This window comes from Myotis daubentonii, chromosome 9 (genome assembly GCF_963259705.1).
Source record: "Myotis daubentonii chromosome 9, mMyoDau2.1, whole genome shotgun sequence".
NCBI lineage: Eukaryota > Metazoa > Chordata > Mammalia > Chiroptera > Vespertilionidae > Myotis > Myotis daubentonii.
The window spans coordinates 57,628,843-57,773,021 of NC_081848.1; the positions used below are offsets into that span (position 1 = coordinate 57,628,843).

General features: G+C 39.3%; 2 protein-coding genes and 2 pseudogenes across 5 annotated transcripts in view; all 4 read left to right on the forward strand.

Moving 5' to 3' along the window:
- Positions 1–5,013, forward strand: part of HTATIP2 (HIV-1 Tat interactive protein 2) — a 16,114-nt gene extending 11,101 nt beyond the window's left edge. For all 3 annotated transcript variants that reach the window (XM_059709139.1, XM_059709141.1, XM_059709140.1), the window contains exons 5-6: positions 2,953–3,014; positions 3,805–5,013. In XM_059709139.1, coding sequence (XP_059565122.1) covers positions 2,953–3,014; positions 3,805–4,030 — 288 coding nt within the window. In that variant the 3' untranslated portion in view covers positions 4,031–5,013. The remainder of the gene's footprint in view (positions 1–2,952; positions 3,015–3,804) is intronic.
- Positions 5,014–9,388: 4,375 nt separating this feature from the next.
- Positions 9,389–114,425, forward strand: PRMT3 (protein arginine methyltransferase 3). Of its 2 annotated transcripts, XM_059709144.1 has the most exons (16): positions 9,389–9,624; positions 9,878–10,013; positions 12,812–12,894; positions 15,109–15,158; positions 15,988–16,090; positions 17,246–17,405; positions 18,928–19,072; positions 22,668–22,733; positions 29,841–29,962; positions 38,799–38,898; positions 59,000–59,078; positions 68,996–69,183; positions 72,637–72,723; positions 100,760–100,810; positions 101,007–101,094; positions 109,346–114,425. In XM_059709144.1, the coding sequence occupies exons 1-16, from the start codon at positions 9,597–9,599 to the stop codon at positions 109,453–109,455; spliced, it is 1,596 nt and encodes a 531-aa protein (XP_059565127.1). In that variant the 5' UTR covers positions 9,389–9,596; the 3' UTR covers positions 109,456–114,425. The 2 variants fall into 2 exon arrangements, with proteins under 2 accessions (XP_059565127.1, XP_059565126.1); XM_059709143.1 differs by lacking the exon at positions 15,109–15,158 and having other exon boundaries at positions 9,390–9,624.
- Positions 82,215–84,351, forward strand: LOC132241063 (ATP-dependent RNA helicase DDX18-like; annotated as a pseudogene).
- On the forward strand, positions 84,462–85,204 carry LOC132241062 (small ribosomal subunit protein eS27-like; annotated as a pseudogene).
- Positions 114,426–144,179: the final 29,754 nt, after the last annotated feature.

Consider the following 144,179-nt stretch of genomic DNA (forward strand, 5'->3'; position numbering starts at 1 on the left):
ACCCTAGATAATTGGCAGTGCTAAATAATAGAGAATGCTAAATATTACAAAAATGCCCTAATTGCATTAGATTACACATTTTTATAGGTACAGGGACTGTTGTTTGCAGGGATATATTTAGTAAACAGAGTGATTGGAAGGACCCAGTAATCCTGAAATGAGATATAGCAGCTCTGATCTTGAATGATCAGCATGGAATCTTAACGTTAGAAGAGACTTCGAGGCAGTGATTCTTAAACTTTTCCAAAGTAGATGATATTTTATTGGTATGGTTTTTGTCCTCAAGGAATTTGTAATATGCTTGTTTTGGAGGATCCTTAAGTTTGGTAATTCGCTAGAAGGTCTCACAGGACTCAGAATATAGTCATACTCCCAGCTCTGACTTCTTACAATGAAAGGCTATAAAGCAAAGCCAGTAAAGGGAAGAAGTGCATGGAGTGAAGTCTGGAGCAAACTAGGCACAAGCTTCCAAGAGTGCTCTCCCAGTGGAGTTGCATGTGCTTAATTTCTCCAGCCGTGAGTATGGTCTTCCAGAGAAATTCACCTGGGCTCAGGAGTCCAGGGTTTTCATGGGGGTCAGTCCCGTAGGCACCCTCAGCTTAGACACAATTACAGACTTCCAGAAGGAAAGCAAGTGTTCTGCACAAACCACATTGTTTGTACAAATAGTGTAAGCACAGTAAACTACCCATATCAATTTCAGCGGTTCTCAACCTGTGGGTCGCGACCCCTTTGGTGGTCGAACGACCCTTTCACAGGGGTCGCCTAAGACCATCCTGCATATCAGATATTTACATCACGATTCATAACAGTAGCAACATTGCAGTTATGAAGTAGCAATGAAAATAATTTTATGGTTGGGTCACCACAGGAGGAACTGTATTTAAAGGGCCAGAAGGTTGAGAACCACTCAATTAGGTAATGATGGGACCATTCCTGAAATCCAAGTTCCCAAGCCAAAGGCCAACCTTGCAAGCAAGCTTTTCTGAGATAGCAGCCTCAGCCTGCTGGGTTAACGCTTAAGCACCCTGCTAGCAGAGACAAAGCACATCTTTGTAAAAAGCTAAGTGAGAAACGTGTCCACATAAAAACTTCTATCTGAATGTTCATAGAAGCGTTATTCCTAAGAGCCAGAAGCAACCCAAATACCCATTAACTGATGACTGGATGGATCAAATGTGGTATATACATACAAAATGTATTATTCAACTACGAAAGGGAATGATATATGCCACAACATGGGTGAAACCTGAAAACATTATGCTAAATGAGGGAGGGCAGTCACAAAAGGACACAATATGTATGATTCCATTTATAGGAAATGTCCAGAATAGGCAAATCTATAAAGACAAAGATTAGTGGTTGGCTAAGGCTCAGAGGGAAGGGTGGGACTGAGTGCTTTTGGTACTGGGTTTCTTTTTGGGGTAATAAAATGTTCTAAGATAGCAGGTGAAGGGGGCAAAACTTTGTGAATATACTAGAAAACAGTTAGTTAGTTAGTTAGTTAGTTAGTCCTCATCTGAGGATATTTTTCCATTGATTTTTCGAGAGAGTGGAAGTTGGGGGAGAGACAGACAGAGAGCATTGATGTGAGAGAGACCCATTGATTGGTTGCCTCCAGCATGCACCCTGACCAGGGCCGGGGATCAAGCCTGCAACTAAGGTACATGCCCTTGACCAGAATTGAACCCAGGACCCTTCAGTCCATGGGCCTACTGTATATGGACCTAGCCAAACCATCTATGGCATAGAAAACATATATATTTTTAAAAAGCTACCTAAGATTGCCCTGGTTGGTGTGGCTCAGGTAGTTGAGCATCATCCTACGCACTGAAAGGTTGCCAGTTCAATTCCCACTCAGGGCACATGCCTAGGTTTCGGGTTCAATCCCTGGTAGGGGTGCGTGTGGGAGGCAACCAATTGGTGTTTCTCACATCAATGTTTCTCTCGCTCTCCCTTCCTCTCTCTCTAAAATCAGTAAAAACGTATTTTTTTTTAAAAAAGAAAATATTTAAGCATAAGACCATCAAAGATGAAACATTTAAAAAAAGGCTACCTAAGATTATGGGATGTGACAGGCTAAGTGCCAAATGAATGGTATGAACAGGCCAAGAAGGGGAGGAGAGCATGCTGCTTAATTCATCAGTCCTTTAGATGTACCTGTTACTGAGCTCCTCAGACATTTTTGTTCATGGAGATGCCTGGCATGAAAATTCATGGTTTGTTTAACAAATTTTATTTAAAGCCTTACGTAGATGTAATTTCACTGTCTCTAACCCCACCTTTCTTGGTGGGGTTTGTTAGGAAATGAATAATATAGAGGGGGTCTGTGGATCTGCTGACCCGCTGGAATTACCTGGAAACCAAAAAAGGTTTATGTCTGCAAGCCTGTAACATTAATTCCGGACTAATGGGAGGTTATTCTTTACGGTTGAACTCCTAACATGTGACGTATTCTCTCTGGATCTGTTAGTGTCAGTCAAATGAGAAGCTAGGTGACTATGCAGACGTTCACTCATTCAGTGCATTTTCTTTTTTAAAAACTACTGCATGTCAAGATTAAATGATCTCTTCCTTAACTTCCCAGACTCTCTGGAAAGTTAAGGATAAATCTGGATAAGGGTATTTACAAGTATAGTGGACCCTTGAACAAGGTGGGACTTAGGAGTGCTGACCTCACATGTAGTAAAAAATCCATGTATAACTACAGTTGGCCCCTCACATATGTGGATTTCCTTGAAGCCTTGCAGTGAGTTTGAACTGTGGGAGTCTATTGAGAAAAACCGCCCACGCTGTTTAAATCCATGTTGTTTAAGGGTCAGTTCTACTGAGACCCACAGAAGCAGATTATCTTCAAAACCCAGTTACTCTCTCTCAAGCATTATCGTAAGTTGGTTTTGATTAAATACTAAAGCTATGTTTTGTTTTTTTGTGGTGTGTTTTTTTAAACAGGGAGAAGTGGAAGATAGGGTGGAAGAATTAAAATTTGATCGTTACTCCATATTTAGGCCTGGGTGAGTATTCACGCTACCTAAGAACACACCACTGCTGGCTATTCCCTGGAAGGGAGTTTTCATTTGAAGAGGCTGACAACTAAGACACCTAAGACATGAAAGAAGTTGTCTAGGGTGGATTATTCTCTGAAGAGCCCACCTTTTGTCTTTGAAGGAAAGGGTGGGACAGTTGGTGGTGCCAGGTTCAGAATAGTGTGGCATTTCCTGAGTGGCTTTTGCTGCCTTCTTTTTAAAAATCCTTTCCATGCACCAAGTTAAACCTTTTACCCACTGTGTTAGTCTGTTCAGGCTGCCATAACAGAATAACACCATAGACTGGGTGGCTTAAACAATAGAAATTCATTTTCTTGCAATTCCGAAGACTAGAAGTCCAAGATCGAGGTGTCATCAGGGTTAGTGTCTGGTGAGGTCTGTCTTCCTGGCTTGTAGATAGGCTCCTGTGTGTCCTCGCATGATCTTTCCTCTGTGTGGGCATGGAGAGAGAGAGAGAGAGAGAGAGAGAGAGACAGACAGAGAGAGAGAGAGAGACAGAGAGAGACAGAGAGAGACAGAGAGAGACAGAGAGAGAGACAGAGAGATCTAATATCTCTTCCACTTCTGTAAGGACACCAGTCCTATCAGATTAGGATCCCACCTTAATTACCTCCCTAAAGGCACTGTCTTCATGTGCAGTCACATTGGGGGTTGGGGCTTCAACATGAATTTGGGGGAGACACAGCTTAGTCCATCACACTCTCTGGTCTGAATGCAGTTTACCATCTTTCCCTCTGCTTTTTTGTTTTCTCTTTAGAGTTCTGTTATGTGACAGGCAAGAATCTCGCCCAGGTGAATGGTTGGTTAGGAAATTTTTTGGCTCCTTACCAGAATCTTGGGCCAGTGGGCATTCTGTACCAGTGGTGACTGTGGTTCGAGCGATGCTGAACAACGCAGTGACACCAAGTGACAAGAAGAAGGAACTGCTGGAGAACAAGGCCATCCACGACCTGGGGAATGCCAATGGCTCTCTTAAGCCATGATCACACCTGAGAAATGCTTTTTGGGTCAAACTCAGCACCCATCACCTAATCGCTAATTTAAAGGTCTAAAAAAAAAGCATGCTTTAACTGGGGTTTCACTACTTTCAGCCATCCGGGTCCAATTAAAAAATGATGGTGCTCTGCCACAGCAGTTGGGAACCTGGTTGTTGGCCCTTGAACAACATGAGTTTGAACTGAGCAGTTCCATTTATATGGGGATTTTTTTTCAATAAATACTGCAAGTGTATTTTCTATTCCTTATGCTTTATTAACATTTTCTTTTCTCTAGCTTTTTTTTTTTTTTTTTTTGGTGGGGAAATCAAGTTCTAGCTCATTTTATTGCAAGAATACAGTATATAATACGTATAACATATAAAACATGTATTATTGTGCTGTTTATGTTGTTGGGAAGTCTTCTGGTCAACGGTACGCTATTAGTACAGTTGGCCCTCTACATCTGCAGATTTCCAACCTCAGATCGAAAATATTGTTTCCAATCCACAGTTGCTTGAATCTGTGGGTGTCAAACCTGTGGCTACGAAGGGCAGAGTGTAAAGTTTGGGGGGGTCAAAAGTTATATGTGGATTTTCAACTGCACCAGGGTAGCACCCCTAACCCACATGTGGTTCAAGGGTCAACTCTACAGCACCCAGGGAGCTTTTCAAACATGGGGCTTCACAGGCCCTGTCTGACTCAGACCTTCTGAATCCAATATTTTGGGGGGATGGGCACAGGAATCTGTTGTTTTGTGTGAGTTTCCCCTGGTGAATCTGATGCCGCTGGTGCGGAGGCCAGCTCTGAAGTGCTTGTCTGCAGAGTGACGGCAGCAGTGCAGACCTTAATGTAGCATGCAGATGAGTTCTGCTCTAAAATTGTTGACATTGGGGTCTCCAAGATACTCAGTGCTGACTGCATATAATTGTGTCAGTGAACATTGTGCCTTACTACTTCTTTAGAATATATAATAAAATTTATTATACAACTGAGCTTTTATAATTCCTAATTAAATAGAGGAATAAAAATAAATGGACAAATCCTGGGTGCCTCTTAGATTGTTAGGAAATGCCCAAGTATCAGTGGTAATATGCAGTATTTTGGCCAATGGGATGATATAATAGCAGCTAATATTTATCAAGTGCTTGCTAAGTGTCAGCCTTTACACATGCTCTCTGTCTGTCCTTGAACCCTCCAAACAATCCTTGCAATGGTTATAGGTGGTACTTGCTGTTAGTGAACAAAAGTTCACTGCCCACAGCACACAGAAGCCAAAATATGGCACAGGCTTTTCTTTAAGAAAAGGAAGGAGCTTCATTCGCAAGTCAGCTGGAAGAAGACAGGAGGCAAGGCTCAAATCTGTCTCATCCCGGACTCTGGGTGGGTTTTAAGGAGGAGCAGTTAAGGGTTCACAGGTGTTGCTGGTGAGTGGTGTTTCCCAAGTATTACTCGTAAATGGTGTATTCCAGGTCTAAACTTTGGTTCCGGGTCTTGTTAGAAACAGGATAGGACCAGGCTCTGTGGTTACACTGTCATCCTCATATCCTAGATGGAGGAAACTGAGACTCACTGTCATTAAGTGCCTTGCCCAAGGGGCCACAGCCAAAGACCTGAAGCTAGAAAATGGCAGAGCCAGCATTCTAACCCAAGTCAGCCTGATCCCAGGATGTGTATTTTTAACCACTCTGTAAGAGCATCCACTATTTGTATAATTCCAGAAAGCTGCAGTGAACTTTTGCTGGATGAGTACGTGCTGTGTGTGAATTAAATAAAAATATTTGGGTTTCTCCCTATAATGATTAACCACAAAATGTTCACATAGCAGTGAAAGTACTTCTCAAAGTGCTGCAACTTAAAAACTACGGAAAAGGAAGGGGAAAGGCAGAAGGGTCAACGTGAAGAGGAGCACACAGTGATAATTTCCATCCTGGAACAAAGGATGGTGGTGAAACTTGTCTTAACATTTGTGCCGGGGGAAGCAAAGTTATTTGAGTGGTTCAGTCAATTTTTACAGGGTCTACAGGATGCCAAGTACATTTCAAGTTTCTGTGGGCACTGGAAGATAAAGGCCAGTGGGCGCCCCCCCCCCCCCCCCCGCCCCACCTGCGCCGGGGCCAGTGGGCTTCAGGAAGGAGATGGGCCATCTTCCTCCTGCCAGGTGGGGTTCCTTTGGGGCCAGACTCTGAAGAGCCTGTGTCTTTGGGTGACAACAAGTGTGTGCTCCAAGAAGCAAGGCCGAAAGTAATGGCAGTTAAATCCAGTGGCCAGTTTTAAGTTATTCTCTGTATATTATTTCCTTGCCCACAAACCTGTTGGGCCTTGTTCAACACTCTATTGTGGTCTTAATAGTGAGTTGGAAGATAGGGGAGAATCTGGGCTCATCTTTAGAGCAGAGAAAAGAGCTACTCCCTCCCAAGCCCAGCTTTATGGTGAGGCACAAACTTTAAGGGACAAGATTCTGGTCCAGTCACCCCTCTAAACTCGGTGTTACTTTTTTAACTGTTAACATTGAACGATCGGGTGTCACTAAGGGGTTTTGCAGGCTTCCCTTCAAATGTTATACTGACAGGGAGAAGATGGGTCTTGCTGGAGAGTTTATGTCAGAAAAATGAAGGAAAAAATTGGGTGGGCCTTGGTAATGAAAGGCCTTGAATTTATGCATTCATTCAGTTTATTAAATACCTCCTATGTGCCATGGGGCACATAGGCAGTGCAGATATATCAGTGAACAGTAAAGTCTATCCCAACTGAGCCAGCAACTATTCTGACAATGCCCTCCAATGTAAGGGGCTGCAAACTTAATAGCTGATGAATTCTGTCCTCTTGGAGTTTACAGTGAGGGGACAGAAATATATGCAGAAGAGTTTCATAGTAATACAAGGCATCTGTTTCATTCAACACATTTATTGATTACGTATTATGAAGTAGGCCATGTGTTATGTGTCAGAGAAATGAAACAGAGACATGGCCTTACCCTCATGGTGCAAACAGTGTTGTAAGTAACAAAGAAGAAAAAAAAGAGAGAAAAACAAGCAAATGGTAGGTGCTAAGAAACTTAACAGGAGGCTGCTGGAATGACAGTGGATCCTACTTTAGAAATAGTGGTGTGAGGAACTTTCTGCTGAGATAAAAAGTGCCTACCTATTTGTAAAGTATTCTTAGCAAAGGCCTTGAGGTGGGAAAATGATGAGTTCAAAGAAAAGGCTGGAGGATGGGGCCCAAGATGAATGGTTGAGTTGAGATGGAACATTAGGCAGGATTATGTAGAATCTGGTAAGCCATGGTAGTCAATTTCATTTTAGAAACATGTACCACAAGCATGCTAGCCTCTGGGATTAGAGTTTGGGACATTACCTACCGAAATTACTGTTGCCCACTCTCACCTAACGAAGCAGTCTATGGTTTGAATAGGTATGGGGGAGGGAAGAAAGACATGAGGCATAGAAAGGTTTGTGTTCCTCCCACACAGCAGCCAGAAAGTTACTTTCTAAACCAGCGATTTTCAACTGGTGTGCCACAAGATTTTTTAAAACATGCAATACCTGACTAGTCAGGGGCACTGACTTCTTTTCCCTCATAAAAAAAATGACAACTACCAACACAATAGCCGTCTGATGTGAATGAATAAAAATTATACCTATTTTGTCCTGGTCGGGTGGCTCAGTTGATGGAGCATTGTCCCATAGACCAAAAGATTGTGGGTTTGATTTCCAGTCAGGACACACACCGAGGTTTCAGGTTCAATTCCCAGTCGGAGTGTGTACAGGAGGCAACCCATCAATGTTTTTTTTCACATCAATGTTTCTCTCTAAAAAATCAATGAAAACATATCTTTGGGTGAGGATTAAAGAAAGGAAAAAAAATCATACCTATTTTTTTTTTGTCAGATAGGCAAAAAAATATTTTTTTGGTGGGCCGAAGAATATTAGTAATTAGTTGATGTGCCATGAGATGAAAAAGGTTGAAAATCGCTGTACTAATCACATCTGACAGCTCTGGCCGGGTAGCTCAAGTGATTAGAGTCTTGTCTGATACAACCAAGGTTGCCAGTTCAATCTCTGGTCAGGGCACATACAATAATCAACCAATGAGTGCATAAATAAGTAGAACAAGTTGATGTTTCTCCATCTAAAATCAATAAATAAAAACAAAATATAAAAATAAATAAGTAAATACATCTGACAGTATTACTCCCTTGCTTAACCAAACAGGTCAACTGCTTACCGTTGTTGAGGATAAAGTTAACAATTATGTCTAAACACTTTACATGTATTAACTCATTTTTATCCTTACAATAACCCTGTGGTTAGTGCATTATCTCCATTTTGTAGTTGAGGAAATGGAGGTAGGGAGATGTCAAGTAACTTGCTCAAAATCATAGAATAAGGCAGTGTCTACAAAAGAAACATCCAAACCTGTAGAGAATTTTAATAAGTTTATTTGAGCCAAACTGATGACATAGGCTGGGGAACAAGATCTCAAGTGTTCTGGAGAATAACAGTCTTGCAGTTTCTTTCATGTGTTTAAAATTAAGGAGGGAATGTAAGGAAGATTACATAAAGGTGGGAAAAAGCAAGGCCAGGATTGGATTACAGGATAGTCAGCGAGGTTCAGTGCTTTCTTGAGGGTGGTTATGGTTAATTTCAAAGGTGTATTAACCCAGATGCACAGAAACAACGGGCAGGGCTTGCTTAAGGCAAAGATGAACCTTTTACTGAAAGTTACTAGTACATGCCTGGGGTTGATTACCCAACCTGACTTGCCCAGTTAGGGATTTATGGTCAGATCACCCTGTGAAGTTACTTTCCATGGAAAAGTGACAGAAGAAGTCAAACCAAGTAGGTTGGCTCTGGAGTCCATGTTCTCACTTAACCACTTGACATTCAAGACTGAAATCCCTAAAGCAGCCTGCAAGGCTTTGGTCTGTAGTACACCCACGCTGGCTCCCGCAGTTCCCTCTCCCCCAGCTTCACCGCAGGGGATGGGGGGCGGGAGGAGCCCAGGAACCAGAGGGGTCTGGCTCCCGCCTGTGTTCTGCCTCCTCCGCCACCAGAGGGCGCCGCGGGCCGCTCTCCCCTCCACGAACCCAGAATGGGGGAAGCTCGGAGGGCGGGGTGCCCACTGCAAAACCACTGCGGCGTCTCCCCACCTCTGGGCACAGGGCTGCGGACGAGCACCTTTCGCTAAAGCCTGTGGCAGCCGGAGGAAGAAACCAAAGTCTGTCCAAGGCTGAGACTCTTAAACCTCTTTTCAACGCGCTGATTCCGGGCGCACTGCGACAACACTGCGGCGGGAGGAGGCGGAGCTCGGGCCGCAGCCCCGCCCACCAGGGCTTTTGCCACGCCCTCCGACCCACGTGACCAGCGCCGCCATCTCGGGGCCGGAAGCGCTCCCGAGCCCGCGCGCGCGCTCTCGCGTGTCCAGGCGCCCGAGAAGTACCCCCAACTCCTTCCCTGCTGCGCGCGTGCGCGCGCTCGTTCCTGGGCCCCGGTCCGAGAGTTCCTCGACGGCCGCGCGCGCCGCTCAGCCAGGTCCCCGCCCCCAGCACGCGGGCTCCCGGGGCACCTCAGCCATGTGCTCGCAAGCGTCGGGCGCTACCGGTGGGTACTCCCGGCCCCTCAGCACCCGCGCCGCCCAGGGGCTGGGGAAAGACCCTCTCCTCCTCCTGCAGCCTCCGGGGCGCGGAGCCCGGGCGGTGGGGCCTTGCTGGGGGTGAGGGGGATGCGGGAGGTGCCGGGGAGCGGGATGCGGGCGGCGCTCCCCTGCGGTGGAGCCTCTCCCCGCCCTCCTCCTCGTGCGCGGGGCCTGGCGGGCCCTGGCGTCCGAAGCGGGGCTGACTTTTGCGTGTGCTAGGCGGCCGGGGCGCCGTGGAGGACGAGGAGGACCTGCCGGACCTGTCAGACAGTGGGGACGAGGCCGCCTGGGAGGACGAGGACGATGCTGAGCTCCCCCACGACAAGCAGCAGACGCCCTGCCTGTTCTGTGACAGGTTCGTGCGCTCCGCGCCTGGTGGTGCCCGGGCCACGTGGGTCCGCGTGCCCTGCCCTCGCCTTCTCCCGCCAGTGGTTTGGAGCGTGGGCTTGTGGAGAAGGGAGACCCCAGGTGGTATGGAGGGAGGAGCCATGGCCTGGAAGCCGGTTTCCCCGTGTGTAACACGAGAGGGTTTTGCACTGGATCTGTGGTTCCCAATCCTGGTTGTGTACCTGTGTCACCTGAAACACTTAGGAAAGAACGCAGATGTGGAACTCCGCACCACGGTCCTTCTAGGTCAGGATTGCGGCCCAGGAATCTCTCTTTTTATAAAGGCCCGGATCTCAGGTGACTCTAACCAATAACAGGTTTCAGAGTCACTGAACAATCTCTTGGAAGGACCCTTCCAGCTTTACCATTCTGTGATCCCTGACCAGCAGAGAGCTTCTCAGGTGCAGTACTTCATCTGAACCATCTATATGTATAAAAGCCTAAGTGACCAACTGACCAGTCACTATGATGTGCACTGACCACCAGGGGGCAGACACTCAACACAGGAGCTGCCCCCTGGTGGTTGGTGTGCTCCCACAGGGGAGCGCCACTCAGCTGGCTGTCGGGCTCCAGACGCCTGGATCATGGCTGGCAAGCGCAGCTTTGGTGGCAGGAGCCTCGCCCACCCCTGGCAGTGCAACTGAGCAGAGGAGGCAGCAGGCGCAGCCAGGCGGGATGAGCGGGAATGGTGTGGTGCCCGCCTGGTAGGCTCTTAAAAAAGGTTGAAAAGAGGTTTAAGAGTAACCCTTTTTCGGTAGGGCTCCCCCCTGTTGAAGGGGAAGGAATTGATGCCGCTTTCAACTGGACTGCCAGTTTCAGGCCAGCCTGCAGGGATTGGGCCCAAACCGGCAGTCTGACATCCCCCGAGGGGTCCTGGATTGAGAGGGACACAGGCTAGGCCAGTGGTCGGCGAACCGCGGCTCGCGAGCCACATATGGCTCTTTGGCCCCTTGAGTGTGGCTCTTCCACAAAATACCACGTGCGGGTGCGCACGTACAGTGCGATTGAAACTTCGTGGCCCATGCGTAGAAGTCGGTTTCGGGAGAGGAGGTGCAGGCGGGCCCTGGGATACACAGCATGGGGGAGGTACATTGTTTTGAGGTATGTTCACTGAGGTCAACCCCTTCCAACTCTCCCATCCACACTCGTCTATCTGAAACAAGTATACAAGACGAGTGTGGATGGGACAGTTGGAAGAGGTCGACCTCAGCGAACGTACCTCAATCAGATTGAGGACGTTTTTAGCAAAGGCCAGCTTAGGAGTACCTTAATTAAGTTAATAACAATATATCTACCTATATAGTTTAAGTTTAAAAAATTTGGCTCTCACAAGAAATTTCAATTGTTGTACTGTTGATATTTGGCTCTGTTGACTAATGACTTTGCCGACCACTGGGCTAGGCTGAGGGACCCCATCAGTGCACGAATCCGTGCACCAGGCCTCTAGTTTAAAGAGTAACCCTTTTTCGGTAGGGCTCCCCCCCTGTTGAAGGGGATGGAATTGATGCCTTTTCACTTAGGTTAAAAAAAAAAAAAAGCTCCGGTATCAGTAACTTGCTCAAGGTCACACAGCTGTGGTTTGTCCTATCCAAACCCACGTTCTTTCCACGTACAATTCTGCCTCTTCGTTTCCACAAGCATTGACTCTGGCTGCTGTCCTGGCACGTGGGCATGAAAGAGGCCTGTGTGGCATCGGCCAGGGTCGCCTGAATAAACATTTTCCAGTTTTCCTTAAATCTGGGCATGGTGCTGGTTTGGTGGTAGGTTAGCGCCTCTGGATTCATCATCGTTTGCACCTGTGGCCTCATTGGGGCAGCTGTAGAATGTCTACTTATCCTCCAGGCACTGTGACATTTGTGGAGCATCAGGATGGACTTCTCTGTGACAGGCTGCAACAATGCTGCAAAAAGGACGGGTCTTGGTAAACATTTGTTGAGAGCTAATTGCTGCATGGCGCTGTGCGAGGCACAGACAAGAGGCGCACGGCTTCTGTGCTGTGTGTGCCTGCTTTGCGTCCTTCAGTTTTGCAGGTCACATCACCGAGAGACTTGGTCCTCACAGTGTCGGTAATGCAAGTACTTTGGGAACACTACAAGGTCACCTTTGAAGTACGGCACTTAGGGAATATGCCAGCTGTAAAATTACATTGTATGCTTTATTTCTGAAAGTACTCTGAGCTCTGCCAGTTCAAAGCCTCCAAAAACAGAATTGACACGTAAGAGGAGAGAAAAGTCTTATGTAGGGAATTTTCATATCTTGAGAGAAATGGAATCTAACAAAGGGAGTTCTCTTTCTTAAAAGCCTTTTGGTAAATTCGGTGCTTTTAATTGGCAAATAAATTACCTTTGACATTTAATGGGGAGTTGGTTTGTTTTAGGTGTAAAATGGAACTGAGAAGAACTGATTCCCTACAGTGGTTCTCAACCTTCCTAATGCTGCGACCCTTTAATACGGTTCCTCATGTTGTGGTGACCCCCAACCATAAAATTATTTGCGTTGCTACTTCATAACTGTAATTTTGCTACTGTTATGAATCATAATGTAAATATCTGATATGCTATATGTGTTTTCCGATGGTCGCGACCCATAGGTTGAGAACCACTGCAAAGTCCTGGTTCCTGACTCTACAGAGAATGTTTTTTAATTGGGAATAAAACTAGAAACCAGCAGGTTCGGGGCGTAAAGGGAGTGTATGTTTAACATAAAATCAATATTTAGACTTCTTGGGGACTTTTTCATGAAGCTATTTATTGCTTGATTTTTCAGGTTATTTACATCTGCTGAAGAAACATTTTCGCACTGTAAGTCTGAGCATCAATTTAATATCGATACCATGGTCCATAAACATGGTGAGTATTTTTTAGAATAAGGAAAATTTTAGTTGTGAAATTTAAGTTCAAACTTTGTTTTTCTAGACCTTTCTTTTTCTAAACAATAGTGAAATATATAGCAACAACCTATCTTTTTTTGGCAGTGCCCTTAAATATAAGTGATTCTTCTACATAGGATTTCACTGTAAGCTTATATTGACTTCACAACTCAAAAGGAAGTCAATATAATGATTGCATTTTTATCATATTAGAATTAAGGAAAGAGAATATATTAGAATTAATGAGAGCAAGCATAAAGGTGGACTTGGGAAAGGAGGTGGAACATTATGAAAAAAGACAACTTATGTGAAAAAGCATGTGAAATTCAAGGCATACAAGGTCGAGTTTTATAAGGAGTTTGGTAAGAGATTATAGAAAAAGGATTGATGAAATTAAGGTGGTAAGTAAAATATTTAGATGATTCTTTTGAGACTTGCATTTAATCATACCTATTTTACTAATAAAGCTTTCTACTTCTTTAAGTGGACATAGAAGACCTGCACTGTTCCACTAAAATTAAGTACAGAATTATTTTTTTGGCCCCTGTATTTACTAACAACTGCAAAGGACATTAGATAAATGTGACATAATATGTTTATAAATTTAAGTGCAACTACTTTTGAAAGGCATGGATAACTTAGTCTCATTGGATTTTTTTCATGTTTTTAACATGCATTTTTAAATTATGACTTGGAATCATACTGTAAATATAACTTTGTACTAGAGGCCCAGTGCATGAATTCGTGCACGGGTGGGGTCCCTCGGGGTGGCCTGCAGGGATCGGGCCCCAGCTTGTGCCCCCATCCTTGCAGCCCCATAACCCAGCCTGGCATCCTGCCGTGGCCTGGTGCCGCACCCTCACCTGCTCCACCATCCCACCTACGGGGTGATCGATCTGGGCCAGGCCCCTGCCTGGCTCCCTCAGCACCTGGGAGCCGGGTGGCGGCCCTGCCCCCGCCGCTGGATGCCATCTGTGGGGTGATCGGCGGGGCGATCAGGCCCCTGCTCGCACCCACCTTGGCCTGGTTCCACCTGCTCACCTGCTCCACCATCCCGCTGCAGTCCCATTCTCGTCAGGGCCCATTAGGGTCAGCAGCACCTCCACTGCTACCTGCTGCCAGCACCATGTCACTGACTCCTGCCATGTTCTGCGCCATCCCCTGGTGGTCAGTGTACATCATAGCAAGCAGTCGAACTTCCGGTCGAACAATTTGCGTATTAGGCTTTTATTATATAGGATTTTTTTCTTACCACATAGGGGTTTTTATATGCTACTGGAGGCCCAATGCATGAAATTCTTGTAAGGGTAGGCCCTCGCAGCCCTGGCTGCCTCGGCGCTTGCAGCCGCCCTGGCTGCTGCCTTGGCTCTCGCAGCCCCAGCTTCGTTCAGAAGGTCGTCTGGACGGTTGTTCCGCTGTTCAGCCATTTGGTCAATTTGTATATTATGCTTTTATTGTTATAGATTATGCACATAAAAACATTTTGTATGCCATTATGTTCCTTATACAACATTTTCCAGGAGAAATCTGTTAGATATGCTATTGACCTGAAATCAAACCCGAGACCCTTCAGTGCTCGGGCTGATGCTCTAACCACTGAGCACACCAGCCAAGGCTGTTTTCCCCTGTTTTAAATGCCGTTTCATTTCTGGAAATATATGAGAACCAGATAACAAGCCTCATTGTTTTTCAATATGCATCATTTAACTTAATGTTAAAGCTAATATACTTCATATACTCCAGATTCTGGCTAAATTATAATTTGGTAGGCACTGTAAAAACTGGGATGTAGGAACTTTCAGTTCTAATATCAACTGCCCTATGCTTGGCAAAGTCTGTGACCTAAGTTTCCTGATTTGTAATGCTCTTAGAAATGAGAAGAGTTCTAAAAATTAATTTTCCATATTTTAGAAATGCAAGAAAAATATTGTCATCTATGGTAGCTGTTTCTCAATTACAATATTCAGAAGTATCAAAATACTATTTCTAGGTCTTAATAAGAAATTAAAAATATTATAAGTTTTAGTTTAGAGCAGTAGTTGCCAACCAGTGGTCCATGAGGTCCAAAAGGTTGGCGACCGCTGATTTAGAGGACAGAAATGTTTTATTGTCTAACCAGAGAAGCCTCTATAAAACAGGTCAATTAAACAAAACTCATGTTAAAATAGGTAAATTATCTTTTTTCCCCCTTTAGGACTTGAATTCTATGGATACATTAAACTAATAAATTTTATTAGGCTTAAGGTAAGTTGATGCTTAATTTACAATTTTGTTTTGAAACTAAAGAAATACTGCTACCAATGGTGACTAAAAGAATACGAAGAACTACTTTACAAGAAACTGTTTTAAATTTGTCAGTCATCATATTGGAATCATGGACATTAGGAAATGCCACAGTATACAGGACCAAGTATACTTGGTCAGGGGTTGGGGAACCTTTTTTCTGCCAGGGGCTATTTGGATATTTATAACATTCGTGGGCCAAAATTATCAACCTAAAAATTAGCCTGCTATATTTGGTCAAACATTTAATTAACTCACCCCTAATACCTTGGCAGGGCCAGACCAAATGATTTCACGAGCCTTAGAGGCCGGAGCGTGAAATGTTCCCCACCCCTGAAGTAAATGGATGCACACCATACTTAATAAGTGTCATTTTTAACTGCATCTAAGAGATGAATCATCAGTGTGATATAAAAAAGTAATTCAGAGTCAGATAAAGGGAAATACTGAAGGTTTCTGAAAATCAGAAATAATTTCTAGTGTGATTTCAAGTGCTGTGGTTGCTTTCTTTGTTCTATCTTTCAAATACTTCGTTCTTCTTTCTGTTCTATTCAAATGAGTATATTGCCACTTCCTCCAGATCCCAACAATATAAAATTGTGCAGTGATACCATTGATTAAGCAGTCATCCAATCAAGTTAAGGAAATGACAATTGAACATAGACTCCTTAAATAGAGATTTTGTGTAATGTCAGCATGATTTCCTTTTTTGTCTAATTTTCCTAGTTTTTGCTAAGGGAATTTTATGATTATATGCATTGAAAAAACATGCAATTAATTTTACATCCAGAATCCTACAGTTGAGTATATGAATTCCATATGTAATCCAGTGCCTTGGGAAAAAGAAGAGTATTTGAAGCCAGTATTAGAAGATGACCTTTTACTTCAGTTTGGTAAGATGAATACATCCTTTGTGGAATATGTTTCAAATATTATACTGTACTTAAAGAAAAAGTAAACTCCATTTTATTCACTTAGATTTCATTAGTTTTTCCCTACTCTCCCTTTCTGTTCCAAGATCCCATGTAGGATACACAGTATATTTAGCTGCTATGTCTCCTCAAGCCCCTCTTGGCTATGACAGTTTCTCAGGCTTTCCTTGCTTTTGATGACCTTGACAGTTTTGAGGGTTACTAGTGTACAATTATTTAAAGTGGAACATGATTTGCATAGTTCAAAGTATTGTCCCAAGAAATTTATTTTATTTTTATTTTTGTTAATCCTTATCTGAGGATATTTTTTCCATGGATTTTTCTTTCTTTTTTTTCTTTTCTTTTCTTTTTTTTTTAGAGAGGGTGGAAGGGAGGGAATGGGGTGAGGAGAGAGAGGGAGAGTGAGAGAGAAACATCGATATGATAGAGAGAGATCATTTTGTTGCCTCCCACATGCCTGGGATCAAACCTGCAACCCAGATACATGCCCATCACTGGGAATCAAACCCAAAACCCTTTAGTGCACTGGCCAATGTTCTAAGGACTGAGCAATACCAGCAGGGCCCAAGCAATTTATTAAATACAAAGGAGATGTAAACTTTTCAGTGGAGGAATCCAGCAGGCCACAACCAAGTGATTGAGGCAGGCATGAGTTCGAATCTTAGTTCCTTCATTTAACAGCTGTATAACTTTGGGCTAGTCGCTTAATTTTTCTAAAATTTATTTTTCTCATGCATTAACCCAGGGATAATTACTTACAATTTAGCTTTCCTTTGAGGATTAACTGAGATGTAATGCATGTACATGGAAGGTAGCTGATAATCAATAAATATTAGGGTTTTTTTCCTTCCACTTTTTTGTTTCTTCTGGTACTTGGTTCCGTATAATTAATGCTTATTTATGTTTTTAATTTAGCCAACTAATGAAAAACATAGACTGACAGCATGCTCTTTAAATTCAAATGGAAGCAGTTTGGATTTATACATTGATTTAAAGTACTTTTACTAATTTTTTTCAAGTGGCTGCATAATAGGCATTTAGTATGTATGTACTTATTCCTAACATATTTATATATTTATTATAAGATGTCCTGATAATGTCCATTTATATCTTTAGATGTAGAAGATCTTTATGAACCAGTGTCAGTCCCATTCTCATTCCCCAATGGACTCAGTGAAAATACCTCTGTTGTTGAAAAATTGAAACATATGGAAGCCAGGGCACTGTCTGCTGAAGCTGCATTAGCTAAAGCGCGTGAGGATCTTCAAAGAATGAGGTAATTTATCAGTCTTATAAAAAATTGTTTAGACCCCCCCCCCCAAAAAAAAATAATACAACTAATAATAAGATAGGATATGGTAAGGCATTTTATATACTGGAAAGTACAATGTAGATATTTAATTTTAATATATTACAGCAATGCAACAATATTTTTATACATTGTGACATTGTTGATTAACATAAAGTTCTCATATATTTTATTATTTTATAATAATGATAATTGTTCTGGGGAGTGTTGTCTTAAGTGTTTTTGTTCTTTGATGCTGCCTTCCTTCGAATTACCCTATTTCTAATAGATTTCTCCATTTTACTTTTCCTCTCCTAGGCTTTTGTGTTGTTAATCCTCACCCAAGGATCTTTTTCTCCCTTGATTTTTAGAGAGAGTGAAAGAGAAGGAGAGAGGGGGAGAGAGAAAGAGAGAGAAACATCGATGTGAGGGAGACACATCAATTGGTTGCCTTCCGCTCATGCCCCAACCTGGGGGCTGGGGTTGAACCTGCAACCCTTTGGTGTGAGGGCCAATGCTCTAGCAACACTGGCCGGGGCTCTTCTCCCAGGCTTTTAAAGTGGTGGGATTAATATTTTTAGGTTTGTGAGGAATACGGGGTTAAAATGTTTGCTTTTAAAGAATCAAAATATAATTATGGTTTAGTATTTAATCCGAACACCAGACAATTATGATGGTTTTCTCCAGTGAGTAAATTAGCAGTCTACTGGCTTAGCACTTCTCAGAATTTAATGTGCATGTAAATCACCTGGGGATCTTGTTAAACTGCGGATTCTGATTCAGGAGGTCTCAAGTAGGGCCTGAGATTCGGCCTTTTTACTAAGTATGCCTCTAGCTTTACCTTCTGGATTTGTAATTTAGTTGTTGCCCGAGTACCCACTTCATCGTTTGCCAGAATGTTGAGTAGGAAGGACAGTATAGCTGATTGCAGTTTCCCTTGCCTGTTTCTGAGATTTTATGCTGGGTAACCTATTAACCACCAATAACTCTACTGTCTGCATCTTTACACTTCTTTCACATGCATACCTTACAGATTCTTAATATATGATCAGAGAGGGAACTAAATTTTAGAGCTGAAGTGGATGGTGTTGGTTTATGTAAATCTCAATTTGGGTCCACTTTCTGCACATATAACCCATTGATGAGATAATAGGTTTTAAAGAATATTAATAGTGTCGAAATATAGTATTACATTGATTTAGCTACTAAAATAAGCTTTTGGAATATTAAGAATAATAAAGTTGAATAAAGGTAATGTGCTTATTTTATTCAGTTGAAAGATATAAACAGCTATAATCTGCAGTTGGCAGGGCTTTGTGGTTTGCAGAAGGAATGCCATTGCTTGAGATCCAGCAGGGGGAGCTTTCAGTTGCTTATGATAGAATTATTTAGAAAGCTTATCACACTCTACTCACTCCTGCCCCCCCACTTCCTCTTCCTCAACCTCTAGCTTTCCCTTTTTCATGGTCCAATAAACCTGTCTCAAGGGTGTATTTCAAATTGATTACAGACAATTTGCTCAGGATTTTGTGATGAACGCAGATATCAGAACCTGGTCGGCATCTACTACTGCCATTGCAGACCTTCAGGAGGATGAGGATGGTGTTTATTTCAGCTCATACGGGCATTATGGGATACATGAAGAAATGCTAAAGGTTAGAAAAGAGTACAAATGCACCAAATCCATAATTAAGGAAAATTTTAATAAGACAAATCCTTAATACATATGCTATAGGAAACTGGTTTCTGTTTTGTTTTTTGTTTTTTTATAACTGTTTTTCAAATCTCTTTGATGCTTGATAGCTCATCTTGGATTAGAAAGATTGCAGAAGCATCAGAGTCATTTAACTTCTGTTTAAGATCATTATTAATCTTTGTTATGAAATTACTTTTGCTTTAAATAGAACATTGGTAAAAAACAACTGCTTTAGTCTTCTCAAGAACAACTATTAAATATGAATAAATTATATGTTTGCCTTAAAGTGTACAAAGGAAACGATTAATTTTAGTGTTTTAATTAGCTATACTGACTTCAGTTTGGGCAAATAATTCCTTGGTACAAAGTTTATAAGTAATTTTCAATTGTTATGGCATAACTCTTTTACATTTGAAATCATTGATATATAGAGAAATTTTCTAAATTGGTTAAATCAGATATTTAAGTTTGGCTGGTTTTAATTTTTGTAATATTAATGTATTCATAAAGTACAAGTAGATTTCTAGTTATACCTAGAAATAGATTTCTAGTTATATATTTCATCATGTATTATATTATACATTGTAAACTAGTAAGATGTAATTTTTCCATTTAGTAAAACTAAAAATATCTAACTAGAGTAAAACATGTTGAAATATAAAACTTATTGAAAATTTTAGATGTTTATCTCTCTGAATTTTAGAATCCACGACCTTTTCTTGAAACGAACAAACAATTCCTTTCTGAATGATTCCTCAAAAGATTGTTTTGTTATGGAAGCCTCAAGACTATGTTCCCCTAAAACATATACATTTGAAATAACCGGGGGATTTAATAATGTATATATTTTGTTCATTCAGTTTTGTAGATTCAAAGAGTGACGGCTTGCTGATTAATAGTAACTTAATTATTTAAGGTTTTTTTAAAGAAGTGCCATGTCATTTTTTTTTAGTAATCACATGTCATGTCATGGTTGTGCTTCTTGTTGTCACTTGGGTAATGGCATAGCATTACAAATGGTTATCTTATTAGAACAAATATATTATTTTAAGTCCATAGTGAAATTGTATAAAAGAAACTCACTTCATTTTTTTTGTGATGGTTGTTAAAATTAATTTTATTGTGTCTAGAATATTTTCCTTAAAGTAGTTAATCTAAGCCCATGTTTGTCCTTTTACATCACCCCAGCAATCTGAATGCCATAAACCTTTAATGCCTTTGGCATAGAAATTGTGTTGCATTTTTCAGACAGATAAGGTTAAGACTCCCAGTAGGTAGTACATGTGAGTGTCTTTAACACAGTATTCAGGGAATTCCACTTTGAGCACCTATTTCCACTACTCTGTCCTGGATACTTGTAACTATATATCAGTAACTAAAAGACCTTTTTTTAAAAAAAAAATTTTTATTGACTTTTAGAGAGAAACAGAGAAACATCTATTAATTGGTCCATTCCATTTATGCCTTCATTGGTTGATGTCTCCTTTTTCCCCCATTGACCTCTCCCTGGCCACTCCCACTCCCCAGCACATGCCCTCACCCCCTACTGTCTGTGTCCTTTGGTTATACTTTTATGCATGCATACAAGTCCTTTGGTTGATCTCTCACCCCTCCTCCCTCAACCCTCCCCTGCCTTCCCTATGAGGTTGATGATCTGTTCAATGCTTCTATGTCATTGGTTGATTCTTGTATATGCCCTGACTGGGATCAAACCTGCAACCTTTTTGGTGTATGTGACAATGCTCCAACCAACTGAGCTACCCAGAAGGGTCTAACTTTTTTTTTTAAATAGTCATAGGAATAATTCCATGACTCTTACTAGTCTTAAAACACAATCTTGCTTTGTAGTGTTGGAGCTCTAATTTTATTCTTTTTTTGTGTGTTTCTTGGTTTCAATATGTTGGTGCAAAAGATGATTTTTAAATTTCTGTTTAGTACCTTATTTTGAAATTAAGTGTTACTCTTTTGATGGAATGTATTTTTAGAAATGGTTATGAGGGCTAGTCTTATATGCTTGCATTTTCGTATTCAGTGGATTTTTCTTTAAAGCTTCAGTTATTAAATTGAAACTGCTCTGTCTGAGGTACTATGTTAGGTATACTTTGGATTTCATGGCACCAGGGTGAGCATATGAACAGTAACAGATGGATATATAGAAAGAGCCTGGATGAAGGATTATAGTTGAGCAGAGCAGCAGTGCATGAACTTAGGACAGAAGTTGGGATGGTAATGACTAAGTTGGAGCAGTGGTGAAGCAATGTGATTGGTGAGGGGTTTCCAAGTGACTGGCTTCTTGACTGATGTTCCCATTTGTAGGTTTTATTGTGTCAGCAAAAATTACTGCTTATGGTATAAGAAAGGTATAAAAATGCCACAAATGTATGAAATGCTATGTTTTTTAAGTTTTAAAATTAGTTAATATGTGTAAATGTATTTAAACAGATTTTTTTTTTTTTAGTAATTCTTAAAATCTTTCAGGGAAAGATTTAACAAACCTGATTTAAAATGTTTAAAAAGCTATTAATAATAACCATCAATAAGTGTGGAATTAATTATGGAATTCCCCCTTTTTAGATCCAGTATTTAAGTAAAACAACTTTTCTTTTAATTTAAAGCTTCCTTTAAATGTTTCGTGTGTTGTTTTTAAATCATAATATTGGCATAAAATTTTTGGGGGGATTGTGTGCCTTACATAAATTTTACATTGTAGTATTTTGTGTAACTATTTTTTGTTTTAATTTACCTAGTGTGAAACCCAAAATTAGAATTTCTAGTTTGAGATATTTTTTTCATTCTCATTTTACTCACTTGGCAACAGAGCCCTTTGCTGCTTACTTTGCTGTTTGTATGTATCTCAAGTGAGGTAATTTAAAAGGAAATCAGCTCTGTTCATGAACCAACATAAATGTTAGCATTCAGTACCTGCCTTGTCACAGGTCATGTAAGACTCCAGAGTGCAGAAGTCTCAGCATGTGAGCTGCAGGGCTCAAATGATTTACTTTTAAGCATCATTTCCTACTACAGACATTTGTAGAAGCAAGACAGGATTATAAATCAGATAGGTGCTGACAAATGACTTTCTTAGAAATACCATACTTAACTTTAAGCTTCATTTTTCATATGTAACTTTACAGTTACCTATTTTGTTGTTTTTTTCTTTGATATTTTACCATAACTCTAATACAGGGAGCCAGGTTCTAGATTCTGAACCTATTTAAAGGAGTAAAATATCATGTTTATCTTCTATTAACTTTAACTATCAGTTGAAGGTTGAAGTCTTATAATGATAATGCATATCAAGATGAAAATGTGTACATTTTTAAGAATTTAGATTTTATTTGACTTTCAGTGATATTCTTAAACTTCGTCTATGTTTTGTTGCTATTTCTGTTCTTATTGTTTTCTTTTAGGAAAATAAAATTAATCTTGGTTTTCCAGGCAGAAAGTAGCTATGGAAACTAATAATGTGTAATAAAATACCAAATAACTTTCTAAAAATGTTTTTATTTGTTTAGACTATTCTATAAACACAAGTTTTTTTTTCTCCACCGTAGGACAAAATACGAACAGAAAGTTACCGAGATTTTATATACCAAAATCCACATATCTTCAAAGACAAAGTGAGTGTTATAGGCTACAGAATTGTACATTTCATGCAGATGTTGGCCAGTAGAAATCCTCTCTTGAGTTATTGTGATAGCCATTGATTTAGTGTACTCCGGCTTTACTTCATGGGAGACTTTTATGATGTTGCTCTGTGGTGCAGAATACTGATAACAGAAATGCTGATTCGTACTGTTGTCATTCAGTATACAGACAATCCTCGGGTTACTTTGGACTCGATGTACATCGTTTCATGGTTAAGTCACCATCTCCCATTTATTTATTAAAAAAAAAAGTTTCGTCATTTCAACGTATGTACATATGTGCTTTAAGTTTTTTATTATTTATTTACCACAAGTAAAGGTCAGGAATTGTTATCTTCCTTTTAATTTTTTTTTTACTGTTTCACTTCATTACCGCTTTGTATGTGCTCCATGTGAGTGATGTAGGTGCTTATGTAGGTGGGTTCCGACATATGGCGAAAGTTAAGTTGCACCGTAGGAACGGATCTCTGTAACCCAAGGACCTACTGTATTCTTTTTTTTAACTGAAATCATTAATTACAGTGACATAGCTTAGTTAAACTTTGGTTATCCAGATAATATTGCTTAAACCATATTTTTTATTTACTGTGTTTCTTGTGAATTTCAAATATCTGATAAACCCCATACCAAAGCACACTTTTCATTAATATTCCAGTTTGTTATTTAGTTAAAAATTAATAATCTTACGAAGTTACTGGTATGTAGGGACAAATAATGTAAGGTAGAATTTATATTATGTGCTTTCTTTTAAGACTTCATTTATTTGCTCCTTTGTGTGAGGCACTTTAAATTTTACAATTAATCTTCATACTGCCTCAGGTTATTTCAAAGATGATCTTTCACACTGTGTGTTTATGTTTGAAATTTGTATAATTTGTTTTTCCTCGTGAATTTTTTAAAATATATTTTTACTGATTTCAGAGAGCAAGAGAAAGGGAGAGAGAGACAGAAACATCAGCGATGAGAGACAATCATTGATCATTGATCAGCTACCTCCCCCATGCCCCCTATTGGGGATCAAGCCTGCAACCTGGGCATGTGTCCTGACAGGGAATCGAACTGTGACCTCCTGATTCATAGGTTGATGCTTGACCACTGAGCCATGTCCGCTGAGGAAGACAGAATTTTTTAATAGTTTTTCTGTTTACATGCAAGTGCTGGAAAAATTTTATTTAATATATGTGTTTGAAAAAACCACTTCGGCCCAGCCATTGTGGCTCAGTGATTGAGTGTTGACCTATGAATGGTTCAATTCCCAGTCAGGGCAAATGCCTGGGTGGGGTGCCAGCTCCATCCCCAGTAGGGGGCATGCAGGAGGTAACCAATCAATGATTCTCATTGATGTATCTATCTCTCTATTCCTCTCCCTTCCTCTCTGAAATCAATTAAAACACTTTGTTTTTAGTGAAGCAGTTAGGTTACCATTAGAAATTTTGCTTTATATTTATAGTTAGATTATGCTCAGATTTTAATTTTATTTTTTTTCTTAATATGTGAACATAGAAATTAAGCATGTACTGGTCTGGGAATCACTAGTCTTGCCTGGCTTCTCAGGAACTAGCTATTTAATAATTTTAAAGAAGTGGTGAGTGTTTTTGAGCCTCATCTGTAAAATGATTTTTAAAGCCCTTTTGGTTCTAAAATTATATTATTTTTGTTATAATAAAAGCACCATCATTGTCTCTGACTTATCTTTTCTTAATACTTTTTTTTTTACATATATTTTATTGATTTTTTTACAGAGAGGAAGGGAGAGGGATAGAGAGTTAGAAAGATCAATGAGAGAGAAACATCGATCACACTCCTGCACACTCCCTATTGGGGATGTGCCCGCAACCAAGGTACATGCCCTTGACCGGAATCGAACCTGGGACCCTTGGGTCCGCAGGCCGACGCTCTATCCACTGAGCCAAACCGGTTAGAGCTCTTAATACTTTTTGATATGTATATATAACATAAGAACTTAAGTGAAGGTAAGTTAGGATCACAAGATTAAACACTGAAAAATTACGTAACTACGAATATTTCTATGTATATGGAGCACATCTTACTGGGTTCATAGACCTTATACACAGTCACTTCCTGCTGCTTGTTTTTTATTTGTAATAGTATTATAGAAATGTTGTATATATTATATATATTTTCAGACAAAATACATGACTGAGGAAAACATAGAATGTTTATTACTATCTTGTGTTCTGTTTGCTGCTCTTATTGAAGATAAATCTGCCAAAGTCAGAAAAGAGCTTATTAATAAGTTGGGAGTATATTTCTTTCATTCTTTGCTTAAGATGCTTTTATTTAACTTATTGATGTGCAATTAGTTTTGCTTGGCATTTATGGTTTCTCAAAAATATACTATAATGTAAAATATTACATGCATCAATTTCTAACTTCTTAAAGCACATTCAAGGGATGATTTTATGTAATTAAAAATATTACATCTAGGGCTTTCATATTTTTCAATGATTTGGGATACTTTTCTATTATACTGTGGGTACAGATTTAGAAAATATACTACCTATATTTAATTAGCATTTGCTAATTTATAGGTTACTTTCAAACATGTTGCCTCATTGTTTTATACAGTATTCCATTTACCTCCATTTCACACATGAGGAATCTTGACGCCAATGGGGTAATTGACTTTCCTAAAATAGGCCATTAAAAATAAACAAACATGAAGCATTTTAGTCCTAGTCTAGTGCCCCTTACCCTATGCCACTACACTTTAGTACCATTATGTTGAAATAGAATGAGTAATTAGGGTGGCATTCATTAGTTATATTTTAAGTCACACTATTTTTTATATAGGTCATATAGTTTCTGTTCAAGAAATTACTTAAATATAATTCTTTTAAAATGTATGATATAGGGCTCTCCTAAGTTTTATTACCATTGTTTTTGTTTGCTTTATCTCCATTAGGTAGACAAACTTTATTTTCACAACACTAGCTTCTATATCATATTACAATAGGGGCCCAGTGCATGAATTCGTGCACCTTGAAAGAAACTGTGGGCGCGAGGCTGCAGTGGGCTCAAGGGTGGGGTCTTGGCCCATGCTCCCACCCAGCCCCTCCCACCATGGCCCCCGATCCCCTGTCTGCCCCAGCCCCACTTCCGCCACCGCCGCTCCCACATGCTGACGGCGCCAGCCCCAGTCACACCCGCTGACAGCGTGGAGCCATTGGGGCCAGTGCCAGGCGTGGGTGCGAGCAGGGCCAGCGCCATCAGCTGGTGTGAGTGGTGGCTGCTGCTCTGATCGCCCCTCAGGAGCAGGGGGAGATGGAGAAGCCCTGAGGAGCGATCAGAGTCAGCAGCCGCAGCTTGCACCCGCTGACAGCAGCATGGGCAAGCACCCTGTGGGACTGTGGCATGCAAGAGCAAAGAATTTTCAGTAACCACCAGAGGCTCGCCCTGATGACAGCGACCAGCACCCCGCCTTGGTCTGGCATCCCCACTCACCTGCTCCACCATCCCACCACTGCCAATGCCCGCCATGTTCTCTGTGTGCCCCCTGGTGGTCAGCACATGTCATAGAAACCAGTTCGGTTGCTCTGCCATTCTGTCTATTTGCATATTAGGGTTTTATATATATATATATAGATAGTGCAAGAAGAGATTTATTTTTCAAAAAAATGTTATACTTAAAAATGTGTTCCTTCTTCCTTTCCTTCCCTTCTCTGTCCATCCCTCCCTTCCTGCCACTTTCCCTTCATTCCTTTCTTAATATTGTTTCAGTTCACAGCTCCTGTGGAGGCCATATGGTTTCTCAGATTTAATTTAACTTTGGGTGGCATTTAATTGTGTTATCACCCATTTGTAATTAATTCCATTTGTGGTCCATTGAAAAAATTCACAGTGAGGTGCCTCCTTTATGCTTTTAATTATTACCTACAGTTAAAATTCACTTTTTTCTTTCTTTTTTTTAGAAAAAGTGAATCAAATTCTTCCATGATTTTATGTGTTAGTTTATTCTGTTATCATTTGTACCTCTTTGATTCTATCAAGTTTTAGTTTATTTCCTCCCTTATCTAATTCCCAGCTAGATATAATAAGCTAGAGGCCTGGTGCATGGATTCGTGCACCGGTGGGGTCCCTCGGCCTGGCCTGTGCCCTCTCACAATCCAAGACCCCTCCAGGGAGGTCGGATAGCAGGTTTCAGCCTGATCCCCATAGGCCCGATCCTTGCAGGCCCAATCCCTGAAGGCCTGATCTAGACAGGAGGGAGCCCGATTCTGCGCGGTGAGCATCTGCCCCCTGGTGGTCAGTGCATGTCATAGCCACCGTTCGACTGGTCATTTGGTCTCTTAGGCTTTTATATAGATAGATAGATGATAGATAGATAGATAGATAGATAGATAGATAGATAGATAGATAATTAAGATACAATTAAAAATATAATTTAAAATACTGTAGGCTTTAGAAACAGGTTGACCTATGTTTGAATGCTAGCTTTACAAATTACCAGCTGCATGATCCTGGACCTGTTTCTTTCCCTCTCTGAAGTTCACTTTCCTCATTTACAAAATGAGGATTAAATAAGAATTATATGTATATATGCATATATATATTGTGTGTGTGTGTGTGTGTGTGTGTGTGTGTGTGTGTGAGATAGTCTTGCAAAAGAATACAAACTCTAATTGGAGTGTATAATACATATCCTTTTGTACTTAGCTTTCATCACTAAGCAGTTTTTCTTAGAGGTAATTCTTTTTTTTAAATCCTCACCAGAGGATATGTTTTTATTGATTTTTAGAGAGACAGGAAAGGAAAGAGAGAGAGAGCGAGCCTGTTTTATAAATTTACTAATCCCATTCATAAGGGCTCTGTCCTCATGACCTAATCACCTTCTAAAGGCCCTAGCTTCTCATACCACCACCTTGGGGTTTAGGATTTCAATATATAAATTTTGGTGGTGGGAGGAATGGCATACACAAACATTCAGACTATAGCAACCATATGTCAAATCAGTAGGGGAAACAGGCTCTTTAATAACATGTTGGGATAATTGGTTAGCCTTCTGAACAGAAATAATTTTGGAACCATACCTCAGCGTATACCATGATAAGAAAACAAACTATTAATGAAACCATAAATGTACTAGAAGGAAATGTATAAGGATGAAATAGGAGAGAACATGGGAAAGATCATTCTAATTACGATCAAAATCCAGAATTCATAAAAGAAGAGTAATGAGTTTGACCGTTAGTAAAGAATTTCTTCATAGCAAAAAATCACTGTAAGCAGAATCAAAAACAAATATATGCTGAGCAAAACCATTGCAAGTCATGTTGTAGAAGTATAATCTCCTTGATTTACAAAGAACTCTTATTTGATAAGACTTGGTAAGAAATATTTGATTAGAAAATTGATAAGAAAAGGACTAGTAACTCAGTGGAACAATGGAGAAAGGATATAAGTAGATAGTTCACATAATAAAGAACTACAGATGGCACTACAATATATAGAATGATGCTAAACTCCACAGTAATGGAAATTATGATCTCATTATTTTGCATTTGCCAGATTGGCAGAATACAAAAGTTTATCTGTTCCATGGGCTAGTCTCACCTATGAGGAAATGGGCACTTAGACATTGCTGGTTGGAGTCTTCATGAGTAGAATTGCCCTGTGATGGGGCAATTTGGTTATGGTAAGCAGGGTTATAAATATGTATATACTCTCTGACAATATTTTCACTTCTAGAAATATATTCTATAGATTTACTCATGTGTGAATGGGGTTAGATATGAGGTTACTTACAGCATTGTCATAGTAAAATTTCAAAAGCTATTCAAATGCCCCATTAATAGAGAACTGGATTAGTAGATTATGTTACCGCCATAATATGGAATCCAGTTACATAAGAGATGTTCTGTAAAGTGATATGCAAAGATCGTTATATTGTTAAATTAAAAAAAAGCAATATGTAGCACAATGGGCATAATATGCTTCCATTTGTAAAAAGGGGAAACAAAGACATTGCATTGTATATGCATAAAAATTCTCTATTACTTTTACAAATGATAATGAGTATCATTTTTAAAATTTAAATTCTCAAGTTACTGATTTCTAGATGTTAACTTGTTTTTATTGTAACTGTATTATTAAAATGAGTTCAATATTTAATTTTGGAAGTGGAGGGGATGTGTGATATTTTATATCCGTGACTAGAGGCCTGGTGCACGAATTCGTGTACCAGTGGTTTCCTCGGCCTGACCTGTGGGATCGGGCCAAAACCGGCTCTCCAACATCCCCCAAGGGGTCCCGGATTGCGAGAGTGCACGATCAGGGCCAGGGAGAGATGTGGGAGGTTGGTTAGCCAGGGAGGGACTGCGGAAGGGTTCCAGGGCATGTCCAGTCTGTCTCGCTCAGTCCTGATCAGCTGGACCCCAGCAGCAAGCTAACCTACTGGTCGGAGCATCTGCCCCCCTAGTGGTTAGTGCACGTTATAGTGACTGGTCGACTGCCCCCTGGTGGTCAGTTCACATCATAGCAACTGGTCGACCGGTCGACTGTCTGCCCCCTGGTTGTCAGTGCACGTCATAGCAAGCGGTTGAGTGGCTTTAGCATATCATTAGCATATTATGCTTTGATATGGTTGAATGGCCAACTGGTTGACCAGACACTTAGCATATTAGGCTTTTATGATTTTTGTGACCATTTTTAATTCTGTTGAATCAGGCTATCATGCTTAAGTTAATTCCTGCCATTCAAACTTGAGATAGTTTATTTCTGTTAAATTACTAAGCCCAAATTAGTGCATGCGTATAATAAGGAAATTAAAAGCAAGATACTTTTCTATTCAGACGTCTGTGGAAGTTACTTATTTCATATAAAACACCTCTTAAATTTACATTGTTGTGTCTGATTGCAACAGACTATGGCCAGATACACTGTTACGAATGTAAAACAACCTATTTTAATGATATCCTTAGAAATTACCATATTTGATAAAGTTTTAAAATTTAATGATCAATTCCTAGTCAGAAATAACATACTATATAAATAGAATTTAAAATATTAGATCTTTTCAATAACATCTGTTTGTTTGTTTTTTAATTTTTATCACACTAGGTAGTTTTGGATGTTGGTTGTGGAACTGGAATTCTCTCTATGTTTGCTGCTAAAGCCGGGGCAAAGAAGGTTCTTGGAGTTGATCAATCTGAAATCCTTTACCAGGCAATGGATATCATAAGGTAGATGCATTTTAAAGGTTGGCTTAAGATTATTTTTAAGTTCGATGATTAACAGGTTTTCTTGTCTTTAGTAGCTGTCTAATGCAGACTTAAGACATTTATCTTTTAGTAAAAATTTATTCCAGAATAATAAGATTTTAAGTTGAGCTAGACATGTGTGATCTATGAATAATCTTTTCACTGTTCTCATTGATGAAAATTATTATTTTTTTAATATATTTTATTGATTTTTTACAGAGAGGAAGGGAGAGGGATAGAGAGTTAGAAACATCGATGAGAGAGAAACATCGATCAGCTGCCTCCTCCACATCCCCTATTGGAGATGTGCCCGCAACCAACATACATGCCCTTGACCGGAATTGAACTTGGGACCCTTTAGTCCACAGGCCGACGCTCTATCCACTGAGCCAAACTAGTCAGGGCAATGAAAATTATTTTTATATAATTTTCTGTCTTGGCTATATGTATGCTAATCTATAATAAAAGCATAATATGCTAATTAGACCGGACGTCCTTCCAGATGTCCTTCTGGATGAAGCCAATGGCTGGAGTGAAGCCTGGATCCCGGGTGCCTGCTGGCAACCAGAGGGAAACCCGGGTTCTGGGTGCCAGGGGGAAATCAGTGCCGGCAGCCTGGGGAAGGAAGGCCTACTCTTTTTTTTTAATATATATATTTTTATATATTTTATTGATTTTTTACAGAGAGGAAGGGAGAGAGATAGAGAGCCAGAAACATCAATGAGAGAGAAACATCGATCAGCTGCCTCCTGCACATCTCCCACTGGGGATGTGCCCGCAACCAAGGTACATGCCCTTGACCGGAATCGAACCTGGGACCCTTCAGTCTGCAGGCTGACGCTCTATCCACTGAGCCAAACCGGTTTCGGCGGAAGGCCTACTCTTGCATGATTTTTGTACATCAGACCTCTAGTTATAACATAAAATTAGAAGTAATTTTCATACATGATAATATTGTTAGAGGACTCTACAGAACTAAATATTCATATCAGTAATATTTCCTTTAATAAACAGCAATTAGATTAAACCCTAAGAGTATCCTTTTCTTTTTGATGGTATTAGATTCCTTCACATTAAAATATGTAAATTCCAAAATGGCTACAAACACAGTCGAGTGGATTTAATTTTTCCTCTAAAACTTAATTTTGTTCTCTAAAAATATTTCCTCTCTTTGAGGAGGTTAGTTAGGTGATTGATTTTACGATTGGCTTATGTCCTAATAAAAAGACCCTTATTTGAACTACAGCATATAGAACTAGATTTCTTTAGCTATGTACTTAACAAAAGCACCTTACATTTGGAACTTACAAGTAATTTTCAGGAGAAATAAGTAATAGCAGGCCCCTTAGCTATTCTTTTTTTGCCCAACTTTATTGAGAATTGACACACAGCACTGTGTAGGTTTGAGGTATACAGTGTGTTGCTTTGATACATTTATGTATTGCAAAATGATTATACCATAGCATTATCTAATTACCCCCATTGTGTCACATACCTACCATTTCTTTTTTGTGGTGATAACATTTAAGATCTACTCTCTTAGGAAGCTTAAGTACTTAATGCTGTAATCACCATGCTGCACTGTACCTTAGACCCCCAACAGCAATTCTTAAATGATCTTCACTGATACTTATGTTCTTTTTTTAAAATTGAATAACATTTATCTTTTCTGGGTAGTATAACATTTAAATATGATTGTGTAAAATGTTTAAATTTTTGGATTTTATGTCATGATATAAAAGTATAGATTTGTGGTTAAGAACACATGGATTGAGTCAGGCTTGGATTCAAGTTCTTGCTCTATCATTTGAACTTTGATTACATTATATGTAACCTTTTTGAAATATTGTTTCACTGTCAAAATGAAAATAATAATGACTACCTCATCTGGTTAGGAATAAGGTAAATAAGTTATGAATGAAGTATACATACAAATTTTTGGCATATTCCCTGGCACGTAGTAGGTATTCAAAAGTTAGCTACTATTACTGTTAATTAACAAGTGCCAAATTAATGTTAATGAAAAAAACTATATTGATCTTGCTTAGATTATTCATTGATATAGGTTTGTGGTTATGATTTTCATTTTGGAGAATATGCATATACATATGTGGTTATTTATATATATACATGTGAGTATATATATCTCTGTGTGTGTATATATATATACATATATATATATGCAGTTCATAATTTAGTAAAAAAATTTTTCTAGTTCTTATACTACCATTTAGTATAACATCATCATTTTGGGGAGGGCCATAAAGAGCATCCTCACTTGCTTGTGCATTGCTATCCAAACAATATGAGTACCATGTCCCAAAGAAGAGATTGTTTTAGAGGATTATCAAAAATGTATGGTTGATAATAAGATTATGGTAAGAATTCCCATTATAAGTTCTCATTTTATGAAAGACCGTGTCTATGTGTTAATTTGTCATTTTTTATTTCTATAAGGCAAAACCAGATGTGCTCTCATTTTAATTTCTTTATGGAAGAAAAGAAAAAGAATAGTGATAACACTCGTTTTATTTTGTTTCACTCTCCTTATTTGTAATGGAGCCAGTGTTAGATCCCAGACAGCCTGCTCCCACAGTCCATCTTCATAGTCAATTTGTTGCTTTCAATAGTTTGATTTTACTTAGAACTTATAGACTTTGAAAATCACGCCTTTTTGTTTGGATAAGTCAACATTGTACCGTTTCTTCAGCAATGTTCTCCTTTGTTTCTTATGTTGTGGAAAGATAGCTATTTCCATTGTGTTCATAAGCATCTCTTTGTCTTCCATTCAAAAACTTGAAATTTACACTAATTAACGTTTGGTATTCTGTTTGCAAATGCATCTGTAAAAGAATATGCAGGAAACAGTTTATTATTAATATCACCAGGACATACTGGCCCATTATTCTACTATTTTAGGAGGCAGCATAGCATACTTCTCTCAGCATCTGGAATCACATGACTTAATTTTTAATTTTGGCTTTTTCACTTACTAGCTTTATAATAATGGGCAAATTACTTCTTCAAATCCTGGTTCCTTCATTTATAAAGTTCATGGTAGTATCTCTCATAAGATTCTTATAAAGATTAAATCCATTCCCTTATACTATAAAATTTTAAACTTTAGCCAGTTTTATTCTGTACTCACTCTCCTCCCTTGAAATCTGCTCTCAAAGTCTCTTACAGTTGTCTATTATTGCGTACTACAGCCCCGGTGCATGAAATTTGTGCGGGTGGAGGGGGGGTCCTTCAGCAAGGCCTACACCCTCTCGCAATCTGGGGCCCCTTGTAGGGATCGGGTCTAAACCGGCAGTCAGACAACCCTCTTGCAATCCAAGACCGCTGGCTCTTAACCTCTGGCCTGCCTGCCTGCCTGCCTACATGGTCACCCCTAACCACTCAGACTGCCTGCCTCATCGCTCCTAACCACTCGCCTGCCTGCCTCATCTCCCCTAACCCCTCCGCCTGCCTGCCTGATCGTCCCTAACTGCTCGCCTGCCTGCCTGATTGCCCCTAACCTCTCTGCCTGCCTGCCTGATCACCCCTAACTGCCTCTGCCTTGGCCCCCGCCCGCCACTGCAGCCGCCTCTGCCTTGGCCCCCGCTGCCGCGGCTTTGTCCGGAAGGTCGTCCAGAATGATGTCCGGAAGGTCATTTGGCTGTCCAGTCTAATTAGCATATTATGCTTTTATTATTATAGATTGTAGCTTCCTAGAAATACCATCATTCAGTGAAAACAGCTCTTCCAGTTAGCAGACTGTGAGTTGTCTTTAGCTCTTCTGAAGCTTCTTTCTCTGTCAGAAATCGGTACAGAGCAGAATTTCAATAAAACTCCATATGGTTACATCTTTAAAAACACTTGACATGCTAAAAGGTGGATACTTTTTAAATTCATTTTTCATTATTCTTTTAAAAGTATTCCATTTACAATCCTTGAATTGTGTTCAAAATCATTTTTATCACTTTTCTCTGTTTAGAAAAGAGATCTAACATCTCTAAAGAAATGAGTTTAGAATGGAGTAAGTTTTGTTTTTTTAATAAACTGACATATATATATACATATATATGTATGTATGTATCTTAGGGCTTATATGTATAGTATATATTAAATATAAATAAAAAGAAGAAGGTAAGACTTATAGTTCTGAGGTGGCAGACATGTATAAAGAAGAATATAGATGTTCAAAGGTGTTATATTAGCAGGACCAAATAGAACTCAATGTGATACACAGAAGGAATGAGAAATTGTTTTTTATTCTTGCTGTCATAGTTGGAACTCTGCAGTGAATGATCATTTCAGAAACATAAACTTACCTAAGGATAGCAAAGCCATTCAATCGCCAGATAATTGTACATTTTCACGCTCAGGAAGCAGAGGTAGCTTCTGGTAATATTTTTAGTATTATTTTGGTTGTTTTTCATCAGCTCTGTCATGGACTTGCTCATTCAGACTTTTGAATGTTATTGCAGAGGAGTTTTCGTAAGAAGGTTGATCTATCATGTAGCTGCAATGCAGTATTTTCAATCTCAGTATGACATTAAAGATGAAATATTTTATATTGCCTGTGTCTAGGATACTGATAGAAATGAAACATTAAGAAAAGCCAAGAGAATATTTTGATCTGTTGTTATGCTTATGTGTCCTTCTTTAGTTTCTAGGATAGGAGCTTTATCTTCTTAATCTTTTTATCCCTAACACCTAGCAAATTGATACATGCTAGATGGTGAGTAAAGGCTTTTTAGAAGAATAAAGTAACAACATAATGATTTAAAAAGTTGTGATATTATATATATATATGTATGTGTGTATGTATGTATATATATATATATATGATGGGGAACAAGAGACCAAAATATATAAGGATAAAATTCTTAAAGTAAGGAATGTTCCTTTATATTTTGTTTCTAAATTTATTAAAATATTTTAAATATATTTTTATTAATTTCAGGGAGGAAGGAAGAGGGAGAGAGAGATAGAAATATCAATGATGAGAGAGAATCATTGATTGGCTGCCTCTTGCACGCTCCCCAGTGGGGATTGAGCACGCAACCTGGGCATGTGCCCTTGACCTGTCGACTCTCTATCCACTGAGCCAAACCAGCTAGGGCTTTGTTTCTAAGTTTAATAGAAATTACAGAAAAGTGAGTTTAAACTGAACAGAATTTTGAACCACTGATGAGGCTAAAATGACAAAAATACTTTGCTGCTCAGAAGACACAGATTTCTAATGAAGGTTGCCAAGACACCTTATAGGGAAGCTAAAATCATTTCTTCTCCCACCCTACCAACTCCTTAATGTCCTGTCCACTCAGTGGTCCTGTCTTGGGGGGTCCCATGACTACCTAACTAGTTCAGTGGCTCCCTAGAAGAACTCAGTGACTCAATATAAAGCTGTATTTACAGCAAAGGATATAGTCCAGGGGCAGCAAGAAAAGGGGAGCCATCACGAAAGAGGTCATGTACAAGCTCCCAAGTAATCCCTCTTTCTCTGTAAGAGTACACATATACTTTTCTCTGTACCTGTGAATTTCAGAGGTACTTATAAAATGTCTCTTCCCAAGGAAGTTGGCTTGAGTTTTAGAGTTCATAGTTTTCAAAGGGCTGGTCACATAGGCAGCACATACTTGCTTTGTGACCAGTCGTAGTGTAAATCCATGTCAGATACCAGGTGCACATCAGGAATCTTCATGTTTACTTTAAATATGCTGTCATCCTAGTTTATCTTGGTTCATGGCTTCAGGTATATGGAATAGACAGCACCATTACCCAATAACTGTGTGAATGCCTTAATTCACATTTTTACATTTCCCACCTGAATTAATGCATCTGCATGTAACTGACTCAGTTATTTGTTCTTTGTCTTTGCCTTCCACGGCTCTCTGTCATTCATTCTCTCTAGTGCAGCCAATTTTACTTCCCTACCCAATTCTCCTCCCTTTTAAATTAAAGAAAGGGGAGATGTTTTTATGTTAAGAAGACATAAGAGAGGATAGGGAACTGACAGTTACCTATGATCTTGTTATGAGATAGGAAAGTATTCATTTTTCTAACAAATTTACACTCAAAAATTAGTAATTTCTTTGCCTGTTGGATTAGTTAAGAGATTTACTTAAGGTACCTTTTTTATTGCAATGTCATATTTCTATAGATTAAAGCTATGGTAGTATTTGAGCAGGTGTTTCCAGAGATAGAATTCATTTAGAATGTTTTTATGCTAAAGTAAGGTTTAGTGAGGAGCTGCTTGAGAACAGTAAGTAAAATCTATAGTTTTTTTCATGAATGAGATATTAGATGGTGATTAAGGTAAATAGTCTCATGAAAGAGGTTATCTATGTAAATAATATCTGTATTAAGCTATTTAATACAGAATTACTGGGAATTATGGCCTTTGTCATTTATTTTCTGTGTGTTCCCTGAAATCTTAATCTTTCCCGCTATATTTATATTTGAACAAGTAATTACTGATGCAAATAGGATTATGACTTGTAGGAGACAATAAACAGCCTGAGCAGATGGCCTCTTACAGAGCACATCTTGTTTCTGCATAAGCATTCTGAAGATATTTTTAGGCAATGAGAAAAGTTTTCTCTTTTAAGAAGCTTGCTTTTGTTTTCTTTGAAGTGTTTGTAACTGTTAAAGCCTTAATAAATGTTTCAGTCAATAGTAAGCAATTGTAGCAATTTTGTCAGAAAGAATTATATGAAATATTCCCTTGAAAAAACTTAAATATGATATAGGCATCCTTTTTTTAACTTTTATGTGAAATATAACACACATTAAGTGTATGAAACATAAAAATATGTTATAATATGCATAACTAACAAGAACTATAATGAATCTATTTTATTTTAGAATCCCACCCACCTCCATTTCACTATACATAAATCTGACAAGGTTTTTATCCAGAACATGTAAAGAACTCTTTAAAACTAAATAATAATGTTACAACTGAACCGAGTTTTAAAATGGGCAAAAAATTTGCACAAAAGACAGTACAGGAAAATGACCATTTAGCATATTAAAAATATGTTTGGTCATTAGGAAAATGCAATGGTGAAATCTCACCATGCAGTTACATTTAAAATATTAATAATGCTAAATGTTGACAAGGATTTGAATAACCATGAATGCACATATATTGTTGGTGGGAATGTAAAATTGTACATGCACTTTTTAAAACAAATTGGCAGTTTCTTTAAAATATTAGTTATACACTGCCATTCGATAGGGCAATTCTACTTGCACACAAATATTTATAGCAGCTTTATTCTTTATAGCTCAAAGCTGGAGACAGTCCAGAATTCCATTCACAGTGGTGTGGATAAATAAAATTGTATTTTATCATGCAGTGACATACTACTCACCAATAACAAAGAATGAGCTACTTATATACACAAAAATATGTATGAATCTAAAAGGTATGCCTGTTGAAAGAAACCAGACACAAAAGGATACATTCAGTATGATTCCATTGATATGAAACTCCTCAAAATAGAAAACTAAGATATAGTGGAAGGGACGAAAATCGGTAGTTGCCTGTAGATAGGAAGATTTTCTGGGAAGGAGCACCTATGAATCTTTTTGAGGAGATAGAAATGTTCTATATATTGATGATGATGGAGGCTACCCAAGTCTCTCAGTTTTAAAATTCAACAAAATTTACCCTTACAATGAATGTATTTTATTTTATGTTAAAAATACCTCGATGAAGTTGAGATGGGAAATTCCTTTTTGTTAGCAGGAAAAAAAATCCTTTATAATTGACATACACGTCCTTTGATGATTAAGAATTTATTTAACTAGTTATAAATTTAGTAGCTTGCTTTTAGCATTTTGATATGATCTCTTTAACTCCGTTACTTATTTCATATTACAAAAGAGAGGGTGAAAAGTCTGTGCTAATATTATGATCAAACATGTAAAAATACCAAATGAATGTCATTGGACAAAATTAATTTATGATTGGAGCACAATTTCAAGTTTTATACAGCATACATCACATTGTTATGATGATATCATTACCATTATGTAGTGCTTGAAGATATATATAGCTTTCACAAATATTTGATCCTCATAGTAAGTCGTGACATGGATAGGCAGGTATCATTATTCTCTTTTACACTTGAGCACATAGGCTCTGTGAGGTTATTATAATTTGCTGAAGATCACTTAGCTGACAAGTGCTAGAGAATCTGGGATTTAAAGTAAGGGCTTCTGGCTTCTAATTCTCTCTTCAGTATGACACACTTCCCTTTAAAACATACTTTTGTTGGCTAGTCTGTCTGTCTCCACCCCTCCCTTAAACAAAAGACCTAGTAACTTTATTGACATGTATTCTTGATAAAATTAGAATTTCTTTTCAGGATGAAATTTTTTTTAAGTCCTCACCCAAGGATATGTTTTTATTGATTTTTAGAAAGAGAAGAAGGGAGAGGAGAGAGAGAGAGCGATATCAAGGCATCAATCAGTTGCCTCCCATACAACCAGAAAGCTAGGTATGTGCCTTGACCATGTGCCCTGACCGTAAATCAAACCCACAACCTCTTGGTGTAGGGGACAACGCTCCAACCAACTGAGGCACCTGGCCAGGGCTCAGGATGAAGTTTTAAATATTGGTTCACTGTATTGCATTATTAACTCACAATAATCCTGGGCATTCATGAAGTGACCAAAAAGTAATTATATGCCCAGGAAATAAACTTTGAATATACTTTCAGTTCCACAAAATAATTTGAAAAGCTGTCAAGAAATTATGTAATTTAACTAGTTTTCAGAATCTGTTTAACATACTAATTTAATTCATTATGGTAATTTTCAGATTAAATAAACTTGAAGATACTATCATACTAATTAAAGGAAAGATTGAAGAAGTTCATCTTCCTGTAGAAAAAGTGGATGTTATTATATCTGAGTGGATGGTAAGTATCAGTAGAAAAAGTGCTTTTATTGGTTTAAAAAACCCCAGTAAGATAGCAGTTTTCTGCATTTAATTTTATTTGATAAATGGCAGAATGGTGGCATTATTTTAAAAGCAGCTGTAATTTTTCTGTGGTACTTGATTCTGAAATAGCCCTTATTTACTGGCCATTCATAATCTTTTTTGAAAAAGCATAAATCAACTTTTTTTTTCTTTTTAAAGTCATAATAAAGAATTACTGTATTATTTTTCTACTTTCTAAGTTTTAGAGACCTAAATATGTTTGTGTAAAAGACTCCAAAGACTAGTAAGGACTTATTATAATTTACTTTGGAAATAAGTCAAAGCAGAATATTTATTTTTATTTTTTTTATTTTTTTTTTTTCTTTTTCTTTTTTTTTTTTTTATTGCTTAAAGTATTACAAAGGGTATTACATATGTATCCATTTTATCCCCCCGCCCTAGACAGTCCCCTAGCCTCCCCTATCACCCAGTGTCTTATGTCCATTGGTTATGCTTATATGCATGCATACAAGTCCTTTAGTTGATCTCTTACCCCCCTACCTCCTGCCCCCCAACCCTCCCCGGCCTTCCCGCTGCAGCTCGACAATCTGTTTGAGGCAGCTCTGCCTCTGTATCTATTATTGTTCAAAAGTTTATAATGGTCTCTATTGTCCACGAATGAGTGAGATCATGTGGTATTTTTCCTTTATTGACTGGCTTATTTCACTTAGCATAATGCTCTCCAGTTCCATCCATGACGTTGCAAATGGTAAGAGTTCCTTCCTTTTTACAGCAGCATAGTATTCCATCGTGTAGATGTACCACAGTTTTCTAATCCATTCATCTACTGATGGGCACTTAGGCTGTTTCCAGATCTTAGCTATGGTGAATTGTGCTGCTATGAACATAGGGGTGCATATATCCTTTCTGATTGGTGTTTCTGGTTTCTTGGGATATATTCCTAGAAGTGGGATCACAGGGTCAAATGGGAGTTCCATTTTCAGTTTTTTAAGGAAACTCCATACTGTCTTCCATAGTGGCTGGACCAGTCTGCATTCCCACCAGCAGTGCACAAGTGTTCCTTTTTCTCCACATCCTCTCCAGCACTTGTCGTTTGTTGATTTGTTGATGATAGCCAGTCTGACAGGTGTGAGATGGTACCTCATTGCTGTTTTGATTTGCATCTCTCGGATGATTAGTGACTTTGAGCATGTTTTCATATGTCTCTTGGCTTTCTGAATGTCCTCTTTTGAAAGGTGTCTATTTAGGTCCTTTGCCCATTTTTTGATTGGATTGTTTATCTTTCTTTTGTTAAGTTGTATGAGTTCCCTATAAATTTTGGAGATTAGGCCCTTATCAGATATGTCATTGGCAAATATGTTTTCCCACACAGTGGGTTTTCTCGTTGTTTTGTTGATGGTTTCTTTTGCTGTGCAGAAGCTTTTTATTTTGATGTAGTCCCATTTGTTCATTTTTTCTTTAGTTTCAAGTGCCCTAGGAGCTGTATCAGTGAAGAAATTGCTTCGGCATATGTCTGAGATTTTCTTGCCTTTGGATTCTTCTAGAATTTTTATGGTATCCTGTCGTACATTTAAGTCCTTTATCCATTTTGAGTTTATTTTTGTGTATGGTGTAAGTTGGTGGTCTAGTTTCATTTTCTTGCATATATCTGTCCAATTTTCCCAACACCATTTATTGAAGAGACTATCTTGGCTCCATTGTATGTTCTTGCCTCCTTTGTCAAATATTAATTGAGCATATTGGTTCGGGCCGATTTCTGGGCTCTCTATTCTATTCCATTGATCTATATGCCTATTCTTGTGCCAGTACCAGGCAGTTTTGAGAACAGTGGCTTTGTAATACAACTTGATATCTGGTATTGAGATCCCACCTACTTTGTTCTTTTTCAGGATTGCTGCAGCTATTCGGGGTCTTTTTTTATTCCAGATGAATTTTTGGAAAGTTCGTTCTAGATCTCTGAAGTATGCTGTTGGTACTTTAATGGGAAGTGCGTTGAATTTATAGATTGTTTTGGGTAGTATGGACATTTTGATGATGTTGATTCTACCAATCCATGAACACGGTATGTTCTTCCATCTGTTTATGTCTTCCTCTATGTCTTTTTTCAACGTCCTGTAGTTTTCTGAGTAGAGGTCTTTTACCTCTTTAGTTAAGTTTATTCCTAGGTAGCTTAGTTTTTTCGGTGCAATGGTAAACGGGATTGTTTTTATAATCTCTCTTTCTGAAAGTTCACTATTGGTGTATAGAAATGCCTCAGATTTCTTGGGGTTAATTTTGTATCCTGCTACATTGCCAAATTCATGTATTAAGTCTAGTAGCTTTTTGATGGAATCTCTAGGGTTTTGTATGTATAATATCATGTCGTCTGCAAATAAGGACAGTTTTACTTCCTCTTTTCCAATTTGGATGCCTTTTATTTCTTCTTCTTGCCGAATTGCAATGGCTAACACTTCCAGTACTATGTTGAACAGGAGTGGTGAGAGGGGGCATCCCTGTCTTGTTCCTGTTCTTAGGGGAAATGGTGTTAGTTTTTGTCCGTTGAGTATGATGTTGGCTGTGGGCCTGTCATATATGGCTTTTATTATGTTGAGGTATGATCCTTCTACTCCCACCTTGCTGAGAGTTTTTATCAAAAATGGGTGTTGAATTTTGTCAAATGCTTTTTCTGCATCAATTGATATGACCATGTGGTTTTTTTCTTTCAATTTGTTTATGTGATGTATCACGTTTATTGATTTGCGGATATTGTACCATCCTTGCATCCCTGGGATAAATCCTACTTGGTCATGGTGTATGATCTTTCTGATGTACTGCTGGATCCGATTTGCTAAGATTTTGTTGAGGATTTTGGCATCTATGTTCATGAGGGATATTGGCCTGTAATTCTCTTTCATTGTGTTGTCTTTACCTGGTTTTGGTATTAGGGTGATGCTGGCTTCATAGAATGAGCTTGGAAGTGTTCCTTCCTCTTGAATTTTTTGTAGTAGTCTGAGGAGGATAGGTTTTAGTTCTTCCTTGAATGTTTGGTAAAACTCCCCTGTGAAGCCGTCTGGTCCTGGGCTTTTGTTTGATGGAAGCTTTTTGATGACTGCTTCAATTTCTTCCATAGTTATTGGCCTGTTGAGGTTTTTAGATTCTTCCTGATTGAGTTTTGGAATGCTGTATTTTTCTAGGAATTTGTCCATTTCCTCCAGGTTGTCTAGTTTGTTGGAGTAAAGCTGTCCATAGTATTTTTTAACAATCATTTGTATTTCTGTGGGGTCTGTTGTTATTTCGCCTCTATCGTTTCTGATTTTATTTATTTGGGTCCTCTCTCTCTGCTTCTTGGTGAGTCTGGCTAGAGGTTTATCAATCTTGTTTATCCTTTCAAAGAACCAGCTCTTGGTTTCATTGATTTTCTGTATTGTTTTTTTGGTCTCTATGTCATTTATTTCTGCTCTAATCTTTATTATCTCCTTCCTTCTGCTCACTCTGGGGTTTTCTTGTTGCTCTCTTTCTAATTCTTTGAGTTGTAGAGTTAGATGATTTACTACCATTTTTTCTTGTTTTTTGAGATAGGCCTGTAGAGCTATAAACTTCCCTCTCAGGACTGCTTTCAATGTGTCCCATAGGTTTTGGATTGTTGTGTTTTCATTGTCATTAGTTTCCAGGATGTTTTTAATTTCTTCTTTGATCTCATTGGTAACCCAATCAATATTAAATAGCATGCTATTCAGCTTCCAGGTGTTTGAGTATTTTGGGTTGTTTTTATTGTAGTTTATTTCTAATATTATGCCATCGTGGTCTGCGAAGACGCTTTTTATGATTTCAATCTTCTTGAATTTGGGGATACTTTGCTTGTGACCCAATATGTGGTCTATTTTTGAATATGTCCCATGAGCACCTGAGAAGAACGTATATTCTCTGGCTTTGGGGTGAAGTGTTCTGAAGATGTCTATTAAGTCCATCTGATCTAGTGAGTCATTTAGGATTGCTGTATCTTTGCTGATTGTTTGTCTATAGGACTTATCCAGTGCTGTCAATGGTGTATTAAAGTCCCCTACTATGATTGTATTGTTGTCGATCTCTCCTTTGATATTTTCCAGGAGTTTTTTTATGAATTTGGGTGCTCCTACATTGGGTGCATATATGTTTACCAGGGTTATATCTTCTTGTTGTATTGATCCCTTTAGTATTATGAAGTGGCCTTCCTTATCTCTTGTTAAGGCCTTCACTTTGAGGTCTATTTTGTCCGATATAAGTATTGCTACCCCAGCTTTCTTTTCCTTTCCATTTGCCTGAAAGATATTTTTCCATCCTTTCACTTTCAGTCTGTGTGAGTCCCTTCTAATGAGGTGGGTTTCTTGTAGACAGCAGATGTATGGGTCATGTTTTTTTATCCATTCAGCCACTCGATGTCTTTTGGTTGGAGCATTTAGTCCGTTTACGTTTAAAGTTATTATTGAAAGGTACTTGTTTGTAGCCATTTCTTTTTGTGTGTGTGTGTGGCTGTTTTCTTTCTGAGCTTTTTATTTCTTCTTTTTATACCAGTCCCTTTAGCATTCCTTGCATTGCTGGCTTGGTGGTGACAAACTCCCTTAGTCTTTTTTTGTCTGTGAAGCTTCTTATTTCCCCTTCAAGTTTGAATGATAGCCTTGCTGGATAGAGTATTCTTGGATTCAGTCCTTTGCTTTGCATCACTTTGTAAATTTCAGTCCATTCTTTTCTGGCCTGATGTGTTTCTGTTGAGAAGTCATTTGACAATCTAATGGGAGATCCCTTGTATGTAACTTTCCGTCTCTCTCTTGCAGCCTGTAAGATTCTCTCTTTGTCCTGAACATTTGCCATGGTGATTATGATGTGTCTTGGTGTGGGTCTTTTCGGGTTCACCTTGTTTGGGACTCTCTGGGCTTGTGTGACTTTTTTCTTCCCCACCTCAGGAAAGTTTTCTGATATTATTTCTTCGAGTAGGTTTTCTAATCCTTGTTCATCTTTCTGTTGTTCTGGTACTCCTATTATTCGTATGTTGTTTCGTTTCATGTTGTCCCAAAGCTCCCTTAGGCTCTCCTCCTGTCTTTTAATTTTTTTCTCCAATTGCAGTACATTTTGGGTGTGTTTTGCTTCCTTGTCTTCTAATTCACTTATTCGGTCCTCCGCTTCTCCTAGTCTACTGTTGATACTTTCAATGGAGTTTTTCATTGCAGCTATATCACTCTTCATTTCTTCTTGGGTCTTACTTAGGTTGTTGATTTTTTCATCTGTTTCTTCTAGCTTCTTCCATATGTTATCGATTTTTTCATCTGTTTCTTCTAGCTTCTTCCATATGTTATCGATTTTTTCATCTGTTTCTTCTTGCTTCTTGCAGAGGTTGTCGATTTTTTCCTCCATCCGGTTTATGCACTCTAGGATCCTTATTCTGAATTCTTTATCTGTCATGTTGCATGCCTCTGTATTACTTAGCTGCTTTTCTGGAGAGTCCTCCTTCTCTTTCCTTTGGGGGTTTCTTTGTCTACCCATGTTTGATCTCACTGACATATCTAGACGTTGAGTTGTTCAGTGGTTGCTCCCTTGGTGGCAGTGACTCCTTGGTCTGTGGTTGCTCTTCGGGCGGTTGTGGTAGCAGCTGCTCTTCAGTTGGCAGCAGCTCCTCTGGTGGGTGCTGTTCACAGCTGTGGTGGCTCTTCCGGCTGGTGGGGCGAGGTTTCACGTACAGCTGCTGTTCCTCAGCAGAGGATGAGGTGCTCAGGAGGTTGCTGTTGCTTGGATCTGCTGCGTTGATTTAAAGGCACAAAATACAACACAACAAGGCACCACGTACCAGGCACTATACACAAATATATTCACGATATTAATAACCCCAATTAAAGGTGACCACCTGAATTAAGAGAATTAGGGGATAAGGAAGAGAAAAAGATAAAAGAGAAAAAGGAAAAGAAAAGTAGGGACCAAAAAAAGGGAGTGCAAAAATGAAATTGGGAAAAAGGAAGGGGGAAAATAAAAGCGAGAAAAGAAAAGAAAAAAAAAAAAAAGAAAGAAAAAAAAAAAAGAGCGAAAAGAGAGAATGAAGTGGAAGAGGGAAGAGACTTTTTATATGAGGAGAATACTCCTATAGAACAGCCATTAATCCCAACAAATTCCAGCAACAGCTCCCTGGATATGAATGCAAACTAGAAACAACCAATAATATAACGATGAAAATAGAATGGTGAACACTAATCCCAAAATAAAATAAAGAAAAAATAAAATGGCACTTTAAAAAATGGTAAAATGGTAGCAGTAATAATACTGGTTTAAAATAAGAAGGTAGTAATTAAAAGGGTAAAATCAGGTGATGGAAAAAGAAGAAAAGAAAGAAAAAAAAAAGAACAGAAAAAAAAAGAATGAAAAAAAAAAATTGGTTTCTTAGTTAAAAAGTGAAAAAAGAAAAAAAATTGCAGTAGTGAAGGTCCTTCGTTTCTTCTATTCTTCAGTGTGGCTCGCCTTAGACCTTCCAGGTATTCAGGAGAGTGTTGAGTTTCCCTGCGATATACTGTTCCTCTGTGTTGTAAACCACAGTCCTTATTTTAAAGCATGCCGCATTTATTTCCCAGACTGCCTTATTTTGTGTTTAGCAAAGAGTCAGTTTGTGGGTCAGCCTCTGGGTGGCAGTGTTCTGGGGTTGGCCTCTGAGGCTATAGGGCCTCTCTGTCCAGTGGAAGTTCACTGCCCAGAGCTGACTGCGTAATAGTTAGTTACCGGCGCTATGTTGTTGCTGGGATTGAAAATCCCCCTATAGGCCAGACCCTGTTAACTCCCAGGGACTGATCAGGTTATCTTAATCCTTGATCTCGTACAGGGTGGAATCTGGGTGTGGCTGTGCTCCTTGCCTGGGGGCTGGGGGGAGGAGACTCCCTCTCAGGAGCGGGTGGCTGCCCCAGTCCCAGGCTCTGGGGTGTCTCAGCACTCAATTCACTACCACCTCTCCCGGCTCCCCCTCTTTCCTCAGTCTCTCCCCAGATTCCACTCCCCAGCACACTCTCCCTCTCTTCAGCACAGGTGAGTGTCTGTATCCGAAATGTCCCATGAACAGGATTCAGTGAAAACAAACAAACAAATGCCGGCCGCGGAAACGGGGAAGGCTTGGTTTCTGTAAGCTTCTTCTCTTACCGGGACTGCATGGTCAGGTCAGCTCTTCAGGCTGCCCCCTTTAGGCTCAGTCCTCCATGATCACAGAACCCAGCTCTCAATTTCCCTGGCGGCGCCAGGAATCCCGCGGTTCTCCTTTCCCCCCGTCAGGGGCTGTGCCTGTCCCAAGGGACACGGCTGTCTGCCACGCGGTCTCCCTCCGACTCTCTGGGCTCAGAGGTCTGGCAAACTTTCCTGCCCAAATCCCTGGTTTTTTTTTACCTTACCAGGGGAGTTCTGCTCTTCCCGGCTGTAAACCCTCTCACCAGCTGAGCAATTTCGCCAATTCGGTGTGAGTGTTACTAGCTTCAGCTGCTCGCTCCATTTGCTCCGGGACACGACCTGGGACACGTCTGCCTATATCGCCGCCATCTTGGTTCCTCCAGAATATTTATTTTTAAATGTGTAAAGTAAAACTAATGTTATTTGACAACTGATTTGACTTATTGATATGCCAGTTCGACAAAGATAAGGTATATAGTATTTCTACATAGATAAAATTTTAATCATTTAGACAGTTTTAAGCTTTTGTAAAAAACCATATTTGATCCCTCGCCAGTTTGGCTCAGTGGATAGAACATTGGCCTGCAGGTTCAATTTTGGCCAAGGGCACATGCCTGGGTTGTGGGCTCAATCCCCAGTGGGGGGATGTGCAGGAGGCAGCCGATCAATGATTCTCTCTCATCATTGATGTTTCTCTCTCTCCCTCTCCCCTCCTCTCTGAAATCAATAAAAGAAATATATTCAGAAAAAACAAAACAGCCCTAGCTGGTTTGGCTCAGTGGATAAGAGCGTTGGCCTGCGGAGTGAAGGGTCCCAGGTTCAATTCTGGACAAGGGCACATGCCTAGGTTGCAGGCTTGATCCCCAGTAGTGGGGTGCAGGAGGCAGCCAATCAATGATTCTCTCTCATCATTGATGTTTCTATCCCTCTCCCTTCCTCTCTAATATCAATAAAAATATATTTTTTAAAAAAAGACGCACACAAAAACCAACAACTGTATTTGATGCATATATTTTCATTAAATGAATTTATCAAAAAAATTAAAAATAATCTGTTTTATTTTATAATTATGGATAAGGGACCTGCGGACTCAGTTTCCTCTCTCCTGCCCATCCTCCCCCCACCCCCCACCAAAAAAAAAAATTACACCACCACCATCTCCTGCCAGCACTACCACCAAGAAGCCATTCCTCATTACCGCTGAAAATTTTGAATAAACATAATTTTAGCCAAATAGCTGGAGTTTCAGGGAGATTTTGAAATGTTCAGATTTAATGTAGTGTTAAGTTCCAATCTGGAGCCAGTGACAGTCATCATTGCTACTCTTTTGTACATGAAACAGTGTGTTGATTTTTTAATGCCTCTTAACCTCCTTTATAGTTTCTAATGTTTTGACTTTCTGGGCTGCACTCTGGATAATGTTTTTTTCATTTCAGTCCACCAATTTACTAATTTTTTCTGAAGTTATTTTTTTTTCTTTTAAAAAAATATTTTATTGATTTCAGAGAGGAAGAGAGAGTGAGAGAGAGAGAGAAACATCAATGATGAGAGAGAATCATTGATTGGCTGCCTCCTGCATGCCCCCCACTGGGGATTGAGCCCTCAACCTGGGCATGTGCCCTTGTCTAGAATCGAACCTGGGACCCTTCAGTCCGCAGACTGACACTCTATCTACTGACCCCAACCAGCTAGGGCTCTAAAGTTATTTCTAATAATTAGTTAAACTCATCCATTGAGTTTTTTATTTCAATTTTGTTTTAGGAATTTTTTTTGGTTCTTTTAAAATTTTGTTCGCTTATTATTATTATCTTCAAGCTTCTTTTCATTTAATGAATCATAACATACTTATTTTACATTTTGTGTTTTTGATTGCAGTATTGGACATAGGACTGCTTTTGCTATTGTTTCTGTTGCCCCTCACTCATGGTGCTTTGTTCTTGTGTATTTTGAGTGTTTAGTACTCTTTAATGTTATGCTATCTATTTTCCAAGGAAATTATCTGTGGAAAATTTTTTGATGCCTGGGTTTTACCTTAAATGATTTGCACTCCCCCCTCCCCCATATTGCCATTTACCTGGAATAATGATACAGTAAAGGCAAAGCCATTGCATTTAATTTTAATATTATAAAAACAGTTGACTAAGGAACATTTTTAATGTAAAAAAATATAGAATGAATGTTTCACTGAACTTCATGCACCCATCATCTAACTTATCAGCATTTGCCCTTTTTTTTTGTTTTATCTGTCTCCATGCTATTACCCTTTTCTTGCTATCTCTAACCAATAAGGACTTTTAAAATACATATATTCCTTATGCCATTGTGAAGCCTAACAAAATTATCAGTGTAGCCACAATTCCATGTTACATGAAAAATTCCTTAATATCTAGTATGTGTTCACATTTCCCTGATTGTTTCATGAATTTTATTTTGTTTTTACACTTCATTTTTTTGAATCAGGATCTGAGTTAGGTCCACATATTGCATTTGATTATCTGTTTTATAAATTTTTATTTCAATTAAGCTTTTATTTGAGATAATTATAGATTATCACACGCAATTATAAGAAATAATACAGAGATCGCTTATACTCTTTACTCGTTTCTGTCAATGAGAATATCTTGAAAAACTATTACACAGTAGAGCAACCAGGATCTTAATATTGATACCATTGAGATACAGAACAGTTCCATCCCTATAACGATCCCACCTGTTCTCCTTTTATGGCCACACCACCTACCTCTTCCAGTTCTCACCTTCATCTCTGGCAACCAGTAATCTGTTCTCAATTTCTATAATTTTGTCACTTAAAGAATGTGGTATAAAAGGAATCATGTATTATGTGACCTTTTGGGATTGGCTTTTTAAAATTAATATAATTCCTTGGAGATTCATCCAAATTATAGTACCTATCAATAGTATGTTCCTTATTTCTGAGTAGTATTCCATGATATGGATGCACCATGGCTTAACCATTTGACTTTTGAAGGATATCCAGTTTGGGGTTTTGTCTCCTGTTTTCCTATGTTCATTCACTAGGTTTAGCAAATGCTTTCAAGGTGAAAGCCAGCTTACTGATGCATCTAACAAGATGTTCTTTTTATTTCTTCTATCATATTTGTTGTACGTAGAGGATTATTAGCTCCTGAAATGCATTGTTGCTGGAAATGGAATGAGACCTTGTTCTTAAATCCTGAATCAGACTGTTAATGTTGTTCATCTTTTCTGTAGCCTTAAAAGTATATAATTTATAAGCATTATAGAATCACTCTGTTATATATGGGTACCTTAACATCATTTTCTTTAATAAAGTGCTATCTAATAATGTAATTGTATTTTTAAGAGAATATCCGGTTATAATTAATGATTTTTATCAACCACCGTGGAGGTTGGGAATCCTACCTAATAAAGAGGGAATATGCTAATTGACCCTTACACCATTGCAAAGGTGGCACCCACAGTCGATAAGGAGGGAATATGCTAATTGACTGCCCCGCCCTCAAAGATGGCAGTGCCCACAGCCACAAGATGGCCGGCAGGGGAGGGCAGTTGGGGGTGACCAGGCCTGCAGGGGAGGACAGTTGGGGGCGACCGGGCCGGCAGGGGAGGGCAGTTGTGGGCAACCGGGCTGGCAGGGGAGGGCAGTTCAGGGCGATCGAGCCGGCAGGGGAGCAGTTAGGCATTGATCAGCTGGCAGGCAGAAGCGGTTAGGGGCAATCAGGCAAGCAGGCAGGCGAGCGGTTGGGAGCCAGCAGTCCCAGATTAGAGAGGGTGAAGGCTGGGCTGAGGGGCCACCCCCCTCCCAGTGCACGAATTTCGTACACTGGGCCTCTAGTCCAATATAATGAAAGCCTAATATGCTAAGTGTTTGACCATTCATTTCACTGTTCGAACAGTCACTATGATGCGCACTGACCACCAGGGGGCAGACACTCTGACCAGCAGGTTAGTTTGCTGCTGGGGTCCAGCTGATTGGCCCTGGAGCCCTCCCGTGGCCCCTCTCCAGCTGGCCCCTGTCTCCCTGATTGGGACTGGGCTAGACGGGCCGGACATGCCCTGGATGAATCTGTGCGCCAGGCTAGTTGTTTTAGAAAAACAGATTCATCCTCTACCCTTGTCCTTGGAAACTGATTCTGTGATTCTGGAGTAAGGTTCACATGTACATTTGGAAAGATCTCCAGGTACTTTTTCTTTTTTTGTAAACTTGCTGATTGGACAGTTAGCTTTGGGGAAAGGGGCTAATTTGACTGGTCAGTCTTTTGTTGATTAAGTGAGAGTGCCATCTAGTGGAGGAACGACTTAAACTAATAAATGTGTTTCAAACTCTTTGAAGAATATGCAGAGGAAATTAGCTCTTGTTCTGAGTTATGTTCTCCACAAGTCCATGCCATTGAAAAATGAGAACTGTATGTTGTAAGGGATGAGAGGAGGAAAAGGAAGTAATCATGCAGGACAATAGCAAGTGCACAGAATAGGCTCTTAATAAGTGGTAGTTATTACCATTATTCTCATTCTTCTTGCATTGAAGCTAGTGATTAGTGAAATAATAATGAAGTAGGAGCTGCTCTGACAAATATTTGTGATATACATATAAAATTTGGTTTTTGGACTATGTAATAATACGTATAAGTTACAAATTTTGCCCCTTCCTACCACTCAGGACCTACCTTGAATCTGCCAATAAAGTTGGTTTCTAGTTTCTAGTGTATCCTACCTGAAATATTTTAATCTATTTTAAATATGTATGTGTCGTCCCACCCTTTGGGACACTCATTCATTTAACAAATATTGTGTGGCTGCTATTTGCTGGGCATTGCCCTAGGCAGGATAAAGCAGTGAACAAAACAGGTTACAAACCCCACCCTTATATTTAGTGCAGGTAAGCATACTCTACATATTTTTCTTCTATACCTTGTTTTTTCCACCACTCTTAAACCTTCAGATTTCTCTTTATGACGGCTATAGCAACATCCCACAATTGTTTTTATTAAATGCAAAATATTACCCTAGTGATTTCTGCTTTAATCCACAAATTATTTGGAAGCATGTTATTTAATTTTAGGTGTTTGGAAATTTTTTATATATCTTTCTGTTACTGATTTCTAGTTTGATTTGGTTGATATAGGTCATACTATATATGTTATCATTCCATTAAATGTGTTCAGATTTGTTTTTTGGCTCAGCATATGTCTCATTGAATGTTCCACATTCACTTAGAATATAAATGTGTATTCTGCAATCCTTCGGTGAAATGTTATATAATTGTCCATTGGATCATTTAGTCTTTTAAATATTTATTGTTTGCTTGTTCTACTAAGTACTAAAAGAAAAATAATGCAGTTTCTACCTATAGGAATTGTTTGCTTCCCTTTTCAATAGTCAGTTTTTGCATCAGATTTTTAAAAAAATTTTTTAAATTAATTTCAGAGAGGAAGGGAGAGGGAGAGAGAGACAGAAACATCAGTGATGATAGAGAATCATTGATTGGCTGCCTCCTGCATGCCCCCTACTGGAGATTGAGCCTGCAACCTAGGCATGTGCCTTGATCAGGAATCAAACCATGACTAGGTCCTGGTTCATAGGTCAAAGCTTAACCATTGAGCCACACTGGCCAGGCACATCAGATACTTTTATGTGTTTTAGGGTTGTTATCTAATCTTGATTAGGCTTGGCTTCTTTTTTATTCTGAGGTATTGTGTTTTTTCCGAGATAATATTTTTGGCCCTTTAGTCTACTTTATCATTTTTCTAATTAATTGTGTACTATTCTAAGCATTTATAAACAGATATGAATGTGTTCTGTTTACATTATTGCATACATATATAACTAGGCATATAACTCTTCCTTTTAACAACCTATTTTTGCATAATTACTTTTAAAACTCATGTAGCTTCATTATATTTGTGATGAAATGGTTAGCATCAGTACATTTTAAAATGAAAGCATCAAATTATAGACTGGGGAAATCACTAAAAATCTTTGCAATTCAGGTGTTCAATATCTAAGGCTATTATAAATATAATAGTGAAATAAAAAGAGGTAACTTTACAACCTTATAAAATCTTCTGAGATCAGACAAGATCAGACACATCCTGTAAAATTTTAAGTTTTGTACATTTTTAGCTAATAGCACTGTAGATGGGAGAAAATGCTTATCTAATTACTTCTTTGGATATCTCTGGAGCAGTGGTTCTCCATGGAGGGAGGCTGTCCAGTTTTCCGCTTCTGTGGTTATTTGAGCAGTAGAAATGTCTGGAAACATCTTAGGTTACAATGGGGGAAGGAAAGGGTAGCAACAGGAGGAGAGTACTGCTGGCCTCTAGCAGGTAAAGCCAGGGATGCTGCTAAACATCTTACAATGTACAGAACAGTCCCCACAATAACGTATTATGTGGCCCCAAATGTCAATAGTGCCAGGATTGAGAAACCCTGCTTTAAAGATCTAATTTCTATGCATTGTTAATAACAGCCTCCAATTTAGATGATATTATAAAGGCCACCTAACCTAATCTTGGGCGTCAAAGAACACTTTCCTTGAAAGGTGAAATCATGATAGTATTTTTTGTCACATGGATATGCAGTTGAATTGATGTTCTGCATTAATTTTGTAAAACACCTGTTAGATTCTTATGGCTACCTTAAACATTAAAATTTAATAAGTTACCTTCAGTATGCTGTTCCTGTTTTGTCCTATCAGTTGGGTTATGCATTTACCAAGAGCTTATTGCATTGTTTACCTGCTTATTTATGTAAAATCAGCTAATACTAACATAGATATTGAACAGGATTGTAAAAAATGTTGAATAAAATAATCAGTAAAACAAATTCTGAAAAAGTAGGTGTGGGAGGGTGAGAGTTATTAAATTCAGGGACTCTTCACTTGGCAAATGGCCTCAAATTCTTTTTCTATTATTTTTTTACTTTTTATCTAATTTATTGGGGTGACATTGGTTAATAAGTCTTTTTCTATTTTAAAATAACCCAAACTGGAAATTATTTACAATTCATTTTGAGTGAGGTTTATTATGCAAGGAAGATGGTGAGGATTCTAAACAGTCGATCCATGCTCAGAGGGTACTGTTAAACAAATTTGCATTTATATATTTTTACTTAAAGTATACTGTTTTCCACTAACAAATGACTAGTAGTCCTAATTAAATTGGATAAAATTCAATCTACAGTAAATCTTATAGAATTTATAATAGTATTGGAAAAAATGTTACCGAATATTGATTATACTTCAGAAACATACTAAGAATTAGGAATTAGATTTTGTAGGCTTGTTTATTTATTGGAAGTAATCTTTTATTTTTATCTTTAAGTTGAGATTATTGACTATTTGTTACTAAACTTTCTACAGATTCACTCTTCATTGTACCTGTGCTTCTCCCTTGCCTCGCTCTTTTAAATAGTTAATTCTACCTAAGGGTATAACAGTAATTCAGTTATTTGAATGGGAAAAAATTAAGACAACAAAAGAAACTTATTCTGAAGATATCACAAGTTTCGTTTATTACGAGAAGATATGAACTGGGAAATAAGGTTCTCATTTTAATGACTAATGTTAATGTTTTTAGCTCAGATTTAATCAATGTATTCCTTTTTTAGTAATTAATTTTTTTAAGTGTAAATGCAAATTTTAATTTTGAAAAGTAAATGTCAGTTTGGACAGAAGAATGCCCCATGAGCATTATGAGAGAAAATACCAGCTATAATTCTCTTCCAGATGGCACCCCTACAGGTGAAGCAGCAGCCTGTGAAATTACAGTCTTGAGCAGGGCATTTGGAACAAAGCCTTCTGGTATCAGTAATGAATGACTTGGTCAGAACCAAGGACAATTCCCAGGAAATTAAAGGCTATACTGTCACGGAGGGAGCCTATAGTAAAATGAAGTTTAGCAAAGTGGAAAGTTGAGAGAAAGGACAATAACCATTAACAATATTATATGAATCTTCTCATCTGTTAATATTTTTAACTAGGCATATTAATTTAGCTCACAAATATATATTGATTCTACATATATTCTGGTACTTCAATTGATTTTCCTAAATTGATAATTTTTACAATAAAATGGTGGTAATAGTTGCCAACTAAACTATCAATTTGAAATACTATGAATCATACATCTACTGTAAATTCAATTCTTGTTTAATATGCTCTATGGGAAATTTTTTATTTCAGAACATTTGAATACTTAATTATAACTAGTACAATGCAAATACTAAATCTCATTTTCAATCCAGCAAATCAATTTAAGAAGCAACATAAAATAATGATTCAGAACTTGGCCTGTGTTTTTACACCACAGTTCACATCTTGGCTCATTCAGCTGTTTCCATGATTATGAGCTGTTTTTTAAGTCCTCTTATTTTAAGTTGTAATTTAACATTTTTAAGCTTTGTTTTCTTATCAGTTAAATGGAAATAATAATGTGCTTTAGGGAAGAATTAAATAAGATGATTCATATAAAGACATTTAACACAATGAACTTTAACAGTCATCACCACTATTATTTGAAATTTTTAATTTTAGAAAGCAAAACACATACTTTCTAGAGGAAAGTATTATGTTTTTTGTTTGTTTTTAAAATATTTTTTTATTGATTTCAGAGAGGAAGGGAGAGGGAGAGGGAGAGAGAAATAGAAATATCAATGATGAGAGAGCATCATTAATCAGCTGCCTCCTGCACACCCCCTACTGGGGAACAAGCCCGCAACCTGGCATGTGCCCTGACCAGGAATTGAATTGTGACCTCCTGGTTCATAGGTCAATGCTCAACCACTGACCAACACCCACCAGACAAAAGTTTGTTGTTTTGTTTTTTTTTTAAAGATTTCTATTGATTTCAGGGAAGAAGAGTGGGGGGGAGAGAGAGAGAGAGAAACATCAACGATGAGAGAGAATCATTGATCGGCTGCCTCCTGTATGCCCCACACTGGGGGTTGTGCCCACAACCCGGGCATGTGCCCTGACCGGGAATTGAACAGCGACCTCCTGGTTCATAGGTTGACGCTCAACCACTAGCCATGCCGACCAGGCAGTATTTTTTAATAATACACCAGTGAAGAGCAAAAATGATAAAAAAATGGGAAAAGACTTGCTGTGTCCTTCTATATAGCTTAGTCTAGTTCTACCTTCTAGTAGTTGACTCCCATATAGTGACTTCCACCAAATTAAAGAGCTCTGTGATATGGTCTGTGTGTTAACTCTGTTCCAGGCACTGTGCTGAATGCTTTCTTTACATATATCAGGAAGAGCATTTGATCATTTACTTTCATAAATTCTCTGACCCTATTGTGTTGGCTGATTCTAAAAAATGAGAAGCAAAGACATGGCATTTATGAGAAGGTATTTTTAGTGCCAGGGATGATGATTCCTTTCTTTTGTTTATTTGCAGTCTATCTCACTATTGAGTTTAGCAGCATTGGGAATTGAATCTTAAGGCCACTGTTTTGTAAGAGATGCTAAAAATTGTCCAGTGTTATTTTTCCATCAACATGACTTAAAATAAGTTACTTAACCTCTCTAGTACTGATTTCTCTCATCTGAAAATTAGGTTGTTTTAAATAGTTAGAACTTTAGAAACCATCTCTAATATTATCTTATCAGGATTCTAATCTTAGCTAAGGTAATCATGAAGGGGTAAGTAGGAAAATGCCTATTGGTTTTTATTTTATTAAATGAAAGCAAATGGATGGGAAAGTCTTAAGCTATAAATACCAGTTCAGAGTATTAAGTAAAATTGATTTTTTAGCCCAGGGGAGGGGAAAAATCCCTGGATTATCTTTTTAAGAAGAATCTTGGAATTGTCTCTAATGTGTCCAATTGATCAAGTTGTTTTGATAGGGTTTTTAAATTTTTATTAATTTTAAATAATTTTTTAGCAGATGCATCTATAGATATATATATATATTACTACATATTTTGGTGTGTATATACATACACATAGTCTTGGCTGATGTGAAAAAAGAAGTGACACAGAAAATGTGTTCTGATTAACTCCTGGGGAAAAAGGAATTTTACTTCTTACTCTGGATTGTAATATAAGACTCTTCACTAAATAAATGTTAATACATCAATCTGGACAGTCTGGTAAACCTTTATTCTCTAATATTAAACATAATTTCAGAATTCTGATTAGCCTTTACAAATATGTTTTTTACATAGCTCTTAATTTTTTTCATCTGGGCTAGTAAAATTTATTGTTCTAAACCTTTTACATGTATGAACATTTTAATCTTCACAACAACTATATGAAATACAATGTCATTGTCACTGTCACTTTACAGATGAAGAAACTGAGGCATAATGATGTTAACTTAGCCAATAGAAAAGGGGGCTCATCTGGGATTAAATCCAGGAATCCATCCTCTCAACCACTATACCATTGGTATTGACCATAATATCAATTTAAAATACAGTGTAATTTAATCTCTGATGAATGGCTAATAGTATCTTTATCTTAAATGCGATAAAGGAACGTGTTGCTAGAAGGATGTACTTTAACCTGTTGATTAAAGACTTTTTTTTTGGTTTGTAGTACATGAAAGTAAGATGGTATTTGAGCATATGGAAGCAAAATACTTAGATTTAGCTAACTGCTTTGAAAGAGTAATACCTGAAACAGTTTTGACACAGTGCCAAATCAGTAAGAGTTTTTAATACCCCCTTCCAAAAATGATTGGCATATAATGAGTACTTAATTTGTGCCAAAATGTGAATTTATTTTATTTTTTCTTTAAACCTTCAGCACTCTTACAAATAGGAACCATTTTTTTTTCCAGCCTATTAACATGTTTTATCAGCTGATCTTTTCCTCATAGGGCCAATGGATGCCTCTTCTTTTGTTGTTTTGTTGTTGTTGTTATAAATCCTTACCTCAGGATGTGTTTTTTTCCCCCCCCCATTGATTTCTAGAAAGAATGGAAGGGAGGGAAGGAGGGAGGGAGGGAGGGAGGGAGGGAGGGGGAGAGAGAGAGAGAGAGAGAGAGAGAGAGAGAGAGAGAGAGAGAGAGAGAGAGAAACATTGACAGGAGAGATACATGGATTGGTTGCCTCCCCAGGTACCCCAGTAAGGGAACCTGCAACTAAGGTAATATGTTCTTGACTGGAATCGAACCCACAACCCTTTGATCTGAAGGCTGACTAACCACTGAGCAAAAATCGCCAGGGTGATGCCTCCTCTTTTAATAATTTCTTAGCATAAATTATTATTCACCTTAGTCAGTTGATGAAAGCTTATTTATTAGCATTTGTGTGCATAGATCTGCATGTCATGTCAGATTGATAAAGATTTATTTGAATTCCAAAAATCTCTTATGCTTTGAATACACAAATGATGTTAAAGGGGAACTAACTTGTAAGAGTTAGACATATTACTGAAGAAATCTATCTAGAGAAAGACTTTCCACCAAATCCTTAATTTTCCTAATGTAAATAGATTGGTAAAAGCTTTGTTGCAAAATCTTTCTTTTGTAGGCAATTATTTTCTTATCAATGAATTAGTGTGTTGGGGGTAAATGCCAAAGTAGAGTTGCCAGCGGCAATTTAATTAGCTTCCTTCGTAAGTGATTCAAGCATGAGAGCTGTGTTTTCTGTAATTTAAATGTGCTGTTAATCTCTTGGGAAGATTATCCATTCGGATTTGCATTTTATTGTTCTAGAGAAACCATTAAAAAAACTTTATTGTTGTTAAAGGCAGTTGTATTTATCCTGTCAAACAGTTATTTGTACACAAAGCAAATGAGTGAGAACAGTTTTTGAGTTAGAATGCTAACATCAGGGTAAAATTCATATTGGTACACCCTAACCAATAGATATAGTATGTGCTAAGCTCTGCACCGAGCACTTAATTTTCCTTGCTTATCAGGGCTGTTGGCGGATGGGCCCCTAGAAGGAGAAAGACTAACTGAAACTGGCATTAACCTCTCACTTATGATTACTTTGTCATTTACTTAATAAACCGTAGCATACTGTTAGAATGCACTGTGCTTGTGATACCAGTAGGGACAAGTTATCTTTTCTTTTGACCTATGATTTTTCTATCTTGGCAGAGGATTCATTACTGTTCTCTAAAATCTGGAGTGTATTGGGGCTGTGTTTCAAACAACACTAGCTGTGCAAGGTGTTGATAGTTGTTAAATAGAAAAAAAGAGGTGTCTAGTCAAAGAGTGGTTAAAATATGTTCCTCAGTGCTCTTTACCTTAACACTTCTTAGAACTCTTATTGTGCCAATGTGCACTATGAACCCCTAGCATCTGGTCTTTCTCAAATCTCTTGTATTAAAGCCAACTCTCCCCGCCCCACCCCCTTTTTTTTAACCAAAGAGAAAGTCACTGGGGCATGAAACTGTTTGGAAAATGATGTTCTAGACCAGGATAGATCAACCAGGATATATCATCTGGGGCCAAATAGTTCTTTGTTATGGGGGCTTTTCTGTGCATTATAGGATGCTCATCAGCATCCTTGGCTATCTCTACCAGATGCCAGTAGCATCTCTCTACCCCATCCCCATTTGTGACAATCAAAATGTGTCCAGACGTCCCCTGAGAGCAAAATCTTAAGAACCACTCTAGATTAATTTTGCAATATTCTGGAGAGTTACAGGTGTTGTCAACAATTTCCATCTGAAACATTTCTTTAATGAGAAAGAAACAACAGTCTAGAAAGTAGAAGCTCAGATAAAAAAAGGTTCAGTAGATTCTACCGTAATAAATTTTCTGGATTCACTCTATACCCTGGCCTGGTTTTCTAACAATTATTATGTAGAGAACTTACTACAAAAAATAATTTCAAACTTTGCAGAATATTTTGTGGCATAGACAAAGTATATATATTTTTATTGAAAGAGTAGGCAGATATTTAAACTAATCTTTCTGTAAGGATATTACACATTTCCAAACTCAATTTTTTTTTTTTCTGTTTTCTGCAGGGTTATTTTCTTCTTTTCGAATCTATGTTAGATTCTGTTCTTTATGCAAAGAACAAATACTTGACAAAAGGAGGATCAGGTAAGTATAAAATTCTAGTTTTAACAACCTATTTTAGTCTGACAGAACCAAAAGAACCTTTAGATTTCAAATAAACTATGCGTGACTGAGAAAGTTCCCAATAGAGATTAAAGATGTTTCCATTAGATGAAGGTATAAGACATTCGTTCAGTATACTGTTGATAGTAGAATCTACACTAATAAAAGAGAAAAATGGTAATTGGCGTACGACGATACCCTTTTCATTGGCTAATCAGGGCTATCTATATGCAAATTAACTGCCAACAAGATGGCGGTTAATTTGCATATGTAGGCACAATGCAGGGAGGCGAAAGGGAAAGCAGGAAGAAGCCCCCTGCCACTGACAGTGATCGGAAACCCAGCCATGATCGGAGAATCAGGCGCCTTTTCCTCCCTGGCCAGTGATAGCAGGAAGTAGGGGTGGAGCCAGCGATGGGAGCTGGGCACGGTCGAAGCTGGCAGTCCCGGGAGCTAGGGGTCCCTTGCCTGGGCCTAAAGCGGAGCCCACGATCACAGGGCCGCTGCAGCTGCGGGTCCCCGCTGCCCGAGCCGGATGCCTAGGCCAGAGGCGTTAGGCCTGGGCAGGGGCAGAGCCTGCAACCGCGGGGAGCTGGGGGTCCCCTGCCCAGGCCTGACACCTCTGCCGGAGGCCTCAGGCCTGGTCAAGGGGCCGATCCGGTGATTGGTGATCGGAGGGTGATGAGGGTCAACTCCTCTGGCTGAGGCATCTGGCCTGGGCAAGGGGCCGATCCTGCGATTGGAGGGTGATGGGGGTCAATGCCTGAGGGCTCCCAGTATGTGAGAGGGGGCAGGCTGGGCTGAGGGACACTCCCCCCCCCACACACACACACCCAGTGCACGAATTTCGTGCACCGGGCCCCTAGTATTATATAAGACTAAAGGTCCGGTGTACGAAATTCGTGCACGTGGGTGGGGTGTCCTCAGCCCGGCCTGTCTGGGACCCTTCCAATCTGGGACCCTTCGGAGGATGTCCGACTGCTGGTTTAGGCCCGATCCACAGTCAGACATCCCTCTTGCAATCTGGAACCTCTGGCTCCTAACCGCTCACCTGCCTGCCTGCCTGATCACCCCCCAACTGCCTCTGCCTGCTGGCCTGATCACCCCTAACTTGCTCCTCCACCAGCCGGATCGCCCCTAACCGCCTGTGCCTTGGCCCCCAGCCTAAGCCATAGTCTGGCCTCCCTCTGCGGGAGGTGACCTGGTGGATCAGAGAAAGGCGCTGCCCCCATGAGCCCACTGCTGCTGCCACTGCCTGCCTGAGCCTGGGCCCACGCAGCCTCCGTGGCTGCCTGAGCTTTGGCCCTTGCAGCTGCTGCGGCTTTGTCCGGAAGGATGTCCAGAAGGTTGTCTGGGAAGATGTTCGCCTAATTAGCATATTACCCTTTTATTAGTATAGATATGCAGGACTCAAAGTTAATGATATTCTCAAGAACACTTTTTTGTAAAAACATTAAGGACTAGATTTTGAAGTTCTTTGATTTTCAAGTCAAAATGTCACAAAGTTTTTTATTTTTAATCTTTATGACATTTAGTTTTCTTTTTTCCAAAAGAATATTGCATTCTAGATTGGAGATGGTTCACTTTAATGGCAGATTTTCCATGACTTCACTAAATATATAAACCTGGTTTCTGTGTGATTTAGTGAGAAAATTTAAATAGTGACTGGTTTCTACTAAGTTGTTAAAACATAACATACCCAATCAGTATTTTTAAATGAACCCCAATATATTTGGAAGGCTTTCTTTTTATTAACTTTTAATCATGTTAACTCTGCTTACTCAGAGTGAGATTAGGTTTTTACAGACCTTCTGCTGGGTAGAATTGTATACAAACAAAATGTTCTCTTTCAGGGCAGAGACTATGTTTTGCTCATCTTTGACTCTTCAGTGAGCTCCATAGCTACTGCAGCATAGGTAGTACATCATACATGTTTACTGAATTGAATCATTAAAACTGAATTGAATAGCATCGGTCTCCCTTCATTCATCTCTCCCTGCACCTTCTCTTCCTCAAAGCTTCAGGATCAACAAATGGTATCCATGATCAGAGTACAAGTGCTAGAAGTATATATACAAATAGATGAAAAGGAGATATTTGGAAGTAGTGACATAAAGCACTGGACCATATTATGCCTCTTGCTGATCTGTGGTCTATGAAATTACTTTGGTAGTAAGGGTATAATAGAAATCAATAAGGCCAAAACATAAACAGATAAAATTCTCCAGTATAGTAGAGTCCTTTTTTTTTTAATAACATTTAAATGGATTGCCTTTCTTTTTTCAAAATGCTCTCATCACTATATTTTTTGCAACCATTTTAAGATATGTCCCTGGTCTCTGACATGAACCTGGCTAGAATTTTTAGATATATTTTACTCTGCAACTTATTAGCTATATCATTCTATAAATGCAGTGGCTTTTAAAAAAAAATGAGAACCACACTTAATGACTAAAAATTAATAATATTACCATTTGTTGATTGTCTATACAAGCTACCAAATTATATACTCTACCTTTACTTATGTTATTACATGTAAACCTCACAACAGCTCTTTGAGGTTTTAGAAACAAATGTGACCTGGATGACACATATTAAGTGGTCAGGCCTTGATTTTTTTTTTCTAAATCTCAGATTTGCTGGATCTTTCTTTTCACTATTCATTATTTCCTTACTAAAAGTGTATTTTATTGAATCTGATTTTTGCCTTGAATTGTTCTAGGGAAGATTCAGAAAACTATTTCCATACCTCCCTCGGTGATACTCATTGATCTTACTGAAGGAGTGACAGCAACTTAATGTACTTAAATTGAATTGTTGATGAAATTCATTAAGAACTTAGAGCATGTGAATAATGAGGTTGTAGTTGAAGTAGTGGCAGAGCTTTTCCCCAGCATCAGAGGGTTACTAGTAAAATGGAGGCTCATAAGTCTAGCTCTTTCTATATTTTTTTATGACTAATATTAGCACTAAGATAATCTGGAGGTATACTGAAAAGAGGTCAGCGTTATCTGCCTAAGCAGTGCTGTTGAATGTTATTTGTTAACACAATCAAGAGAAAAGAAGAAGTCAGAAGTGAGTAACATGAAGTGGTTTTGCCTATTTTGTGCATTTGAATATGCCTTGATGAATATCACCAAATCAACTAGACGCACATTCTGCTATTGCAAAATAGAGTTTTCTGTTACGTTTTCCTAATGGAAAGATTTACTAAGCAATTAGCAGTGCAAAGAATTTGGAAAGATGATTGAATTATGAGAGAAGGAGAATATTGAAGACCCATATATGCATGAAGGGACCATGGCTTACTTTTATATTAGGGTTCACTTTATTCACATATATATAATGGCATAGAGTAAATAAAACCTTTATAAAAACATAGTCAGCCAATAACTTGAGTATTCATTGAGTAGAAATAATTCATTTTTTTAATTCATAAAGCTGGTAGTAGTTTTTTGAGATCACAATTGCTTCATAGAAAATTTAGGGGCCCATTAAAGGAGACATCTTCCACATTACTAGGAAAGAAAGTCATTTTCACTGCCTTTCATTACAAGCAAAATGAAAGAATTGGAGATTAATAAAATTTCAGGGCAAAATGAAGAAAATGGAAATGTTCAGCTTTACTCGGCCTGAGTTAAGAAAAAAATGAGATGGACAAAAAGAAATACTAAAAGGAAAGCAATTAAGCAGAAATTAGAGAGGAGTACATAAACTGTACTGCTCAGTTTTCCAGCAGCAAGAACAGCATATTTGCAAATCTGGAATTTATAAGAGGCCTAGGAATCTCCAATTCCATACACACACACATAGTCAGAACTAAGCTCAAAGTTTTAATGGAGTCCTTCAGAATATATACCTTCTTTGAATTATAACCATTGAGATTATAAAGTTGAGGACAATGTCCAATACAACATAAAATTACTAAAATAGCCATTTCCTAACTCACTGATATTCCTAACTCACTGTTTTCTAATATTGACAGACCAACACAATCTCTATGGACTTTTTGTTAAAAATGTATGTTCAAGCCCCACATCAGAGCCTTTTGAACCCAAAACTAGTGGAACAGCCCAGTTTGAGGAATTTATTTACAATGTTTGTTTCCCTTTGCATAAATAGGGTTCTTGTTGGAAGAAATAGAACTCTACCCTGGCTATTCAACAGAAAAGGAACTTATTAAGACAATAGGGTAGATTAAAAGTTTGCCTGAGAAGGAGAAAACCAGGCTGTAAGTTTATACAGTTAGGAACGATGCTTAAAGTTATCTCATACTACTGATTTAGAAGTGATACCACTTCTAATGCTGAGGACTAGCTGACACATTGCAATGCTGATCTCGCTAACAGTAGGCCTGCGGCCTCTGAAAGGTAGACAGAGCTTTAGGTGCATGTCATTAGTGGGGCCTAGCTTCTGTGTACATGCCTCACCCGCAAGGGAGTGAGGGAAAGCAAGTTTCTGTCATTTTTCAGCTTCTGTAGAGGGAAGCAGGCCCTGTCTCATAACAGGGAATTTCACAAGTAATTCAGAAGGGGGCAGCAAAATAGAGTAAAGATTTATACCATTCTCTGATAGATCTGTGCCTCTCAAAGGTTTTACACAAAGGTTTTACATTGTACTAGTAATTTGATTGGAAGCCTGATCTGCACTAATAAAAAATGGCCTCTTATAAATTCCAGATTTGCAAATATGCTGTTCTTGCTGCTGGAAAACTGAGCAGTACAGTTTATGTACTCCTCTCTAATTTCTGCTTAATTGCTTTCCTTTTAGTATTTCTTTTTGTCCATCTCATTTTTTTCTTAACTCAGGCCGAGTAAAGCTGAACATTTCCATTTTCTTCATTTTGCCCTGAAATTTTATTAATCTCCAATTCTTCTCAACCGTTTTCTCCTCTTCCTCTTTCAATAAGTGTCCTTAGGAAAATGGGGTTCCTGTTTCTCTGTTTTCCTTCGGAAAAACATAAATGTGGCATAATGGAAAGCACATAGATTTTGCAGATAGATCGTAAATTGAATCCCTGGTTTGTCAATTAACTAGTTATCTAGTTAGCTAATTAAACCAGTAATTTGAGCAGGTTAGTTTATTTTTGTGAACTTCAGTTTCCTTATCTTTAAAAAAATCTGTAATCCACCTTTATAGAATCAGTCAAAAGTCTAAATGGCTTGATATAACATAGTTACTCAATAAATGTCAATTTCCCTCCTGAGTTACAGCTGGTAAACGAGATTAGTGTTAGGTTTTTACCTTATAAGAGTGGGAAATGAATTTAAGCAATCATGGTATTAACACCTGCATTTTACATAGCACTTGACTTTTGCATAACTTATGTCTGTGTGCCATCAGCTAGTGGCAGTGGTTCATAGTGCTTTGAGGTTTCCTTTAGTGTTTCCAGAACTCGCTGTCTGCTTCCTCATCATCAGATCTGCTTTGCTCAGATTTATTATTTTGTTTTCTTCCAGTGATATTGCAGTAATATTAACTTCTACGTTTTTTTAGTACATAATTTTTCAGTACATTTTAGCCTAGCTAAGTTTTAGTGGCTTAGTCACTATTATAAATTAATGATGGGAAAATGTTTCTAATTTCCAAATAAGTCTTAAGTGTTTTAAGATACCCTTATTATGTAAATTGGAAATCAGTTTTTAGGCTTGTTCAACTCCCAAAATATTTACTGACTTAGTGACTTAGAACTACATTTTTTCTTCTGCCTATCAATAATTTTATAATTGACTGTTATTTCAATCAAATATTTCTCTACTAGAGGCCCGGTGCATGGATTCGTGTACCGGTGGGGTCCCTCAGCCTGGCCTGTGCTCTCTCACAATCTGGGACCCCTTGGGGGATGTTGGAGAGCCGGTTTTGGCGCAATCCCCCCAGGCCAGGCTGAGGAACCCCCACTGGTGCACAAATTCATACACTGGGCTGGTTTCAAGCCAATCTTTGCAGGCCAGGCCGAGGGACCCCACCAGTGCACAAATCCATGCACCGGGCCTCTAGTATGCATATATGATCTTTGGTTAATCTCTTCCGCCATCTCCCCTCCCCCTTTCCCTTTGAGATTCATCAGTCTGTTTCATGTTTCCATGCCTGTGCATTGAACATCTGCCCCTTCGTAGTCAGTGCACATCAGAGCTACCAGATGTTCGGCTGGTCGGATGATCGCTTAGGCTTTTATACATAGGTATTGTAAAAAGGACAGTTTATTTTTATTTTTATCTTCTTTAGTTCTAAACTTTTTACTCTCTTGTTCTATACAAGTAATGATGCTAGTGTTTACTAGAATTGTTTCTTTATGCAGCTCAGTCTTACCCTTTAGTGTCCAAAAGTTTGTGAGGCATTTCTAAGGGATAAAGGCTTTCCCACCTTTATCTATTCACAATGTGAGCTGTTCTAGTGACAAATGAATTCTGGGCAATGAATCGAGAAGGACACAGATGTCAAAGCTGTGAATTTATAAATGGTCTGTTAAGAGGGTGCTTTTGTCCAATCAGCGCTTTGTTAATTTCACCTACAAGGAGGAATAATTATTCAATTATGCTTCTATCTGACAAAAATCAAATGACAGATGTATCAGAATGTGAAGGTAAAGGGTTAGTCATGATTCGGGCAGGTGGCCCAACATTTTAGCCAGCTGTGAGGAGGTGGATATAGAAACAAACACACCTATAACACTGATTACAAGTCCTTTATGAATACTCATAGAACTTAGTAACTAAAAGATAATTTCATTTCTAAACTCTAACAGATATAAAAACTATATTTCTGTACTTTTGTGAAATGTGATTAGCTTGAAATATGATTAGCTCACCACTAGAAAAAGTAAAATCATATTCCTCTTTATTTCTTTATTATCAACATATTTTCAAAGCTTTTAAAATTACTTTTAGTGAGATACCATTTTTTCCTTATGAAAAACTTATCCTTAATTCTTAGTAGAAATAATTATTAGTAAACTAGAGACCCGGTGCACAAAATTCGTGCACAGGCAGGGTCCCTAGGCCTGGCTGGCAATCGGGACTGATCTGTGGGGCAACTGGCAGGATGATTGGGGGACCCCCACTGGCACCCACCTTGGCTGGCCGGGCACCACCCACTTGCTGGCCCTGCCCGCCACCGCCAGTCACCTCCCTCTGCGGGGCGACAGGCAGGGCGATCAGGGGGTCCCCCGCTGGCACCCGTCTTGGCTGGCCTGGGGCCTGCAGGCTGGGGGCAGCTCCTGCATTGAGTGTCTTCCCCCTGGTGGTCAGTGCACGCCATAGCAACCAATCATTCCACCTGTCGTTACACCATTCAGTCAATTTGCATGTTAGGCTTTTATTATATTAGTATAGGATCATACTGCTTAATAGATACAAAGCCAGAAGTTAGCATACTTCTTCTACCAAAGGGCAGATAGTAAATATTTTCAGCTTTATAGGCCACACAGTTTCTCTCCCAACTACTCAGCTTTACCACAGTAACAGCCATAGACCATGGCAGTGTTTCAGTTAAACTTATTTATAAAAACAGGCAGTGAGCTGAATTGACCCATGGCCTGTCATTTGCCAACTCCTGATAAAGAGATGATATTTTTTAAATTTCACTAAGATTTAAAATAATATTCTAAAATAGAAGAACTCTATGAACCATGTTAAGTGATGTGAATATTTGTGCACTCCAGAGGATATTCATTTCCCATAGACTGCAGTGTGAGTGGCACTCTCTGAAGTAGTACAATATGGTGGCCCTGATACCTCCCTCATCCATTTCTCTATATCAGAGATATCTATACCTGCCTGCTGCTTGTTTTTGTAGATAATGTTTTATTGGAACATTAGCCATGCTCATTTATTTATGTACTAGAGGCCCAATGCACAAAAATTCATGCACTGGGGGGTAGGTGTCCCTCAGCCTTGCCTGTACCCTCTCACAGTCCAGGAATCCTCAGGGGATGTCTCCCTCTGCAGGAGGCCGCTGGGTGGGCCCCCGATCGCCTCTTTGCCACCGCTGGTCACCCCTCCCCCCCACATTGCCATTCCCTACCTCTGCCTGCTGGCATGTGCCTTGGCTGGCCTGGCGCTGCCTGATTGCCGGCCCCACCCCCCGCCAACTGGTCATTCTGCTGTTCAGTCGATTTGCATATTACACTTTCATTATATAGGATTGTCTGTGACAGCATAATGTAGGAAAGCTTCTCCTATTGTCATGCTGAGTCCCAGAAAGAATGCATAAAGAAGTTTCCAAATATCTAAAGTTGCTTCAGAATTCTGTTTCTTCAGTGTTTCTTATCTTAAAGGTCTGGTGTAAGAAACTAAACATACTTTCATGTAGCTGATATTTTTGCTCGGTTAGCATTTTCAATAACAAATCAGTTACTTGGAAGAATTTGTATCCAAAATTTAAGCGCAGGCAAGAGGCTTACCAAGTCTGTAGAGGAGAGTAGAAGTATCTGAATTTACATGGAAGTAGACTAGCCCAGCTCTCATATCTGCCTGACAGGCCTCTGTAAGGAGGACTGGAGAAACTTCTTATCAGTGGCATAGCACCAAGTATTTATTCTTGGAGTCTCACATGTCAGGTGTGGAAGAAGCAATTGCTTTAATGCCAGCAGATCTTATCATGGGCTTTATTTGGAAGATAATTTAGTGCTGTTGTCACTGAATAGTAAAATTCCTAAGGCTATGGATAGAAACAAAGTTTGTGGGAAAGAAAAAGTTATTTCTCTACTGCTTAAGTCTGAAGGCTAAGTGATGGTCATAAAATTACTTCTTTTGTGCATTTCTTTGGTACATATGTACTTGCTTTCAATTTGTTGTTATAGGAAAATGTGATTTATATTTTAATTTATGATAATGTGATAATTCATGTTGATACATTTGAAGGACAAAGTTCATTTTTTATTAATAAAAATAAATCAGTATTATTTAAAAATTTTTGTTATAAAGATTTATGCTTGTTATCAGAGGAGAGTTTCTTCCTGAATCATTCTCTTCCCTTAATGCTCTTAACACTTGGTTTTCCTCTTACTCCTGTGACCCCAGGTTCTTAGCCATTTTTTTTCAATATCCTTTTCTTCTACACATCTCTTAAATTGTTACTCATCATGTATTCTCCTTAGGAACCTCATGAGCTCCCATAACTTAATTTTCATTTATATGCTCATGTTCCCAAATTTATATCTTGAGCCCAGATTCTCTTTTGAATTTCAGACCTATATTCAGCTGCTTGGTGGATATTTTTACCCGTTTGTGTCATAAGCATTAAACTCTCATATTTCTCTTGAATCTGCCTTATTTATTCCATATTATAATAGTTAGTACCACATTCTGCCCAGTTATAAAGCTAAAAACTGTCATCCTTGACTCTTTCCTATTCCTCACCTCCATAGCCAGCCAGTCTTAAAGTACTATGAATTCGACCTCCTAAATATTCCTTGAATATATCCCCTCAGTGATATGAAGTGGTCTTCTACACAACTATAATATTCCATCACATGAATTTTTAAGATATTATCTTTTTAAATGATTTGTCCCTCTCTGCATGTTTCAAAGCTATATATAAAGATCTAGTACCTTTTAAAAGTCATCATACTGTAAGTTTAATATTAATAAATATGTTCATTTCAGGATTACCTAATTATGCCATCCTCTTTTAATTATTTTAATAGCAACCCATTGGTGAAATCCTTATTTTAATCTTACCATCACAATAATGGAAATCTTTTTTTTTTTTTTTAAGGGAGCTACACGATGGGACTTGGTTATTTTCCATGAGCTATACCTTCATAAATCTCCCACTGTTAGTAATCAATTGCTAGTGAGCCATACTGATGGATTTGATACTTATATTTAGCCTTTTAAAATTCTGTTTTGTAATAAAGGGGGATAATGCTAAATTGTTGGGTATTTTATTTCTTGCAGTCTACCCTGATATTTGCACTATCAGCCTTGTGGCAGTAAGTGATGTGAATAAACATGCTGATAGAATTGCTTTTTGGGATGATGTCTATGGCTTCAACATGTCCTGCATGAAGAAAGCAGTTATTCCAGAAGCTGTTGTGGAAATTTTAGATCCAAAGACTCTTATTTCAGACGCTTATAGTATTAAGGTAGGTGTTTTACCAATTTTATTTTCTCTAATAGTATTGCCACATTTCTTAGTTTTCACTTCTGAGATTAGTATTTGAAATTAATGTTGATTTTATATGTGAGATTTCAAACAGTAATTATTCTTCCTATTTTAATCAGTCTAAAACAACTTAAAGTCATACTATGTACCAGTTGACTATATCATTTCTTTGAAATCACTTCTCTTGATATATTGAAGTTCCTTATACTCTAGGGGTTGAGTGATTTACTTTTGACTTAGTGAAGGTAAAAAGTCCTGTCCTGCTATATAGTCATTTCTGCTTCATCACCACCTCCTGGCTTTATTCTAGCTTCCCTTTAATAGCCAGATAATTCGTTCATATTATATATTCCACACAATTTAGCTTGTCCTACTCAGACTTCTTCTACCCCTTGCAGAGTAAGTACAGTGAATTTGTCCACTGAACTAAACTATGTTCAGAATGTTCAGTTAATTTCTTTAGTGTTTTAATATCTTATTTTTCACCTTGTAAATATCCAGTTTTATGAATTTTGCTATGTCAAACTTACATGGGTTGAATAATAACATATTGCCTTTCTTACAACTCCTTAATTTGTTTGTTTCAATTAGATAAATATAGATTGTTTAGTGTTTGGTTCAAACATTGTTTCCTTTTTTTACTCACACTATTACTTTCATAACATCAAAAATTGTTTTCTACACAAAGAAGATATTCAGTAAATGTTTATCAATTCTCTTAGATGGATAAAGTATTTAAAATTAGCATAGAATAATAAACATGTAAAGTTTTTCAGTAAGAGCAAGCTTATTAAAATTGCATTCAGCTTTTAAGAAAAAAATACAGTCTGGTTCATGATTATAGGACTGTTTAGTGCTCTAATACTGATAGTAAGGGTTTTATTTGGATACTTTGGCTCAGGGTAGGAGTGTACAGTTATAGCCAACTCAGCCCTAAGGCTGAGCAGAAGGAAGAGGATTACGTGGGGGGAGGGAAGGGCTAATTTCTCACCCTAGTGATCTCTTTGCTTAGTGCCAAAAAATGCTATGAATAAATAGCGGAAATACAGAATTTAGGACTGAAAGATGAAGGTGTTTAAAAAGTATACCCTTTCTCTTTTTTTAAACATTAATCAGTTTTTTATTTGTTTAAGTAAATACAGTTCATTCTGTGCTCCCACGCCCCCTACAAATAAAAGGCAACCACTTTGCAACTTTCAAATTTTCTAAAACTATCTAAAATAGAGTAATGGTTCAGGTATATAATCATATGAATTGTGTCTACAGTGTTATAATCTACTCATGTAAAGTCAATTGTTAATCTTAAAACATACTCTGGTCACACTACTATAACTGATTCCATCTACTCTCCATGATAAATGGAAAAGGACTTGAACCAGGGCAGATTGGGAAAATGAGAATATTTGACTTTTTTTTTAGTTGAATCTTCATAGTTGGTTTGTTAATATCTAACAAACTTATCTTCAGTTGCCATTACAAAATGAATTCTAAATCACTCTGTTCTTTTCATTAGTACTAGAGGCCCAGTGCATGAATTCGTGCACCAGTGGGGTCCCTTGGCCTGGCCTGCAGGATCTGTCCAAAACCAGCTGACATCTCCTGAGGGGTCCTGGATTGTGAGAGGGTGCAGGCCAGGCCGAGAGACCCCACCGGTACATGATCAAGGCCAGGGAGGTTATGCAGGAGGTTGGCCAGCCGGGAAGGGACCATGGGAGGGCTCCAGGGTGTGTCCGGCCCATCTCGCATAGTCCCAATCGGCCAGACCGCAGCAGCAAGCTAACCTACGGGTCACAGCATCTGCCCACCGGTGGTCAGTGCACATCATAGTGAGCGGTTGAGTGACCTTAGCATTATCATTAGCATATTATGCTTTGATTCGTTGACTGGACAACCGGACACTTAGCATATTAGGTTTTTATTATATACTAGAGGCCTGGTGCTTGAATTCATGCACCAGTGGGGTCCCTCGGCCTGGCCTTTGGGATCAGGATGAAACTGGCTCTTCGACATCCCCTGAGGGGTCCCGGATTGCAAGAGGGCGCAGGCCAGGCCGAGGGACCCCACCGGTGCACAATTGGGGCCGGGGAGGGATGCGGGAGGTTGGCCAGCCGGGGAGGGACTGAGGGAGGGCTCCAGGGCATGTCCGGCCCGTCTCACTCAGTCCCGATCGGCCGGACAGAAGCAGCAAGCTAACCTACCAGTTGGAGTGTCTGCCCCCTGGAGGTCAGTGCACGTCATAGTGAGCTGTTGAGCGGCCTTAGCATATCATTAGCATATTACACTTTGATTGGTAAAACAGACGACCGGACACTTAGCATATTAGGCTTTTATTATATAGGACTAGAGACCCAGTGCATGAATTCGTGCGTTGGTGGGGTCTAGCCGGCCCAGACCCGATCTGCCCCAATTGGGGCCGGGCCTGTTGGGAGGAGGAGATGGCAAGAGGTTGGCCGGCCAGCCCGCCCCAATTGGCCTGATCAGGGCTGGGTTGGCTTGGGGGAGGAGCCGTGGGTGATTGGCTGGTGGGCCCTGCCCCAGATTGGGGTACAGGGGGCCGATCAGGGGTCAGCAGCCAGGGGAGGGGCTGTGGGAGGTTGGCCGGCCAGCCCCACCCGGATTGGTGTGTGGGGGGGGGCGATTGGGGGTGGAGCTGGCTGGGGGGGGGGCTGTGGGCGGTGGGCCAACCAGGCCACCCACCCCTGAATGGGGTGGGGGGGTCGATCAGGGGCCAGCGGCCTGGGGGAGGGGCCATGGGTGATTGGCTGGCTGGCCCTGCCCCTGACCAGAGTGGGGGGGCCAATCAGGGGTGGGGCCGGCTGGCGGGAGGAGCTACGGGCCAATAGGGGTGGTGGGGGCCCATCGGAGGTGGGGCAGGCTGGGAGGAGGAGCTGCAGGAGATTGGCTGGTTGGCCCCACCCCCTGATCAGCAGGTTCACTGGCTGCAGTGGGCGTCATAGTAACCAGTCATTCTGGTTGTTATGGTGTTCTTGTTGTTGGCTTTTTATATAGAGAGAGGATATGTTTTTAAGTTGGCATTCCCTATAAGAAATGACTGTTGTCACACAATTTCTAGCAAATGTATTCCACTAGTGGTATACACAATTTTAATTGGAAACATTTTTTTATTTGAAAGTACTTTATTATGTTTTAGAAAAAACTTTACCACATCAGAGCCATGATTTGAGCCACTACACTATTCTTACAAGAAGTCCAAGTAAATAATACTAATTTGATTTTTTTTAAAAAAATGAACTAAGTCATAGTGCTAGTAACCCTTAAATTTGGAAACAATCCCAAAAGTGGGTTGTAAATGATTAAAGTTTTTGAAACATTAGTTTACTGTAATCTTTTTTGCACAAAAGGAAGTACTTATCTGTATTTTTGTTTTGTTTTTATTTTACTAAATTATTCTCTTCACTCTTTTAATGGGTAGCATATAGATTGCCATAAAACGTCTGTCTCAGATTTGGAGTTTTCTTCAGATTTTACCCTGAAAATCACAAAGACATCCTTGTGCACGGTAAGTTATGTCATTTGACTTTTGCGAATATAACTAGCAGTGTAGTTGATTGTCAAGCTAATAAATTAATTGCCACTCTTGTGATAAATGAAAAAGATTATTGCCTTTGACAGTCTATCTTTGCCTTGGTTAAGCTATTGAACAGATCTGTTTTAATAGGCCAGTAGACTTTTAAAAAGTTAGTTTAGTTCAGAAGAGAAAGTATTAGGAAATGATGTTTACATAATGATTTTTCTTAATAGATTATTCATTATTACCTACTAGAAGCCTGGTGCACGAAATTCATGCATGGGAGGGGGTGTCCTTCAGCCTGGCCTGCGCCCTCTTGCAATCTGGGCAGGACCCCTCGGGTAGGGTCCCTAGGCCTGGCTGGCGATCAGGGCCTATCGGGGCTTTTCTTCCCATGGCTGCTGGCATCGGGCCCCACCCCCACTGCTGCCACTGCTTGATTAATAACAACTGACCAATCCTGCATGGGATTCTTACATAGAAATTAGTTGTCATATCACCAGTATTATTAAATAATATTGTTTCAAATCTACTTTCAGTTACCTTCACAAATGTAAAACTGTAATGAATACTTTTAAGCACTGTGTTTGTTTTTAGTTATGTATGTTTTTGAAATTTATATAGACAGATGAGTTTATTGAGTTTCATTGGTATGTTCTTTATTTTCTGGATATTGGTCAGCGTTCTTAGTTTCAGACAACAGAGTCCAAATCAGCTTAGTTAAGCAGAAAGGGATTTATTTACTAAAAAGAATGAGATAATTTCCAGACATATTGGGAGAGCTAAAGGAAAAGAGTATATTTTAAATTTCTAAAAACAACTAGAACTACACCACAGCACTGGTCTGCTACCAAGCTACCAACTCTAATGCTCCTGACCCACTCAGTAAGTGGTAGCCACCACTGACAACCCCAGATGAATAAAACTCTACTACCTGTTCTTCTCCTACCAACTCGGGCTGTCTAGTTCCTCCTTACACACATCTTCATTTAGCACATCTGCTTGGTTGAACCTAGGTTGTGTTGTTCCCTGGCTATCAATATGTCTTGGAAAGTAGTTTTAGCTATAATAGTGTTGTGTTATAGATAGAGTACAAGAAGCTTTATGTTAAATGATTGCATTTATCTTTTGATGATCTTAGTTTTATTCTGAAAGAGTAAAATAGAAAGAAACAAAACAAAAAAATGAAGTGTGTTTAATCCAAAGATTATAAAAAATTTTATACTGAAGAATAATGTATCAAATAGGTACTTGCTGCATTTGTCCCTATACAATCAGAGTTCCATAAGTAAAAGAATCAGAAACAAAATTATCTTGTAGGTGTGAAGAACCTTTTATATTTACACTAGAGATTTGATGCACGAAATTTGTGCAAGGGCCTTGACCCCGGCCCCAGCCTGCCACCTCTGCAGCTGGGGGCCTCTGCTGCTGCGGCTTTGTCTGGAAGGAAGAACATCCGGTCTAATTAGCATATTATGCTTTTATTATTAGAGATTTTTATTTCTAACTTGCCTGAATGGTTTTAGTATAAAACTCTGGAAATGAATCAGGCCTAGAGTTTGGGAGGAGGTATCAGGAAGTGGGAGTAGATGTGTATTTGTCTGATTACTGCTGAGTAACTCACATTGAGAGGAATGTATAGTTTCAAACCATATTTATTGGGTGCATGCCAGGCACTGGCGATGTAAATTTTAGTAATTAACAGTCAGTGTTAACTCTTCTGAGATTATTCTGTGAAATAATTAGTCAATATAAATTGTTTTCCCATGGTGAAAATATCTCAGAGTCATTGACGCTTGAATATCAGGCAATGTGCTAATCACTTTAAAAGCATTATTTCATTTAGTCCTCATAATAACCATTTGAAGTGGGTACTATTATTACTCCCCATTTTATGGGTGAAGAAAAAATCACTGTAAAGTTTTACTTGAGAAATATCCTTACTCTTTCTGACCAAAAAAAAACCCCTTCTTAGTGGAATGTACAAACTTTTAAAGGAGCATAAAGAAATGTTATGAATGAGATTTTCTAGGTGTGGAAAAAACGAGGTTGGAAGTTCTATTTAAAACAGACTTGAAAAATTTTACTGTTGGCCAATAGTCTATCAGTTGTTGGAAGGGAAAGGGTACGGGAATATGTATGATCAAAATGTGTTCTTCCTCAGCGATAGGACTGACAGATTTATATGATAAAATAAGTCACATACCTTCTTTGTAGCAGAGAAAAGTAGACCTTGAATTTTTTTTTCTTTACACTTTCAGAGTAAGCTTATAGTTATTTGGTTAACCATCGACATTTTTTTTAGAAATTTCCTTTCCTTCCCAGCATAATTACTCTAATGTGAGCCTGACATGAATAAGAGTTTGTTGCCTAATGCTTTTAGTACATTTTCATTATTTGTGAGTCCCAACTATCCACCCATATCCACTCCAGCTATTTTTGGTGCCAACTCCTTACACTCTTCCTCTATGACTGTCTACAGCTAATTATTATGCAAACCTAATCTCTAAGCCTACTTTTGAATGATAGATTATTCCCTGGTTACTTGGGAATAATTCATAACAAAGGTATTAAAAAGGATGAGTGCCTAATTGGAACTTTCTCATAGTAGTTAGAAGAATTAGGGAAAATAAAAACAATGCCTGGTAAAAGTTGGAGGAAGTTACTTTGGGGAGGAAGAGGTGTGGTTTTTTTAGATGAAGTGAAGAAAGAAGTATCCAGATTTGTATTGCTAAGTACAAACCTTCAAATATACGAAATGTTTTTTTTCTTGTGCTTGAAACTTGAATGCGTAGCTTAAAAATAAGAAGGACAAAGTCTCAGAGTTGCTAAGGCCATTTTAGGTATATACATAACCATTTATTTCTTAATGAGATTCTAAAATTGTGGCTTAATTAAAATATTAGAGAAAATTGGATTTTTCAAATTAACAAGATCCTAAGAACACCCCCGTTGCATTTAATTTCAATAGCATGTGTGCTATAGACTGATAGTGTTTTTAGGCAACTTCCTTAAGCTTATTAGAATCTTTAATGATGTCCTTCCCCAACACAGACACAAAAACACACACACATACACCCACCAAAGAATAAATTTGATAGCATTCTTAATTTAATGCTGTACATTAACAAACTTTATGTTAACATGTGATATTTATATGTACACTAGGGGCCCGGTGCACGAAATTCGTGCACTGGGTGTGTGTGTGTGTGTGTTGGGGGGGTGTCCCTCAGTCCAGCCTGCCCCCTCTCACATACTGGGAGCCCTCAGGCGTTGACCCCCATCACCCTCCAATCGCAGGATCGGCCCCTTGCCCAGGCCTGACACCTCTGACAGAGGTGTCAAGCCTGGGCAGGGGACCCTCATTTCCCCCCATCACTGGTTCTGCCCCCAGCCCAGGCCTGATGCCTCTGGCCCAGGCATCAGGCCTGGGCAGGGGACCCCCAGACCCCTCCGATTGCTGGCTCTGCCCCTTGCCCAGGCCTGATGCCTCAGCCAGAGGCGTAGACCCCCATCACCCTTTGATCACCTGATCGGCCCCTTGCCCAGGCCTGACACCTCCGCCAGAGGTGTCAGGCTTGGACAGGGGACCCCCATCTCCCCCTGATCACTGGCTCTGGCCCCCACCCAGGCCTGAGGCCTCTGGCCCAGGAATCATGCCTGGGCAGGGGACCCCCAGCTCCCTCTGATCGCTTGCTCCACCCCCTGCCCAAGCCTGACGCCTCTGACCCAGGCTTCAGGCCTGGGCAAGGGGACCATCATATCCCCCCAATCCCCGGCTCCGCCCCCCGCCCAGGCCTGATGCCTTGGCCAGAGGAGTTGACCCTCATCACCCTCTGATCACCAATCACCGGATCGGCCCCTTGACCAGGCCTGAGGCCTCCGGCAGAGGTGTCAGGCCTGGGCAGGGGACCCCCAGCTCCCCGCGGTTGCAGGCTCCGCCCCTGCCTAGGCCTAACGCCTCTGGCTGAGGCGTCCGGCCCGGGCAGCGGGGACCCGCAGCTGCAGCGGCCCCGCGATCGTGGGCTCCGCTTTAGGCCCAGGCAAGGGACCCCTAGCTCCCGGGACTGCCAGCTTCGACCGTGCCCAGCTCCCATCGCTGGCTCCACCCCTACTTCCTGATATCACTGGCCAGGGCGGCAAAGGCGCCTGATTCTCTGATCATGGCTGGGGGGCAGGGCAAAGGCAGCCCCAGGGCCGCCTTTGCCCTGCCCACCAGCTCTTAGCTCCCCGCTGGGTTTCCAATCACTGTCAGTGGCAGGGGGCTTCTTCCTGCTTTCCCTTTCGCCTCCCTGCATTGTGCCTACATATGCAAATTAACCGCCATCTTGTTGGCAGTTAACTGCCAATCTTAGTTGGCAGTTAACTGCCAATCATAGTTGGCAGTTAATTTGCATATAGCCCTGATTAGCCAATGAAAAGGGTATCGTCGTACGCCAATTACCATTTTTCTCTTTTATTAGTGTAGATGTCTTGAGTTTGGTTGTCTATAATGATTAAAGGCTAATCTTCCAATGAATATTAGTAACACATGCATAGTAATTTCTGAGCATTTGCTACTGTATTATATTATATTATTGACAGTTTCACCTTTGCTTTTATGGTGATGTATGAACGCTTATCTAGCAACTGACTTGTCATATCAGCCTGCCCAACCTTACAGTAAATGAACAATAAAGTCCATTATTTTAATGGAAAGTTTATAGGTTTTCAAAAGCAAATGGCTAAGGCTATACAATTTGGAACTAACATGTTTTATCTTGTGAATTCCAGTTTATTTTTAATGTCATTTATGTAATTTTGTAATGTTCTCTTTATGTTCCATCAGCATTTATATTAGCATCTGTTTAAGCTTCTTAAAGATAGAGATAAGCGTCCTTTTTTATAATCTTGGGTATATATTAAATAGCTTTTTATACTGCCTTTTCTAGAATGCGTTGTTCACCTTAAAAATGAAAAGATTTAGGATAGTTTTATCAGGTTATATGCTCATGTACATAAATAATAACTTTGACATGTAAAGAGTTTTATTTGTTATATTATCTCTTAAAGCAATCATTTTTATATCTTAACTTCAGCATTATATTTTATTTTATTCTACTTTTAGCCTGCATTGGGATAATGACTGACACAGCAGTGTTCAGTTTGTATAAACTTTCATTAATGTTTTTAAACCTTAAAAAAGAATGTTATTGCCAAAACCAGTTTGGCTCAGTGGATAGAGCGCCGGCCTGTGGACTGAAAGGTCCCAGGTTCGATTCTGGTCAAGGGCATGTACCTGGGTTGCGGGCACATCCCCAGAAGGAGATGTGCAGGAGGCAGCTGATCGATGTTTCTCTCTCATCGATGTTTCTAACTCTCTATCTCTCTCCCTTCCTCTCTGTAAAAAATCAATAAAATATATTAAAAAAAAAAAAAAGAATGTTATTTTTCCTAGACATTTTTCTTTTACTACAGGTGTTAAAGATGAACCAATGAATTAAACCAAAAAAACAGGAGACTTAAAAACAATTTTTTCTAAAACTGTTTTAAATTTATTTTTAAATTATAGTTAGATAAAGTATATTTCAGGTGTACAACATAGTGATTAGTCATTTATATACCTTATGAATAGTAGGCGTTTTTATATTTGTACTTAAAAACCTCTTACAGTAAACTCTTTTATTTTAGATTCTATTCATAAATATTAGTACAGTGGCATTTGACTTATTTAATTTTTTATTGCAACTTTTAAATTTTGTATATTAATAAAACATTTATATTAATGGCTATTTCAGTTTGTTAAACAAATATTAAATGCTGAGTATGTGCCTGGTCAGAAATCTGTGGATGAACACACACACACACAAAAGAAACATAAAACCTATTCTTGTCTTGAAAGGGCACTTAATTGAGAGGAAGGAGGTAGGTGCTAAGAACATTTCAGTATGAATATAACGATGTGAAGAGAGATATTTACAGGTTGGTCTGGGACTGGGAGCACAGAAAATAGGTATTTTCTGGAGGAAAAATTAGTTTGTCATTAAATTTTATAGCCAATATTCCATGAGGAAGAAAAAAAGTTTACTCTACCCCTTCAAAAAAAAAAAAGGATTTTATTTCAAAGAAGCCTAATCTGTTTCCAAATAGTAAAAAAAAAAAAATTTAAGGAAAGGCCATTTAATCAGTTTACTTTTGTATAATTTCAATTCATCTGTTTTTTAATTCACTGTTGTTTTCCTTTTAAAAAAAATGTTTTTATTGATTTTAGAGAGAGGAAGGGCGAGGGAGAGAGATAGAAACATCAATGATGAGAGAGAATCATCTATTGGTTGCCTCCTACACAACCCCTAGTGGGGATCAAGCACAACTGGAACACATGCCCTGACTGGGAATTGAACCGTGACCTCCTGGTTCATAGGTTGATGGTCAACAACTGAGCCACACCAGCCAGGCTCACTGTTGTTTTCTTAATCTGTATTCTTTCTGCTGTTGCTGGCTAATAAATATTTTATTTTAAATACTATATTTTCTAGTTCCAGGATTTCTATTTTAATTTTTTTGAGTTATCATTTTTCATCTTTTTAGCTAGCTATATCAATTTTTAAAAACCTATATTCCTTAATATATTTATAATTTTTAAGGCCTATTTACCAATTCCCTCAGCTATCTGTAAGTCTATTTCTTTTACTTATGGGCAATATGTTTTGTTTTTGTAATTTTATATTTTATGCTAGACATTGTATAAAAGACTAGTATAAAAGACTAGTACAGACTATAGTAGCTAATATTTTTCCCTGGAAGAGCCTGAACTCACCTGCCAGGTAGCTAGAATAAAGGGCTGATTCTTTTATCTAAACTCGAGTTGAGTTTGGTCAGAGCTTTGTACCACTGTTAGTTTCCAGTGTCTTAAGCTCAGGTCTAGGCCTCTTTCTCTTGCCAATTTCCTGGGAAGACCATCAGAATAAAGCTGGTTTTAGGGAAGAAGACAAAGTCAGGATTTTATGAGGTTTGGGAGACCTGATTTTTGGTGGGTCTTTCAGTGTGGAGCAAGGGGTAAGAGGGAGAGGAGAGGTGCTGGTCTGGATTTGGCATGGTTCTTTATCTAGTTGAGAATTGGTGGACATTGTGAGGGTTGGCTTTCTGAGTGAATTTTGAAGAATAAGTAATCTAGCTGAGTCATCTGTTCTTAAGAAAATGCATTTACTCACAGGTTTAGTTGAAAAGTCTCTTGTTTATATAAATAGGTTTATTTGAGTGACTGAAACAAAGAATCTCTTCTTGGGAAAGAGTTTCTGGAATAGCAGAGAGTTGAATAATAATGTGATGGTGAACTGTGTAGTTGCAGATGATTTTGGCTTTGTTATCTAAGCACTGAAGGAAAACCTCTCTCTTCCTGCTTTTGGAGCATAGCCACCAGCTTCATCAACATTCTCAGTTTGCAGAGAGGACTAGCTCTACCTTTCAGGCTTCTCTAAATTCCTGTGCACCATATTAGCCCAGACCTGGCCATAAAAATGGGCTGGGTTCTCCTTATTCAAGTAACGTTCCTGTGCTTATGGTCATTCATTCATTTATGCCTTCTTTCTTCCTTTCCCTTGGACCCAACATTGGATAAATTCCCTCAGGTATGAAAGCCACTATTTCTGTCTGCTCAACTAGAAAGGGTTCATCCCTCTCTGAAAATTGTTTATTTAAATTTATTTTCTTCCAAGGCTATTTGATGGTTTTCATGGGAAATATGAGTGTTTTCTTTCTGTTACTTCTTCACTAGAAACAGGAGTCTTTTTTAAAGTTAGGAAAAGTAAGTAAAAAAATAAATAAAAATTATTAGTGAACCAGTAATAAATTGTATGTTACCTCCCAATTCTCATTTTGGTTTTTTTTCCTCTTTTTCTTCTTTTTTAAAAAATATATTTTATTAATTTTTTACAGAGAGGAAGGGAGAGGGATAGAGAGTTAGAAATATCGATGAGAGAGAAACATCCATCAGCTGCCTCCTGCTCACCCCCGACTGGGGATGTGCTTGCAACCAAGGTACATGCCCTTGACCGGAACCTAACCTGGGACCCTTCAGTCTGCAGGCCAACGCTCTATCCACTAAGCCAAGCCAGTTAGGGCCTCTTTTTTTTTTTTTTTTTTTAAATCATATACTTGATAAGTACTCAAAAGATAAATTTATCTTTGAATGGAGTAAAAATAAGTCTTTGAGTTACTGTTTTCTAAGGTTAATGCAGATGTTATGAAAAGAAACTTAAATGTTTACAATTCAGATTTTTAGTGATTCCTTACTCATAGCACTCTTTGTTTTCATTTTACTTTTTAATTAAGCTTTAAAATTTTCCAATGGCTTAAGAAAAAGTCAAAATGAGCCTATTTCTTTGTAATAGTTTTCTTTAAGTCTCTTTCAAGGCTTTTAGAAAATCTCTGTCAATAGAAACCTACTAATTCCAAACTCATTCTTGAGTATTAAATCAGTTGTTAGTACTTTGGGGTGTATATTGACCTAATTTTGACCTTGCAAAGCTAATCAGCTAAAGAAACTAATTATTAAATCACATCTGTGCTGCTTAGAAATAGTAAGACTTGTCTTGAACTTGCATCGTAGATTTTAGTGGGACATCTGGTATATATTTCAGTAGGCTCCATAAAGTAAATTTTATGTCTTGATGTGATTCTACCTCTATAACCAGTTTTAGGTTTCTCCTTGTATGAATGACCATAGGATCTAGAGCATGGTCCTGAATTTTTTTCTTTCAGACTATTTAGGCTTAGATGGTGGTGGAATACTTAAATCTCTTCTTTTATTCTGTTTTTTTGAGTGTTATTATGTGCTAAGAGCTGCAAGGCATTGTGAATATAATAACAAGCCAAGCAGACAGTTCTTTCACAAGGCATTAATGGGGAGACATATTAAAATTCACCTTATGAATATTAGATAAACCAAAGAGTTATTAAGAATTTGATTCCATGTGATAAAAGCATTGCGTTATATAAGAAAATGTCCATACTTTTTAGAGATATAAACTGAAGTATACAGGGAAGAAATGACATGATGTCAGTCATTGCTTCAAAATAGCTCAGCAAATATGGGCAGGGGGCAGAGGAAGAATAGATGAAGCAAGTGTGCCAAATACTGTTGAATATAGGTACTTAGAGCTTCTATACTTGTGTCTGTGTTTGAAATTTTTAATAGTTGGATTTTTTAAAAACAATCATACTAGTGAAAGTATTTTAAGAAATGCATAAGAGTGATGAGGCAAAGGTACTCCATTGAGATAAATTATTTCTATACAACTCAGCTACCTGCTGTAGCTACCAAAGCTGAACACATGTTTACCCTATGGCTTAACCATCTTAAGTCTTTAAACAGAAAAAATGTGTTCATATGTTCACCAAAGCACATGAGTAAGGATGTCCATTGCAGCATTCTTCATTGTAGCTACAGACTGGAAACAAGCAAAAAATTCATCATTAGTAAAATGGATAAGTAATAATATATTTATGGAGTAGTGTACATCAATGAAAATGATGAACTTCAGCTGTGCAGGAAGATCGAGAAGCGGAACCTCAAGTTGCAGCAGAGGAACCTAAAGCTGCAGGGGGCCTGGGATGTGAACCTGTCAAGATGAAGATGTGTCTCAAGAAACCGTAGCAAGTGGAAAAATTGAAAATCCCTGAAACAGTCTGTGAATGTAGGCTTGTCAGAAGCCCCAAATGGAGATACATATAAAGAAACAGTGGGAGGTGGAAAAGTTAAAAAATCCCTAAAGCCGTCTATGAATAAGGGCCTGTCAAAAGCTCAAAACGGAGATATATCCCAAGAAACAGTGGAAAATGTAAAAGTTAAAAAGTCCCCCAAGAAATCTACCATATTAACCAACGGGGAAGCAGCAGTGCACTTGCCCAATTAAAAATCTAAGAAAAAGAAGAAAAAGAAAAAGAGAAAAATGGTGGATGATACTGGGCCTGATACCAAAAAAGCAAAAACAGAAGACAAAGTGGAGCCAGAGGAAAGTTCCCAGGCCCCTGAAGAAACCAAAACCAGTGTGGGGAAGCCAGGCGATGGGGAAGAGGAGAGCGAGGTGCCCAGCTTGCCCCTGGGACTGACAGGAACAGAGTTCTTATTCTCTCCCCTACTACGGTACTGGCCATGCAGACTTTCAGTGTTCTTAAAGAGCTGATGACACACCACATTCACACATACAGGTGGATAATGGGCGGCAGCAACAGGTCTGCTGAGGCACAGAAGCTTGCTAATGGGATCAACATCATTGTGGCCACACCAGGCCGCCTCCTGGACCATCTGCAGAATACTCCAGGGTTTATGTTTAAAAACCTGCAGTGTCTGGTTATTGATGAGGCTGATCGTATCTTGGATGTTGGGTTTGAAGAGGAGTTAAAGCAAATTATTAAACTTCTGCCAACACACAGGCAGACCATGCCCTTTTCTGCCACACAAACTCAAAGAGTTGAGGACCTGGCGAGGATTTTTCTGAAAAAGCCATTGTATGTTAGTGTCGATGATGGTAAAACTAATGCAACAGTGGATGGTCTTGAGCAGGGATATGTTGTTTGTCCTTCCGAGAAAAGATTCCTCCTGCTCTTCACATTCCTTAAGAAGAACCGGAAGAAGAAACTCATGGTCTTCTTCTCATCTTGATGTCCGTGAAATACCACTATGAGTTGCTGAACTACATCGATTTGCCTGTCTTGGCCATTCATGGAAGGCAGAATCAAAATAAGCATACAACCACATTCTTCCAGTTCTGCAATGCGGATACGGGGATATTGTTGTGCACGGACGTGGCAGCTAGAGGGCTGGACATTCCTGAAGTCGACTGGATTGTTCAGTATGACCCTCCAGATGACCCCAGGGAATACATTCATCGAGTGGGAAGAACTGCCAGGGGCCTAAACGAAAGGGGGCATGCCTTGCTCATTTTGCGTCCTGAAGAATTGGGTTTCCTTCGTTACCTGAAGCAATCCAAGGTCCCATTAAGTGAATTTGAGTTTTCCTGGTCCAAAATTTCTGACATTCAGTCTCAGCTTGAAAAATCGATTGAAAAGATCTACTTCCTTCATAAGTCAGCCCAGGAAGCATATAAGTCGTACATTCGAGCCTATGACTCCCATTCTCTGAAACAAATCTTTAACGTTAATAACTTAAATTTGCCTCACATTGCTCTGTCATTTGGCTTCAAGGTGGCTCCTTTTGTTGATCTGAATGTGAACAGCAATGAAGGCAAGCTGAAGAAGAGAGGAGGCAGCAGTGGATTTGGCTACCAGAAGCCCAAGAAAGTGGAGAAGTCCAAAATCTTCAAGCACATTAGCAAGAAGTCTTCCGATAGCAGGCAGTTCTCTCACTGAAGACGTCCTTCCACCTTCGGGGCTTAGTCCTGAGAGGAGTGGTTTTTCTTGCTCTGACAAGGACTTTTGACTGTAGGATTGGGACTGATCTAACAAGAGTGTAAATTGGCATGGAGTGCAAGCAATGAGCACTATTTCCAGCAAGTCTTGTTTATGTTGAGTCATAAAACAAAAACGAGTTCATTTTTTCTTGATTTCCCAAGGACAGCGCAAAGGGGTGTATTTGGTCTTTGTTGTGATTAAAGGATATTTTGAGGTAAAAAAAAAAAAGATGAACTTCACTGTATGCTATAACATATAGTACATATCTATAAACAATTGAATATAAAAAAATAAACGAACAAGCAGAACAGAAACATACTCATAAATACAGAGAACATTTTGAAGGTTGCCAGATGGGAGGGTGGTTAAGGGATAGATGAAAAAGGTAAAGGAATTAAGAAGTACAAATTGGCCTTTCCAGCGGTGACAGCTTCCTCTTGACACCTTGCTAAGGATCTCCTTCATCCCTCTCCAGGAGAGAAAGGAAACACAAGAAAAAGCGCCTGGTGCAGAGTCTCAGTTTCTACTTCATGGGTGTGCAGTGCCCAGGATGCTATAAAATCACCACCTTTAGCCATGCACAAATGGTAGTTTTATGTGTTGGTTGCTCCACTGTCCTGTCTCAGCCTACAGGAGGAAAAGCAAGGCTGATAGAGGGTGCTCCTTCAGAAAGAAGCAGCACTAAAAGCACCCTGACAAATGGGGAACCATCCCAATAAACACACTTTAGATTTAAAATATAAAAGAATTGGTTGTTATAGAATAGTCATGGGGATATAAAGTACAACATGGGGAATATAGTCAATAATCCTATCTAATAAAGGTGATATGCAAATTGACCATCACTCCAACACACAAGATGGCCGCCCCCATGTGGCCACAAGATGGCCGGCAGGGAAGAGCAGTTGGGGGGGACCAGGCCTGCAGGGGAGGGCAGTTGCGGGGGACCAGGCCGGCAGGGAAGCAGTTAGGCGGTGATCAGGCTGGCAGGGGAGTGTTAAGGGGTGATCAGGCTGGCAGAGGAGTGGTTAGGGGGTGATCAAGCTGGCAGGCAGAAGCAGTTAGGGGCAGGCAGGCAGGCAGGCAGGCGAGTGGTTGGGAGCCAGCAGTCCCGGATGTGAGTGGGATGTCTCAGACTGGAAAGGGTGCAGGCTGGGCTGAGGGACCCCCCGCCCCCATGCACAAATTTCGTGAACCGGACCTCTAGTCTGTATATATAAAAGGCTAATATGCTAAATGTCTGACCATCTGACCAGTCGCTATGACGCGCACTGACCACCAGGAGGCTGATGCTCAACGCAGGAGAAGCCATGACACACACTGGTCATTTACAGAGAAACAGCAAGGCGGACCTGGCACCCACAAAGCAACACTCGACTTCCCCCAAGTGGGACATAAGCCCTGCCACCGCCCTGGAGCAACAGCCCACCAAATTGCAGCTGACACTGCTGAGACCCCCATGGCGCAAAATGTTGCCCATGGCCCAGCCCAGCCTGGAAACAGTGGCTGTGGGCACCGGGTAATGACGTGACATAGCAACTCCGGGCTTCCTCTTCCTAGCAACAACTAGCCTCCTTGCAGTTTCTTCAGTCCAGGAACATGACTTGCTTTATAGCCAGGTGCAAACATTTCACACTTTAACCAAATGTCTGTGAAGCGTTTTCCTGTGCCTCATCTCATTTGATACACACAGAAGTCCTGGAGTAGGTAGACAAGAGATTCGGTGGAATCCTATTTTCTTTTCATTAGCTGGAAAACAGAGATTTAGAAAGTTTAGAAACTTGACCTGACTGAAAAGAAGTAAAAAATGGTAAGACCTTGAAAATGACCAGGTTTTCTCACTGCACAGAATATAGTCAAACACTGCTGCAGCTAAATATTTTACTCTTTGTTCTCCCTGTGTTATCTACAATAATCTGCTTCGTGTTGATATTTACTGCTGTGTTGCTGACAGTTACCTGAAAGAGAAGTTAGGGTGCCTCACCAGGCTGGAAAAAGTTTAGCTACATCAGAAAGCAGGTCTAATTTAGCAAGTTTATCTATATATATAAAAGGCTAAGTTGACTTGCGCATGCACAATATATATAAAGCTCTCCCTGGCGCCAGTCACACGCGTGTGTTTCAATCTGTCATTGTCGATCCTGAATTTGGTTGACGCTTCTATTATAGAGAAAGGGTGAATAGTGACATTAAAATACTAGTATTGCTTCTAATTAATTTCTTTTCAGTGTGCACAAATTCGTGCACCGGGCTTTAGTATTCTAATAACTGTGTAAGGTGTCAGATGGGTACAAGATTTAACAGCAGATCACTTGGTAAGTTATGTAACGTCTAAGCACTGGCGTGCATACCTGAAACTAATATAATAATGTATGTCAACTCTAATTGAAAAGTACAAATGATTTTTTAAAATTAAAATAAAGAGCAAATCCAATGGAATAGCATCATGTAATAATTATAACTTAAACTAAATTAACTATTCATGTTTAAAAAAAGAGTCTGTGAAAGAAATAATGGTTTAAATAGTGCAGATGATTGTACCCTCCATTTTATTTAGCGAACATGGGCCCATTTAGGGGTACGTGAAGTGGATATCGGCTATCTTTATGTACTCTTCAATCTATAAATAATCACTTTTCTAAAATTTATCAAACCACCTACTAGCCTCATTCCAGGGATGTCTTTTTTTAATTCTTTTCTTTATTGATTAAGGTATTACATATGTGTCCTTATCCCCCCATTGCTCCCCCACTCCCCCCACTCATGCCCTCACCCCCCTGGTGTCTGTGTCCATTGGTTAGGCTTATATGCATCATACAAGTCCTTTGGTTGATCTTTCCCGCTTATCCCGACCCTCCCTTACATTCCCTCTGAGGTTTGACTGTCTGATTGATGCTGCTTTGTCTCTGGATCTGTTTTTGTTCATCAATTTATGTTGATCATTATATTCCACAAATGAGTGAGATCATGTGATATTTATCTTTCTCTGACTGGCTTATTTAGCTTAGCATAATGCTCTCCAGGTCCATCCATGCTGTTGCTTCTGTTTTACCTCAGCATAGTATTCCATTGTGTAGATGTGCCACAGTTTTTTAATCCACTCATCTGCTGATGGGCACTTAGGCTGTTTCCAAATCTTAGCTATGGTAAACTGTGCTGCTATGAACATAGGGGTGCATATATCCTTTCTGATTGGTGTTTCTACTTTCTTGGGATATATTTCTAGAAGTGGGATCACTTGGTCAAATGGGAGTTCCATTTTTAATTTTTTGAGGAAACTCCATACTGTTCTTTACAGTGCCTGCACCAGTCTGCATTCCCACCAGCAGTGCACGAGGATTCTTTTTTCTCTGTATCCTCACCAGCACTTGTCGTTTGTTGATTTGTTGATGATAGCCATTCTGACGGGTGTGAGATGGTACCTCATTGTCGTTTTGATATGCATCTCTCGGATGATTAGTGACTTTGAGCATGTTTTCATATGTCTCTTGGCCCTCCTTATGTCCTCTTTCGAAAAGTATCTATTTAGGTCGTTGCCCATTTTTTCATTGGGTTGTTTGCCTTCCTTTTGTTAAGTTGTACGCGTTCCCTGTAAATATTGGAGATTAAACCCTTATCAGTGATAACATTGGCAAATATGTTCTCCCGTGCAGTGGGCTTTCTTGTTTTGTTGATGGTTTCTTTTGCTGTGCAAAAGCTTTTTATTTTGATGTAGTCCCATTTCTTTATTTTCTCTTTAGTTTCCATTGCCCTAGGAGCTGTATCAGTAAATATATTGCTACAACATATGTCTGAGATTTTGCTGCCTGTGGATTCCTGTAATATTTTTATGGTTTCCTCTCTTACGTTTAAATCCTTTATCCATTTTGAGTTTATTTTTGTGTATGGTATAAGTTGGTCTAGTTTCGTTTTTTTGCATGTATCTGTCCAGTTTTCCCAACACCAATTATTGAAGAGACTGTCTTGACTCCATTGTATGTTCTTGCCTTCTTTGTCAAATATTAATTGAGCATAATGGCTTGGGTCAATTTCTGGGTTCTCTATTCTATTCCATTTGTCTATATGTCTGTTCTTGTGCCAGTACCAGGCAGTTTTGAGAACAGTGGCTTTGTAATACAGCTTGATATCTGGTATTGAGATCCCACCTACTTTGTTCTTCTTTCTCAGGATTGCTGCAGCCAGTGGTTCTCAACCCGTGGGTCACGACCCCTTTGGGGGTCAAACGACCCTTTCACAGGGGTCACCTAAATACATCCTGCATATCAGATATTTACATTACTATTCATAACAGTAGCAAAATTACAGTTATGAAGTAGCAACGAAATTAATTTTATGGTTGGGGGTCACCACAACATGAGGAACTATATTAAAGGGTCGTGGCATTAGGAAGGTTGAGAACCACTGACTGCAGCCATTCGGGGTCTTTTTTTATTCCAGATGAATTTTTGGAGAGTTTGTTCTAGGTCTGTGAAATATGCCATTGGTATTTTAATGGGGAGTGCATTGACTCTATAGATCCAAGGCTGTCTTTTAGGTCAGAATGCAGCATCTTTGTTCATATATCTCTGCCTCCAAAATGCTGTCACTGGCTAATTGCTTTTTCTTTATCCAAATTAACAACAGTTTTCCTATCTCTTCAGTGGTCTGTGATCATTATTTCACACCCTTACAATATTAACACTCTTGATGGCCTTTTTGTGTTTTAAAATTAAAACATAAGCTAATCATGCTTAATCTTCTTTTGAAAGCCAAGCTTATAGCCCCTTTGAATCTGCGTTTTAAAAAATTCATTAACATTGATTCATTAACACTGATTGAGTTATATTTAAAAAGGACTTGAATATCAAATTGTTCTAAAATATAATCTTAGTGGAATGTTGAAATTCTTAAGCTACATTATAACCATACTTTCATTATAGATATGTATAGGGTTAGGCTTGAAATCAGAATGTCAAGGGTCAAAATATTTAGGAGAGAAATAATCACACTCAAACAGGACTGAAATACTTATCTCAAGCATAGCAATAAGCATAAGAATGGTTTATTTATCAAATAATCAATCAGAGTGGACTCTTGATTAGAGATGACAGGGGAGTTCTCCCTAGACTTATCTCAGAGACTGTCAATTAGAATTATTAGGTTGTGATAATAAATGAGTTTGACCAGGTATTTTCCTCTTTGATTCAGGCACTTTCCCTAGTGTAATGACCTATAAGGAAGTAATCTTCCTAGTTCAGATTTCCTTTGATTTAATGCTCTGGTACAAACCATCGTAAATATTGCCATCCAGATTTTCTAAAAATCCTAAAGTACCTATGTTTCCAGATGTCTGATATATATATCTGTGTATTCACAGGAAGGACTAGTCCTCATGGGAAAGTGAGTCAATAATTGGAAAAATAAACTGTATTATATATACCAGTTGTCTCATAACTTAATATTTACCAAAACCAGTCAAGTTTTTGCTTTTCTAGAAGACTGAATGAGAAAAGGACTAATTTAGAAATATAAGGGAGTTTTCTGAAAGTGATTAAAATCAAAGAGGAGAGTTTAAACAGTGATAATATAGCACTGTGATTAAAAGCTTTAGCTCTAATGGGCCCAGTTTACCAATATGACTTTAGAAGAGGTGTTTGATTTCTCAGGACTTCAGATTTTTTATGTGAAAAGTGGAGATAATGATACCAGTACCTACTTCCTTGGTATTATTTTGAGTGCTAAATGAAATAATATGTAAAAGCATTTACCACTATACCTGGCACATACAAAATGCTCATAAAATGATCTAATTAATGTACCATTCGCTTTCCTGTCTTGCCTTAAAGAAAGAATTGTTTGTTCAAGTTTATTTTTAACATGCATTTGCTTTGGAGGATTTAGTATTGTGTGATTTCATAGATGAATTTACTTACTCCATCAGGATTGAACTGACTAGTTTTTTTTATAGGCAAAGGTATGCAGTGAAAACTCTTTGGCCTATTCGTATACTTGAATATCCTAATGTAGTGGAGAAATGAGATCTTCTTTCAGAATGCTGCATTTATGCAAATCAGCTGTTTCTCAAAGCAAAATCACTTTCTGCCTACAGTTTTGCAGAGTCACATTTTTAATTTGTAGGTCACTATGACAATGACATAGCTATTACAGAATGCTCTTTTCTTTAACAACTGATATGTCCTGCCTCTCCCCAAAGTCTGCACCATAGTGTGCAGTCTGATTTTTCTTTTCTCTTCTCACCCTCATTCTTTTATTCAGCATCCAACCCCATGGATATGGGATGGGCCAAACTGAGAATATGAGGGCCCCATTTTTGTATTCCTACCCATGTGATGCTGTCAAAAGGGTTGCACAGGTAGTCTTTTAGCTGCTTCCTCTGAACTGGCAAATGCCTGTAAGGCAAAAGCAGTCCCAAATGTGTCTCATTTTTTTCTTTTTTATTTCTTTCTTTGCTGAGTCTTACCTTGGTAATGTTTTAATTTATCTCTCTGATGCCTTCAAGCACATAGTATTTTATATTTTTTCAGTTCTTATAGTTGCTCTCAGCAAAAGGGTCACTATATTTTATGTAGTCCACCACTACAGGAGCCAAATTCTTCACTGTGCTGTTTTTTTCCTCCCTAAGGTCTTCTGTCTAAAACACTGCCCCATTCTCTAAACTATTTCCCTCTTAGTTGTTATATGTCAGTTTAAATATTACTTCCCCTAGGCAGCCTTCTCTAATCCCACAGAGTAGATTCTAATACATCTATTAAATGTTGCTGCACTCCCTGTAATACCACCCACCATACTCATAATGTTTTTCGTTCAGTGTCTTGTGTTCAGCTGTGGATTCCTATAGGCTCTTCAGGGCAGTCTCATCATGTCTGTGGTCACCTCCATATCCTCACTGCCTAAGCAGATGCCTGGGTATTCTACCTAAACAGTGAAAATAACTGTTCAGTTGAAGCATACAATAGCGAAAATTAATCTGTGCTCTTAGAAGTCAGGATAGTAGTGAGATAACATAAGTGTTGGTGAGAATGTAGAGAAAAGGGAACCCTTGTGCATTGTTTTGGGAATGTAAACTGGTGCAACCACTATGGAAAAGAGTATGGAGGTTCCTCAAAAATTAAAGATAGAATTACCATATGATCCTGCAGTCCCACTCTGGGTATATATCCAAAGGAAATTAAAATAAGATCTTGAAGAGATGTCTTCACTCCCATGTTCATTGTAGCCACGATGTGGAAACCTAAGTGTCAAACAGATGAGTGGATAAAGATGTGGCATATAGATGGAATGGAATATTCAGCCATAAAAAGAAGGAAATCCTGCTTTTGTGACAACAAGGATGGACCTTGAAGGTATTATGCTGAATGAAATAAGTCAGACAAAGAAAGACAAATACCATATGATATCATTTATTTGTGGAATCTTTTACAAAAGCCAAACTTACAGAAACCGAGAGTAGAAAGGTAGTTACCAGTGGCTGAGGGAAATGAGGAGACATTGATCAAAGGGTACAAACTTCAAGTTATAAGTTGAATTAAGTTCTGGGGATTTAGTGTATACTGTGATTATAGTTAATAATACTATATTATATACTTAAAAGTTGCTAAGAGAATGGATCTTAAATGTTCTCACTTCCAAAAAAATTGATCATTGTCTGATTCTGATGGTGGTGTCAGCTAACACTGTGATAATAATCACTTTGCAATATGTAAGTGTATCAGATCAACACATTACACACCTTAAATTTACACAATGTTGTCTATTATATCTCAGTAAAGCTGAAAGAAAAAATCAGGATAATAGATGCCTTGCGGGGGTTAAGGTGCCTAGGATTAGCTAAGTACATAAGGGGGATTACTAGGGTGCTGAAGATTCTATTTCTTGATCTGGGTGTTGGTTTCACAGCTATATTTAAAAGAGAAAATATTGGTAAATATCAATGAATATAAAATGTATAAAACAATATCTTGTGTTTATAGCTAGGAAGAAATGTAGAGTAGTTAGGGCATGTAAGGTATCAATTTATGAAATGTCAGGATTAAAGTACTGCTTTAGGCTCTAAAGAGGTGATTCCTTCTGCTTCCTAAAATCACTATAATAACCAATTTTGAAATTACAAGGGAGTGATCCAAATAAACGTTAAAATTTATTTATAATCTGGGAATATTTCAAGTAGATAAAAATTAATTACATTGAGTTTTTCAGTAAAAGTACCTTTAAGAAATTTTAGACATATTGTCTTTCGCTACTTCCCATATTGCTAGGTCTGTTTCTAAAGTACTCAATTTGGCAATATCCCTTGAGAAGTATATGGCACTTAATGTGTATTGTTCCCTGGAGGAATTATGAAAGAAAGAAAAGATGCAAATTTTCTCTTGGGATAAAATAGAAAATTAATTGAAGAAGAAAGAGTTCATAATTTAAGGTATAATTAATATTGGGAGAAAATTCTAATATATAATTTTCATATTTGTTGATTATGCTTTCTTAGTTTTAATGCCAGTCATCACTAGCAGAATTCATGTTTTTTTGCAGTAGCTTGTATGTCTTTTGTTTGTAGTTTCATTTGGTTGGTTTATATACAGAGATATAAGCCATAGTAAGCATTTTTATGCATTATCTTCTTACTATTTCTTTACTTGCTTTAGACCTAGCAGTTGGCTTTTGAATTCCATTTTAAGATTCTGAAAGAAATACTTCCACAAAAAATGAATTGTATTTTTGTTATAGTGATTCTGCTGCATGGATTACAAGCACTCTGTCTCCATGCTTGGATAAACTCCATCAAAAGCACATTATCCTCCTACTTCTGTGGACAGCTGCCTAATTGTATCTGCTGTAACCACACGCTGTTGGAACATGATACCAATGAAGAACAGAAATGATAAATTACTCCCTGCAGGTGATAGTGATAATGATAATTTTTAATTTCCTTCTTTCTCATAAGGTCTAGTCTGATCTTATTTCATTGGCTGCCATCCTGTTACACACACATACACAATACGTTCTCTTTAAAGAAATACTCATTGCACCAAAATACATGAGAAAGTAATTCATTTTTTTTTTCAAATAATTGTTCTTCAAATGAGCATTGTTCTTAAAACGAGCTGCATCTACCTTTATATGTGTTGGATAAACAAGCAAATTGTGACTTAAAACAGATTTTTAAATGATTCGATTTACAAATGCTGTGAATTTTTTTTTTCCCCTTTTTGTGCAATGCACAAAGAGACGAACCGATCATTCTGAAACTGTATTCTGATGGTTAGGAATATTTAAGATGCACAGTAAAGTTACATGTCTTATTTTCCTATGTACTTCAAAGTAATTATGGAGGATTTTCAACAAATTACAAGTATGATCAAGCTGTTCAAGAAATTTACTGTACGCATGTGTTTTCCTTTCATTCTGTTTTTTATTTTTTTACATTATCATCAGTATTGTTCTTATTTACCACTCATTTTCCCTTCTCTCAATCTAAGGGCTTTATAACTAAGTTTTTTCTGACTGTTGTATAATTCAGTGAAACTTTATTTAATTGTGACCTTGCCTTTGGAGATTAACCCAGCTCTTAGAGGTATTTGATTTTAATGCTTTTTTCCCCTCAGCTGTTCTTTTGCCCCTGACAAGATATATATGTGGAACAAAAGAGGAATTTATTCTGTGGTCAGGTCTTCTAACATATCTGATCTTTTTCAAGAACATGTCAAGCTGTGCTGCAGTTATTTATTACCATTGTCTATGAGTCTTCATTTTCAATTTCCTATGCTTGTTGTTTGTTTGTTTTTTTCTTATAGTTGAATGACACCCACAGAGAAAGGATAAATTTATTGAAATTAACATTTAAAAGATCTAGAGATACCCTGGCATGATGATAATAAGGTAGTGAAACTATAAGTACAAAAAGGTGGCATATTCATATTCTGAAGCAAAATAGTTTTGTTCCCAAATCAACTGACATATTTGGTTATAATGGCTTTGCAGAAATAAAAAACACTAGTCATAGTTCAGTTGGTTTATATAACTATGTTTCAAGGTTAAGGTTTTTTTTCTCTCCTAATTTCTATTTTAATTATTAAGGAAGACTTATACACCAAAAAATATATATATTTTAAAAACTGTTTTCTTTGAGTAGCATTCTAGGTCTTGCTTGTGTTTGAGGGTAATTACCAATTTTTTAAACCAGAAATTCCCTTTGATTTTTCAGAGTAAGAGTCTTTCACTGTCTCAGTTATATGAATGTTAGTCGACAAGTAGATTATCTGCACATACCTATTTATTTATTTATTTATTTATTTATTTATTTATTTATTATTTTTTAATTGATACCAGAGAGGGAGAAAGGGGAGAGAGAGATAGAGAGATAAACATAGATGTGAAAGAGGCACATTGATTGGTTACCTTCCTTACGTGCCTCACCGGGATGGAATGCACACCCTAAATGTGTGTCCTGACCTGGAATCAAACCTATAACCTTCTGGTGCATGGGGCAAGGCTCCAACTAACTGAGCCACACTGGCCAGGGTTGCACATAATTTTTAATCTCTGGTGAATTTCTTCCTAATGTTCCTCATGTTTCTGCTTAATGTGTGCTGGGGAACTGATCTTAACATTACCCTCAACCAAACATCATTAGGAGGGAACTGCATGAGGAGCTGAAGATATTATGATGCATTTCCAATGGAACTATAAAATAGTATATTGTGACTATTTATCCAAATTAATAAATATTTATCTATAGGATTACTTTTGATGGCCAAATGGCATTTCATTGTATAGAGGTATTATGATTTATTAACTGGTCACCTATTGTTGAAAATTTGAGCTAAAATTGGCATCTTATGGCTAAATCTTTGCAGGCATACTTAATAATTTCCATAGAATACTTTTTAGAATTCCTGGGTCATTGAATATATACATTATGTAAACATGGCACTTAGAAAGCATAAAACATGCAGAAATCATACGTGTAGTGTGATAAAATTGCCCAAAGAAGAATATTCACCACGTACTCAACTCAGCTTAAGAATATTAATAGCAAACCAAGAGCCCACCATGTAACCCCTTTCAGTTTCTATCCCTATATAAGGGTAACTAATATACTGACTTACAATACCATAAGTTTTGCTGTTTTTGAATATTCTGTATATAAATGGAATTATATCATTTGTACTATTTCATGTATGACTTCTTTCTAATACAAATGTTTTGTCTTTTTGTTTTTATTGATCAAATGTTATATCTTTTAATATGTATTGCTAAGTTCCCGTTAGAAAGGTTATTTCAGTTTATTTTCCCACAATGAGTGCCATGTTTCCCACTAAACTGTGGTTATTATCATTTTAAAAAGTTCTGATCAAGGAAATGGTTGTTTCAGTTTACTCACTTTTCTCTAAATAGGTCAAACATCTTTTTTCACATGCTTATTAATCAGTTGATTTTCCTTTCAGAAATGTCCTTTGTCTTAATTTCTTTTGACATATTGTTTTCTTACTAATTTAGAAGTTTAATGTACAAAGAACACATGACCCTTTGTTTTATATATATTACAAATATTCTCAGATTTGTTGCCTTTCAATTTTGATACTAAAGTTTTAAATTTCCCTTATATTAAGTCTGCCTATGTGTAGCATTTTAAAAGCCTTCTTCAGTTCCAGATTTTATACTGGTAAACACTTATATATGTTGGTGGGATTTCACTTTTCCTCCCTCCTACCCTTCCACCCACTGCACTGATCTTTATAATTACATGTGCAAATTGATAACCCCACCAGATGATGTTGTAATTTTGCCTTACACAATTATAAGTATTGTGAAGGGAAAAGTAAAACCCAATTATTTATTACTGTTGTTGTTCTTGTATTATATTTGATGTTTCAGGTTTTCCTTCTAGTATTGTAACCCATCAGCCTGAAGAACTTCCTTTAAAATTTCTTCTAAAAAGTCCACTGGCAGTGAATTATTTTTGTTTCCTTTACTTGAAAATGTCTTTATTTTACCTTTATTCCTGAAGGATATTTTTTCTGGATATAGAAATGTAAAGGGTTTTTTTTTTCCTGCTTCAGTATTTTTATCTTTTCCATCATGACCACCAATTACATGTATGTTAGCTTTATAGTTCCCTGCAACTCTGTGCATTCTATTTCAAACTTTTCCCCTTTGTTTTTAAAATTAAATAATTTCCATTGATCTATCTTAAAACTCACTGCTTTTTTCCTTATTATCTCCATTCTGCAATTCAGCCCAGGGAGTTCTTTTGTTTCCATTATTTTTTAGTTTTCAATATTCCTTATGTTTCTTTTTTTTTTAACTAGAGGCCTGGTGCACAAAATTCATACACAGCTAGGGTCCATAGTCCTGGCCGGCGATCAGAGCCAATTGGGGCCTTCCGGCTGCTGGCTGGGACCTTCCTTCCCCTGGCTGCCGGTTAGCTGCTGGCTGGGGCCTTCCTTTCTTCCGCACCACCCCCGATGGTCAGCGCATATCATAGCAAGCAGTCGAACTCTTGAGGGGATGATTTGCATATTAGCCTTTTATTATATAGGACTGGTGGCCCGGTGCACAGATTCGTGCATATTGAAAGGAAATTCATTAGAAGGTGGCCAGCAGGGCGGGAATTGGTGAGACGGGCCAGACACACCCTGGAGCCAACCTCCCATGGTCCCTCCCCGGTTGGCTGCACCTGGGGTGATGCTGTGGCTCGAAGGGCATCTGCAGTCACCGCAGCTCAGCAGTAAGTCAGATTTGGGGCCGACAGTGCCCCAGCAGCAACATAACCCATGGTTGAAGGTGGAATCACACAGCCCTGCAAGGAGTCAGGCTTCCTCCTGTGTTGAGCGTCTGCCCCTTGGTGGTCAGTGCACGTCATACCTATCAGCTGGTCAGATGGTCAGACTGTTGCTTAGCCTTTTATATATATAGACTAGAGGCCCGGTGCACAAAAATTTGTGCACTCGTGAAGGAGTGGGGGTCCCTCAGCCCGGCCTGTGCCCTCTCGCAGCCTGGGACCCCTCAGGAGATAACAACCTGCTGGCTTAGGCCTGCTCCTGGGTGGCAGAGGGCAGGCCCAATCCCTAGGTACAACCCCTGGTCGGGCTCAGAGCAGAGCCGATTGGGGAGTTGGAGCGCCGCCCCCTGTCATGCACAGAGCAGGGCGGATTGGGAGGTTGCGATGCCACCCTCAGTCACGCTCAGGGTAGGGCCGATTGGGGGGTTGGGGCACGGCCCCCTGTCACACTCAAGGCAGGGTTGATGGGGAGGTTGCGGCACCACCCCCTGTCACGCACAGAGCAGGGCCCATCAGGGGGTTGGGGAGCTCCCCCCTGTCATGCACAGAGCAGGGCCGATCAGGTGGTTGAGGAGCTCCCCACTGTCACTCACAGAGTAGGGCGGATCAGGGGGCTGGGGCGCCACCCTCTATCACCCACAGAGCAGGACCGATCAGGGGGTTGGTGTGCCGCCACTGTCACACTCAGGGCAGGGCCGGTGGGGAGGTTATGGCTCTACCCCGTCACACACAGAGCAGGGCCGATCAGAGGGTTGGGGCGCCGCACCCTGTCACACATGGAGCCGCAGGGCGATCAGGGGGTTGGGGAGCTCCCCCCTATCAGGCACAGAGTATGGCTGATCAGGGAGTTGGGGCGCCTTCCCCTGTCACGAACAGAGCAGGGCAGATAGGGATGTTGTGGCCCCGCCCCCTGTCACACACAGAGCCGCCGGGCGATCAGGGGGTTTGGGCGCTGCCCCCGTCACACTGATCCCAGTTCCGGGAGGCATATTACCCTTTTACTATATAGGATAGAGGCCTGGTGCATGGGTGGGTGCCGGCTGGTTTGCCCTGAAGGGTGTCCTGGATCAGGGTGGGGGTCCCCACTGGGGTGCCTGGCCAGCCTGGGTGAGGGGATGATGGCTGTTTGCAGCTGGTCACACACCCTTCAGGGTGGGGGTCCCCACTGGGGTGCCTGGCCAGTCTGGGTGAGGGGCTGAGGGCTGTTTTCAGGCTGGCGGGTGACTGAAGCTCCCAACCGCCCCTTTTTTTCTTTTTCTTTTTTTTTTTATTCTGGGCCAGCTTTAGCTCTGAGGCTTGGCTCCAGCTCTTAGGCCTCTGCTGCTGAAAGCAGGTTTCTGGCCTTCGTTTACCTTCTGTATTTGAAACAATGTTGGGATCCTGCTGCCTGAAGCCCGGCGACTAAAGCAGGTTTCTGGGGTTTTGTTTAGCTTCTATATTTGTAACATAGTTGCTTAGAGTTGCAGCTCAGAGGCCTGCAGTGGCAGGCGGGGAACGTTGGAGTCCTCCATCACTGAAGCAAGCAAGCCTCATGTTAGTTTCAAGCTGCCTGGCTGCCGGCCGCCATCTTGGCTGGCAGTTAATTTGCATTTTGCCCTGATTCGCCAATGGGAAGGGTAGCGGTCGTACGCTAATTACCATGTTTCTCTTTTATTAGATAGGATAGTTTCTATTTTTCTATGAGAATTCCTATCTTCTGATTCATTTCACTGTGTTTTCTATTAGATGTTGTACATCCTTTGTCAAGTGGATTCTCGTAATGTTATAACTGTCTGGATAATGCTCATGTTTAGTGTTTGCAGGCAATCAGACCAATTCAAGTCAAAACACAAGTTTTGTCAATAGTGTCTGTGCAGAGAGTGGATCAAATCTTAGTCATTCTCTAAGCATATGTTACATTGTTTTGGGTCTCTCTGTATATGCACGTAAGGAATTAGCCTTAGATTTGTACAGGTTTTTCAAATCTTAGTTCAGTTCTCTAAGCCTTTGCCACTTTATTTGGTTTTTTTTTTTTTTCCCCACACGTTTATTCAAGGTTTAATCCTAGGATTTGTGCCAGTGATTTAAGTTTTAGTTCAATTTTTTCAGCCTCTATTGTGTTGGTTTGGATCTCACCTGAGCTGTGTAGCTCAGGGGGTTAGCCTGAGACTTGTGCAGCTTTAGACATAGAATTAGGTATCCTCTGCTTTCTTTCTTCCTCATATTTGATCTACACTCTCCATTTTTTTCAAAGTTGAAAATTACTGGGTCCATCTAAGTGTAGTTATTCAATCATTTTATAAAGTGCACTATATAATGAGACTAGTTAATTTAAGAAACTGAAGACTTAAAAAAGTTAATTTAAAATTTATTAAGAACCTGCTGTATAACAGATTTGTGCTGGGTAAAGGGCATAAAAATATAAATTACTCATAGGCTTTGCTTATAAATAAGTTACAGTCTGATAGGGCAAACTAAACTAAAATATAGATGATAAGTACTATAATAAAGTTGTATATCATAGCACATTCACTCAGCAAATATGAATTGTGTTCTATGGGCCAGGCACTGCACTGGCCATGAAGAATATAGTGGTGAACATGATAGACATAAGAATAAATTTAAGTAAACAGTTAAATTAGTCATTGGAGAAGTATCAGGAAATCAGCTGGATAAAAGGTTATATATTTTAGAAATGTTCTCGTTAGCTACATGGTTTTCTGTAATAACTTGTAGCTGAACACTACGTTGCTTTATAATCCTATTTGACAGAATTATAAATAGTGTTTCGATTTTTCTTTTGGTATCTAAAGTATAATGAACCTGAAGGTTAAATATTGAATTTGGTTTGGATTCAATCCATATTAATCCTACAGATCAATAAAACTTCACGTTCCCAACAAAAGCAGCAGTGTCCTGTTTTTAACACTTTAAGAGCTTTATTTAATGCCAGTTGTAAAAGTAGGTTAAGTTAAGCTAGTCCCAGTAGTGAAAGAAAAAGGAATGGTAGTTAAAGTTTAAACAAAATAAATGAAAACTCTATATTCATCTGAATGTTAGTTTCTTTTAGAGACCTTTTTGTACTCTAATAGTAACCCTTAGAGTTACTTCGAGTTTCTCTTTTGGCGATTTGCTTAAACATAAGTTTTATTTGAGTACTATTACTGATCTTTATTTTATTTTCAGAAGAAAAAAAGCAACATTTAAATATTCCATAATCTCATTGCAAAAATATTCATAATGGTTTGCTTTAAAATTGGATGCATAATATCAGAAGAAATTTAATGAGCTGTCTTTGTATAAAAGCATGTTTTAGTTCTTTATTGTTGTGTAACACAATACCCAAAAACTTAATGCTTTGAGGTCACAATCATTTAGAGTTATGGTTTATGATTCTGCAGTCTGGACTGGACTTATCTACTAGTTTTTCTGCTGGTCCCTCCTGGGTCTCTTGAGCTGCTGCAGTTGTCTGGAGGCCTGACTAGTACCACAGGGTCCAGGATGCCTTACCTCGCATGGCAGCATCTCAGCAGGAGAGTCTGGACCCACAAAGGGCTGCTGAGCCTCTCTCTCCTTATAGTCTCTCACCTTTCAGTAGTCTACCATGATCATTTCTCTAATAAAACATATTGATTATTTGATTAGCCTTGTTACCTTTATTATTGTGTTGTTTCTGTGGGGAAAAGCCAAATTATATTACTTTATTTTTACTTATAACATCTTTTCCAGAAAAAAATGGTGACCTGCCATAAGTTTAAGAGGTATCTGGTCTTTGAAATGGTTTTTTATTTGCCATGTTTTAAAAGACTGAATAGTAAATTATGTCATGTAATTAGTTTGTTTGTTTGTTTATTTATTTCATTTATTTTTTAAAAACAGGCAATTGCTGGCTACTTTGATATATATTTTGAGAGGAATTGCCAAAACAGGGTAAGTATTATGAGTTGTCTCATAAGAATTAATTATGTGAAATACATTGCATTTTATTTTTGTGCCCCAAGGTGTTTGATCATAAGCATTTTGCTATTGTAAGCAATTGGAGCTTGTATTTGATGTAGTAGATTAATGTACCATGATATTAAATATCTTGTACTTCATCAGATACTTTTGAACTCCACCATTGCAGGTCGTGTTCTCTACGGGCCCCCAGAGTACCGAAACACACTGGAAACAAACAATATTTCTATTGGAAAAGCCATTTTCAGTTAAAACAGGTGAGAGAGAAATGTAAAGGGGGTAAAGTGTCTTATTTATTCTGAAGCATACAATATTCATTCATTCTATAACCACTTTTTATGTGCCCACTCTATTTGAAGGAGTATAATAGTATAATAGATGCTAAAATAAGATGTTCTTGGAGCTTACCATCTACATAAATTTTTGAATTTATTGGGGTGACATGGGTTAATAAAGTTATACAGGTTTCAAGTATACAATTCTATAATATATCATCTGTACGTTGCATTGTGTGTCCACCACTCAGAGTCAAGTCTCCTTCTGTCACCATTTATCCCCCCCATTACTCTCTTCTACCTACCCCACCCTCCTTTCCTTCTGGCAATCACCACACTACTGTCTATGTATTTTTTTCTTAATCCCTTCATCTTTTTTACCCAACCTGCCTCCCATCTGACAGCTGTCAGTCTGCTCTCTATATCTATGAGTCTCTTTCTGTTTTATTTGTTTATTTTGTTAATTAACTTCCACATATAAGTGAAATCTATGGTATTTATCTTTTCTCCTACTCACTTATTTCACCTAGCATAATATTCTGCATGTCCATCCATACTGTTGCTAAGGGTAAGATTTCTTTTAAAGAAGTAATTTAAAAGAAAACTTATATTTACATCTAATATCTGCCAGTTAAAATGTATGTCACATATTATGTACTTATTATTTTGAGTACCACAGAAGAATTCAGAAAACTTTTCTTAACGATAACTAGTATTTACTAAGTTGCAAATATAACCAAAAGAAAATATAATATTTTCATTTCCCAACTGACTAAAGAGTAATACTACCATAAAGGTAAAGTATAAATAGAAGAGAATGTTCTTCAGTAGGTAGCATATTCAAAATATATTTGTCTGGAATTAACTCAATTGTCTCTATCTCCTCAAATCCTACAGTATTCAAGGACTGGTCACTTCTACCTTCCTTTGTTTTATATCTCATTGGTCTTTCACTTATATGAGCACCCATAGTTCTTCCATATTACACATTTAGCTCCAAAAGTTTGAGTTTGGTTATAAAACCTTTTTTTTTTTTTAATTTAAGCAGCTTATTACATAAGTCTTCTTGTTTCAGTTTTCTGAAAGCTTCCCCAACTTAGAAAAGCTGAATGTACAACAAACTTCAGTGAAAAGTTGTCCAACATCTCTAGTAACTCAGGAAAAAGATAACTAAAACGACAAGACACTGTTTCTTATTCATCATTATGATGGGAAATTCATAAAATTTAACAGCACCACGTGCTGACAATAATGTAGACAAATATAACTTATACTCTGCTGCTGGTAGTCTTAATTGGTACAGCAACTTTAGAAAACAGTTTGATACCATCAAGTTAAGAGTACATGAACCATCCCTACAACCACAGTTTTTTTCTAGGCATGTGTTTTGACAGTCTTTCCCACAATCTGTGTACAAGAACTTTCACAACAGTGGTTTGTAGAGGTGAAAAATTAGAAGCAACCTTAATGTCCACCAGTAGAAGATAGATAAATTTGGTAGTTGCATACAATAAAATATAGTAGATAAATCATATATGTGTGTCTATCGAAAGCAACATTGCAGAAAAATAGTGGCAGAATGATTCCTGCGATATACCATTTATGTGAATTTTAAAAACATACATTCACACATAGTAGAGGTAAGAAGTAACACTTAAGAATGATAACCGCTGAATTCAGTGTAGTGGTTACCGTTGGGGAAAGACAGAAAGAAGGAACAGGGAAGGCTATGGAGGGGGTTCAGTGCCAGGTATCTGAACTGTTTATTTTTAATATTGAAGGAATTGTAGGAGAATGTTAGTATTTGACAAAGCTGAGTAGTGGGTCCCAGGTAGTCATTATATTCTCTATACATTTAAAATATTTCATAAAATTCTACAGTTTTTATTTCACTGTTGATGCATAAGTTGAATTTAGTAGATGCAGATAAACACTATTAGGTAAGTGAGTGGATGTGCCTATGTTCCAATTAAATTTTATTTACAAAAACAGGTAGCAAGCATCAAAACTTTTCCATAAAACAAATCTCCAGGCACAATTGCTTCATTGCAAATTTTCCCAATCACTTAAAAAAAGAAATAACACCAAAATCTATACAGTCTCTTTCAAATAAAGAGAGCTAAAATTATGAGTAGTAGTATGTTGATAACAAAAACTAGACAAAGATAGTACAAGAAAATTAAGCTACAGACCAATTCCCATTATGAATATAAATGCATAAATCCTCAACAAAATACTAGCAAGTTGAATCCAGCAATATTATAAGAAGAACAATGCCATTACCATATGAGGGGTTTATTCCAGGAATGCAAGGCTTATTCAGTATTTTTAAGTCATTTAATGTGATCCACAAGCTACCAGAATAAAAAAAAACAACACATGATCGCACCAATGACTAGAAAAATCACCTGATAAAATTCAGTTTCCATTCATGATAAATACTAAAGCAAACTAGAAATAAAAGAACTTCCTCAACCTGATAAAGGCATCCACACAAAGTCAACAGTAGCACATAATATACAGATGATGTATTGCAGAATTGTGTGCCTGAAGCCTGTATAATTTTTTTAACCAATGTCACCCCAATAAATACAATTTTTTTTAAAAAAAAGATAAACATTCTAAGCAATAAATATGTTTTATAATTTAAAAAAAATAAAAAAGTAAGAAAAGACAATGTGAATATTTTCCCAGACTAAGATTCTACCTTTGGCTAAAAGCAAAATGGAACTGTATAATAATGAGTCTAATTTGTTTTTGTTTTGTTTGTTTGTCATTTTATTTACAATGTAATTTAAAAAAAAAATTCCAAAAGAAGTGCTCTAAACATTTGAGCACTTCTAGCATTGTGGGAATAAGACTGAATACTCTTAAAAGAGTTAGAGAACATTTACTTTAAGGTTAAAGTCAAGTCGTATGTTTTTCTTTTTCCTTTAAAAATACTAATGTACAATTTTATTTTACAAACTTATGTGGCAGTGTTTACTTAAAAAACCCAGATCATTTTTCTGTTATTTGGCTTTGGAAATATGATTAAAATCAGGCTATTTCTCTTTCTCTATATATACCTAGTAAGTTTTTAAATGGAGAATCCATTTATTTTTTCTTTCATTTTTTTAACTTTGAGCTTTACTAGTGACAATAATGAATTTTTTTGTTCCTTCTGGGGAAATGAAATGTCATTGCTCTGAATGAAAATAACTTTTAAAAACCACTGAATTTAAACCACATGAAATGAAATTAATTTTGTTCTTGATTGAACTGCAGCACTGCTTTGTGGTATCCTAATAGCTGTCTGCCGATGATTAAACAAGGTGGTACAGCTCAGCTCCATAGAGAATGTCTTTTGCAGCTCTCACCACAGTATACACGCTCAACAACATCAGTCATTTTATATCTATTTGACACTGATTAATTACTCCGATCTATTCTGGTGCTACAGACACTGTCCTAAACAATTGAAGGGAGTTCAGCAGTGTGAATTATGTATTTATTACTGTGACCCTTCCTGCTATTTAATTAACTTAAATAGATGGTATTTGCACCCTCATTTTGAAATTAAGGTTATTGTAAAACTAGCTATTTTACTTGTATTTCACTTTAAGACATGAAAATTATACTGAGATTATAAGGCAGTGTTTTGCCTTTTAAGTTACTCAGATGTTTTGCTTGTTTAATAGTGATGCTTAAGATTTTTTGTGTGAAAATTTAACAAAAATATCCATTAATAGTTTATCCTGACTTGGGCTCTGTGTCTAAATTGAGGAATGCATAGAGCTCTTGTAGGCATATCCTCTAAACCTGAAATGAACTTGAAAACCTGCTTTATAAGCACTTGGAACATTCCTCTTTGATCCTTACACTAAGGATTGAAAGAACATTTACAAACAAGCCAACTTAGATATTTTTAACTTAAATCAAAGAGGAGCAATCATTAGCATATACATACCAAATGGAAATATTTGTAAAAATACCTCAGATACATCAACAAGAAAGTCCCTAAAATAAATGTACAAAGGATTTTTTTTTCAATATTTATTGATTTCAGAGAGGAAGGAAGAGGGAGAGAGAGAGAGAAACATCAATGATGAGAGAGAATCATTGATCAGCTGCCTCCTGCATATGCATTGTCGGGGTTCCGGCCCACAACCTGGGCATGTGCCCTGACTGGGAATCGAACCCTGACCTCTGGTTCATACGTCGACACTCAACCACTGAGCCATGACAGCCAGATCACAAAGTATTTTTTAAGATAGTGGTTAGACATTCTAAATGATACTCATCACCACAGATAATCATTGACATGCAAATCAAAGCAATCCAATTCTGATGATTGTTTATCTCAAGATCAGGTGTTTTTAATTGTTTTATGTTCTTTATTTATTCATTTATTTAGTAATAAACAAAAGTATCTTATTGAAGTGGGAGCCAAGACAACAGGTAGTATTTTCTTTTGGCATCTCCCTCTGAGGGAGGCTAGCAAAGCTGATGGTGCCACCACGTGGACTTACGGAGATGGTTTGGTTTCTAATAACACCCAATGTTGATGACAATGGCAGAGTAAAATGAATACATTTGTGCCTTTTATTAAGGTGTCCCACTTTTGGTAATACATCATAAAGAGTTTATTCAAAATTCAGACTTAGTTTTTATTCTTTGCTATTCTAAGAAGTGAAAGTAACATTGTTTTCATTTGTTTGCCTTTCTTTAAAGTATCTTTATGGAATTTTTGTTCATATTGTCAAATCTTCAACCTTTTCCTTTTGGTTTCTGACTTTGGTTTCATATTTTAAAATATAACATTACTGCCGAAACCGGTTTGGCTCAGTGGATAGAGCGTCGGCCTGCGGACTGAGGGGTCCCAGGTTCGATTCCGGTCAAGGGCATGTACCTGGGCTGCGGGCACATCCCCAGTGGGAGATGTGCAGGAGGCGGCTGATCGATGTTTCTCTCCCATCGATGTTTCTAACTCTCTATCTCTCTCCCTTCCTCTCTGTAAAAAATCAGTAAAATATATTAAAAAAAAAAGTAAAATATAACATTACTATGGTTACACGGTTTTATTGAATCCTTTTCCTCAGTGGTTCCAAATGCCCAACTTGCCATGTACTGAATCTCCTAACACATTTTTAAATTTTTCTACATTATATATGTATCTGTGTTTAGTTCTAAAGCACCATATTTTTAAAACATTTTTATTCTATAATTTACATGCAATAAAAATTCACATTTATGTTGTATAGTTCGATGAGTTTTGACAAATATATACACCACCCTTATCCTATATAATAAAAGGGTAATATGCAAATCACCGAACGGCAGAACGACCAGTCTTTACAACACACACTGACTACTAGTGGGCAGATACTTAATGCAGGAGCTGCCCCCTGGTGGTCAGTGTGCTCCCACAGGGGGAGCACTGCTCAGCCAGAAGCTGGGCTCACAGTTGGCGAGCGCAGTGGCGGTGGCGGGAGCTTCTCCTGCCTCCACTGCAGGTGGGCAGTAAGGAGCAAGGGGTCCTGGACTGTGAGAGCCCCAGACTGCGAGAAGGATGTCTGCCTGCCGGCTTAGGCCCGATACCCCCCCGGGAGCCTAAGCCAGCAGGTGGACATCCCCCAAGGGATCCCAGACTGCAAGAGGGTGCAGTCCGGGCTGAGGGACACCCCTCCTCCCCAGTGCATGAATGTCATGCACCAGGCCTCTAGTAAAAATACAAAATACTTCCGTCACTCTAAAAAGTTTCCTTATTGAACCCTTGTGTGGACATCCCCAATTCCAGTACCCAGAGCAAGGCAGACACTGATCTGCTTTACTGTATAGTAACATTACTAATTAGCATCACTAATATTAAAGTATTAGTATTCTTTCAGAATTTTATATCAGTGGAATTACACAGGATGTACTCCTGCTTCTTTTGCTCGGCATGCTTTGATCTGTGTATCAGTACTTGGTTCCTTTTTATTGACAAGTAGTATTCCTTTGTATGGATGTATTCCAATTTACTTACGCACTCAGTTGCTGCTAGACTTTTGGATTGTTTTCCGTTAGGGATCATTATTAATAAAGTTGCTATGAACATTCGTCTAAATGTCTTTGTGCAGACATGTTTTCATTTCTCTTGGGAAAATACCTGGGAGTAGAATTATCAGGTCTTATGGTAAGTGAATGTTTAACTGTATAAGAAACTGGCAGTTTTTTTTCAAAATGACTATGCTATTTAACATTATCTACCACCACTGTATGTGCAGTTGCTCAACATCCTCCTTGCCAACACTTACAAAAAAAGTCAGTTCATTTAATTTAAACCATGCTAATGTATATGCAGTGATGTTATGCTTTTAATTTTCATTTACCTGATGACTAATAATGTTGAGCCTCTTTTCATATGTTCATTGGCCATTCGTATATTTTTTGTGTGTGATGTTTCAGTTAAAATATTTAGCTCAGTTTTTAAGTGGGTTGTTTGTCATCTTATTATTGAGTTGTCAGAATATTTATATAGATACAAGTCCTTTGTCAAATATATGTGTTGCTAATATATTTATTCCAATTCCCAGCTTTTCTTTTTATGGTCTTAATGTTTTTTTGAAGTTTCGTATCTTAAGAAATCTTTGCTACCCTAACGTTACCCTAACAAGAAGATTTTCTTGTATGTTTTCGTCTAAAAGTTCTTATAATTTGGCCTGAAAGCAGGTCTCTGGGTTTGTTTGGATTCTATAATTGAAACACTGTTTCAGCTCCAGCTCTGAGGCCGGCTGGCTGAAAGCAGGTTTCTGGGGTTTGTTTAGCTTCTATGTTTGCAACATTGTTTCTTAGAGTGGAAGCTCAGAGGCCGACAGCAGCTGGCGGGGAACCTTGGCTTCCTCCTTCACTGGAGCAAGCAAGCCTCCTGTTCGCTTCAGCTGCCTGGCTGCCGGCCGCCATCTTGGCTGGCAGTTAATTTGCATATCTCGCTGATTAGCCAATGGGAAGGGTAGTGAAGTTATGGTTAATTACCATGTTTCTCTATTATTAGATAGGATAGATAGATATGTCTAGTGATGGAAAACTATGTCAGCTTTACCATTTTTGTAGGATATATAGAATGTATCAGTAATGATATCTTTATACTCTAAAATAAATATAACTATTAGATGGTTTTGATATGTTTTACTGTGCTGTTTCACTACCATATTGAAAAACATCCAGATTTATTATCTCTGAATGTTGGGGGACTTGCAGTTAAAAAAAAAAAAGTAAAATATTTATTCAGTCCTTGGATAGTTTTATATAGATCTCTTAGTCACTTTATATGGACTCTTTGTGTGTTCATCCAGATGGTGAAGCTATACCTGCTGCTATTGGGCGTGATCTTACTCTTATTAAAGCAGGGAATGGTGATCAGTTACAACTTAATAATCTCTTTTGTTATTTTTAATTAGCTCTTGGTAAATAAGTGAAAAAAAACTTAAATGAGAAGTATTTGTACTCAGAAAAGCACATAGATATAACATATAATTTCATTTTGGAATAAAATAAAATTTGGAGTGTACTCTATAAGATTTTAGGGAATCAGTTTTTACATTTAAAACAAATATGTAATGTTTTTTGTGTTTACTGTTTCACCTGTGTAGGTTCTGTTTTCCATTTACACTGTTAGCACCTTCAAGGCTAACAGCCTTGTCATGTGACTCTATAAATTTATGTTTTCTCAACTGTAGTTTTCTGTACCTGAGAATGTCATGTTCTGAAGGCTCTCTATAACATGTGTTTTCTCCCTTAAATGCCATTCCATGTGTACTCCTTAAGTTAACCATGATTTTAGCCCTCAGGTCACTCTTTTATTAAATTCTTGTGAAACATGCCTTTTACTGCCTTTCAGCCATCCCCAATTTTCACTCTCAGCATACTTTAGACATAAACCTGTTGTGTAATTGTTGGTGTAGCTATTTATCTTTACCTGGACATCATGTGAACTCTTTGAGGGCAGGAACCATATCTTGTATCTTTCTGTGTGCTCAGGATTCACCATAGGAACTCGTATTCAGGAGTTCAATAAAACTACTCCCCAATCCCACATGACCACTGAAGTTTTGCTCTTTCTCAAAAATTGACAATTTAAAAGTTTTTGAAAATTAGTGAAACATCTCAACAGCAACAACAAAAAAACAGAAGTACTGGTGTACATTATTACTTTTCTGTTAGGACTGTTTTCCTTGAATTCTTAAACATACTTTTTGCCTTTCTCCTGTAGGTGAATCCTTGAAAGGAAAGATCACGGTCCAGAAGAATAAGAAAGATCCACGTTCTCTCATTGTGACCCTGACATTGAATAATTCAACTCAAACTTATGGTCTCCAGTGAAAAAGCCATGAAAGCACAACTAACTTTCTGGGGTTTTTTTGTGGGGGTGGGAGCATTGTGGGTGTAGGGGGAGCAGTTTTATGTGAGCACATGGATGATTGATCCTTTCCTAATGAGTCTCCTCAGTAGAATTGTGGCAGGAATCCAATGTAATACAGCCAAGGAAGGGAATCCACTGGTCCTAGTGATCCACCTACATAACCACATTCTTGGAAGTCTAGTTGGTGAGATTTAACCAAACCAAATGTGACCCCTACATTAAGTTTAGCTTTATTGAAAATCATTTCAATTGGCCTACATATGGAACAGACATGGTCTTTGTTATTGTTTTAAAAGTTCCTATTATAAATTTTAAACAGTACATAGTTGTTATTTGGGTAATGTTTTATTAAACTAGTAACTACACACAAGGCATTGCACATTTTATTGCAGATTTCCTCTCTGAGGAGGAGTATTTGTTAGAATATCAGTATATAATAGATTCAAGACCAAGTGTAAGGGACTAAAATATGGAAAAGCGCATCACACAAATCATACGATTATTTTGTAGTGCTGTAGTTTTCATTTTGTAGCTTTGCAAATATACTTTAGCCATTTAATTTTCTAGCATTGCCCAGGAAATCTAATTTCAATATGTTTATTATAGGTTTCACAAAAGTTTTTAAAGTTTGGGATAAATGTGTACTTATTTACTAACATAATGCCTTCTTCAAACTAGATTTTTGTGCAAAGCTAAATGTGTAACTGTTGATCTATCACTCTTTACAATTGTGTCATTTATCGTTGACTCAGTTTGAAACGCAGAATAGAAAACATTTAATAAAATGTATACAACAGCCATTAGCATTATAAAATGACATTTCAAAATATTAAGGCCTTTTATAAAATCAGAAGCATAAAAATTTTATTAAAGTACTTGACATACAATATTACATTAGTTTCAGAAGGTGTGCAATATAGTGATGCACCATTTATTATAAACATAAAATGATCCTCACAATAAGTCTAGTAGCCATCTGTCACCATAAAATGTTATGGTGTAATTGACTATATTCCCTGTGTTGTACACTACATTCCTGTGGCTTATTTTATAACTGGAAGTTTATATCTCATCCCCCTTCACCATTTTCACCCATTCTTCCTGCCCCCCTCCCCTCTGGTAACCATCAGTTCTCTGTATCTATGAATCTGGTTTTGTTTTAGATTCCGTATATAAGTGAAATTATCTGGTGTTTATCTTTCTCTAGCTGACTTATTTCATTTACCATAATACCCTCTAGGTCCATCCATGTTGTCAAAAATGGTAGGATTTCATTCTTTTGTATTTCTAAGTAATATTTCATTGTGTGTATATACTTCATCTTCTTTATTCATTTATTGATGAATACCTAAGTTGCTTCCATATCTTGGCTATCTTATATAATAAAACCCTAATATGCAAATCTACCAAATGGTGGAACGACTGGCCACTATGATCCACACTGACCATCAGGGGGCAGACACTCAACACAGGAGCTACTCCCTCGTGGTCAATGTGCTCCCACAAGGGGAGCACCGCTAAGCCAGAAGCCGGGCTCACGGCTGGGGAGCGCAGTGTGGTGGTGGGAGCCTCTCACCCCTCCGCTGCAGGTGGGCGGTAAGGAGCGAGGGGTCCCAGACTGCAAGAGCCCCGGACATCCCTTGAGGGGGTCCCGGACTGCGAGAAGGCGCAGGCTGGGCTGAGGGACATCCCTCCACCCCCCAGTGCACGAGTGTTGTGCACTGGGCCTCTAGTTGTAAATAATACTGCCGTGAACATAGGGGCGCATACGTCTTTTCAGATTAGTTTTTTACTTTTCTTCGTGTAAATACCCAGAAGTGGAATCTCTGGGTCTTACAGTAGTTCAGTTTTTAATATTTTGAGGGATCTCCATACTGTTTTCTATACAACAGTGCAGGAGGATTCCTTTTTCTCCACATCCACACCAACACTTGTTATTTGTTGACTTTTTAATAATAGCCATTCTGACAGGTGTGAGGTGATCTCTCATTGTAGTTTTGATTTGCATTTCTCTGATGATTAGTGATGTTGAGCATCTGTTCATATGTCTGTTGGCCATTTCTAAATTGGGTTGTTTGGGATTTTTTGATGTTGATAAACAAGTCTTAAAGGAATTGTTTTTTTAAAAAAATAGGGATTTTTAAAGAGGTGGGTCACATGCTTCTTTTCAGTTCAATCACTGGCATTTTGTTTTTTTGTTTTGTTTGTTTCAAAACAAAACAGAGGCAAGGCCACAGTGGTAAGAAGTATGAGCTCTGGAGTCAGTGTGTAGGTTGAAGCCGTGGTTCTGGGTCTTACTTGCTATGTGATCTTAGTCACATTCCTAACGTCTCTCTCCCTCCATGAATGTGCCAATTCATGAGTTAATGCATTTCAACTACTTAGATCAGTAGTTACCATATTGGAAACAGTCCATGGAAGTGATAGGTCATCATCATCATAGTCAAGAATCCCTCCAAAGAATATATGACATTTACATTAGTTCAGTTGGAGAATTGTCAACCTCATTAAAAACTAGCCTACTACATGAATGGGTGGGAAGATTACAACCGAAATTAATATTTAATATAGCAAAAATTGTATTGAAAAGAAATTGTCTTTTGGTCTTTATTTGAGAACTAGACTTATAACCCGTCAAACGATGGTATTTCAGACCATAGTCTCTTAAGTTATTCTTCATGAGCATGATTTTTCTTTTCACTGGGTTAAATCAGCCAGCTTGTTTTCAATGTGAATTTGTATTCAGACCATTACTGGAAATGTATGGTGCAGATAGTACAGCTCAAAGTACTTGCAATTTTGAACAAAGTTGAGTGGGGTGGGGTGATAAAACAAAAATCAGGAAGCCTGTAAGAAGTTTAATAGATTGTTAAAGTAACAAAAACTATCTAATTTTTTATTTTGTTTTTTTTTCTTGTATGTACATAACCATTGTTTTCTGCTACTTAAAAAAGTTTTATCAAAAATGATTATTCTTCAAAATTCTTGTTTAATTTTCATGGGGTTTTTACCCAGTGGCTCTTGATTGTTTTCTCCTAGCTATAACTAGCCCAACCATAGTTTGTGTACCTAAACATTTTATGAAAATTTCAGAGTCCAAATATTAGCTCTTCATCTGGAATTTCTGCCATTGAACTGCTGTGAAAAATAAATACTTTGTCACCCTTGACAGAGGTAACATAATGTCCTTTCATGCTGTGACAGATGGGCGTTTATTCATAGCAAATTACTCTGTCCCAAGGATTCTCTTTTATTTCCATTAAGAAATTTTTTTTTCCCATTTTACTTTGTGAACATTAACATTATAATGTTGTGATATGTGGAGTTCATTCAAGTAGAACAGTCATCTCTTTTGAGTAGAGCAGTATTTTCTGAACGGAGCATTTTGGAAGGAATCTTCCAAGAAAACAACTCTGCAGGTGTGCAGCATTGCACAAGTGGTCCAAAGTAGCCCCGACTGCCAGGAACAAATAAGTCATGGAGTTCTCATTTATTGCTTAAAGAATTTATGTCTGATGCATAGGGCAAATAATTCTGATCCAATCGGTGATAGCCATTGTCCTGCAAAAGAAAAGAGTAAGCTTGTTCAAATAAAACAACGATAGAATTTTTCACTAAGATTCAGGTTTTCAAATTAGAATTTCGGAAAACATGTATCCACCACCGTGAGCTTGCTGGCTCTTAAAAAGACTGAGAATAGTCATACAAGGAAGGAAAAATATTTTTTTTCTACCCTTTTAAGTTCTCTCAACTGGAACCTCTGTAACAAAGATTAGCCAGAGAAATGCATTTAATAGAAGTTTTACATGACACAGGAGCCTTCAGAAGGAAATAAAGACCTGAAGAAACAGTTGCACCTGACTTTTTATGCCAGGTTTGCTGAAGAGTGTCAAGTTGTGGGAAGATGTGACAGGAAAAGGTGTGGTCAGTATAGTAAATAGGGGCAAACTTATCAAGGCCCGATCATTCAGATTCCTCTCTGTCCCTTCATTTTTGGAAATACTCCTTTCCTGCCGGTGTAGGGAGGCACCTCTCACAGAAGGGTTTTATGAGCGGCTTCAGGGGAAGGTCAGAAAGTCCTTCATGAAGGTGAGAGGAATCATACAGACAGATCAAATATATGTTCTCATGGTGGCTGTTGAACACTGGGTTCACCTGTTTACAGGGAAGCATCAAGTCATAAGAGTTAACAAAAGAGAAAAAGAAAAGGTCATCTTTCATTCCTCACATTCCATGAGCTTGAAATATTCAGTATGCTAAGTTGCTGTATTTTGTGGTAGTGTGCTCTATACCTGGTCAGCAATAACAACTGGTGATTTTTTTTATCCTGGATGACAAAATGAATCAACATTTTGAAGATCTGCATCACTCAAAGAACTAATATCCTGCTCCCCCCCCCCCAAAAAAATTGTGTAATGTCACAAATATCCATTCAAAGTACAAGATAAATTACTGGATTCTAATGAAACAATAAAAGTTTATTGATAAAGTTTTAGGTTTCACATTGCCACTGGCCTTTAAGAAACTACCTGTCAAGCTTGGACTTAGTATTCAAGAAGATTATATGAGGCTATATTTTCCTTATGAATCTCAACCAAAACAAACAGACTGAATGCAGAAGCAGGTATAAGAATACAGCTGTGTCCTTTCTACTAAACCAGGTAATAGAGATTTGTAAAAATGCTAAATAACACTACTCTTACTAAATATTATTTTTGGGAAAAAAATTTCATTAAAAGTTACTTCTCAATGAGATTTCTCTGTCCAATTTAAAGTTGTAAAACCCATACTCCTCCTCCCCCTCCACCCCCCTCCCTCCTCCTATTCTCCTAGCACTTACTGCTATTTAGTGTACTATCTGTATTTTACCAGTTTGTCTTTTTTATTTCTTTTTCCTTCCACTAGAATATGAGCTCCAGGAGGATAGGGATTTTTGTTCATTTTATTAATTGCTGTATTGTGCACTGGCATATAGTAGGAGTTTAGTCAATATCTGTTGAAGGATATTGGCCAATAATCTAGACTGGTGGTTCGCTATAATTAACCAATGATACTATGGCAGTTTCTCCTCTTTAATTACTTATTTCGTTATCTATAAATTACTTTATTTTGCCTTTCTGAATTAAGACACCTCTAATAGATTAGTACATGTTTAAATGTTTATTTTTTTTCAACCACTGATGTTTTAAAATTCACAGCCTGAGACCATCAAATGGTTTTGACCCCATATAAAAACCCTAGGTTTACATATGGGTGGATCATTTAGTGAACATATGCACATTTAAATAGTTTTTAATTTACTTGCACTTGATCCTTTTCACAAAGTAAATAATTTGGTATATTTTAGAATTGGCAAAGGGTAATGATAGGTGTGAAAATTGCTTGCACAGATACATTATTTTAAAATCAAATTGTTTATAAAACAATATTTTCTTTATGAATTAAACAGTAAGGAAACAAGGACAAAATTAGGAGTGACTCCAAAAATCTTCAACATATAACTTCATAAACTAATGTCAATAATTAGGAATATTTTAGCTAATGAGAAATCTTGATCAAATAATTTTTTAAAACCTTACTTATACATATGGATAATAGTTTTATAACATTAGTAACAGCAAGGATTTTTTTTAAGTGGTATTTTTATTCTCATCTCCATCCTTAACGTTTTTGAAAGAACAAAATCTTTGTGTGGTTTGAGTGCCCTTGGAGTGATTTCTGAAAGCAGACAGCACATTTTTCCCTCTTTGAAACTGGAGCTGAAATCACAGGAACATGAATGGAGCCCCAGGTCTGTTTCATTAGTGTGTGTGTCTCCAATGACCCTCCTGCTGGGAACCCTAATAGGATTTCTTCCCCTTACACCTTCCTCTGCCCCTATCCTCATGCTGTTCTATGGTATTTGGTTTAATGAGAGAACTCCTGTGATCCAGAAAAGAAAAAACGCCTGTCTTTTCCTTAAATAGACAAAAGGATAGCTAAGGGAATTCAAAATTGTGTTCTGTTTCCTGCCATTTGATTGTGACCAGCATTTGATGACAATCCTGAATATGCTGAACCAGAAAGATCACAGTAGCCACTTAGTCTCAAAATCTCAGGCATGGTTGGGCAGATTGCCTCTCACAGAAATCCATTTAGCATTAATAATGTAGAGACAGAAGACATTAGCTGGGAGGGGAAATGGGTTGGTGGAGAAAAGCAGAGAAGAAAATAGAAACCCTAAAATTTTTCCTATGAAGTGAGAACTTGAAACAACCTAGTGTTGATGAAATAATTGATAAAAGTGCATGTAAAATGTTTACAATAACATATATATATACATATATATATATACACACACACACAATAAAGAGGTAATATGCAAATTGACCATCACGCCCTTGCACAAAATGGCCGCCCCATGTGTCCATGATGGCTACCACAAGATGGTCGGCAGGGTAGGGCAATTGTGGATGATCAGGCCAGCAGGGGAGGGAAGTTAGGGGCAATGAGGGCAGTTGGGGGCGACCATGCCAGTGGGGGGGGGGGGCAGTAAGGGGTGACCATGCCAGTGAGGGAGGCAGTTGGGGGCGACCAGGCCAGTGGGGGGGCAGTAAGGGGTGACCATGCCAGCGAGGGAGGCAGTTGGGGGCAACCAGGCCAGTGGGGGGGGCAGTAAGGGGTGACCATGCCAGCGAGGGGGGCATTTGGGGGTTAGCAGGCCAGCGGGGGGGGGGGGCAGTTAGGGGCAATCAGGCAGGCAGGCAGGTGAGCAGTTAGGAGCCAGTGGTCCCAGATTGTGAGAGGGATGTCCAATTTCCGGTTTAGGCCTGACATCCCCCAAGGGGTCCCAGATTGGAGAGGGTGCAGGCTGGGCTGAGGGCTCCCCCACCTCTGTGCATGAATTTTGTGCACCAGGCCTCTAGTTATGGAAATAAGAGTAATAGATACTGGGAAGTTTAGGGTGGTAAAAGTAAGCAAAATTCTATCAGAGAAAGATAGCAGTGTCTAAAATGGATGCACCAAAAAGTAGATATATAGACATTATTTAGGGATGTAAAAGTGACCGTGAGAAAATTTTAAAAAATTGTTTAACAAATTAAAAGAGGTTCGTTCTGGGTAGGAGTTAGGTTACAGAGGACTGGATAGAGGGACTCTTATTTATGATCCCTTGTATCCATTGATTTGATCTATATGGTAATAAAACATTTTAAATTGAACTAAAACTAGTGCCATCTGACCCCTTGGATAGTTGCCTTGGGGCTGGATAGAGGTGGGGCATGGTCTGGGATGTGAAATTGGGCTGGGGCGGGTCCCAGGGGATCAACAGGGCAGACCGAGCAATCAGTTATGGCTGCTCTCAGTTCCGTCCCTAGGGGCTCTGCCTCTCAGAGTCCCAGCAACTGCTGCAAACCTCGGAGAGAAAGCTGCCTTCGAGTTCCGACCGAAGCCAGACAGTCCCCCTTCTCCCGTTTGAGTCTGGGTCCCCAGAGACTCGCCCGGATCTGGAGCTCAGAGTCTGAAACTCCCTCCCGATTGAAAACAACAACCGAGCCCTCCGCCGCCAGCCCGCTCTGCGCGCGCGCGCACTCCGCACCTGAGTATTTCACTTCAGCACTGTGCCTCCTCTGAGTCTGGGTATGATATTCTCTTTCCTCCTAGTTGTAGAATTTCCACTCAGTCAGCCTTCCTGTGGTTCTGGATGATGTCTGTTCTGTCCTTTAGTTATATCTCTGAAGTGGTTGTTCGAGGCAGCAATCTCCGGCGATAACCTATGCCGCCATCTTGGTTTCTATGACTGAGTTTAACAACTGGGTTTCATAATCCCTGAAAATTTAGCAATTGGCTCAATGAGCTGATGCAAGCCCTGATTCAAAAGCTCTCTATAGTAGTATTTAATAGCATGTGGTCTGTGGAATATACGTTGTTTAAAATTTTTTTCTGAAACAAAATTGTAAAGGTTCAGATATGTCTGGGAAATGCTGCATGGTTAATTTCTTCTGTAAAACCCACCATGTAGATTGGCATATTATTGGTCCTGAGAAGGGCTGAGGTAGAGACCTTATTAATCTCAAGGCTGAGGTAGAGACCTTATTAACCTCAAACCTAACTTTCCTTTCTCATGTAATAGCAGCCAGCATCCTGCAGGAGCAAAGAGATAAAAGCACTGACTCTAGTCAGATCTGAGTTGGAATTCTGGCTCCACCATTTACTAGTTGTGGGTCTTTGGGCAAATATAAACTTCCTGTCTCAACTTCCTCAGCTATAAGATAGGAATAATAACAATAATAATAATAAGATAAACCAGTATTATATGAAATGCTGAAAGGTATCCTTTAAGAAGAGGAAGAAGAAAAAGGTAAAGATACAAATTATGAACAACAAATACGCATCTATCAACAAGTGAATCTGAAAATCAAGTGAATAATCTGATGAACAGAATGAACTGGTGATTATAATAGAATCAGGGGCATAGAAAGGGAGTGGACTGGCTATTCTTGGGGGGGAAAGGGGTGAGGGGGATGCGGGAAGAAACTGGACAAAAATTGTGCACCATTGGATGAGGACAGTGGGTGAGGAGTGAGGGAGGAGGGTGGGGTGGGAACTGGGTGGAGGGGGGTTATGGAGGGGGGAGGAACAAATGTAATAATCTGAACAATAAAGATTTAATTAAAAAGATTATAAAAAATAAATAATAATAATAATGCCTATTTCATATGGTTGTTGCAAGACTCAAATGAGTTAACATATAAGCGAAGTGTTTAGAGCAATGCCAGGCACCTGAAATTCCTATATGCCTGTAAGCTGTTGTTATCATTGTTGTTATCCTCATAACCACTTGCCTGCAGCCCAATCATGCCAGTGTCCTTGACTCTCAGGTTCCCTGTCAAGTGATATGGAAGAAGGCAAAGGAATGGGAAAGAAGGGTCTCTTGACATTCTTTCCTGAGTTCAAAGCATTTCCAGCCACACTAGAATGATTTAGGTTTTGCCATCCTGACCAGAACCTGCCAACTGGGACTGTGATTTTAGATGTGAATACATTTAAATATGAATACCCTTAACTAGAAACCATTTAGATGCCCATGCCCATAGTTAGATATTTTCTCTTGTCATCAAAAAATATAGCGGTGGTTTTGCAATAGGCTTTTTCCTTCTGAGTCAGCATCCTCAGGAGCAGGAATTGTCACCATTCACAAAGACTGGCTCCAGGTTCTGACCTTCTAACTGTCATATCCATAGCTTTTCCCAGTCGAGTGAAGGGCATGAAGCCCTTCAATGCTTTGCCTTCTTTCCAACTTGGCTAATTGCATTCTGCCTTAGGAAAGGGGATGGTGGTGAGTTAACAGCACACAGAATTCCACAAAGGTTGAGTTAAGAGAAGCTATCTGTGACTTCATCCTAGTTTTGTGAAAATCTGATTTGATTTTTAAAAGAGTAAAGGGCATGAAGAAATCATTCAAAAATAAAAAAAAAGGCCAACAGACAAAAATATTTCTAACCTCACTAATAATAATAAAACTATAGTTATGTTTCTTCTATCAGAGCAAAAAGATTTTATTTTTAATTAACAAAATTTAGTAGTGGTAAAAGTATGAGGAAACCAGCACTCTCTTACACTGTTATTTTCGCTAATGATTATATGATCCTTTTTAGCATACTATTAAACAATATATATCAATATTTGAAATGCATTGCCCTTTGGCACAGCAATTTGACTTTAGAAATTTAGCACAAGAATATAAATTTGGGCAAGTAAACAACAGTGTATGTTTAAAGAGGTTCAAAATGTCTCACTTTAAAAAATAGAAACAAACTATCTGTGTGATAGATTGAATTGTTGGTCTCTTCACCCCAATCTGAACTCACATGTCTTGATCATAAGCAAAGTCTGTTTCTGCATTGCCTGACTTTGTACTTGGCCATGTGGTAAGCTCTGGGCAGTGGTCTGTGGGCAGAAGTAACATTAAGCCTAATCTTTAAGAGGCCTCAAGTGTTTCTGCTTTCCCTCTTGTGTTTCTGTAAACTCCACAGCATGTCCCAGTTGGTTCCTTAGCCCTAGAAAGTGGATGAGACATACACTGAGGAGAGCCACCCTTGCCAACCTATAGACAGAGCAGGTATGAAGTAAAGCAGTACTGCTCAGCTGAGGCCAGCCCACGTCAGCCAACCTCTGGCCAATCTGCAGACATGTGATGTATATACCCATCTGTAGTTCTAGAACAGTGGTTCTCAACCTTGGCTACACATTAGAATCACCTGGGAATCTTTTTTAAATCCTGATTTCTGGGCCTCATCCTCCGGAAATTCTGTTTCTTTGTTATGGGGTGGGGTCACAACCTGATTCTAATGTGCAGCCAAAGGTGAGAACCACTGCTCTAGAAGGAATTTATATAGGATCTGTAACATTTACATAGAGTATATATTATATATAATATTTATAAAAACTATTTTAAGCCACTGAGCTTGGGGCTGATTTGTTATGGAGCAGTATTAACTAATACACTCCATCAAGAAAACACGTGATGCCATACTATGCAACTGTTATAAATAATGATATGATCTGTATTCACTGACATGGAAATATGTCTATTCAATATTGTTAAGTGAAAGAAATTAGATTTCAGAATAATACACAAAGATATAAGGAAGTGGTTATTTCTGGGGGGTGGGGTCAGGAAATTTCCTTTGCTCTGTAGTTTTGTGTATTGTTTGATTTCATTTTTCAAAGAGCATCCATCTTTTTTATAATTAGAAGTATGAAAATGATTATGATATGTACTGAGAGGATTCCAGGAAGACACATCTTGGTAGAATAAAGAGAAAGGCAGGCCCTAACTGGTTTGGCTCAGTGGCTAGAGCATCAGCCTGCGGACTGAAGGGTCCCAGGTTTGATTCCAGTCAAGGGCACACCTTGGGTGTGGGCACATCCCCAGTAGGGGGTGCAAAGGAGGCAGCTGATCAATGTTTCTAACTCTATCCTTCTCCCTTCCTCTCTGTAAAAAAATCAATAAAATGTATTTTTTTAAATTTTTTTTAAAAAATGTAGTTCTGTGGCTTTCAAACATTAAAAAAAGAAAGAGAGAAAGGCAGTTAGAGAGGAAAAGAGGAGCCCAGTTTACATGCAGCCTTGACAGTAGGATAGAGTTCAGATTTGATATATAAAGAACTAGAACTAGCCAAAACCGGTTTGGCTCAGTGGATGGAGCATCGGCCTGCGGACTGAAGGGTCCCAGGTTCGATTCCGGTCAAGGGCGTGTGCCTTGGTTGCGGGCACATCCTCAGTAGGGAAGTGTGCAGGAGGCAGCTGATCGATGTTTCTCTCTCATTGATGTTTCTAACTCTCTATCTTTCTTCCTTCCTGTCTGTAAAAAATCAATAAAATATATTAAAAAAAAAAAGAACTAGAACTAGAAATAATAATAGTTAACAATGATTATAGCTTACTCTGAGTATGCTAGTAAGTGAACTATCTGTTTTAGTTCTCTTAGCACCTCTATGAGGTCATAATTTTACCTTTCCTTATTTTACAGAGAAAGAAACTGAGGTTCAAAGAGAGTAAATAATTGGCTGTGGATCACACAGCTTGGATTTGAACCCAGGTCTGTCGTCAGAGCCCAACTTATTTTCAGTTCAGAGCCTCATTCTCACTGCATGGTTTTCAGCAAAAGGAGGGACGTGGATGAGGGACAAGGAGGCACCAGGTATGGAACCCCAATATGGGAGCTCTTACAGATAAAGGATAGATGGAGGATGTTATCACAGAGGAGAGGTCACAGAATCTGAGGTCATATTCTACATCTGCACCTAGGAGCTGAGTAATCATGTACCAGTTAATTAGACTCCTCTAGCCCTGGATTTATAATATAAAATAAGTAATAAATATTTTCCTCATAGTCATGGGAATCATTTCAGTGCCTGGCACACAAGCTGCCATTAAATTGTTTGCTACTATTTTAATATGGTTTTGTAAAAGCACCTTGAAAACAGTAAAATTCCAATCAAACACTATAGTTGTAACCTATAATTTTAGTGAGCACCATATTTAAATAAAATTGATGGGGTGGGCTGAGGTTGGAGTTGACTGAGAGATAAGAGGCCCCAATGAGAGCTTGGCTAAGGGCTGGCAGGGGAATGCCCATGGGCAGGGAAGACATTCCAGTGGGAGGATCCACAGGACTAGGCAAATGGCTGGTACCTGGAGGTGAATGAATGTGACAGATTTAAAAAGTCACCAAGGTTTCAAATCTGGAAAAATAGTGATAATTTTGATGATGAAAGCTTCATTATTATTAAATTGTGGGTCGTGTGGAAAAGTCAGGGAGAAACTCTCTAGGAAGGATTTGTTTTTCATTCATTCATTTACCACTATTTATTGAGTGCCTGCTATGTGCCTGGCACTGTAGTATATATACTCAAGCAGATGATGGTGGGTGGTGGTGGTGGGGGGGGAACAATTCATAATCAAATAATCACAAAATAAGTGTAAAATACACCTGTAATGCAAAAGGAAGAGGCACGTGGGGTTATGTAAGCATAGAATCAGAAAATGTTTTCTGAGAAAATGATGATTCAGCTGACATCTGAAGGATGAATAGAAACTTAGAGTTTAATTCAGGTTGATATTTTGTAGATTCCTAGACCAGCTCTCCCAGAGGCAGCTTGTACTTAGCCATGTCAATCAGAGGTTCTCCAACTTGAGTGTGCACCTGAGTCATCAGGAGGGCTTGTTAATGCATTGGCTGCTGGGACTTATCTGCAGTTTCTGATGGCAGGTCTGGGGTGGGGCCCAACAATGTGCATTCTAACAAGTCCTCGGTGCTGCTGCTGCTGCTTACCTGGGAGTCACACTTTGAGAACCACTGCTCTAAATTAACCGCGTGCTACTTCTTGCCAACTAGTTGAACTGAACACAAGCAACTTTTAACAAATGTTTTCCAGGTTGCTCACCACAAAAAAAATCAATTTCCAAAGTTTTTGAAATGTCTTTACACAAGGTTGAATGTTAACATTACATGTTCAACCTTTCTCTTTATTGAAAAAAATATAAAAATAAATACCACTGTAATCATAGAATCGCCCTGCAGTTAGCTCTGGCTGAATAAATGTCAAAGCACGGTGAACAACTCTAATGGGATCTTTGAAAGCAGAAGATGAGTGCCTGGCTTCTAAGACTGCGGGGGAACACAGGATCATTTCAGGGCAGAACCAGGCAAGGCACGTGCTGGGGGATGGGTGAGAGCAGGGACTGGTTCAGGATGAACCTATAATTTATGGCATAGGAATTCTATTCCTTAGAAGTTGGGAAAAGGGGAACCTGCCAGCAATCAAACACTAATATTTTTTAATACTGTAAAAACTAATTTTTAAGATTACATAGTAATGGCATGAATAAATTGTCCTTTTTAAAAATATATGTTTATTGACTTCAAAGAGGAAGGGAGAGGAGAGAGAGATAGAAACATCAATGATGAGAATCATTGATCTGCTGCCTCCTACATGACACCTACTGAGGATTGAGCCCAAAACCTGGGCATGTGCCCTGACCAGGAATCAAACCATGACCTCCTGGTTCATGGGTCGATGCTCAACCACTGAGCAACACCAGCCGAGCTAGATTGTCCTTCTAAAGATACCTAACCAGTATAGATAAGGCCTCCCCAACACTAATTCTTCTCTTCCTTTCCCTAGAACTAATTCATGTTGTCAATTTGGCATTTGTTTCCAGACACTCTTTTATGCAGTTTCTATGGGAACAATTGATTATTGTTTCCTCTGATAGTATCATATTCTGTATTGTTCCACAACTTACTTTTTTTTTTCACTCAATGGTATATCCTATGGACTTTCCCATGTTAGTATATAACTCCACCACACTCTTCTTATTTTTTTTTTTTTTTGCATATTATTACGTAACAGAACTAATGAGGTTCATGTAGACAGGCATTTAAGCCGCTTCCTCTCCTCCCATTTTGTTGTTTTGTTTCCCAGTGATGACAAGCAGTGCTGAGGGAAACATTCTCATATGTGCCTTCCCCAAGGCAGGTATGGGTGCTTCTCTAAGGGACACACTGAGGAAGAGAACTGCTGACTCCCAGTATTTGAATGTTTTACATTTTACCAGATGTTGTCAAATTGCCCTCCTACTCCCACCAACAAAGTCACTGCTTCCTTACATGTGTACCAATCATTGGTAATACTGGATATTTATGTATTACAATCCAGTGGATGAAAAACAGCATTTCATTCGTGTTATAGTTTTCATTTCCCTTGTTACTAGTACATTTGAGTGTGTTCTCATATTTCTGTGCTACATTGAATTTTCTTAGCTGTAAATTGCCTACTCTTGACCTGCTCATCTTTCTTCTGGGTTAACTTTTTCATATTGATTTGAGGAATTCCTTATGTAGTCTAAGCCAGTGGTTGGCAAACTGATTAGTCAACAGAGCCAAATATCAACAGTACAACGATTGAAATTTCTTTTGAGAGCCAAATTTTTTTAACTTAAACTATATAGGTAGGTACATTGTTATTAACTTAATTAGGGTACTCTTAAGGCTTGGGTAGAGCCACACTCAAGGGGCCAAAGAGATGCATGTGGCTCACGAGCTGCAGTTTGCTGACCCCGGGTCTAAGCAGGTGTCTTTTGTCTCTGTGTGTTTTACAAATACTTTTCCCCAGGTGTTTTTATTTTAATGTTATTTATGGTATCTTTTAGGATAGAGAAATTTTTAATTGGAAATAGTCCAATATATCAATCTTTTTTTTCCCCTAAGGATTTTGCTTCCTGTATCTTGTCTACGGGGGCCTTTATCTCTGTCTTCAATTATTTTGGATCCACTAATGTGAATTATCTTTCATATCAATAAGTCGCAGACATAGAAGTTATCTTACAGCTGCTGTAATCTGATCATTTCACTTTACAGAGGAGGAAACTGAGGCACAGCAGAGAATCTGATGTGTAACACTAACACAACTTCCCCACCCTCAGCTGAGTGGCTGAGTCAGACTGTGAGCCCAGGTTTTCAGATTCCAAGGAAGATGAGTCAAAATCTTTCCCTGATGTAGCCACCATGACTTTAAAAAACGAATACAGGGAGACGTCTGATTAAGAGAAAGGTCAATTTCCATTGGCACTGTGGGCCAGAAAGTCAAAAGGCTTGGGGGACATGCCTGCCTCTCCCCACAGCCAGGCTGCCTGTCACTCCCTTGTGGGGAGGCGGTGTGGCTCCACTGTGTACACCTTGAGGAAGTGCTGTGTTGCCTCAGTTTCCTGACTGGAACAATGGAGATAAATAACACATACTGCAAAGGGGTACTGTGAGGTTAAGTGAAATGATTTATCTGCAAGGACTTAGTACATAATTTAGATCCCAAAAAGATTAGCTATTATTTACTAACTAGAGGCCCGGTGCATGAAATTTGTGCAGTGTGTGTGTGTGTGTGTGTGTGTGTGTGTGTGTGTTTGGGGGGGGTTCCCCTCAGCCCAGCCTGCACCCTCTTGCAGTCTGGGACCCCTCGCTCCTTACTGCCCACCGGCTCACTGCTCCTTAGTGCTGCCACAGAGGCAGGAGAGGCTACCGCCACTGAGCTTACCAGCTATGAGCCCAGCTTCTGGCTGAGTGGCACTCCCCCTGTGGAAGCGCACTGACTACCAGGGGGCAGGTCCTGCATTAAGCGTCTGCCCCCTGGTGGCCAGTGCACATCATAGCGACCGGTCGTTCTGCCTGTGGTTCCACCGTTTTGTCCATTTGCATATTAGGGTTTTATTATATAGGGTAGCAATTGCCGGGAGCCGGTCCATCCTTGCTGTTTCAAGGGACCTGGCATATATGGCATACGGTTCTTAATATGTTTGCTCACCTTCTTGGCGCTGTGTTTTAACCAAGGTCACCTCTCTGAGAAAGGTTGAATCCCCAGGTAGGGATTTTCCCCTGAAGTTAGGGAGGGAATAAAACCCCTCAACTAAGTGCCAGGCGGGTAATTAATCCCTTTAACTACGAACAATCATGCTTAAACTACATAATCTTTTCTCCCTGGAATGGAGATAAGAAATGCCCTAACCTTTGTAATAGAGATTGATAGGATTGAATCAACTGGTATAAATACAGTTGTAACAAGACAGAAACACTCAGAACTCAGAACACAGAACTCATGAGACAGAATTCAGAACTCAGAACTTAGAACAGAATCAAGAAGACAGAACCTACACGGAGCCTAGAGACAGAAGATGGACCCCAGCATCTGAACCTGACTACAGAAATTGGCAAGAGAACCTGACTAGAACCTGGTGACTGAACCTGACTGGAGTACCTGGACAGAACCTCTCTGGAGAGCCTAAGCAGAACCTCTCTGGAGATCGAAACCAGAACTTGGCTAGAGATCCTGGCTAGGCTGCTGATCAACTGAACACTGTCTCCATGTCCTTCCTTCTTCGCCGACTCCGTCCACACCTTTGGGGACCCCTGGACCCGCTGGGGTTGGACCCCGGCAAGCAATAACAACATAATTCCGTTGTTCTTTATGCTGACATTCCCATTAGTCTGGCTAAATCTTGAAAACAGATTGTCTTGCTTTGAAATTCCCAGTTTATAGTCTGGCACTTCTAGGCACTCAGAGTGTTTGTCAGGTGAATGAATGAGGTAACAGGTAGCTCAGGTGCAGACCAGCTCAGCAAGGCTGGGTAACATGGAGGCCCCTAAATGCATACTTGTTGGTTATTTGTCCCTTCTCAAGCTGTACGCTCAGGGGAATAAAGACTCCTTGTTACAGCTGTATCCTCACACCTAGAAGAGTGCTCAGCAGCCAGCATCAAAGACCCCTGTTCATTTACCCCAAGGGCTTCTTCAGCAGGTATTACTGAACACCTCCTAGGGAGATGGCGTAACGAAGCACTCCCAGACCCAGGCTTCAAAAACTCCCTGGTGGTGGGAGGTCTTTTAAATTAAAATCCCACACAAACAGAAGCCCATTTGGCTACAAACCAACCTGTGCTGTGCAGAGAAGCACAGGGTGGTCCATCAGAGCCTATCAGGGGCATGTCCAGCAAGGACATGACAGAGAAAATGACAAAGAAGCCAAGAGCCAGGTGATTTGGAGGCTTCAGCCAAGTGAAGGGGGCTAGGGAAGAGGGCAGACAAGGCAGAGGCAGTAGCCTATGGAAAGACCCTGAGGAGGGGATGTCCAGCACATAAGTGGAAATGAAGTCTGTGAGAGTGATAGGACAAGTGATTGAGAGGAGGGGCACAGGGTGAAGTACAGAGGAGGCAGGGCTAGGTCACACAGGATCTCTAGCTTTCAAACCAAGACTTGGGGTCTCAAGGTGAGCATGGAGACTGAGTCCCATCAAGAACACTTCATAGCCCCCCCCCCCAAGCTCTTCCTTCTTGCCAACTAAAATGTACCTCCCATCCAGTCACTACTTCCTCAAAACTTTCCATCCACTTGGTTCCCAAATAATCTTGAGGCCCAGAAGAAAAGTCCTCCACGCCAGCACTTTTTAAAGAAAGAAACTGCATTTATTATTATTATTATTTAATATATTTTTATTGATTTCAGAGAGGAAAGGAGAGGGAGAGAGAGAGATAGAAACATCAATGATGAGAGTGAATCATTTATTGGCTGCCTCCTGCACACCCCTACTGGGGATTGACCCCGCAACCCGGGGAATCAAACCCAGGATCCTTTGAATCCATAGGCTGACACTCTATCCATTGAGCCAAACCAGCTAGGGTGAAACTACATTTATTGAACTCCTATTATACGCCAAGGCGTGCCCTGGGCCTTTTACCCATCTTATCTTACTTACTGCCCAACAACCTGTGAGATAAATAGTATTACCTTCTTTTGAATAAGAAAATAGAGACTCAGAGAGCACAAGTAACTTACCCAAAGTCACACAGCTATCAAATAGTAGAGCCAGGTCTCTGAGTGCAAAGTCCTGATCATTTACTCCATATTGTTCAGACCCTGGGGCCCGTGTGGTCTGTTTCACTTGGCCTTGTTAGTGTCTCAGGAAGCCACTTTCCTGTGCAGTGAGATACAGTTTCAGGCAGCAGGGAGTTGAAAATTACAGAAAGCTCTCTTCAACCCAGTGTAGAGTTCATTAAGCTCCAGGGGGCACTTAATATCTTCAGCATTTTAAAGCAGCTCTAGGCTCCATGAGTAAAGGAAAGAACTTATACCCACCCCCTAAAAGGTGAATGAAAGTCTTTGCTAACTAAATACTGCAGAGAAGCAGCTTCCCCATTTGGCTGCAATTACCTTGGTCCCCAGTTACATCATTGCTAGTGAAATGATTAACAAAATAATGGTAATGATGCTGATGGTAAATTAAATGGAAATAAAAGGAGCTCAGTGTACTGTTCAATTTCCCACTTGGGGACCACTCCTAAGTTGTGTTCTTCAGCTTCCCACTGGGAATTTCCACATGTAAATAAATACGCCTGATTGGAAAGGCAAACTTAGACCTCTGTCAGTGGCTAACACTGAAATCCAAGGCTGCGATTGCTTCTCTCCCATCCAGGGAGAGTTCCCAAGGCTGATGTCAGTGAAGATGGATTTCCCCCCCTCGAAATGTTCCAATGCATTATGTAAATAGAGACAAACACCTTATAGGACTGACCTCTGCCACAGAATTTGACATCCTCCTGCCCTAGCCAAACCAAGTGGAAAATTGGATGTAAGAAAAAGAATCAGGACTTCATGGCAGCCCAGATGCTTTGTGGTGGCTGGGTCCTCCCCACTGCAAATCAACCCAGTCCCACCAAGAGAAATTACCAACAGATGTGACAAGCAATGGGCATGACAGTTGGAATCTAGTTCATGTCATCAGCAGGTTCCTCTCTTGTCAGAGGCCCTTTATTAGGGTTTTAGTCGTAATTAGTTTTTTCTAGTAGGGAAACCTTACAAGAAGAGTGACAGCCCGGGTTTAAAATTCGGCTCTGCCTCTTATTGTTAACAGTGTTATTTTGAACACATTACTTTAAAAGCTTTCTGAGCACCATTTTCCTCATCTTTAAAATAAGTGTAATAATAATGCCTGCTTATTATATTACTAGGGGCCCGGTGCACGAAATTCGTGCACTGGGTGTGTGTGGGGGGGAGTGTCCCTCAGCCCAGCCTGCCCCCTCTCACATACTGGGAGCCCTCAGGCGTTGACCCCCATCACCCTCCAATCACAGGATCGGCCCCTTGCCCAGGCCTGACGCCTCTGGCCTAGGCGTCCGGCCCAGGCAGCGGGGACCTGCAGTGGCAGCGGGGGGCGCCGCGATTGCGTGGGCTCCGCCCCTGCCCCTGCAGGATGCCTCTGGCTGAGGTGTCCGGCCCGGGCAGCGGGGACCCACAGCTGCAGCAGCCCTGCGATCGTGGGCTTCGCTTTAGGCCCAGGCAAGGGACCCCTAGCTCCCGGGACTGCCAGCTTCGACCGTGTCCAGCTCCCATCGCTGGCTCCACCCCTACTTCCTGCTATCACTGGCCAGGGCGGAAAAGGCACCTGATTCTCCGATCATGGCTGGGGGGCAGGGCAAAGGCGGCCCCAGGGCCGCCTTTGCCCTGCCCCCCAGCTCTTAGCTCCCCCCTGGGTTTCCGATCACTGTCAGTGGCAGGGGCCTTCTTCCTGCTTTCCCTTTCGCCTCCCTGCATTGTGCCTACATATGCAAATTAACCGCCATCTTGTTGACAGTTAACTGCCAATCTTAGTTGGCAGTTAATTTGCATATAGCCCTGATTAGCCAATGAAAAGGGTATCGTCGTACGCCAATTACCATTTTTCTCTTTTATTAGTGTTGATTCTGTTTTTATAAAATTTTCAGAGAGAATATATATTAATAGTTGTCTAAAGCTGGAGAGGAAGTGTTGGAGGGGAAATGGGAAATGATTGCTCATGGGTACAGGTTTCTTTTGTGGGAGGTGATGAAAATGATTTAAAATTATAGTGATGATTGGTCAACTCTGTAAATATATGAAAAACGTTTGAATTATACACTTAAAAAGTTAAATCATCTGGACAAGATGATATATTTGGATCTTGCCCAATTTAAAGTTTTATGGAATAGAAGCACATCCTGAAATGGAGCGTGTCCCTACAGAAAAATGCCCAAGTTCATGTTAGTGCACAACAGAGGGAGAGGAGCTGGGTAACCTAGCCTGTAGGCAGTGACAAAATCCCACCACCCTACTATAAAAATTAGCTAATTCACAAGTCAGCTACCATATATGAAAATTGGTGGTCAAGCACCTAACTACCAATGTTGGATGAGATACTATCATATGCCTGGTCCTGTTCTAAGCACTTTTCATGGATTTCATCTAATAACAGCATTATGAGTCTTCAGATGGAAAACTCAGATGAGAAACTGAGGATCGGAGGATTACAAAGGCAGGAAGTTGAGGGATCAGATGAAAATGCAGACACAACTGGACTCCAAGTGAAGCATACATCTTATATAAAAACTGCTGTTTGACATTTTAACCCTGCATTTTGGCTTCTGTAATGCTTGCTGGCTTAAATAATAAGGAAAATAAGACTACTCCCATTTCAGAGAGGCCATTAAACCTTCTCCAGATGAAGTTATCAGTGCTGGTGTCAGGCCAAGCCTTTGGTCAAAGTCTCAAAGCCCCAGCACGTAGGGGCTCTTTAAGACTTGCAAAGGGAACCGGAAAAAAACCATATTTGGGAGACAAAGGAGGTAAAATGGTATAAATACAGGAAACTTCCTGTGTGATTTTGCCTAGAATTTGAGAGACATTTTCCTCTGGCCCCGCGCGTAATAATAATAAATGTAACTCCATCTCTCTAAGCGTTGCTTGGTTCTTCTCCGGTTTTTCTGTAACACAAGGCCTGTGGTCCTTACCTCTTTCTGTCCTGCCTAACTTTCTCCATACTTTATTGCTTTCTCTGTAATCTGTCTGTGTGCAAGGAAAGTGCTTAATCAGCCATGAGCATGTAACTGAGTATTTTTCTTGCTCTAGTTCAATAACCCATGTATCATTTCTTGCTCTAGTTCTTGAAAGCAGGGAGTATGATCATGTCTTTTTTTAAGCCCCGAGTTCAGTTTCCTTGATGCCCAGACAGGTACTGCGATTTGCTTGCAAGATACACACTCCTGGCTCCCAAGGGCTAGATGTGCACCTCTTATCTAAACCAGGATAATTATTCTTTTTTCTTTTTCTTTTGTAAATATCTGTAATCCAGCCACTATCCAAATTTGCTACAGAAGCCTTAAAGAAGCCAGATTTCAAAGTGCCTGCTGTTTGTTTTTCTCTCACCTCCAGTCATAAGGCGTTGTTTGCTACACAGTAATTTTTCCACAGCCAGTGATTCCTCTGTCATAAACACGAGAAAATTACTCCGGCAATGTAGTGAGCAGCTGGGAGACAACAAATTGTGCAGGCCCGGCCTTTACAGCAGACTGCCCTGGCCACAGAGCCTGCGCTGCACGGGTGCTCACCTCTCCACAGCCCTCCCCTTCCTGCGACACTGGAGGCCCAGCCCAATGCTACTATCAGGCCAGCCCTATGCTACCATCAGGCGGCAGCTCAGGCCGAAGCCCAAGCCCCACGGAGGCTGCACGGAAAGGCCCCAGTGTCTGCTTCTGGCGTGCTTACACCTGGGAAACCTCAGGACAGCTTTGGAGCTACCATGGACGTAAGGTGTAAGGAAGGGTGGTGCCTAGCACTGGACAAGTACTGCCAAACTCCATTTGGGCACCTGGGCCTCCACCATGTGGGCAGCCCAACAGGCAAGGCCAGGCTTCGGTCCTGCCCAGGTCCCAGCCTGCTTCCTGCGCCCTGGTGAGGCCACAGTGCTGCTGTGTTCTAGGAGCGCTTCCCAGTCTCTGTGACTCAAGGGACCCCATGGGACACCACAGGCTCCTTTGGAATGACGCTTCCTTTACAGATAACAAGCACTTGTATGAATATATTGCCAAGGTCTGGGTTTGTGTTTTTAAAAAATCCAAAATCCTAAAACCAGAGTTATATGATGGCCTCACCTGAGGTGACAAAACAACACTGACTCCTGCCCCTTCCACATGCCCTTCCAGTGAGGGGTGACCCCCCTGGGGTGCTGAGCCCAACCTTGGGATTCTCTGCCCACACCAAACTTACAGGTGATCCAGAGGAGGTCCCAGGACCATGTATGGGTCTCCTCCTGCATGGCCTAACCTCCCAGAGTTAAACTTGCTGCTCTAGTGGTATGGGAGCCCAGGAGAGCTAAGCGTGTGACCAGGTGCAGAGCCAGAACAAGGGGTGAATCAACTACCTCCAGTCCCTGCAAGGAGGGGGCAAAAAGCACAGAATGGGATGGAAGTCACTGTTTCCCAGGACTCCATGGAAGTCAAGTACCACAGACATGCTTTGATAAACCACTTGAAGTGGATGGAGGTGGTGAGACCTCCCCAACACTTCTGCATGAGTAACAACAGGTAAGTGCTGCCTTCTCACCTGGGAAAGTTGACCACATTAATTAGGGGGTGGGGGTGGGACAGGGAAGCATGGACCAGAGCTGCTTGAGCAGGAAGGAAGGAAACTGAGTTCTATCTTCTGTGCTCTCAGTCTCAGCCTTCCACCCCCACACACAGACACTTCCCCCCACCCCCCACCACCACCACCTGCAGGGCTCAGTCTTTTCTCTAAATTAGTAAAGAACATCTTATTGGAGAGACATTTAATGTCAGGCTCCTAGGTTGATCCCCCAGAGCAGACTGGCTGTGTTGTAGCTTGTCAACCCCACCCACGCCCTCAACCCAGGCCTCTCTCTGCATTTGTACATGTGGAGCTGGGCTGATTGGGTCTCTCAGGACCCAGCCTGCTGGGTCAGCTTGTGAGTCTGTGATTCATTCTGAACCCAGGGCGAGTATTAGACCCTGAAGGTCTTTCTGTACCTTTTCATAATGGTTCTCTTGGGTTTGCTTATCCTGCTCCATCTCTGATTCTGGCCCGAAAGAACTGGGCCACAGTCTGATGATCAAAGCAACTGGTGCAAGACAATTGCTTTCATTTGCTGTTTGCTTCGAATCAGGATGACTACTTGCCTTTGTAATTAAGCTTCTTTAAGCACAGGATTAAAAACTCACAGGTATCAGAGCCCTTAAAATCACCAGTCCTTCTCAATCTGTCTCAAGACTCCCTTTCTATAAAAAATATAATACCCTCTTTACTATCCTGAAATGAAACTCATAAATAATATAAGCTACCTTTGATTTTTAAAAAATTGTTATAATATCCATATTATATCTATTATGTTAAAAAATAATTTATTAGAAATAATATATACTGCAATATATAAATGTCTGGGTACAACCCCACTAGAGATATCATGAAGTCAGAAGCCTACACCTATGATTCGATGTATGCAACTGCGACAGCTCCAAATGCATGTGGGTGCAAGAGTATTGTACTGCTAACTCATATACCATGAGCAGTGTTGATTTACTAAAATGAGTTCCAAAAGAATATAAACAACTCTTGATTAGATAATAATAATGTAAACCCAGCAAATGTCACTCCTAAGTACGTGCCCAGAGAAATGGAAAGATATGTCCACACAGAGACTTGAACAGGAATGCTCATAGTAGCCTTAGTCATAGCAGCCAAACATGGAAACAATCAAAATGTTTACCAACTGGTGATGGATTTAAAAAAAAAAAAAGTGGAATACTGCAATGGAATACCATTCAGCAATAAAAGGAAACTAATGAACCAGGGCATGATGTTGATGATTCTCAAAGAAGATTATGCTAAGTAAAAGAAGGGAAACACAGAAGACTATATATTGTATGATTCTACTTATGTGAAATTTCTAGAAAAGCCAAATCTGTAGAGACAGCAGATCAGTGATTGCCTGGGGCTGGAGGTGGGAATGGGAATTGATGGTAAACAGGCACAGGGGAACTGTGAGGAGTGATGGGAATGCTGTGAAACTGCACAGTGGTGATGGTTGCTCAACTTAGCAAATTTACTAAATTCAATAAAGTGATTAAACACTTATTGATAATGCTTTAAAAATGAGTGCATTTTAGAGTATGTCAATCACAACTCAATAAAACTATTTTAAAAAGATGTATTTTACCCTTGATTTGCCCTTTTATTATGTACCTAGGTGGCTTATAGATTCACTGACTAGTTACTCCAAACTCATGGTTTAAATCTCAGAAGGAGTATATGAAGTGGGGACCCTTGGGAAATCCAGAATGTATGGTTTGGGTTTTATTTGGAATACAGTGACATTGTTCATCAAAGCTTCTGGTATTCACATGCTGGCTAGCAGGTACCAAAACAGACCATTGTCGTGCAAGGGCCACTTCTTCATTCTTCTAAGCATAATGTTCTCAAAACCAGACACCCTTTCTTTCCTCCCAAGTTCTGTTCTATATCCTGAGTAGCCAGCACCCTGGATGATGAGCTTTGCTCTGAGCTTAAAATACTACCAATTATAATTAGAACCATCTTTCTTTTTGTTCTTCAAATGCTGGGCCAGAAACATCCCCACTTCCTACCAGGTTAAAGTGATCACAAAGTCTCTTTGAATAGTTCTCTTTCCTGGAGAATAGGAAGGGAAAGAAGCAACCCAGACCAGATGGATCTAAATTGAACACACTTTTCTTGGCACTTAATTTTCCTTACACAGAGTGCAAAAGACATTGGCAGTCTCCTGGGAATATTTTCTTAGCAATGCCTGGAGTTGTAACCATTCGACAGCCATTAACCATATTGAGCCTCACAGGGCTTAGATCCCCACCCACCACCGAGGAACACAATCAGAAACTACCATTTACCCTGGGAAAATGTCCTGTAAGTAGCACCAACCAATCTTCCCCAATAAAAGAAGAATGTTAACATTGCTGACAACCATGCTCTGCAGAGCTTCAATCTGAAGATGCAGAGGTGAAGGAAGAGAAATATCCAAGATAGACCCTGGAAGCAAACTTTTCCATCAGCATTCATGGATCAAAGGCGCATCAACAGGAGGTGGCATTATCAGACATTGTTTCTTCTTCATGTCTCATATCCAGTCAGTTGTCAGGTCAAGTCTACTCAGTGATGGGTCTTACATCCCTCCCAATTTTTGCATCTCTACTGCCTATTTCCTGGTTCAACAAAGTGTATTGGAACCTTTGGGGCTTTGTGCACAAATTCTAACTACAAATGCTGCTTACTAATTGTATGACCTCCAGAAAATTGCTTAACCTTATTAAATCCTGGTTGCTTATCTGTTAAAGGGGGAAACCAGTGCCTAATGCAGAGTGTTATTGTAAAGATTAAATGAGAGTGCATTACAAATGCTTGGGGCTGTTACCTACAAGATACTCAATAAATATCTCTTGGGCTGATGAAAGAGAAGTGGATAGAGACTTCCAGTTAAATGTGATGGAAGTGACATGTATGTTTACTTTTCCTACTTCCCAAAACCATGCTAAAATGGCAATGAAGAATAAAAATAAGTGTAAACTTACAAAGCCACATAGAACAAAAAAAGCATAGTTTTGCTCTGTGTGATCTATAAATGCAAAGGAAACAGAGAAAACTTCCATGTACCATCCATGTGTCAGTTATTGCTTGCATAACAAAACTCCCCAAAACTTAGTTGCTTTAAAAAAAAAAAAGTCATTTTATTTGCTCACAGTTGTGTGTGTCAGTGATTTGGGCTGGGCTCAGGTGGGTGGATATTCCACTGGGATTAACCAACCTCACCCATTTGTAGTCAGTGGGTAGCTGGAGTGACTGAGGGCTAGGCTCTGCTGGGATGGTACAGCTTCTCCATGTGGTCACTCACCATCCAGGAGGCTTGCCTTCACTTCTCCACTGGGTGGTCTCAGGATTCCTAGCAGCCAGAGAACAAAACCCAGGGCATGAGCCTCTGCTTGTTTCACATTGGCAAGTCATAGAAAGTGGCCAAGCCCAAATTCCATGTGGGAAAAGTTACACAAGATTCCTTGGGGAACATTAGTGCCACCATCTACCACAACCTCTGACGCACATTTACCATATTTCCCAATTAATATGATCATGTCTCTGTTGCTTTTTGTTGATAGAGGTGGTATCCAGGTCAACAATAAACCAAAAGAGATAAAATCGGGGTGTGCTAGTTAGTACCTTATTGTCTCATAGCTGCAAATGCATTCTTCTATACTCTGCTTTGTGATGCTGAGGCCAAGATTCTGAAAATCCCTTTCACCTTGGTCAGCTGGCTCCCTGGGAAGCGCTGCTGATGGGAGGGTTTTACTAGAGGGACCCTGAGGGCTGGAGGAAGACCTGCTCCCTCCTATTTGCTTCCAGTCTACTTGCAGTTCTTGAGAGCATCACTTGGGCAGGTCTTCTCCCTGGCTGAAACAGTGCCTTCCTTGAGCCAACAGTTGAATCCAGTTTGCAATTTTCCCAGCACTTGCAGAATCAATTTTCCTGTACTCCCTCAGGTACCAGCACCACCTAAGCCACCCCTTCAATCCACATGTACACGGTTAAAATAGCTGTCTTGGTTTCCAAAGTCTGACAGTTATACAGGGGATCCAATACCAGGTAAAAACAAACAAACAAACAAACAAACAAACAAAACAACAACAACCACAAGAACTCCAAGGATGATAGCAAAAAGAGATCCCAGGTGGATAGGTTGCTTGAATTAATAGCCACAGTTTGTGACCTTCCTGTGTCCATGTTCTTTACAGAGTGACTTTTCAGATTCTTCCACCAAGACTTGGATTCTGTTTCTGTTCCCCTTGACTTTGGGCTGGCCTTGTGATTTGTTTGGCTAATAAAATGTGATGGAAGTCACAGTGAGCCAGTTCCAGTCCCAGCCTCAGGAGGCCTTGACTCTTTCCTTTCTCTCTCTTGGATCCTTTTTTTTTTTTTTTTTAATCTTTTTTTTTTTATTATTGCTTAAAGTATTACAAAGGGTATTACATATGTATCCATTTTATCCCCCCGCCCTAGACAGTCCCCTAGCCTCCCCTATCACCCAGTGTCTTATGTCCATTGGTTACGCTTATATGCATGCATACAAGTCCTTTAGTTGATCTCTTACCCCCCTACCTCCTGCCCCCCAACCCTCCCCGGCCTTCCCGCTGCAGTTTGACAATCTGTTTGAGGCAGCTCTGCCTCTGTATCTATTATTGTTCAAAAGTTTATAATGGTCTCTATTGTCCATGAATGAGTGAGATCATGTGGTATTTTTCCTTTATTGACTGGCTTATTTCACTTAGCATAATGCTCTCCAGTTCCATCCATGACCTTATCTCCACCGTGACATCTGGGCTAACCTGCTGGAGGATGAGATCATGAGGCGCGCCATCCAATAGCCAGCTCCCCACCCGAGCAGGCAGAACTGCAGTGAACTGCAGGTATCTGAGGGAATCAAGCTGAGACCTGGGGGACCATCCAGCAGAACTCAGCCCAGAATGCCAACCTGCAGAATTGTGAGCTAACTAAATGATTGTTTGTAACCATTAAATTTTAGCGTGATTTATTATGCAGAAATAGCTAACTGATACACAGGCATAGAGAGCAGCCAGTCCACATTGGAACAAGAGAATTGAAGGCTCACAGATGGATGTATTCATGAAAAAAAAAAGTGATGTTAGATAAGCTAATGTGTTAGAATATGTTGAAAGAATATTTACAGCCCTAGCTGGTTTGGCTCAGTGGATAAAGCATCAGCCTGTGGACTGAAGGGTCCTGGATTCGATTCCAGCCAAGGGCATGTGCCCAGGTTGCAGGCTCCATCCCCAGTGTGAGGCATGCAGTGCAGGAGGCAGCCAATCAATGATTCCGTCTCATCATTGATGTTTCTATCTCTCTCTCTCCCCTCTCCCTTCCTGTCTGAAATCAATAAAATTTATTTTAAAAAATAATATTTACATTCTTAGTGGAGAATTAATGATTTAGATTAACAGAAAAGTAGGAAATTTATTATCAAAAAAGTTGTACAAGGAAGAAAATGCAATCATGTTCTACATGTCTCATCTATGAGTAATATTCCCACAGCCATAATAAAGCAAATGCTTAATATTATTTTAAGCTAAAATTATGATATAATGATGTTAAGAGGCCAGGAGGAGGGAACTGGTATATACATGTGTGATGGAAATTGAGGTGAAACAGGGTAGAAACTTGAATCCTGTCTTCCATAATTAGAAGTCAAGAAATAGCAGAATAATCATGTTAGTTGAAAGCCTAGAGATAAATATTAGAAGAAACAGCTAAAAGCTTATGTAGATGTCTATGTAGAATAGCAACCTTAGGGGGTGAGTTGGGACAAAGGATTGCAGCTTCTTATTGAAAGCCTTATGGAACTGTTTGATGTGACTTATATGTATAACAAATAAAATTCAAATTTACAAAAATGAAATGAATTTTATGGATTTCTTCTGAAGTAATTGCCAACTCGCTATAGTAAACTTGAATCCCTGAAATTGGCTTCAGCAGTCCTGACTTTGGTGCTGTTTTTACTAGTGGAAATGCAGACAATAGTCATCAGGCATTCAATCCCAAATTCAGTCATTATTTTTTATTCTACCTCCGAAGTATTGAAGCCCAGCTCTCTCCATCACCATGCCTCTGCAAGAGCTCAGGACACCATCTCACCTATTTTCCCTGCCTCTGATATTTCTTGTTCCCTAAAATATTCTTCACAGAGCTGCCAGAATGATCTTTGTAACAGCAGTGACCCTGTATAAACTCAGGATCTTATACATGGCCCTTCATGCTTTGGGCTCTCCATCATTTTCCAGCTTCATCTCTTGCCATCAGTCAAGCTCATCTCCACTTACACTTCCCACTCCTCATTTTTGTCATGCTTTGGTTTTCTGCCAAGTCTTTGTGCATATGATTCCCTCTACCTGGAATACTATTTTCTGTTTTGGCAGTCCCTGTTGGCTACCTACTCAAAATTTACTCTTTTCATTTTTCCTACAGAATCCTGGAAATCCTTGGTCTCAGGGAAAGTGGGCCCAAGACCTGGTCTAGAGGTGGACATAGTATCCCGTTTCAACTAATTATTTGTAAGAGGAAGTCACAATGAAACACCTGGAAGGATTTTCCCTACCTGATAATAGGAAGGTATGCAAGCAAAAACTCTCAACCCCAATCTCCCCTACCTTTCTTTCCCAGAAAATTGATTGTGAGGCCTGGACCTGCTGTAGACCAGTGGGAGAAAAGAAAGAGATACTGACTGGAATCCAGGCTTCCTGGAACCTCTGCACCAATGCTAGGAACTCTTACCACCAGACATTTTCTTATGTAGACAAATAACACCCTCTTGCTATGCAACAGTTGACAGGGCATTACTTGAAGCTAAAAGTATTTATGCTGGATATAGCCACCTTTCCCAAGTGAAATCCTGCTCATCCTTCAGAACTCAGCAGAGTCACCACCTGTAATACCTGTACCAGGTTAAAGAACCCTCATCCCTGACCCTAAGTTTCTATAACTTCTTTAATTATAGCATAACTAGAGGCCCAGTGCACAAAATTTGTGCACTCGGGGTGGGGGGCCCTTAGCCTGATCCATGCCCTCTCATAGTCCAGGAGCCTTTGGGGGATGTCTGACTGACAGCTTAGGCCCAATCCCAGGAGGCAGCTCCTGTATTGAGCATCTGACCCCTGGTGGTCAGAGCATGTCATAGCGACCAGTCATTCTGCAGTTTGGTTGATTTGCATATTAGCCTTTTATTATATAGATGATTAAAAGCACCAGCTCTGAAGCCAGACTGCCTAAATTCAGAGCCCAACTCTACTATCTACTAGTTAGTAACTTTTGGCAAGTTATTGATCCTCTCTATGACTTAGTTTCCTCATCTATTAAGTGGGGATAAGAATCTTATTAGCCTTAATTGTCACAGGGGTTAAATGAGTTAATGCATGTAATGTACTTTATAATTGGTTTCTGATAATTCATTCAATTAATTTTTGCTGTTATTAAAATAAGCTTCATCATATTCTATCACAATAGCCTAATAGTCCTCTTCCCAGAGAGATTGTAAAGATAAAGAAGGCAGAGGCTGCATATTTCCAGTTTATTGCTATATTCTTATGGATACTAGAGATACTGCCCTATAAATGTTTATTGAACACATAAGCATATATCATACAGTGTGAACAGTATATGAAAAGTAAACCAAGTCAAACAGTAACCCAATTGGAAAGGCTTTTTTTTTCCACATTAAGCCAGTGAAGGGAGTTAAAAATAAGCAACTTAGTGTGTTCTAGAAGGCTACTTCAGGAAGAATTCCCATTGTTGGGTCAAAGGACAAAATACCCTTGTGCTCACAAAGCCCCTGGCTAGCGAGCTTCACTCAATCAAGGGAAAAAATCACTAGATAAGCCAAAAGATATTCAAAGGTCAGTTGTTGGACCACTTGTCCATAAGCCGTTTTCCTTGGCCTCTTAAGATGGAGTCTGTAATCAAAGATAGAATGTGAGAAATACCTATTAAAGTCAACCACTTCCAGATAACCATTCCTCCAGTATCTTTCTTTATGTTGATTCACCATACTTTTTCTTGCCACTCACACTGTCAGCCAGCCAACTCCTTCTCTGTGGACCTTCAACTCATCCTTCACTTGAGCTAGAAGCTCATGACAATGGTATTCTTTGTTAGTGTGTGTGTGTGTGCATGTAAAAGTGAGAAGGAAAGTCTAACACAAGAGTGATTGCATACAAGTATCTTCTGGCGAGTGTGCAGTTTTATTCCTTCATGTGTGCTGACAGGTAAAATGGGAAAATATTCCATGGTCTTCAGAAAACTTCTACCATTGATCCTCATGGTAATTTACTTTTTTATCTCTTTCCTTTCCTTTTACCTTAAGCAATTATGGCATCTTTCTTTGCAGAGCTCAGTAATTGGAAAACTGGTTTACAAATCTGGCCACTTTTCTTCTCTAAAGATTTTTTAAAAATAACTTGTAGAGCTGAGGGAACGAGAAGAGAAAGGGGGAAAGGTGTGCATTTTAGTGAGATCCAGAAGGATGAAAATTGAATTTATTTAATATTCTCACTTATTACTTTGCAAGAAGAATTTGAAGAAGGGAACTGGAATTTAATTCTTTGGATAACACAGTTCTGGAGCCATATGCAGAATTTACCTTTAAAAATATTTGTAGTCTCTGGATCAATCAGACTTTAAGCCACAGTAGTGGGAGGATGTCAGTTCCAGAGATCACTCCATAACAGAGAAATAACAGCAATAAAAACATCAGTGACAGCTCATTTCTAGGTGCCAAAATCTGTTTTAGTTTCCTGTGACTGCTGGAGTTATTGGGAGAATTAAATGATTTAATACACAAAAAGCCCTTGAAACAGTGCTTTAAAACAGGTTTTTTTTTTTTCATGTTATCATTATTATGGGCATTGGAATATTTTCAGGAAATACAATTTTGCAGTGGTCCTTCAGTAGGGGTCCATGGATGTTCTTGGGACTTTGTATGTAAAATTTGGTGAATATGTGTAGTTGTGTATTAGTTTGCCAGAGCTGCTAGGTATAACAAAGTACCACAGACTGGGTGGCTTAAACAATAGAAATTTGTTGTGTCACAGTTCTAGAGGGTAAAGTTTGAAATCAGAGCATTGGCAGGATTGGTCTAGTCTGAGGGTAGTAGAGAAAAATTGCTCATTGGTCTTCCAGTCTCCCCTTAAGTTAGTTGCATGGGCACTGCCTCAGTTTGACAAAAGGCCCTTGCACCCACCTGGGGTGGGCTCAAACTGATGTATAGACATCCAGTATGTTAGTTAGAACAGTCGAAGCTGCTGTAACAAAGAGACCCCAAATGACAGCAGCTTAAATTAGATAAGAATTCATTTCTTATTTATACCATAGTTAAGAGATAAGAGGTACTGTGCTGGTAGGCAGCTCTGCTATTCCTAACATGTGGCTCTTCCTTGTCAGTCCAAAGTAATGGCTGCAATTCTCGTCCTCCCAGCCAACAAGGACAACACTTGCTCAGCAGGAAAGGAAAGCATCTGCTCAAGCTTCTTAAGGCTTTTGCTCATGCACATCCCATTGGCCAAAATGGAGTGACCAAGGGCTCACCACACTGTAAAGACGGCTTGGGATTGTCATCTTTAAATGGATTGCCAGTGCTTAGCTAGACTCACCTATTATGGAAGAAGAAGAGAACAAATAGTGGGGAAGACAGCTAGTACATCAAACTCATGGGATCTTTTTTCCATTCTGGGCCTATCAATGGAAAACTCATGGACTCCATTCCTTAGGGAAGTGACCTTCCTTTTTTTTTTAAATAATTCATTTCTGGTTTATTATTTCTGTTTCAAGGCACCTATAATTTAATATCAAGAGAGTGATACAAAAGGCCCAATTACAATGAAGGAACACATTCCCTCACTAATACCAATGACAATGCTCTTTCAACACAAGCCTGTTGAATGCAAGGGTGATTTAATAAATTTAACACTAAAAAAAAATAACAGTGAGTCTCCTATCCCTATACAACCTAGTTACAAATTGAATATTTATAATGCTTCAAACAGTTAAACCTGAAGTTCAATACCATACTTTCATGTTGGTAGCCCTCAGTAGGTTATCTACAGTATTAGCAACCATTAAGAACAAACCATTCATTAAAACGACATTGATTTGCCCTATCTGGTTTGTCTCAGTGGATAGAGTGTTGGCCTGCAGACTGAAGGGTCCCAGGTTCAATACTGGTCAAGGGCACATGCCTAGGTTGCAGACTCATTCCCTGGTGGGGGGCATGTAGGAGGCAGCAGATAAATGATTCTCTCTCATCATTGATGTTTCTCTCTCTCTCTCCCTCTCCCGTCCTCTCTGAAATCAGTAAAAATATACATATTTTTAAAAAACTACATTGATTTAAGGCTCATGCAAGTAATACAGAGCCCCAAACTAAATGGTTAAACATGTGAATTAATTGTACTGATATCTATTATTGTATTATTTCAGAATTATTAAGTTGTTTCTTAGCAAATAAACTCTTTATAGGCAAAATTCACCTCATTTGAGATTGACTCAGAAGTTCAACAACAATCAGGAAGTCCACGGTCTTATTGGCAAAACTGATAAACAGTGTCTCCAAGTCACTATGTTCAAGGTTAAGAGCGATGCATATTCCATTTTTAGATTCTACTGGAATGTTTAACTCATGTTTAATTCATGGTTTTAAATCTCCAGGTTTTCATTCCTCCAAACTGTTTGAAGACACAGTGTGCCACAGACTCAAAACTTCTATTTCTCCTATTTTCTTCAAAAAAAAGAAACCTTTCTTAAGTGTCCACATGTTCTAGAAGAGGAATCTTTCAGAGGTGGCCAGTTCTTCAGAATAGTCTGATGCCTCAGACCTCTGAAGCAAAGGGAGGGGGAAGAAAGAAAAGCTGAAACAAGGTTCATCTGATAAGTTTTGCATTAACCATTGCAAACTAGGTAGTATAAGAACATGGCTTTTTGGCCCAGCCAGCATGGCTCAGTGGTTGAGCACTGACCTATGAACCAGGAGGTCATGGTTTGATTCCCAGTCAAGGCACATGCTCAGGTTGCAACTCCATTTCTAGTGAGGGTGTGCAGGAGGCAGCCGATCAATGATTCTCTTCCATCTAGATCAAGCATGTCAAACTTGTGGCCCGTGGCTACATGCGGCCCACAACGAATATTTTTGCGGCCCAGACAATATAACAGTATGTAAGAAACATTTTAATAAAAATTTTGTAACTTAATTTTTACAATATCCTGTTATACATAATCTATATATATAAAAGCCTAAGTGACCGACACCAAACAAATGACTGGAACCACTGATCCCTATGACACATACTGACCACCAGGGGCAGACGCTCAACGCAGGAGCTGCCTCCTGGTGGTCAATGCGCTTTCACAGCTGACCAACCCATCCAGTGACCCACCAGCCCAACAGTAGCCACTCACTTCCTCAGTAGTCCTGCAGGTGCAATCTCTGGAGAACAGGCCAGGCAGGATTCCAACAGCCCCACCTCCTCCTGGAAGTTGGCCTCAGGCACTGTGGCCACTTCCCCTCCCTAGATGCTCTACAAGGAAGAAAGGATATAAAAGGAGCCACCAGCTGGCTCCTGTGAATGTCAGCAGGATGGATCTAATCCTGGCCCACAAGGGCATCCCACCACACACCTGGAGGGCTGATCACGTCCCAGCTCCCTCGGGACCCTACCCATGCACGTATTCATGCACCAGGCCTCTAGTTTTTAATAATGAACTACAATGCTCGCTAATGACTGATTACTATAATCGTATTGCATTCATTTCCCTTACGTGCCTTACACACAGGTACACCATTTCTCTCCACTACTACTAGCAATGAATATTTTAGCCTCTGATTGCCAGGTCATTAGTCTTGGACTGACTTGTTTGGTGTGCGCAACAGGAAATATTTCGCTTTTGGAGAACAAGAAAAATAGGTTTATTTGAGTTATGTTTATTATTTTGTGCAGTTTTTCAGTGTCTGGTAAGTTAATGTTCAAGAAAAAATAATAATTTTTATTAAAATGTTCTATTATTGGAGTGGCTGTTACCGGTGTCCAGAGATCAGCTTCTAACCTGGAAACAAGGGATCTCAAGCAGTGTGACTGCGTGAACTCAGACGAGCACTGCTTCTTCTCATGGAAAGCAGAGAGAGAACTACATAACCAAACACCTGGAGAAGAGCGATCATGGTGAAACAAAGAACCAACCCACATATGAAAGAAAAACAGGCATCATCAGAAAAG

What these genes read in the sequence shown, in the direction of transcription:
- PRMT3 (XM_059709144.1), top strand. Translation starts at nt 9,597, where the DNA reads ATGTGCTCGCAAGCGTCGGGCGCTACCG. An exon ending in CACATATCTTCAAAGACAAA is followed by an intron (nt 22,734 to 29,840) that starts GTGAGTGTTATA and finishes TTATCACACTAG; the next exon opens with GTAGTTTTGGATGTTGGTTG. An exon ending in CAGACGCTTATAGTATTAAG is followed by an intron (nt 69,184 to 72,636) that starts GTAGGTGTTTTA and finishes TTTAATGGGTAG; the next exon opens with CATATAGATTGCCATAAAAC.